The 144,179-nt window shown below is 40.1% G+C and overlaps 5 protein-coding genes across 5 annotated transcripts; 2 read left to right on the top strand and 3 right to left on the bottom strand.

The window, feature by feature from the left end:
• Positions 1 to 25,127: 25,127 nt before the first annotated feature.
• LOC121946152 (alpha-N-acetylgalactosaminidase-like) lies at positions 25,128 to 43,529 on the bottom strand. The gene is given in 11 exon segments (XM_042490606.1): positions 25,128 to 25,391; positions 25,975 to 26,054; positions 26,057 to 26,114; positions 29,367 to 29,473; positions 29,476 to 29,563; positions 38,135 to 38,296; positions 38,778 to 38,872; positions 38,952 to 39,163; positions 39,462 to 39,602; positions 41,666 to 41,822; positions 43,453 to 43,529. Coding segments are annotated over 10 exon segments (1,305 nt in total). The 5' UTR covers positions 41,821 to 41,822; positions 43,453 to 43,529; the 3' UTR covers positions 25,128 to 25,184.
• A 3,383-nt stretch (positions 43,530 to 46,912) lies between these two features.
• On the bottom strand, positions 46,913 to 51,811 carry LOC121945348. The gene is made up of 2 exons (XM_042489477.1): positions 51,651 to 51,811; positions 46,913 to 48,408 (listed from the first exon to the last, which is right to left on the bottom strand). Exons 1-2 carry the CDS (start codon positions 51,667 to 51,669, stop codon positions 46,913 to 46,915), a joined length of 1,515 nt encoding a protein of 504 aa, XP_042345411.1. The 5' UTR covers positions 51,670 to 51,811.
• A 15,340-nt stretch (positions 51,812 to 67,151) lies between these two features.
• Positions 67,152 to 69,396, top strand: LOC121945347 (methyltransferase-like protein 27). Its single transcript, XM_042489476.1, has 5 exons — positions 67,152 to 67,268; positions 67,647 to 67,775; positions 68,039 to 68,174; positions 68,834 to 68,926; positions 69,167 to 69,396. The coding sequence occupies exons 1-5, from the start codon at positions 67,152 to 67,154 to the stop codon at positions 69,394 to 69,396; spliced, it is 705 nt and encodes a 234-aa protein (XP_042345410.1).
• A 2,669-nt stretch (positions 69,397 to 72,065) lies between these two features.
• LOC121945926 (RRP15-like protein) lies at positions 72,066 to 79,022 on the bottom strand. Its single transcript, XM_042490300.1, is given in 6 exon segments — positions 72,066 to 72,669; positions 75,401 to 75,550; positions 75,553 to 75,592; positions 75,679 to 75,776; positions 76,858 to 77,189; positions 78,937 to 79,022. Coding segments are annotated over 6 exon segments (822 nt in total). The 5' UTR covers positions 78,989 to 79,022; the 3' UTR covers positions 72,066 to 72,519.
• Positions 79,023 to 84,471: 5,449 nt separating this feature from the next.
• On the top strand, positions 84,472 to 133,728 carry tgfb2 (transforming growth factor, beta 2). The gene is made up of 7 exons (XM_042490908.1): positions 84,472 to 85,183; positions 117,563 to 117,726; positions 125,325 to 125,457; positions 125,541 to 125,651; positions 127,907 to 128,087; positions 130,554 to 130,707; positions 130,821 to 133,728. Exons 1-7 carry the CDS (start codon positions 84,838 to 84,840, stop codon positions 130,977 to 130,979), a joined length of 1,248 nt encoding a protein of 415 aa, XP_042346842.1. The 5' UTR covers positions 84,472 to 84,837; the 3' UTR covers positions 130,980 to 133,728.
• Positions 133,729 to 144,179: the final 10,451 nt, after the last annotated feature.

The following is a 144,179-nucleotide window of genomic DNA, read 5'->3' as shown; positions in this document are numbered from 1 at the left end:
CTTACTGTTAAAATATGTTTTGGTCAAGCAGACCTTCATCAGGAATGATGGCATCAGAACTTTTTTACATATATACAAACACAGAGACTACCTCATTTTTTAATCATCCAATCAGAGAAGTGCTGAGAATGATGATGAAACTGCTTTGCATCATCAGCCAGACAATGGAGTTATTTTTTAAAATACATCACAATAAACATATATAATATAGATGAATCACAACAAAATCATAGACTTAGCCAAGTAAATAAGGAAAACTAGATCTTGAGTGAAAAGTTCTACGCCTACATGCTATCTCACCTTCACTCAGCTCACCTATGACTGTATGAAGTGAGTGTTTGTTGGATCAACTGTCTCAGAAAGTTACAGAAGTTGTCACAACACACAGCTCCCCTCAAGTCTGACAAGCACTTAGGTTAAGGCATACTGATGCCTAACATGCACTTTACTGTGCATGTTCCATGGCCCTAAAACTGGGGCATCATATTGGATCTTTGGTGACCCTGAGATGGCAGTGACGAGTCAAATAGCACTGAAACCTAGAATTAATTTTCAAAATCCCCAGAGGATATCTCCTAATGACAACACTGACCTGCTTGAGCAGTCATCAAGTCAAAATATGTCTACATACATAAGAAAACTAATAATCTAATTAGCATATTGCAGATAAATATCCTGGGCATGTTCGTGCTCCCCAGAGGATGAGCCCTGTTAATGCTTACTTTTCTCTACATTTTCTGGCTCTGTCCCCAACTGTTATATAATAAATAAGTGGAAAAGCTTAAAATTAATGCAAAACAAAACTGGGCCCTACCCTTTTTCTGACCCCATTCGATATTACTAGTGTCACTCAAATTTAATGTACTATGTTGTGAATTCCATTATTTTTATATTGTGTGGTGAATGTTGTAACCCCTTACAGACAATATCAGCACTTTAGACTGAGTCTTATTTTTGTATGTAAGGATTGCGATAGTGAAATTTAATCACTAGCTTCAATCAAAAATATTTAATACAACTCTTTAAATTTCATCCTCATCTAACTGTAAGTACAAAATGACTATAGATCCCTAACTTGTTTTATGTAAAGCTGCAGTGGATATTCTATCCTGTCTTTGGGAATTGAACCCAAATGCACAACACCAGGTATCAAAAGTAAAAAAAAACACTTTATTTTAAAAGGCAGCAATAAAGTCTTTACAAAGCAGATGCAAAACTCAAAATCACTCCGAAGAGGAAAAGTAACAACAAAAAATCTCTCAGAAGAGGAAACAAAGTATCAACAAAAAAATCACTCAAATGAGGTACATGAAAAAACTAGAGTTCAACAAAGTATCAAATGAAAATAGGTTTCAAACCTGAACAATGCAAAAGGCGAGGAACAACAAAACTTGACTTGGGCATAAGTATGACGCTGGTTCTCTGACAGACAAGACAAGACGAACTGGCACAGGACAAAGGGAGACACAGACTATATATACACACAAGGTAAGGGGAAACAGGTGGAGACAATCAGGGTGGGGCCACAATCATAATGGCGGGAAAACACACAAAGGGAGGAAGTAAGGTGACCTAAAACGAGAGGAGAGTTAGGATTTCAAAATAAAAGAGGAAATCACAAGACAACATAGACACAAGACAAAAAACAACATAATTTCCTTGACATGACAGTCTTTTAACTGTCCTCAGGACTCTGTTCACCACTCAGCTACAGCAGATTATTTGAAACATGAGTCATTATAGATGAAGCAAGATGGTGGAGGAAAGGGTTAGTTCCCCTTGAAAGGACCGAGGGAAAACAGTCTCCCACTGACTTCTAATGTGGATTACATAAGACTTGTGTTTTTTTCATAGCAGGTCAAGTGTCGAATTATTAGCATGTTTAAAATCTGCCACACCGGGGAGGTTTCAGTAACAATCATATGACACCTTCCCTCAGAAGTGTTGTGTTGTGGTGCAGCAAGACAAGATGCTCTCAGTAGGCCTGACTTTCAGAAAATCAACACTTATCTTCTTACTTGTTCTATATTAATGCAGGTTAGATATTGTCCATTCTATATTAAGCCATGCATTCTCTTCATAACTGTACAGACTGCATGTGCAGTATAAGAAAAACATTACTTAAAGATTACTTAAGCCAAGTAATCTTAAGTAAAGATGCATTGCGAGACAGTAAAAAATCGATAAAAAATATGTGAGGTCCAAATCGGTGAGATGAAAAATGAACTGTGATACTCTTTTGAACAGCAGAGGGCGTAATCTACTTTTGACTTTGCTTGCTCGACATGCTATGTCACTACGTGTCAAACACTGTACTTCATGTCCGAGACTAGAGACAGCTCGTCAGTCTAAATAAGACAAAATGACGGCTCCGCAACAGGCAATTTTTGAATAGAAGATGCACCCTCCAGTTTCAAATCTGAAGTGTGGCAACATTTGAGCTTCCTTAGGTCAGAAAGTAATAAAGGCAAGAAGATAACAGAAATGACAAAAACATTATGTAAATATTGCAAGTGGGTGTTGAACTACACAAATATTACAACTAAGATGATAAGGCATGTGAGCCGGAATCATAGTGAGTGAAATAATTTTTTTTAACAGCAGTGGACCTTGTAAATGTCAAGAAATGCATTCATTCCATAGTTTGTGTTTTGCATTTATACCCAAGTCAACTCCTTATAGCAGCGGCAAAGTGACATTCCATCCAGCCGTGTTCTCAACTGTCCCCCCGTCCGCATATCATGCTGCTGTGGTAGGTGTCATCCAGCTGTCGGTTGGCATATCATACAGCCATGAAAGGTCAACACCAAAATCACTGTAAAAGTGGCAATATTTGACGACTTCAGAATGAGAAAGAACTGGAGCATCTATCGCAGCCACAAAGATGCTTTCTTAATTTAAAGAGACACAGAATGATGTCACTGGCATTTTCCTCAGGGGTGACTGTGTTTGAGTTATGTCTAGTTAAGCATGTAAGTGGGTTGTGCAACCTAATTGCTTATATAATAGCTCAATTAAAATGGGTAATTGGTCTGGTCGTACGTGCCGGCAGTCAAGAGTGTTAGTTTGTGTCAATGGGTTGGTATGTCAAGGTACTGCGGAAGAGAGACCCATCTAACACACAACACTTGGGCTCGTCTAATTACGGGTTTGATGAATATCAGTTTCTGGCCTGGGACAGAAAAGTAACCCTCAGTGATGTCAACATTAAAGCAACTTTTCTGCATTATTAAAGACAGTGATGGTGGAACAAATTCATAGATTATACTTGTAATGCGAGCATTAGTTGTAGCATTTTACCAGTGCCTTCTACATTATCTGTATACACACACTGCTTTCGGCAAACTCACAAAAAATGCATAGCATAATAATGTAATGACCTGATCACCATGATATCAGGGTGTCCCACACTTTAATCTATTGGTAGTGGGTTTCATAAGAGCTTACTGTCACGTGCAAACTGCTCCTCTCATCTATCCATGTCATCTGATCTGCTGTGATGAGATCAGGAATTATCCACTCCCAGTGACAAACTGCTGCAGAGGAAAAAATAGAACTCACAGAGAGCTCCACTTGCGGCATTGCGTTCACAGAGCCACAAAAACGTCCAAATTTAGAGAGCCGATGATAGAAAGGGACACACAGGCATAAGAGGTGCCAAAAAATAGAGCAACACAGTCTCTGTTTTCACAACCTCTGCTCCGCCTGGTGGATAAATAAATCAGTGCAGCTGGTTTCCACACATGGTGCTTCGAGGCAATATGATCCAGCCCTGCATTCACTACATCATCATAGGGGATCTCATCTCAAGGGCTGGCCGTAGACCTGGCAGGATCCCAACAAGGATCTGCCATGGATCTCTTGGGCCCCATCATGGAGAAACAGGATTAGTTGACTGCATGTATACACAGAACATTGTGTCATGTCCACAGCAGAGGGTCTTTGGAAGCAGGACAGCCTTTCATCTGGCTGTTACATGCTCTCATGGTGAATTTGTCCCTTGACCCCAGCCCTTCCTTTCCCTGCACTGATCCATGAGACAGCAAGACTGCTGAGCTGCGGGGGGTCACAGGACAAGGGAAGCAGAGTTATTAGAGGCAGTAAGTCAAAATAATAGGCTGGATTAAGGGCGGATGGCAAGGTAACCCCGGCTAATCTCCTGCAGGGAAGTTTTGGATCAGAGCTCAGCGGTCTGGGCAACACCATTCAGAGCAGACTGAGACAGAGAGCATCAGAGAGCCACAAAGTGCATGAGCACAAAAACAAAAAAGCTCTCAGCAGCAAACACCTGAGACAAGCCTGTCCGCGAATGTTTCCTGTTTTTTAGCCGATCAGCAGCTGCCGGTTGTGGCAATAATACACCCTGCAGGCATTACAACCATCGCATCAAAGTGTGAAGTGCTGTCAGTATCAGTATTGAATTTATTAGTATTTCCCCAGGCTGTGAGACTCCTCAACTCCTTGTTCGACGTCAAAAGATGTAGCAGGATTTAGGGTCAACATTCTTAAACCACGTTTAAGAAAAATTACAAAATAAATCTGCTTTGTACCTTGCATTGTTAACTGCGAGGGAAGAGAAAGAGGTAACCAAGTCTTTCAATGGTCCTTTAACTTTTAAAGGGGTACTGTGTCAAAAAAAAGTATTAATTTGGTCTATAAAATACCCACTTGATGCGTATTCCTAAATATATATGTGTCAATTAAAGAGAACCTATACTTGCTAATTTTCAGGTTCACACTTGTATGCTGATTATCTATTAAAACATTTTACATGCTGTAATGTGTGGAAAGGTTGGCTGAAACGCAATCTTGAAACACATTGGCAAACGACGATTTAACTTTTTATTTTTTAGTTGATCTGCATTCATATGCAGATATCTGTTTATAGAGATAAGCTGAAATGGGCAGCACAGGAAAAGGAGGTCTTCATGGAAGTCTCTGCTGGCTACACCGAATCTCACGAAATATGGCTGTTGCCCCCAGAGGGAACATAGCTGATGAGTTCTAAGATTGATGAAGTCCTGAACCTAACAGATTTACACATTTACACCTTCAATATCTGGCTGGAACGTGGACCTGTTAACTACATCTACAGTGACCACATCGTCAGATAGACCGTCAGAATGTAATGAAATCCACTGATGGCAATATGATCTGACAATGAGTGAGTGCTGTCCCCATTTATTTTTTGCATCTCTTTGTGGCATTAACACACAACAGGAGACTCTACAAGACAGCATTTGTGTTTTAGAGGAGCTGCATTCTGTAAAAGCATTCTGCAGAATGACAATTGGCCCCTTCTTCTCATCAGATGAGTCAGGAGGGATTGTCCAGTTCCACCAACAACAAAGAACATCCACTCATGCTGTTGAAGCCAAATTATGCACCCTACCCTCCCTTTCCCTCGCATGTGACATCAGCAAAATAGCTGCTCTATATTCCAGTCATTATCCAAATGTAGCTCAGTGTTCCTGTCACAACTCTTGGCTTTTGGATGAGAACTGAAAGTGATTTGCTGTCATCTGATTTCATGTGATCTTTTGGTGCAGTGAGGGTGTGTACCATCCCACTGTGAGTAGCTCAATGGAAACAACCAATAATGTTGCTACCCTTGGAAGGTCTGCTTTGAACCTGACGAAAGGAATTTGGGATTTTAAATACAGAAATCATCATACTCACACAGTAAAATACTCACACAGAGAAACTCACACAGAGGATCGATGCAGTAAAACGCCATATAGCCACTGAGACAGGCAAAGAGAAACCACAACAGACAAAGGCAAAACCTGTAATCAGAGACGGAAGGTTGAGGCGTTTACTTGGGATTTGATGACAAGAGTGAGTTTTAAGCAGGCAGGGTTGGCAACAGGTAAGCAGTCTGAAAGTAAGTGCTGGAAAGTCTTGCATGAATGCAAAGGAAACAATCTGACTATGACTGAATGGAGAGCAAAGACTTATGTAGTGCTGAGAGCAGGTGTGAGCCAATTAGCCTAATTACAGAGAAGCTGAGCAGTGCAGCAGGTGTGTGTGATTGTTTCAGGGAGAGAGTGAGAGAGTGAGGCTGAGTGAGTCCACTGCGCTCAGGAATGCAAACTGTGACTGTGACTGTGACTTTCATCTTACCTAGCAAAGAAAAACTATGAAAAAGTGTAAAGGGACTACATTTTCAGAAGGCTTTTTTAGCAAAGCGTTTTACAACAAACACCTCTTATTTACTCACACCAACTGCTGACAGCGGAGCAATAAAGCTGTAGGTGTGACTTCACACAATAAGAGACGCCTTTTGCCATGAGGTGGTGATGGGTTGAACGATTTCTCCTGCTTTTTTAAGGTCAAAACACTGAAATAAACACATACCAGCAGCCATGAGCAGATACTGTGCAAGGAATTTAGCTCAGCCATTTTTGAAAACTCATGAGCAAACAGCCAACAACAAAAATGTATATTTATAGCCCAATAGAGCAAATCATGTATAGATGATTAAAATAAACACACAATGGACGGCGTCAGGTTTTTTGGGGGTTTTTTGACAATCCAGGGAGGAGACACTTCAGCTGAAATTCTAGGGTTTAGTTGTTATTTAAAATATCTAAAAACTTATCATTGGTAAATTGTAAACTATTTTTTAATATACATTGGGATAGGTTAAGGATTTTCAGAGCTCTAAGACCATTAATGTGACTGATTTTTATTAAATTAAACTTTTCTTGTGCTGCTTTCAGATACCTTTCATGATTATTTAAACCTTCAGATTCTAAGCAAATTGTTATGATTCTTTTCAAAAACATCAGATAAAAAGTTAACAAGCAACTTCATAAGAAATATTTGACAAATTAAGACATAAGTTAAAAAAAGGGAAAAATGTATAGGAACAAAAGGAAAAAAATAATTTATTGCTAATTATTAAATTATACATTTAAAGTTACAGTTTTTGCAAATTATAGATAAGATAATTTTCCTGTAACGTTTTTAACGAATTTCTTGCTAATGTTTGGATGATTTTTTTCTTTTGTTGCTCATTACCCTCTTTGATTCTTTTCAATTATTTTGAAAAAAAAAAATCAAGCTAATTTGCTCACTTTAATAATCACCACACCTGCTGATCTAAACTATATTCACATGAACCAAGCCGTTTGTGCTACTGCTGGTAGTGGTAATGTAGTGCAAATGTTTTTCAAGGGAACACAAAGATTTCTCTGCAAAATACTAAAGTATATATCTCTTTTGCTCTCCCATATTCTCTTCTTTCTGGATAAATAATGGTTTAAAAAGAAAATCAAATACAGCCTATATTTTTCAGTCCATCCCAGCCTTGTCCCACTTCAGCCTGTTCGCTTTGTCCACTCTGGTTTCTCATCTCCTGCAGGGCCCTCCCAGGAACACCTTTGTGAGATCCTCTGAGCAACATGAGACTTGGGAACTGTACAGCTCCTGTTTTATTGTGCAGTAAAGAACTGGCTGAGCGCTGCGGGTTGTGGACTGCATGACATTTTCTGTCATGTGGTGATGTATGAAAGAGTGTCTGAGGGTCCTCTGTCAGATCCAGGCAGCCTCATCCTGCTGTTTCATTACTGAGAACATCTGGGAAATGTGACGCAACACTTGCAGTTTGTGCAGACTTAGCTGAATATGAGATTAAACATTTTCACACCTTTTTAGTCTTTCTGGCAAAAGAGTGGGCTCCAGCGGAGATAAATTTCTCTTTAATTTTTTATGTGAAAACAGTCAAAGATACCAATTTTTTAATAAATTAGTGTTTTCATGTTTGTGTTGATAATTTCTTTTCTTGCTGGCAGTGCTGGTTGGTCTTATTGAAAGAAATTTAAGAAAACATGGCTATACTGCCAGACGACCTGCCTTGTTCAAGGTTTAAATTAAAGGGATAGTTCAGAGTTTTTGACGTGGGGCCGTATGAGGTTCTTATCCAACATTACCTATGGTAGATGTCAGTCAGAACACTCCCTGTTTGTAGAAGCAGGCTAGAGAACCACCATGGAAGCTTAGCAATGTACTGCTGTGGGTGGGGGTCAGCAGCAAAATGTATTTTAGTCACTTTAAAAAAGACCTACCTAAAAAAAAAAAAAAAATGATTCCAGTCTAATAGGATGATGTATTTACACCATTTTTATCACTGTACCTCTCCTTCAGACAGCCCTTTCCTTTGGCACTACATTTTCTCAGCCTTAGAACTTCTGTATTCCTACACATAAATGCAACTGTGCCATGCACTGTATTACACCGCTGATCAGTGTTTGGGTCAGACACATTCTCATCCCAAGTTGTCACCTATTGCTGCTTTGTCAGTGTCTATATATTACTCTCAAGGTATCCTTCTGCATCTGCTGTTCCAGGAGCCCACCACCGTGATGTCACCACAAGCACATGGAGGAATTATGCTGCAAAAGCACATGATTATAATTAGGTAACAAAAGCACATAATCATTTTAAGGTAACAAAGCACATGGCAACCGGCACTGGGACATCAACAAAAGCACATTTTTACAATTAGGTGGTCAAAGATGGTTAGGTTTAGGCAAAAAAGGCACATGGTCAGGTGCAGAAGAAACCTCACATTCAGATGGGAGGCGAACACTGGACTCCTGCATGAAAGTCCAAGGTTTGTTGGATCCATCTACTGTCCTGCCCACCTTATAGGCACCTTATGTTACATTGTTTCAATCTGACACTGTCCCAACACATTTCATTCAGAGGCAACGTGTTCCATACAATGGTGTTGTCAAGTGATGCCACTCATTCATGTAGGCACAGCAGGTGCTGTCCGGCCGTCTGCCCGAGTATAATAACACCTCAACTGGTTCTGTTTGGCCACGTTCTCATCTGACTCCCCCCAGTGGCATTTCAAGTTGACACAAAAGGTGGCTTTTGGGAAAGGTTGAAATCTTACACCTAAAGCATCATCAAAGTGACAGTATTTTATGCTATTAGAATAAGAACAGGCTGGTTATACATCAGTTTCAGATAAGAACCTTATACAGACTCGCTTGAAAAACATCTAAACTACCCCCTTCAGCCTACATTAGTGCAGGCGTGTCTCCTCAAACAAACTGTTTGTGGAATCTCTAATTTTCTCTCTAACCTGTCAGCCTTATGACCTGCTTTCAGAGCATGCAGAAGCCCTCCACTATGGCTCAGGTTGATAAGTTCAGAGATGCTTTGTGTATGTGTTAAATACTGTCAATAGAATGATTCTTTGGTATGATAAATTACATTTAAAAGTCATTTTAAGAATTCCACCCACAGCTTGTGATTTGAGGCCTGTGAAGCAGGATGCCTGTGTGCTCCTTTACTGTACCACTTTTTTTTTTTGAGCGAACTAAAACGCCACAATGTCTGTGTGCCTCTGTTATAAATATTTTAGCGTGTGTGCGCACATACATCTAAGGGACACGTGTATGACTCTCAGCATGTTTGGTGTCTTCCTTTGTGGATTCATCCGTGAGTGATAGCAGCTGGCAGAAAGGCACTGACCCACGCTGACCCCAGGCCGACCCAAAAGGGGCTGTGTGGGAAAGATGTGGGTGGACATGGACCGCTTCCTCTGCCTCAGCAGATCCAACGGCAGAGGAAGCCCCCGAGCCTGTCGGGGCTATAGCCCAGTCAACGCAGCTTGGCACAGATGGCGCACATGATAGAACTACATGTAAAAACTTTGAAACACCCTATGTGTGCATGCACAGGTCCCCCTGTCTCTATTGCACTGACTTTTAAATCTGCATTCATAATTTTTTTGCCACAAGTTGGTAAGATTAACTAGTTGTAAAGTACTGTGGCTGACAGGTCACCAAACTAACATCATCATATTGAGGCTACGCGTGTCCACCTAATGAATGTGTGCTTCAAATAGTGCTGCTTTGTCAGTGCTTTCGGCGTACAAGTCTGATGCCAAAACTAACCTCCTGCATCCAAACAGAATGCAGCTGGATGGCCAGAGGACAACATGCTTGAACAGAACCAGTGGCATTGTTATTATATGCTGGCTTGCACGTGTGTCCACATGCTGTATGCACGGAAGGTATCCATTATCCATTTCCATACTGCTTCCTACACAGTGAAAACAGAGGCTTAAAAAAAGTAGATCAAATGGTAAAACTAAGCAGCATTTTCAGGTACTTCTCTGGTAACTTCTTTACAAATGTTTGATCAATTTTGGGCTGTGTCTTGTTATGTTGCTTGTTTCCTTCTCCTGCTGATTTGTGAAAGTCAAACTAATTTGCTCAGGTTTTTATAGGTTAAACCTGTCCTTCTGATTTTGGGGGGAATATGTTCAAGCTATGATACTACTTAAAATTCTGTTGAGAACATAATTTAATGATACAAATTCAGCCTGAGAGTTGAGCAAACTGATACACAACATATATGCAACATTACTATACTGTGTCAAAAGCAATGGAGGAAAAAAATGATGGTTCATAATTCATATTTGATTAAGCTTTTCATTTAATAAACAGCCTACATACTTAAAATGCTTCACCTTGTTTTTTGTCTAAAGGTGTAGTTGTTTTTGTGTCTGTTGGTTTAGACTGCAGGTGAGTTTTCATACTATTTATTATCATGGCATCATTTAATACATTTCATCTTACACTAACCCAGTTTACATCTGACACTAATCCACAGCTCTGTGAAAGCCCAGATTAAGAGTCTCAGTGTACAAACAAGCTTAAATCAGTTTATTCCACATAGTCCAAACACACTTAACCCGGTCTCCACCCTGACCCTGCATTGCTGCGGCTGCAGGTAAAGCAGCAGACCTCATCACATAAGTGAGTGTGCGTCACAAGAGAAATAAAGAGTCCAAATATTTGCTGGTCCTTTTCAGTCTGCACTGCCCTTCAGTGGTGACCATCTGTAACATCACACAGTCTTATCTGTCAGCAAGGTTTCAATGACATGCAGCGCTGGCTTTCATCACACACTGATTCCAAGTGTGGGGTGATAATGTGAGACTTTATTTAAAACCAGAGCCATATAATCTTTGTCAAAACAATCAGTTCTTTTAATAGAGTCTTTTACAAGAAAACATTAGACAAAAAAGGTGAAAAGTAGGAAGAATAACATCTTCTAGTGATCAGAGTTGATGTCGTATAGCGAAGCTTTAATGCCAGATTTCTAAATTCTCATTTACTGTTCAGCGTGCATCCACGCATTAGACAGTCACATATTTCTACCCACTATCATCCATAATTAATCATTTACATAACCTAAATATACATTACCTTGGTTCACTTTTATTTGTTTAATTTCATTTATATGCATTACATTCCTTCCTTTTATTTACTCATCATTTTATTAGCCTAAATAAAATATTTAGTTTATCACCAAGTCGTTGTCTGTGGATATTATTTCATGAGAGAAACAAGATCAGTGTATACAGGATAAATGGTACAGATTATGAGATTGATTAAAGTGATAACATGTTTTGAAATTGTTAGAATTTAAAATCTATTTTTCTCCTAAATGGAGAATGGCCACTTTTACTTTAATAAGTGTAAAATCCAAATTCTAACGTAGTTATTAATAACCGCTACACTCGTGATCTTGGTTGTAACATGAACCGCATAACAGGATATGTTAGATGTCTTTGCAGAGCTTTGTCAACACAATCATTCCCCAAATTACCAGAAAAAGTCACAAGATTTGTCGCTGGTCGCTTTTGACAAATTAAGTTGTCAAGGGGGTCAATTCAAGTCAATTTTATTTATAGAGCCCATTATCACAAAACATGGTTTGCCTCAGAGGGCTTTACAGTGTATGACATCCCTCTGCCCTTAGACCCTCACATCACCCAAGGAAAAACTCCCAAAAAAGAACCCCTGTAACGGGGGGAAAAAACGGAAGAAACCTCAGGAAGAGCGGTAGAGGATGATGAGGGATCCCTCTTCCAGGATGGACAGACATGCAATAGATGTCGTAAATAACAAATGAAATACAATCATGGCAAAAAAGGAAAGAGAAAGAGAGAGGGGGAGGAGAGGGGGAGAGAGGCACAGCAATAATAGAAACAGATGCATGTCATATTACAATAACGGTAGTTGTGAAATTATTAATTGCACTCTATGATGATGTTGAGGGTGATGATAACAGTCTCATGCATATGCTGAGAGGGAGGTGTCCAAAGGCAAGATCGCAACATCGGCGCAACCAGGACCAGACCACGATCAGGACGAGCGGGGGGCACAGTATCAGTACAGTCACAGCACGAGCACAACCAAAGGCAGGGTCACAGCATCAACACAGCTATCACCACGGTCAGGCACAGTCAAGGTTACGGCCAGGATCCAGGATAAATGAGGATCCTAGAGTCACTGATCACCACTTATGACTTCAATATGAATGCCAGAGAACAGTAATAGAAAAGAAAGAAAGAGAGAGGGAGCAGAGCCAGAGTGGCAGGTCTGAACGGACTCAAAACCACCCCTGCCAGATCGGGCCGAAAGCTCTGCCTCCTCTCCCTCCTCCCCATCACAAGGACAGGGATTTCAATTGAGCACAAGAAACTTGCTCCAGGAATATACACACTATCGAAACTACGGTCACTATGGCTTAAATATAAAGGTCAGAGAGCAGTGTTAGTCCCCACTGCTCTCTGACCCCTACAGAAAGTCCCCCGGCAGGTTAAACCTATGTCAGCCTAAATATGGGCTGGTCCGGGCAATCTGAGCCAGCCCTAATTATAAGCTTTATCAAAGAGGAAGGTCTTAAGTCTACCCTTAGAAGTGTAAACGGTGTCTGCCTCCCTAACTGAAACTGGAAGATGGTTCCATAAGAGAGGAGCATGGTAGCTGAAAGCTCGGTTCCTATCCTGCATTTGGAAACTTTGAGACCATTTAGAGCTTTTAAATTCAGTCCTGGATTTTACAGGGAGCCAGTGCAACAAAGCTAAAACAGGAGAAGTATGGTCCCTTTTCTTGGTTCCCGTTAGAACACGAGCAGCAGCGTTCTGCACCAGTTGGTGAGACCTAAGTGATTTGTTGGGGCAACCTAGAGGTGACAAATGCTTGTACTAATTTTTCAGCATCTGTCGGGGACAGGATATGTCTAATTTTTGCGATGTTACGCAAGTGAAAGAAAGCAGTCCTTGAAGTTTGTTTTATGTGGGAGGCAAGAGATAAATTTTTATCAAATAAAACTCTGAGGTTCCTTATAGATGTGCTAGAGGCCAAGGTAATGCCATATAGAGAAATTACATTATTAGAAAGTGAGTTTCTGAGGTGTTTGGGGCCAAGAACAATAACTTCAGTTTTGTCTGAATTCAACATCAAGAATGCATTTGTAGGGACCTACAAAAATACAGAATTACAAGGAAAGTGTGTTTTAAATCATACACGGGTATATGCATTGAAAACTACATTTCCTATAAACTTGTTGTGGTGAATTGTAAAGTTCTGTCTAGTCAGCCAATAGATTTTCTGTAAAGCTGCACCTTAGCCAATCGGAATTGACTTTGTGGGTTGGTGGACGTAAACGAGGAAGTGAGGGAAAAACCCGCAGGAGGAGAAGAGCACATGTTGGCAGGAGCGTGGTCGTTCAGCGAGCGAAGCAGAAAAACTAAGTTTAAGATCGAGGTGACTGATATTTGTAGACTTAAATACTTTTAAAAGTACTGGCACAAGTATTATTTTGCAGTGAAATGTCTTGTGTGACACACTGTTTATCGACTCATTATACCGCAGTTTGAAGTGAAGTGCAGCTAGGCTAACCGCGTTTATTGTTTTCACTAGCTTTGGAAAAAGTGTTAAGTGTAAACTTGAAAAGCGTGGACGTTTAAGCTAGTATCGTCGTGAAGGGCAATCAGCTATAAACGCCAGCCGCTTCTTCAACTGAGGACTGAGGGAGACGAGGACCGTGCCGGCTACCCAGCCTGTTACTGCCGCCTGGGAGGACGGACCCTGCCGCTGGACCTGCGTGGACACAGACGCCTACCTGCTACACCTTGCCTGTTGCTGCTGCCGCTTCATCATCATCCTTGCTCGCCGACTCTTCTGACCTGCTTCCTATTCTGTGTGGATTCGTGAGTAAGAGAAGTTTTTCTCTGAGACACGGAGTGTGTCGCTTCTCATTGAAGGATCGAGGATTTGTGTTTCTGTTGTGCACCAACTTAAGGGCCCCAACGGTTAGAAACCCAAGCGCTTGGTAATAACTGAACACATTTAAAAGGGTTAAATTAACGGACCATAAAAATATTAATTCATTAAGATTTTGTCTTGTTAAAAATATAATTCATTGTGAGTGTTAGAGTTCATAAGTGATTCTAATCTAAAAACTTGAAGGTATTTCATTTGATATATGTTTGTCCTGGTAGGATAAAACCAAAAAGGGTAACATTTATTTTAAGAGATAAAAAAGTGTTTGAGGTCTAAATATCTTTTCATCTCATTATATATGACAAATTTTGAGTTTAAAGGAGACGTATGTGAGATTTTCAATTTAAGCTAAAAAAGTTAAAGGACACTTATGTGAATTTGGTATTTACTTTTAAAAAGTTAAAGGACACTTATGTGAATTTTTATTTGATCCTATTTGACGATTTAAGGTTTTTTTTTTTTGGTACATTGGTACTCATTTTGAGTTTATTGTGGTTAACAAAGACAACATTTATTTTTTGGGACAAAGACCAGAGAAAAGAAACTATATTTTGGTTACAAGAATACAGGAAAGAGACCAAGATAAAAGAAAATAAATTAATTCAGGTTGTACATTTTACCAACGTTGTCCTGAACATTTTATTTTCTGAAGGTTTATTAACATTTGTGATATTTACTATTGTTTCTGGGGAATTATAAGTGTAGCTCATAGAGGTTGAGTTAAGTAGTTCCACAGTGGAGGCACCGCGCTATTATTACCTTTTGGATACATATGCCTGTGAAGATAACATCTACTGGAAAGAGGGGATTTAGCCGATTCAACATCAACCGCTAAGCACTCAGGATCCTGTTCAGTAAATTTGAAATTGTAGCCCAGATAGATATTATACTTCCAGTGTCAGGAAGGGGTTACACATTCATAATGCTTTATGAATACACTCATAAACACACATAATGCTTACTGATGCACAATATCAATAGTCATAACCCATTATATGACTTATAATGATTTATAAGTGGCAAAGGTCTTATGGATGCTCTTGACTTGTTATAAACTAGAGGTTGATTGCTTGGGTTTATAATGCATTACAAATATCCATATTCACTTTTGCACACATCAACAATTAACTGTAGTAAGGACTCATAGTGTGATATAACAGAAACAGACCATGCTGAATCATAAGTTATCATTGTTTGTGTTAAGTAAAGTGAGGTACATATTTATGTATTTATAATAATTTAGGCTTCATCATAATGTTTCATTGTAGGTGTTAAGTAAAGTGTAATCATTTTCATGCAATTATAAGCATCATAAGTGATTAATGCGTAACATAAACTAGAATACTTTGAAATTCATTTAGAAGACTGAATTCTGATAATGTGTGACAAAATTTTTAGCCACAGAGTTAGATTTCACAAAGACTGGGGATCTTGCAGTGTCAGAGATGGACCGAAACTGTTACAGCCCTTGAAATCCACAGTGAGTATGCTATATGCTGTAGCTAGCTAGCTAGCTAACCACTGTCCCCATACCAAACAGGCTATTTGCAAGTTAAGTTAGCCAGTGGAATGTTTGCTATTAGCCTAAAAGCTAAACATACATTTTGGCTGAAGATTGCTAGCTGCACTCATATACTGTACATGGATACATGGTATGATTTTTGAAGCTGGCAATTTTAAATTCAAACATACAGTTAGCTTGCAGGCTAATGGCAAACAATCCAGTAGCTAATGTTAGCTCACAGGTAGACCCTACAGTGGTTAGCTGGCTAGCATACAGCATATAGCATACTTACCAGGGATTTCAGGAGCAACAGGAATCGCTGTCCACTTTTTTCTTCTCCACGCTAACACAGTACAAAATGTGAAGCCATGTCAAAGAAGAAATCTCATTCCCTTCTTAGCTCCACATTGTCCCCTTTTCCACAGTCCCAGAGAAATGTAGCTAAATATGAAAATAAGAATAAAACTGGAGGCATCGAGTACTAGCCAATCACAGTACAGTAAGCACTGGCCTTCTACCCAATCACAGCACAGGAATACAGACTACCAGCCAATCACAGCGCAGTAGGCCAGAAGCATATGGAGCATGCTCGCATTACAAAAAAAAAAAGTCCATGTCAGTGTTGCCAACTAGGCAACTTTGTCGCTATATCTAGCGGCTTTCCAGACCCCGACCACTTCATTTGTTTAAAGCTAAAATAAACAAAAGAGGAGTTGTACAAGAAAATCTCATAAAAATTAATACATCTCCTGTCAAAGAACATCATAACAGGAGAGTTAAATGCAGACTCTTGAACGTTAGATCCCTATCAACCAAGGCTCTTTTAGTCACTGATCTAATATTGGATAACCATATTGATTTACTCTGCCTCACTGAGACCTGGCTTTGTCCTGATGAGTATGTCAGCCTGAATGAATCCACTCCTCCTGGTCATATAAATAGTCACGTTGCGCGGGACACTGGCCGAGGAGGGGGAGTCGCTGCTATTTTTGATTCAAGCTTAGCAATTCACACTAAGGCTAAGCTAAACTATAGTTCATTTAAAATCCTTTTTCTTAGTCTTTTTTCACCCATCCTGGAAAACACTACAGCCAATTCTATTTGTTATAGTATACCACACCCCTGGCCAATACTTTCAATTTCTATCTGAATTCTCTGAGCTTATATCAAGTTTAGTGCTTAAATCAGAAAAAATTATTATTGTAGGGGATTTTGACATTCACATGGATATTAATAATGATAGCCTTAGTTCTGCTTTCTCCACGCTTTTGGATTCAGTTGGCTTCAGTCAGTGTGTACATAAACCCACCCACCACTACAACCATACCCTTGATCTTGTCCTTGCATACAGCATCGATATTGAAGATTTATTAGTCTTTCCTGAGATTCCTGCTCTGTCAGACCATTATTTAATAACTTTCAATTTTTTATTACTCAACTACAAGCCTCTCAGTAAGAGTTACTATTCTAGATGTCTATCTGATCCATTAACCTCATTACCATGTCTCACAGTGACTGAAAATCCTCTTACTAACTTAAGTCATTCTCAAATTGACTGTCTCGTCAATAATGCTACTGGCTCACTGAGATCAGCTCTTGAGTCTGTTGCACCCTTCAAGAAGAAAATAGTAAAACAAGGAAAATTAGCCTCATGGTTTAACCTCCAGATCCGCAAATTGAAACAAACCGCGTAAATTTGAAAGAAACTGGCGTTCAGCTAACCTGGAAGAGTCCCATTTAGTCTGGCTGGATAGTCTTAAAATGTATAAGAAGGCCCTCCGCCATGCCAGAGCAAACTATTACTCATCATTAATTGAGGAAAACAAAAACAATCCCAGGTTTCTTTTCAACACTGTAGCCAGGCTGACTCAGAGTCACAGCTCCATAGAGCCTTGTATTCCTTTGGCCCTCAGCAGTGACGACTTTATGAGTGTCTTTAATGATAAAATTATAACTATTCGAGATAAAATCCATCCCCTCTTGCCCTTAACTGACCTGACCCCGGACACACGTAGCCTGGATATGGCAGCAAGGCCTGAAAGTTATTTGGACTGTTTCTCCCCCATTGACCTTCAACGACTCTACACTTTGATTTCTTCATTTAAGCCATCAACATGCCTGCTAGACCCCATCCCAACTAGGCTACTTAAGGAAGTTTTGCCCTTATTAGACAACTCTTTATTAGATATAATCAATGCGTCTTTATTAACAGGTTATGTACCACAGTCCAGTAGCTGTCATTAAACCCTTTTAAAGAAGCCCACTCCAAGAGTGGACAAGAAGATTTTAGCTAACTATAGACCGATATCTAATCTCCCCTTTATTTCTAAAATCCTTGAGAGAGTGGTTGCTCGTCAACTCTCTCAATCCTTTTTACTTTATATATGCTTCATCTTGGCAACATAATTAGAAAACACTATAAATTTCCATTATTATGCTGACGATACGCAATTATATCCATCTTTTGTGTACATACTATTCTATTACTTAATTATTATTATGTGTACATACCCTATTTCCTCTATGTACATACTTATTTTATTACTTATTTATTGTTATTTGTTATTGTTATTTTCTTTGTTACATTTCACTTTTCTTTTTTCATGCTGCTGTAACATTTGGAATTTCCCCCAATGGGGGATCAATAAAGGAATATTCTATTCTATTCTATTCTATTATATCTATCTATGAAACCAGATGAAACTGATCAGCTTTCTAGACTTCAAACATGTCTTAAGGATGTAAAAGCCTGAATGAGCCGTAATTTCCTGATGTTGAATTCAGACAAAACTGCAGTTATTGTTCTTGGCCCCAAACACCTCAGAAGCTCCTTTTCTAACAATGTAATTTCTCTTGATGGCATTACCTTGGCCTCTAGCACAACTGTAAGTTTTATTTGATCAAGATTCATCCTTTACCTCCATTATAAAACAAACTTCATGGATGGCTTTCTTTCTTTCAGATTAGACATATTCTGTCCCAAACAGATGCTGAAAAATTAGTACATGCATTTGTCATCTCTAGGCTGGATTACTGTAACTTCCTATTATTCGGTTGCCCCAACAAATCTCGTAGGTCTCACCAACTGGTGCAGAACGCTGCTGCACGTGTTCTAACGGGAACCAAGAAAAGGGATCATATTTCTCCTGTTTTAGCTTCTTTGCACTGGCTTCCTCTGAAATCCAGGATTGAATTTAAAATCCTCCTCCTTACTTACAAAGCTCTAAATGGTCAGGCTCCATCCTATCTGTCGCAGCTCATAGTTCCTTATCAACCCTCAAGATCACTGTGCTCTGAAAATGCAGGATTACTAGTGGTTCCCAAAGTATCCAAAAGTAGGATAGGAACCAGAGCCTTCAGCTACCATGCTTCTCTCCTATGGAACCATCTTCCAGTTTCGGTCAGGGAGGCAGACACCATTTCAACTTTTAAGGGTAGACTTAAGACCTTCCTCTTTGATAAAGCTGATAATTATGGCTGGCTCAGGTTGCTTGGACCAGCCCATAGTTAGGCTGACATAGGTTTAAATCTGCCGGGGGACTTCCTATGATCCATTGAGCTCCTTTTCTATCGCCTCAGTAGTTTAGTTTAGCCTTACATCTGTGATAGCCATGTGGTACTGTCACTACCTGAGGATTGCGATCACGGAGCCTGGGTCTTTTGAACTGCACTACACTAATACCGTTGCCTCTCCAGAGCATTCCTGCTCCCATTTCCTAGTTTTCCTGGATCCTGGCCGTAACCTTGGCTGTGCCTGATCATGGTGATAGCTGTGCTGGCGCTGTGACCCTGCCTTTGGTTGTGCTCATGCTGTGGCTGCACTGATAGTGTGCCCCCCACTCGTCCTGATCGTGGTCTGGTCCTGGTTGCGCCAATGCTGTGATCTTGCCTTTGGACACCTCCCTATCAATATACGCATGAGACTCTTATCATCACCCTCAAAATCATCATAGAGTGTATTTGATAATTTCACACCTATCGTTATTGTAATATGACATGCGTCTGTTTTCATTATCGCTGTACCTCTCTCATCCCCCCCCCCCCAATGCTGTGATCTTGCCTTTGGACACCTCCCTATCAATATACGCATGAGACTCTTATCATCACCCTCAAAATCATCATAGAGTGTATTTGATAATTTCACACCTATTGTTATTGTAATATGACATGCATCTGTTTCTATTATTTCTGTGTCTCTCTCCCCCTCTTTCTTTCTCTTTCTCTTTCCTTTACGCCATGATTGTATTTCATTTGTTATTTAAGACATCTATTGCACGTCTGTCTGTCCTGAAAGAGGGATCCCTCATCATCCTCTGTCGCTCTTCCTGAGGTTTCTTCCTTTTTTTCCCCCCATTACAGGGGTTCTTTTTTTGGGAGTTTTTCCTTGGGTGATGTGAGGGTCTAAGGGCAGAGGGATGTCATACGCTGTAAAGCCCTCCGAGGCAAACCATGTTTTGTGATAATGGGGTCTATAAATAAAATTGACTTGAATTGACCCCCTTGACGACTTTATTAGTCAAAAGCGACCAGCGACAAATCTTGTGACTTTTTCTGGTAATTTGGGGAATGATTGTGTTGACAAAGCTCTGCAAAGACATCTAACATATCCTGTTATGCGGTTCATGTTACAACAACGAGTGCAGCGGTTATTAGTAACTATGTTAGAATTTGGATTTTGCACTTGTTAAAGTGAAAGGGGCCATTCTCCATTTAGGAGAAAAATAGATTTTAAATTATAACAATTTCAAAACATGTTATCACTTTAATCAATCTCACAATCTGTACCATTTATCCTGTAAACATTGACCTTGTTTCTCTCGAAATAATGTCCACATACAACAACTTGGCGATAAATTAAATATTTTATTGAGGCTAATAAAATGATGAGTACATAGAGGAAGGAATATGACACATGAAATGAAATTAAACAAATAAAAGGAAACCAAGGTAATGTAAATGATTAATTATTGATGATAGTGGGTAGAAATATGTGACCGTCAAATGCATGGATGCACGCTGAGCGGTAAATTAGAATTTAGAAATCTGGCATTAAAGCTTCGCTATATGACATCAACTGTGATCACTAGAAGATGTTATTCTGCCTTCATTTGCTGACTTGAACAGACTTCTCCGGGGAGGTCCAGGTCGCCGCTCGTGTGTGGGGCGGTCTTTAACTGGCCTTGGTGTCCGCCTCGACATAAATGCAAGAATGTCTTTACTGACCAAGAACTGGTATAAAGAAAAGCGTCAAAGAGATTTAAAAAGAAAAATGGCTTCAAAAATTAAAGTTCAGCAAAGCTCTGGTGAGCAGTTGCGGCTCCTCTTGTAAAATTGAAGAAAAAGAAAAAGGTGAGAGCGAGGATACACGAGAAGCGCTGCAGTGAAAGGGAAAGTAGAAAGAAGCACTGAGCTGAGAGCTCATTAACTTTTAATCTATGAATTTTGGGGTGCAAATGGGAGGCGGGATAGGGAACCTTCGCGCGAAGCAACCGCACATCTGGCGTTTAGTTTTAGAGGACCTAACGTGATTTAGGAGACATTTATTTCTCGAACCTACTTTGTGATGAATTACTCAAATTGACCTGTTACATATAAAGTCACGTATCACAACACCACTATGGTCCTATTGCAGTAATTACAAACACATGCTAGGGGACCTAAAGGCAACTATGAATGTAACACACAGCTTTGAAGATCCTTGGTTTGACCGTATTAAGTAATCACACGTAATATGAAGCTATATAATGGACTATAAAGAACTTAGTAATTACTTGGATATAGGTTTACCCTTTAACGTTATACAATGAATGCAAAACAAAGAAATAACTATAAAGTTGACTTTGAAATTATTAATAACTAAGGCCACTAGATGGCAGTATGGCTCCATCACAGAAAAGAAATAAAACATGCTTTTACCTTACTCCCTCAAATTAAATAATAAAGACGTGGGAGTTGGTTCTACTTACTCATTAAAACACAGAGATTAACTACTGGGAGAAGGATTAGGGAACTAGGTTTACCTTAATTCACAATTTTGTCCAAGTGGTCATGTTAAATGCTGGTCTTAACAAAAGAATGCAGAATTAGTTAAGAACATGTCCTGCCTTTGTCATCTCAGCAGGGGGGAAGAGGACCTAAGAGGGGAGAACATGTGTTTGTTTGTCGGTGTGTGTGTGGACTGATACAAAAAAAGAGAGAGAGACAGAGGTAGACAGAGGATTAAATTTCAGAATGAGGATCATCATTTAATCTTGTGGGCCCTTATCAAATTGTTGGTAGAAATGTGTCTCCAGTCCTCTACACCAAGCTTCAGTCCTTGTGTCAAAGAAGGGTGATGACAGTTGCTCTTATGTCTGAATGACCTCAGGAGTTCATTTGGATGTCTTAACACCCTGATGTGAACTAGAAGAGACATATGGCTCATGACATATTGAGGAGGAAAGTGTCAAAGGCTGACACTTTTTGTAGCTTAAAAGCAGAACCTGTTTGCAGATGTCCACTGGGGAGTCCAAACACAGTTAACTTAGAACCCTCTGTTAACTCCTCTGGGTTCATAAAACAGTCTCTCTTGACGTGTCCCCCACTTGTATAGGGAAAGTTGAGCTCTGGAGTTTCCCAGAGGGAAAATGTAAAGACCACGCCAAGGCAGTCCACTACACGAGACCCGAATACAGCAAGGGCGGCTGCTGTCTCCTCCTCACCACTCACACAGCACTCATGCAGCCAGTCTGACTGGCAGCCCCACAGTCCCAACCTGCAGCAGACTCCGTGACCCTCACACACAGCACAGCCCTGCATTCTGCACATTTGTGGGTGCTATCCTCACGTGCCATGTGAGGATCAAAACACCGCCTGGCCCGGATGGGCAGGACTACATTAATCACAAACTCTTCCCCTCTATCCACCCCCAGGCCATCTGTGATGGGAGGGTAAGGTTTGTTAACACTGTCGTGGGCTATCCGGGGTCGGTCCATGACACCAGGGTCCTGAAGAACAACGGGTTAATAGTGAGTATAGAAAGTGGCATTTATTTTGTTATGAATGTACAATTCTGTGCTGCTACAACAACAATAAATTTGTTGTGAGGTGAAATGTCTGTGCTACGACAGTTATTTTGTTGTGAATGTACAATTCTGTGCTGCTACAACACTAAGTTCATTGTAAATGTAAATAAAACCAGACCACGTAAATAAAACTAAAAGGTCTACTTAACATAAATATGCCTACTGCAAACAATAACACTGCCATCATACATAACTTAAAGCTGTAGGCTATTATAGCGCTGAAATGAAACATTTAATCAAACATAAAGGATCTTAAGTCTTCCTAACAAGCTCCTCTAACAAATCTAAAAAAGGGTCCGTTTGCCTCTGGTTTATCCGGGCCTGTTAATCCTCCTTTGCAGCCTCCTCTTCCAGCAGCTGCAGCAGCAATAATTTATGGCAACTGATATTCAAACTATAACCCGCAAAAATAAACCAATATAAACAACAGCAATGGACATAAATCAAGGAGCAAAAGAAATAGAAAGTAAAGAAAATAATAAATTGCAAGCAAAAAGTAAGGGAGTTAGCCCCACTGTTTACTCCGTCACTTATTAAAATTGTTCATAAATGAGGGACTCAAAAGGGCTGACAACAGAGTCAGCACCAGCACGCACACGATTTTCTGTGACCAGCACTTTATGCTATGAGTTCATATTTTACAGTCATGGAAGTGCTGTGGTGGGCATGCCCGCTGTTAGTGCCGGGTTTAACAGGCAGAGAAGCAAGGCAGCAGAGGCAGAACAGCTGCAGATCAGCTGAGGCAAAGCAACGGAGTTCCTTACATTAAATTAGCGCCGCTGGAGCTTCCCAGAGCAACACCTGGCCCACACAGCCCATGTCACACATAAAATACACTACTATCAATACATACTCTAATATCAATCTTGAGAAACAGAAGCTTGAAAGTACAGGCTTGCTGTGAGGCATACATACCGATCAGGCTGGGTTCGAGATCACTCGAGAGGGAGAGGAGCAAGTCGAGCTGTGCACGCCATCAGTCACGACAGCGATCAAAACACTGTGAGAGCATCTAAAAGATGACCGAGTCATAAGCAAATCAGAAGGGTAAGTACGGATACAATTTAGCAGCCACTGCTAACATACCACCACAGGTGACGGCGACAGGAGAAAGGCGACCCAAAAGCGGACGGGAAAGCCGGCGGTCTAGGAGAGGAGGAGGTTGTGGCTACCCCCTTTTATAGAGTGGCCCCCAGATCCATGGTGGCCCCCATAAGGCAATAGGCTCACAAGAACCCCAAGAGAAGCAGGCAAACCTTTCATTAAAGGATGTATGAGGCACATCATCCTGCTACAGTCAGCTACCTAGCTAGCTACAACATCTAGGATACTCACTGCAGATTTCAAGGGCTTTAACAGTTTCTGTCCACCTCTGAGACTGCAAGACCCCCAGTCTTTGTGAAATCTAATTCTGTGGCTAAAAACTCCCTGACACATGGTCAGAATTCAGTGTTCTAAGTGAATTTTCAAAGTATTCTAGTTTATAGTACGCATTAATCACTCATGATGTGGCATATATTCTTATAAATGCACGAATATGATTACACTTTACTTAACTCCTACAGTTAAACATTATGATGAAGCATAAATTATTATAAATGCATCAATATGTACTGTACCTCACTTTACTTAATACATATACTGATAACGTATGATAGAGCATGGGCTGTTATTTCACACTATGAGTACTTACTACAGTTAATTGTTGATGTGTGAATAAGTGAGTATAAATATTTATAATGCATGATAAGCCCCAGCATTCAACCTCTAGATTATGATGATCTATGATCTATAATGGTTTATGACTATTGATATAATGCATCAGTAAGCATTATGTATGTTTATGAGTGTATTCATGAAGCATTATAAATGTATTAAAGTTCACCATGAATGCCTTCATAGTGCATTATAGATGTGGACTTCAAAGAAAGTGTTACCCACACACAAAGATTTTTTTTACAATAATTAGAATAAATGTATTTAATTTCTTACACCCCTGATTTTATGTATTACTTGTGTCAACATTTTAACTAAATATGGAGAGAACTACCTCCACAAACATCATAAACAGCACTACAATCAATAAATGTTTTGATAATTTAAGAGATACCTCTACATAGTTAAAGAAAACTTTTTTTTTTAAAAAAAAAAAAAGAAGTTTGTTTTCATTAAAACATACATCAGTGCAGAAGAACACGTTCAGTCAGAATCAGTCAATTCATCATGTCACTCCTATTGAGATTCAGATCTAATTTTCAAGTGAGACCTGAGTACATAATAAAGACATAAACCGAACAATTTAAAATGTGCAATATCAGTCATTCTAAATAAAATAATATACAATATTTTTTTAAATCATAAATTATAATAAAGTAAGATAATACAAGCATGAGTAAATTAGCCCAACAGTATAGAATGATGTCATCTACATAAAGGTGAACATTACATGGAGCCCGTCAGCATTTGAAATGATTTTATAAAATTCCAGCTTACAGCTTCTTACTAACAGTTTCTTCATAACACAGTGTGATGCACGGCTTTAGCTTTGTGGAATGCGAACTGTGAGGCCTTCCTGTGCTGGAGGTGAAGTGTTCCTGTCTGTCTGGACTGTTGCTCTGGGTAAACATACCACATGACAACACCTGAAGGATTGATGGAGACGGCAAACTCTGTGGTTGCATTCAACCCCGTCACTGTCGAGCCAATGAACACGTCATAGGCCTAAAGGCAGGAGCAGAACATATGTAAGGCTCAAGAGAATACGGCAACATTGTAGATTTAAGCCAAATTTCATCAAATCAACAAAAAATAATATAATGTACCATCTTCCTATTTTATGTCATGTATCACTCTTACACTACCATTATGCTGTGTATTATCTGAGTCATATATATATATATATATATATATATTCATCCTTCTGCTGTTTCCATTCTTTCCTTTCCTGTTTCCATTCTTTCCTATCACTCCACTTTTTTTCTTGTACTGCTTCAATGTTAAATGAGACAGTTTTTTATCTCATCTTCCTTGAAATGAATGAATCTGTTTTTTAGTTTACATGACATCAAAGAATAATGTAAAATGTCCATCACAATCCCCACCTTACAATAGTCGGTTTTGTCAGACCAACAAATATTCAGTAGAACAGAATCTGGAACCAGAGTTAACTAACTGACTTTTCTCTAAGTTAACTAAAGCAAAAGATGAATTATTAAAACTGTTGATTGATTTTGTTGACCAATTAACCCATTAATAATGTCAGTCCAAAGACGAATATAGGGTAAGACAAAGAGGGTGTGCAAACCTCATAGCTGCCAGCATCGAAGTTGAGTTTAGCCAGACAGGTGTGGTAGAGGTAGGGCATGTCCATCCGCCGACTCAGGACACAAGGGCACTGGCTGAGTGAGACAGAGGCCTCCAGTAGACCTCAATATGACTCTTCTCCTGTGCGACAACACACACACATACACACAAAATGTGAGCCTTTTCTTAGAAACACACTCCTTATTTTAAGTAACTTTGAACCAACTGACTAAATCTGTAAGCTTCCTGATGTTTGACCACATTCACATTTCAGTCAGGATTACTTTAGTCAATAAAATCTATATTTCTATTAGCATTATGAGATTAGACAGTATGGCTGTGTTCTGGCACTTCTCTTCTCTGCCGTTCAACATGCCCAAGTGGAAAGCTTAAAGGGACAGTTTTCCGATTTTCACCAGCTTTGTATTAAAATAATGTGGGTAGTATGTGTAGATGAACTGTGGTAAACTTCCCTCCATCCTACCAGTGCCTTGATATACCTCCTCGCCCCCCGTGAAACAGTGAAAGAGTTTTTGCTGGCTCTTTGGGCTGTTGCCCCATCTGCAGACTGTACTTCCACATTTCATACTGACCTGCCACCCATGCCGCCACACACACAAGAGTATTTAGCTGATCAAGAGTCACGCCCGCTCTTCTCTCTCTCTCAAATTCAGAGCGAAATCAATCAAACTGTAAAACTAGGCAGTGCTGATTGAATGTGACCCGCCACCAGAAAACCAGCAACAAGTCGGCCCGGCACAAGTGGTGTAAACAAAGAAAATTCAATTTTTTTGCAGAATATACAGGTTGAAATCACGAAGAAGTCATTCCATGCTTCAAATAACAGAGGAAAAGTCAAGTCCTAGTTGGGGTGTGGTGATACCGCAGTAAATTAGCATACTGGCGTTCTTTGGCTATTCAACTGCTTTTGTTCCTTTTTTCGGCCAATCAGCTGCACGTTAAAGAGGAACCATATCGCTACTTAAGCAGCTGCTTCTGCATTTAAAGTAGGCTCGTAACTGTTACTGCTACTCCTGGAAGCTATGTGTGTTTTCATCACTGAATGAAGATGGAGCAGAAAAAACGCATTGCAGAAGAACTAAATCGGGGCTGTTACAGCGCAAATCTTTGGCAGTACTTCTTCAAGAAGCCAGATGCTTCTGGTCATGCCGACACCGATCTCACCTCTGATTCTGACCCCAAACTAGGGGATGAAACTGAAAAAATCAACGAGAACAAAATGCTACGAGAGAAGAAAGGAGAATTCTTTCCTCGGGACACAGTCGTGTAGCCGCAAACTTTTTCCAGAGCTTATGTACGACATACGGATGGATTCTTTAGCGGCCAAAAGAGAGCGGCAGGACATGAGAATAATTGGACACCTTGAGGTGAACAGGCGTACAGTAGTTACTTCTGAGATGACTACATCCACCAAGAAGCTTGCGATGAAAAGAAAGCACCCCTGAACTTGTTATCTGATCAGAGGCAATGAAGTCTGCAGGAATACTTTTCAGTTCCTTATGGGATGAGTTTGCATTAACGTCCAAGTTATCTACATTACGTTAGTGTTCAGTTGAAGTCACATACAGGGATTACAAACTGTTTTCAAGCTAGAAGCTATTTGTTAATTATCAACTGTGAGTTTTATTAATGCCCAAGTTATCTAGCTAGCTAGCTCAGTATTGTTGTTTGAAAATGCAATGTTACACACATCGAACACACACCACACCAACCCGATAATGTGCTCGAATAATGTGTGAATAACACACCCCTGGGTAAATAACACCTTTGGGTGCAAGAATAACACATCCATGGGTGCATTCAACTAAAACACAAGAAACGTGTGCTCCAGGAAAGGATAAGCACTCAATGAGGATCCTAGGGTCACTGATCAGCAATTATGACTTAAATATGAATGCCAGAGAGCAGTAATAGAAAAAGGAAAAAGAAAACAAGAAACTTGTGCTCCAGAAATAGAGAGCAGTGAAGACTAACACATCTTTGGGGTCATCAGGTGGAACCTCCTTTCATCAGTCTTTCACCTAGTTTGTCCCACAACACCTCCAGGAGGCTAGGCAGTGAACTCTGGCGTCCCAAAGGCACCCAAAATGCGTGCCCTCACTGCTCCTATGCAGCCCAAACAGCCCTGCCACCCTCAACAGACCCAGGCTCATAAATAAAGTACTGACTGTCCTGTGGGCTAACAGATGTCACTGACAGCTAGACTGGTAGGAAATTGGATTTGTGTAAATGTGATGCAAAAATAAGCAGCCTCTGTTACCTGGCTCTCCAGGTAGGTGAGAATCTTTCAGAAACTTTGAGGCTGGATTTCTCACAAAACTAGTTTGAGTAGTGCCTACATTCAAATGGCCACATCTTCTTCAAATATTTTCAGATTTCCATGTGTTAGACATCGTTGGAAAGCTTAGAAACGACACTTTCAGAATCTGTAAGTAACTCAAAATGCCCCCTCGGGTGACTTGTTCCTGGTTTTTCCATGACTGGACACATATTTAAGATTATGTTACTGTCTATTTCTCTCCTAAAATGTTTTCAGAAATGCATTTTTGTGCCCTGTTTCGCCATAATTGTGAGAATTGTCGAAAAGGAACGGGGTGCTATCCTATGTGCTGCACAGTAAAAAAAGGAAGGAAGAAAAAACTGAGATCAAACAGTAAAACTAAGCATCGCTGATCAAATTAAACCAAGATTCTGTTACTGGGTTGCATATTTTTAGCCTCAAATGTTTTCCCAAACATGTTTTTGCTTAATGTTTAACTGTAAGACAAGATCCGGCCAGCCACCATTGTGTCAAATGGACAGGGTCATATTACAGATACATTCTGGTAGTTGTAGGTGTTCTACTTCTTGAGCAAAAGTGAATGCCACAGTCCTTTTTCTCTAATGCGTCTTTCTACTGCAGAGACGGTCTAGTTTTATGTGAGGACTCTGTCTATATCAGTGAAATGCTTCTTTAAGGCAGAAAGAGCAAACCTCCCTGCCCTTCCATGTACATACATGGAAAGCCTAATGCAGGGAGAGCAGCAGCAAAGACCCCCATGTTCAGAACAGAGCAGCAAGAAGAGGAGGAGCTGGGGAGGAGGTGGCCTCCAAAGAGGCTTGCAAAGGATGCAGCAATTGGCAGGCTAAAGGAGTTTATATAGAACGCCCTGACTGATATTTGCAAATTGGTTGCATAGAATGAAATCATGTGGTCCAACTGCTTTTACTCCTGCCTTTTTAGCTGGGATGTCAGCCAAGCTCAACACCATGGCCTGCTTGCACTATACCTATGCTTAATTAATGTATTATTGAGAGTATTTTTCCTAGCCTTGTCTGTTCACTGTAAAAAAAAAAAAAACAACAACATGATGTCTCAATAATGATGAAGACCTGCAGCAAGCGCCTTCCCTGGATCCCCATAGAGTCCTGATTGATGGCAATGGCCACTTTGTTTTGTAGGATGGCTCTGGCGCTGTTGTCCAGGTTCCGCAGGTCATGGACATGATGAGAGGTGCAGCCATGACAGCCCACAGAGCCATTTGAGAGCGAGCCTGCTCCACACTCAGACCAAAGTTTCCGATGAGTAGCTGAGGAGAGATATCAGAGGTATGTGAGGCATCAACAGTCAGTGTATTTACAAAGAGGATGTAACAGTATGAAAGTTCGATAACACGATTATTGTGACCAAAATTGAAATGACGGTTATGGACGTACTGTGATATTGTTGAAATGTGCTGGAAAATGTTACTGATACTACTGTTACTGAAAGGTACTGATACACACACTGAAATCATTTCTTTAAATTTTGTATCCAACACAAACATAATAAGCAGCAGCACCATGTATTTTTTATATAAACATTAAAATACTAACAGTATGAAAACGTGAAAACCACATTAAATGTATGGCTTTGGCACCGTGCGGCCACGAAAGGTAAAATTGCAGGCAGGAAAACTGCTAAACATAAGGACATGTCTTTATATAAAATATTAATATTACCATAGTATATATTTTCCCCAAAAGTGTCATCCGTCAATCTCCACCGGTTGTGTTTTGAGTTTGGCACGGCGCAGCACTGCCAGATCAGCTGGAGTGGCAAGACTGAGGAGTTCTCGCGGTAATTACAGAATCATGCGCAGTAAATCAGTACAGAAGAAAAAGTAATAGCTCCATTCACTACATGGGTGTATTATAATGAAGTCGATTCACTCCCATAACTCCCAATAAGTTGTTCCACGCCATTTCCTTTTGGTGGTTGTCCTTATAAAAGGATGTGTGGTGTCAAAAATAATTTTTTGGTTTTCCACCTCCATAATTAGCTTCTCTTCATCCATGTTGCAGGTAATGACCTCCGAAAATCTCTGACCTGTTAATACAAGCCTGAATCAGCTTAGTGTGACATTTTGTTGATGTAGTTAAGTGAAATACAATCAGACGTAAAAACGGAGTGTTTTATTCTGAAATAAACCGGATGTTTTAATGTTGTATTGCCGTCTGATTTCCTCTCTGCTGTGTTTAATTCAGCTGAATTTATGCATTTATGCATGCATTATGATCCGGTATCCGGCACAAAATAGGAGGTTTGCGTATCTGATCCGCAAGCCTGCCAGAGCTGAGACGGAGTCTATCCGCAACGCAGCGGAGCCAGTGGAAATTAACACATAGACTAGAGTGTGATGTATTTGCTTCGTCTGCCGTTACGGAGCGGAGCCGGACCACACACGAATCTGGTGAAACTTAGGGGTAGCTTTTCATTCTGGATTGCCCCCTGGTGTCTGTCTGCAGTATAGGTCATAAAGCACGCCCCTCCATGTTAGTGAATGGGACACAGGCCAAACTAAAAACTCAGTCAACCCTGTCACTGAAGGTAGTTCTCATCATCAGTGTTTGTTTTCATGGTAAGTTCAGTTTCAATGAGTTATTCAATTATACAAAAGAGGGCTTTTCCATCATGACTGACAGTTTGACAGCCAATCCATGTGCTCCAATTCAATGGAGTTGCTCATGATTGGTCAGACGGGTGTTTTGGCAAGAACTCTCCCACTGCGTATATTGCTAATGCACAAGCTGCGGCTCTCAATCACATCATCCTTGCAAGATGGCAACACCCGTATCGCTGATATTTAACTTTACTTCAGCATAGCGGGGTAAGTGGGTGTCATGATTCCTGCATTCTCCTCCTCCCCCTTCCTGCCAGTAACTTTCCATTCACCTTCCTCTGACCTGCTCTACCTCCAAGCCACGCCCACTGCTGCAGCCTGCTCTCCCCTCAGCTGCAGCTCATCACCAATCAACCCGGTATTTAAGACACTCCTGTTCACACACTCATTGCCAGATCGTCCTCTGCAGCATGCATGTCTTTCCAGCACTCTCCAAACAGATTCTCCGTTGCCGACTTTGCCTGTCCCCGACCTGCTCTCCTCGCCTGACTCCTCGTGAACCTACCTGCCTTCTGTCCCCGACCACGTGCTCAGTTTCGGCATTCCGGAAATCTGACGGATTCCCTGGTAAAGACCTCTCTGCTCTGCTTCGACGATTCTCCTGCCTGATCCCTGCTGGTACTGTTGTTTCCGTGGACGGACCTCCCGGTAACCGAACCCCTGCCTGCCCTCGACCACTCCTCCGCTCGATCCCCGACAACGCTCACACACGTGTTGTCGGCTCGCGGAGTTACGGGGTTTCCTCGTCACCAGCCACAGTGGGTACAAGCTTCGTGTCTTTGGTTCGTATGATTCCCAGAGACATTGCTTGGGCTCACAGCCCGAAGAACGAACTCTCAGTCTGTATCCTGTTTACCATTCGTGTTGGTATTAATAAAGGTTATTACCAACTGCCAGTGAAGCGTACTGTACTGCATCTGGGTCCTCAATACACCCGTTACAGTGGGGGCTTGTTGTCCATCTTCATGTACAGTCTATGGTCTCCACAAATTTAATTGAGATATTCGGCAAACAAGAGTTGAGAAGAAAGAGAGAGTGGGGGCCCCTTAACATTACCGCCACATGGCACCCACTCATCTATAAAAGCCTTGTTTTTCTACTCCTCACCACAGCAAGATTGTTGTTTCAGGTTCACTCAGCATTTCTGTAAAGGACAACTTCAACCAAACTCAGTCCAATAAGCAAACTCCCTATGTGTCATATAGTTTTATAGTTTTATAGTTTTATTTTTGCACAATTAAAGACAAAACAACACAACAAAGAAAAGAAAAAATAATAAAATACAGTGCAGGGAGAGGCAAAAAACCCATAGGGCTTATTTAAAGCCTCCACCTAATGAAATTAACACAAGATTATTAAGAACTCAGAAGTACAGAAAAAAAAAAAAAAAAAAATACATAAAATAATACCAGTGATAGCAAACTACTAGTAACCAAATATGTTTGATAATAACAGCAAAAAACAGCAATAATAAAATCCAATTAAGTGCAGAAAATATGAATGTGAGACATGTAAGATGATGTTAGTGCGATAAGTGTGTGTATGGGTATGTGTGAGGGGTATAATAGATTATACTACGCTGACCCTTGAGCAATATCAAAAATACATCACAGTGAACGAGACATTTTTAAATATGGACAAAATACACCCATTACAAAACAGAGGTTAAATGTTTTTTCAGGCATCTTTTGTAACACTTTATATGAATGCAGGTTTTTACTAGATGGAAAAAAATCATTCTACAGTTTCGCTGCCCTAAATCTTATTGAAAACTGACCTCGACAAGTAAGAAATTTGGGAAGATGCAGAGCTGAAGAGTTACGAGTTAAGTGTGAATGCAACTGTGAATTAGCTGTAAAATAAGTTGTGAACTGCTCAGGAATATTCCCTTCACTAAAAAGTATTTTGTAAGTAAAGACACATATTTGAAAAATATTGATGTCGTAAATAGTGAGAATTTGAAGTCTCTGAAATAACGGGGCAGATGAAGTGTGTGACTCTGATCTGGTTGCGATCCTAACAAAGCGTTTCTGCAGCACTAAAATTTTATAAAGAGTAGTCAGGAAAGTACTTGCCCAAACTATATTACAATATGAGAGATATGGATAAATCAAACTATAATAAAGAATTAGAAGACAGTCTGTGGTAACAAGATGACTGATCCTCGTTATTATACCAAGAGATTTATGAATTTTTTTACTAACCCAATCAGTTTGTTCTCTCCAATTCAAATTCTCATCAACAAAAATGCCCAAAAATTTCATATTGGACACCTGAGGCATCTCGACAGACTCAATCATAATTTTGGATAAATCCTTAGAATACGTTTTTTTTGCCACTGAAGATAATAAAGTTAGATTTCCTTATATTCAAAGATAATTTATTTAATCTGAACCACATAGCGTAGGCAGTTAAGCCAGCATTGGCGTCTTCATAAGTGAATCAAAATTTGAATTAGAGAGAACAAGGGTTGTGTCGCCAGCAAACATTATTGGGCAGAGGATATTTGAAACATTAGATAAATCATTTATATAAATGAGGAATAATAATGGTCCCAGAATGGACTCTTGTGCGACCCCACAGGGTAATCTAGCTTTGTCAGAACAGCAACCCTTGACACAAACAAACTGACTTCTGTCAGTGACATAATTAGTTAACCATTCATGTGCAACATCATGAAAACCATATTTATACAATTTTGCTAATAAAATATGATGATTTACTGTATCAAACGCTTTTGAAATATCAATGAAAATACTACAAGTATATTCATTGTTTTCAAGTGCACAGTTAACTTTGTCAATCAGGTGAAGCAGAGCCATATAAGTGGAATGATGTTTACGAAAACCGTACTGGTGTTTGTAAAAAAATTACATTTGAATATAAATGAAAAAGAATTTGTTTATATACAATTTTTTCTAAAATTTTTGAAAAACATGGCAAAATAGATATAGGTCTATAATTATTAAAACAACGTGGGTCATCTGCTTTAAACAGAGGTAAAACTTTGGCAACTTTTAAATCATCTGGTACAATGCCTGTTTTCAAAGACAATGAAAAAATGTGAACCAGTGGGTGCAGTATGGACTGTTTCACCTGTTTGACAAGATCTATAGAAATATTGTCATGACCAGCTGATGATGATTTTAATTCATCGATTATGTCACTTATTTCATGGATATCAGGAGGCTTGAAAGAAGCGATAATAGGTAAATTTCTTGGGATAAAATCCAGTGGATTACCATAACAAGGAGGGATTTTATTTGCTAATTCATAACCAATGTTAACAAAAAAATCATTAAATTTTTGAGCTATATCAGATGGATTGTTAAGAAAATTTTCGCCATCCAAAAAGACTGAAGGTAACTCTGATGTACTCTTTTCTCTTTGCATCAACTGATTAATGACTTTCCACATGGTTTTAATATCCTTTGAACATCTCTTAAATTCTTCACTGAAATATTTCTTTTTTGCAGATTTAACTGAATGTGAATATTTATTTCTGTGAGATTTATAAACACTATGGATGAGAGGAGTAGGATTTGATACATATTTTCTATGTATTTAATTTTTTTTTCCTCAACAGCTTCAATAGATCCACTGTAAACCAAGGTTTATTAAAGTCTTGACTGTATTTCTTGGTAGAACTGCCAACTGGAAAACATTCATTGAAACTAAAGCTTAAAACCTTCATAAACTTTTGATATGCAAAATCAGCATTATTTTCCTCATATAAATCATTCCATGAAATATTGGCAAGCATATCTTTAAATTTAGAAATATTTGATTTGCTCATTATTCTTTTATATATTATTTTCCTGGTATATTTTGCTTTATTAGCCTTGATTGAAGAGTACTGGAATATGGGGAAATGATCTGACAAATCTGAATACAAAACTCCAGATTTCATCCCTTTGTCCAGAGAGTTCGTTAAGATGTTATCAATCAAAGTTGCTGAATTTCCATAAACACTTGTGACCTTAAGAATAAGAGGGAAAAAATAACTAGAATGAAGAACATTAAGAAAATCCCCATTAAGGGTCTCTGATTTATGTTTAAAAAGGTTTATATTGAAATCACCTAAAATATAAGAGAGTTTTCCTTCCTTATTAATGAGATCTAAAGAACTTGACAAACTGTCATTAAAATCTTTGATGACAGAGTCAGGTGGGCAATAGATAACACCAATAATAATATTCTTTCCCCGAGACACCAGAGAGCTCTACAAACACTGATCCGACCTCAACCTTATCATATTTCAGAAAGAGAACAGTCCTGATTCTAAATTCATAATCACTGTGAATAAACAGAGACACTCCACCTCCCGATCTATTCTCCCTGACATTGTGAACCACATTGTAATTGGGTAATTTAAAGATTTTCTTTAGATGCTTCTGTTAGCCATGTTTTTCTGATAAAGCAATAACAGAAAAATCATGTTTAAGTGAAGATAAATAATGAATGAATTTGTCATAGTTACTGGAAAGACTCTTATGTTCAAATGAAATGTTTAGAATATGTCGGGAGGTAGGGATGTACATAAATCATTTAACTGAGTTTCAGTGTAATAACTACAAAGATTAGAAACATCAAATGATGAAAAAAAAATGTTGGTCTGGGTCAACATCAGAATTGTAAAAGTCGGTTGTAGAGGGATCCAAAAGCTTAAGGGGTTTCTTCAAAATCAGAAGTGTTGAGAACCATAGAATGTAAAAAAAATAATGTGCTGTACTGTGAGATTATGTAATCAAAGTACTGTATACATGTCGAATGGTAGAAACTAGAGGGCCAAATTTTGAGCATTGGCCTTCCTTTGAGATGGGTTTTGAGCAGGTGGATGTACAATAAGTTTGTCATATCTCAAATATGCAATATCACCTCTCTCACGAGCTGCCTTCATTGTAGGGAGTAGTTCTTTCCTTCTTTGCCGGACAGCTTCAGGAAAGTCTTCATTTATGTAGATGCCGGAACCCTTCAAGTTTTTAGCTTTATCCAAGACGGCAAGTTTGTCCTTCATCCGCAGAAATCTGACCACAATGGGCCGAGGCTTTTCTGATGATGGCACTGGCTTCCCAGTCCGATGAACCCAGTCCAACTCTATTTTCAGGTGATCCAGTTGTAGTTTCTCTCTGATGAGTTTTCTCACTTTTTCTTCAGATTCAGACGCTTTTTCTCTCCCAGACTCTTCAGTGCCGTCTACAACAATATTATGGCGTCTTGACTGGCCCTCCAGATATTCTGTCTTGTCTGACATTGAAATCAAACTTTTGCAAATTGTGTCAAAATCAGACCTGGTTTCATTACAGTTTTTAATCCAAGTTTTACATGAGTTTTTAAAATCATCCAATTCCTTCTGAGTCATTTCTAGACTCACCTTGAAATCATAGATCTGCTTTGATAGATCATCAATCCTCTTGTTTAAGGAATCAACTATGATCTGCACACAAGTTTTGAAGCTTTTTTCCTGTTGCTCAAGCAGAGTTCTGTAGAAATCCTTTTGCTGGTCCAACAATTCACGTACTTGAGCCATAGTGACATATTCTTCAGTGATGTTGTTTGAAGCTTTAGGAGGAATGGTTTGTCACACAGGGCCTACTAGGCCGAGAGTTCAGCAGAGAAGATCCAAAATAGAACCAACAACCTCCAATGATACTAGCAATGTCCACAATTTTCCACTGCAGAGTTGGTTTTCAGTCTCTTGATTCAGACAGCAGCAGAAGTTTTGAGTTTTATGCAGGATTCCTCTGATTTTTGTTAGATAGATAATCAGCCACACGTTCAGAGAAACACAGCAGCAGCCATCTTGTCTATCTTATGACTTCTGTATACAAGTCAAGGTTTGCTTCCAACTGGATGGTATAAGGAGCCGTTTACACAGCAACAGTTCTTGCACGAAATGTTGAAAAATTTTGTTGCAGTGTGGCCTTTTGTTCACATGACAACAGGATTTTTGGCGGTCTGAAAATGCAAGGGTGTGTTTTTTTAAAAATGCATCACCTTCTTTCACCGTGTACCCGGCAATACATGGATCCTGTGAGAACAGTCACAGTGGTCACGGCCGCACTTCGCACATGCATGAAGCGTTCTTCTATGGTGTGTCAATACAAAGTTACACCGCCAACTACTGGCCTGGCATGCATACTACTGTATTTTTGGTTGTTTTTGTGGATCCGTGTACATGAGGATTGTTCTCACAATGTTATGATATGAGTGCAGATTTATTTCAAAACGCAAAGGAAGGACTTTTCTGTTTTCGTAGGGCCTTTGTCGTCTAAAGTTAATTTAAACCAAAAACAAACAAACAACAAACCAAATGCAAAAATACAATAAAGAAAACATATTCACTATGATTTGGAATAGGGTAGCCTCGGCTGTGAGTGCACCTTGAGCCTGTTTAGATCTGGTATTAATATGCATCTTAAGTGATCAGATCACAGACAGTGCCAAGTTTGTCTGTTCAAACTGCTTAACTCATTGAGTGCCATTGATGTATATATACGTCATTCAAAAGCCAACGCTTGAGTGCCATTGACGTATATATATGTGTATATATGCCTAATACTGCAGGTAGGAATAATGGAATAGGACTCCAGGTTCTATTTTGTGGATTTTCTCTCTCTAAACTGGGCCCATGATTTGTTGCATTGTGCTGTACTTTGTATATTGATTTTACAATAAAATAACATTTGTAATACAATTTTCAGGCATCTTGTATGTCATTGAAGGCAAAATTATAACATTCAAATCACTGTTTTGCTTGATAGACTCCCTTTCACAAAAATGCATTTTTCTCAGCTTTCTAGAAAAAAAGTGGTATTTTTGATGAAACTAGCCTCTATTCAACTTCAGATAAATCAAGAATGGAACAAGGTCCAAACAAACGGGTTTTTCCATGACGAAAAAGAGAGTTTCTACTTTCATTTGAGCTATTCGGTGTTTCGGAGTCTTTGTACAAAATATTCTGTAGGTCTTGAAAGATGACTCAAAATGGCCAGAAAAGCTGGTACAAGCCACTTTCCATTATATAACAGGGCTGGCACTCAATGAGTTAATGAATTAACATTCTTTTGTGATCCGATCACCCTTGACGTATGTTAATACTGCACCAGGTGTAAACAGGGCCCTTGAGAGATAGCAGTGTGGGTTCTGATTCCCTCCATGATCGGTTGTATAACATTTTAAGGTATCAGATTAATAATGAAGACAAATCCATCATACCATGTCAGGGTCATTCCATCGTCCAGGCCCCGCAGCCGGCTGCAGATCATCCTGGTTGTTGGAGAACCAATCAACGATGTCTTGCACACTGTCCCAGGAGTCCTGGATGTCATAGTAATTCCTCCACAGGTGACAAATTTCACCCAGAAGAGTGTAGTTCACCTGGTGGGAGCAGAGAAACAGACTTTAAGGCTGCAAACAAAAATATCATGTTCCTTTTCCTAAAGAATTAAATCAACAGGTCTACAGCCATGCCAGCAACTTCAAGGCTGTACTTCAGAAGATATTGGTGAATGAGGTATGTGCATACAAGCTTGGAAAACAGACCTGACTCTGTTTTAGTTAGACATGAATGTCTGTGCACAATGTCATGGCAACCCATCCAGATGTTGATATATTTTAGTCTGGACCTAAGTGGTGGACCAGCAGACCAGCATTTGCTACCCATAGTGTCATGGAGCCACAAAGCTAAAACACTTATAACATCATCTAGTGTAAAACAGGTGAAAAATGCATTTTTTATACCAATATACCTTGTCTAGTTTCAGTGGAGCCACTTTTGTTTCAGAATACTGGCACAGTTCTATCTGAGTCCCAGTGACCCAGCAGCTTGATTTAACAGTGACATAGACATAACACTCACATTAGGTGGAAGACCACCCACATAGACAGGCCAGCTGCAGGAGAAGGCCATAGGTCTGCCTGTAGCATTCAAAGCCTTAGACATCAGAGGGTAACCTGTGGGAAACAAACACTTGCCATGACGATCCATGACTTCTCATGGTTTCTTGTGCTGAAGAATTCGTCTGTATCATACCCAGCATTTGTTCTACAGGATTTGAGTAACAGCCATCAAACTTCAGATAGTCTACCCCCCAGCTGGCAAAGGTCTGGGCATCCATCTCAATTTTATCCAGTGTGGTGCCGGGGAATCCCATACATGTGTGAGTGCCCATGTCTGCATAGATGCCCAGCTTCAGTCCACGGTCATGGATATACCTCGCCAGTTTTGCAATGCCTCCTGGGAACCTGGAGGGAAGCAAGTGCACTATGTTTCTTTACAAAAGGCTAATTCAGACTGACCCCAGAGTCTTGGTGTCTAACGTCAGCTGTTAATCAGACGTATGCTGATGCTCAACTGGCATTAAATCGTCTAAAAAAATACATTTCGAAAAAATTCTATGTCAGGGGTCCATTAGAAAAAATTAATTGAAACTGGAACTCCCTACTGCAAAGTTTCCAAGACAAATACAGTAACTGCACAGTACTAAATGCTGATGGAACACAGACATACTGAATCTAATCTAACGGAGAAAAGTAGACCAACCTGGAGGGTTCTGGCTGCAGTCTCCCGTGTTCATCTCTCAGCATGGACATCCAGCAGTCATCTATGATCACATACTCATAACCCAGCTCCTTCCAGCCATCCTCAGCCAGCCGGTCAGCTATGTCTCTGAACAGATCTTCGCTGTGGACACCATGGACAGAGGACAGGAAAACAGTTTGTTGGCCATGCATCAAACACATTTGAAATCACATTTTCTGCACCCTTTGCATTTTTTTAACAAGATTCAAATGAAATATGGTAGAGCCACTGGCCAACGTTGAATTCTGAAGTGACAATTTATAATGCAGCAAATGTTTCCACCTAGAACAATTTTGTGTATTATATGTTTATGACACATTTATACATACTAGAATAGAATAGAATTGAATCAAATATCTTTATTGTCATTGTATATTAGATGCAATCCCCATCAAGTGCAAAAAAACATTAAAGCGCAAGCTTCACATATGTAAACAAATAAATAAATAACAATGACTTTAAAACTGACTAAAAAACTATAATGAAAATAAAGAAAAAAAAGAAAACCCAAGCATACAAGAAATTTTCACAGCTCGTAGAAACACACTGCATGAAGTCAAAGTTCAAGTTTGGATGCCGTTTAGTGCAGTTATGGCTCTAGGGTAAAAATTATATTTTAATCTGTTTGTCCATGTTTTTGTAATTTTCTAACGTCTGCCTGAGGGCAGCAGTGCAGATAGTGAGTGTCCTGGATGGGAGAGATCTTTGATTATGCTTTGGGCTTTACTGAGACAGCAGGAACTGTAAAGATCTGCCTGGGAGGGGAGAGGGCAATCTTTAATCTTCTGGGCAGTGGCGACGACCCTCTGAAGTGCTTTCTTCTCTGCTGCTGTGCAGCTGGCAAACCACACACAGATACAATATGTCTGTATGCTCTCTATGGAGCAGTGGTAGAAGGACACCAGCAATTTTTGAGTGAGATGGTTCTTCCTGAGGACCCTCAGGAAATACAGTCTCTGCTGTGCCTCCTTCACGAGTGCTGTGGTGTTAGCACTCCAGGTCAAGTCCTCCTCCATGTACACGCCCAGAAACTGGAAGTCCGAGACCCTCTCCAGACATTCCCCACTGATGTAAAGGGGCTGCATGACTGTTTTGTTCCTCCTGTAGTCAATGATCAGCTCCTGGTCCATCAACAAATATAATATTAAATAAAATATAATATTTTCAGTTGGTTTCATTGTAACATATATACAATATTATATTTGTGGAAAATTTAAATTTGTATCAGTTGCTTCATAAAAAGATTACAGGTCCACACTGTGAGACTGTATAGTGGTATGTAATGCAGTTAATGAAATGCATTAGATTACAGAGAAATGCATATAAACATGAATATATGCAAGGCAAGTGATGATCATGTTATGCAACAGCTGAAACCTTTTTGGTTTAATTTAGGTACGGCTCTGTAAATATTTAACTTTCCCTCTGTACTGTGGAACTGTTTAATTTCTGCTCAGCAGTCATAGTGAGAATTTTCTCTCATCTTAAAAAGATTAAAAAGCAAAATGAGTACAAGAGTTACTATGTGCAATTATTCATAAACAACATATTCTCATTCCAAGATGTCAAACATTGTTGCTTTGCAGTGGACTCCACGTCTACATATTATGTTCTAGGTATCCTTCTGTTGTGTGTCTACTGTTGATGTTCCAGGATGCAGACACTTAGATTTTAACAAAAGCACATAGCACATGATACTGTTGTTATGTTTAGGCAACAAAAGCACATGCTTAGGATTACAAGGGCATGGATGGTTAGGTTTAGGCAAATGAGGCACATGGTCAAGTGTTGAAAAAAACATTGCATTCAGATGGGAAGCGAACACTGCACTCCAGCATGAAAGTCAGTCCGGGGTTTGTTGGATCCATTCTCTGCCCCTCCTGCCTGCCCTATAGGGACCTTTGTATTCCTTTCATTAGGTTGTTACTGGTAGTGTTTCAACCTGACGCCATCCAGCAGTGCATCATGCTGCCACAGCAGGTACCGCCTGCTGTCTGGCAGCGTATAATGACAACACGATTGCTTCTGTCCAGCCATGTTCTCAGCTAGCACTGCCCGGCGACGTATCACACAGCCATCACAGGAGGCTTTTTGGATCTTAAGCTAAAATCACTGCAAAAGCAGCGTTAATTGACACATTTCGAAATGAGAATGAGCTACCATACCTAATGCAGTTCTCTGGGTCATCTTTACAGTCAATATCACAGCGAAAGCGTTCCCAGGCCATCCATCCCATAGGTGGAGTCCTCAGCAGTCCATTGTCTAGGGTCATAGTCAATGAGATTAAGGCAAGAAGCTGAGTTACTGTCAAGGGCCCCATTTCTAAAAAAAAAAAACAAAAAAATGTACTCAGTCACAAGCATACATACAAAATGTACTTGTTGTCAAGGTGGTTAAGATCGACCACTTTTAAATATCACCTGACACATCAGTTGCACACACAAACATTTGCATGTTTAAACTTATAGTTCTTTTAGGGTTTTATCAATATTCACAAATACCTTTTTCCTTTTAGTTTTATTGGTTGTGTGTGTTGTATGATTAAACCAGTTTTAAGGTATATTGTTTTATGGTGATGTTATTGCATGGTTTTTATGGATTTGTTTTGTTTCATTGCATGTTTGTTGGACTGAAGATAAAGATGGTTAGCAATAGCTGTGATTAACTGGACCGCACCCCCACAGCTCAGGACTGGCCGACACAGGACAGTTTGTTTTTTAACTCTTCAGGTATGACGAGCAAAAGGACACACAGAAACATAAGCCTTTCTTACACAGACATGGAGTTGTAGAGCTGCCATATGGAGTCCCTCCTTTATGACTCCTTTGCATGTTTACACAGAACCAAATGACAGAAACATTATGCAACTCCACTGTGTGTTTTTAGACAGCATGTCGGCATCACTGAGGCAAAGGAGGCTTGACATTTAACACACCAGCATCTGTCTATATAACACACACATTGGCAGCGTTTTCTTTTCTAAACAATAACAATGACATAACATGTCAATAATAACCATTTACCATCTCTGTTATATGGCAGCTTATCTCGTCCTCTGCTCGAAGGTTAAAGAGCTCCCTGACCTCATTGTTTTCCCTATTTGTAGACATTTTTGGCTGCTGTTCTTTTTAAGTAAGCTGCAATCTCCAATTCAAAAAGGCCATATTTGGCAAAACTGCAATGAAACACTTTTTTGGCTTTTCTATGTCACATGTTGCTAGGGCTATGCACTCGTTGGTAGGAACTGGCTCCCTCATGATGCAGCAGGCACTAAGAGGTGTTATTGCATCACATAACTCTTTCAAAAGGTGAGCAGACCATCTGGAGGTATTGAATCCATAATTCCTCTGTGAAATCGTGGACTATCACCTCCAAGAAATCCCTCATACATGGCCACTCCCACATATAAGCCTTTACATTATCACTCGCATAATAAACCTTTGTCTCCTTGGATTGGAAATAATGATGGCTAGTGTGGTGACTGCAGTAGAAATAAAGCTGATAATGTTTAGAATGTCCATCACCATGCTTCTTGGAATGTTATTGCCAAAAAGAAGTCATAGAACATCACTCAGTGAAAACACAGTCATCTCGCAAGTTTGTTTTATCCACATTTTGAAAATATTGCTTAAATTTTGTGCAAATCTGTTATGGAAACCTACTTATAGAGTAAGTTATTTTACTAGCAGCTGCTCAATGAGTTGACCCCCTCCTTCTCCCACCACCACCACTCCCTTATGATGAGGAAACACCTCATTTCAACTCTGCATGTAGATCTACACCATACAAAAGAGAAACTGCTGTGAGACACAGAACACTGGAGGACCTGAGATCCTGTTTATCTACACGCACGCACACACACGCACACACACACACACACACACACACACACACATATTTTGGCAGTGCCAAATAAGCCATTATTAAACTGCTGAAAACAACAGTGTCCTACCTGTTGACCTAAGCCTTTAACCTGCACACAACTGATCTCAGTGTCTCTGTTATTATTGCAGTCACACGTCTACTCTGTCCTCTTCCGGACTTTCCCCTGGGCTGCACCCTCTGTCCCTTCCTGGTAAGGTGATCTGAGTGTCATGTGACTGCTCTAGGTTTCATGATCAAACAGGAAACTGAAGAGGCACAAATTGTTATCATTAAATCTCTTGAGCTTTGCTTTATTTGGACAAATTATGTCTTAATAATAAAGTTCGATTGGTTTCTTTTAAACTTCTGCAAATATATGAATATATCCAGCAGAAAAAACAGAGATTTAGGCTTGATATTGAACATTTTTCTACTTTCTGTGAATCAGAAGGAGAAATAATCTGTCATTTGTTTTATAAATACGTGTATTCCATATAGCATATAGCAATGCAAGAAACTGTAAATGAACTACTTTTTTCTCTTTTTTTTTTTTTTTTGCATATATTATTTGCTCTTATTTTGTCAGTGCCCACTGATTTTTTGGTATTCACCAATATTTTCCTATTTTTGCTCTTTTCTTAAGTAAGGGGAAATTTTACGAGTGATCAAGAGCATTTAAGATAAGAAAAAAAACATTTTGTTTACATAGGCCACAAATTGTTGCCCGCCACAAGAAAAAATAAGTTTTACATTTGAGAAACATTTAACAAATGCATTATTATAATTTAATGAAATTAAGATGATCTTTGATTAGGTGAGTAGGTGCTGTGATGCCAGTTACAGTGATTTCAGTAACTGTGCGTCCCTCTTCTGTCCAGAGCTGGAATGCAACTAAGTACTTTTACTCAAGCATGTGCGTGGAAGGGGGTCTTTGCCCATGACACAAAATCTGTGTTTAGGAGGTGTTACCCATGCTGAAAGGTGACTTATGATCAGGTGGGATTCATGGTCATTCATTCATACCTGGTCAGAGCAGATTTGGATGGTAAGAATGTTTGGTGAATCTGGAATCTGATCTGAAATTGACTTTTTTTAAAATATTTTCTCTTACCAGAAAATATACGAGATTTGAGAGGATTTTACTGCTTGATGGCCATTGTATTTGATAAATTCCACATGAGCTGAGGAAACAATATTTTGGGTCAGAATTTTTATTTTTATTCCTTTTTCATGATGTATGGTAATCTTTTCCATAGCCTATTATTTTTCTGTTTACTTGCCCTGGCATAGTAAGTTTGTTGTGTATGATATTTCATGTAGCAAATTGTTTACATTTTTATTCATTTGCAGTTTTCACTCATTTGTACTAGTTGTTTTCTCCTTTATTTATTATTTTCATTTATGTTTTGCAGTCATGATGCTGGTATTATAAATATTAGTGATTTCTAAAGTTACTGTTTGAATAAAAATTGAACACCATAATGGCCATGCTTTCAAGACACAATGTATTTGATTAATGTATACACTTTAATAAAACATGAAACCCTAAGAAAGAGAGAGAGCGCTGTTGGGAGCATTTAATCAAACAGCACAAGGTACAATAACAGTTTTAATTTCTTTTGTGTTTTCCCGTTTGGTTTTTATTTTTCCATTGGGTATTTGGAAGTTTAGACATGTAGTGGTGACCATGAAAAAACAGGTTTTGCCACATTCTGTCACACACGACTTATAACATATAGGTGATGACAAGCACCGATATGAAATGCCATTCATTCCTCTCACATGTTCCCTGAAGGTGCCTTAAGAGAAACTGTGAACTTGCAGAGCTCTTTCCAGAAGCTGAAACTTAGACAGAGAATACATAAAACCTTTATTCACGGTATTTTTACATTCTGTATTGAGCGGTGTGTGTGTGTGTGTGTGTGTTTGTGTGTGTTTGTGTGTGTGTGTGTGTGTGTGTGTGTGTGTACGTGTGTGTACGTGTGTGTGCGAGTGTGTGTGTGTGTGCAGGTATCATTATCAATACAAAGCAAGAACAAACTGAACAGGGTTGTTAAACTGGGAGGCGAGATAACTGGAGAACCATTGCAAAGTATTACTCACATGATGGACCAGTACAAAGTTAATTTAGCTTATAAGCCCCGTCCTTTCTGACTTCCCTACCCTGTCTTTGGCACTCAGCTTCAAGCCCACTGGGTCCTTCTGGAGAAAAAATATGAAGTAAAAAGAGTAAAATGGAAATAAAGTTTCATATTTTAAAGGAGGCTCAGACGTCTCCTAAAGGATCCGATCACTGTACTTTATAACAAACTCAAAAAGAAGGAATAATTGCGTTCATTGAGGACTATTTTCAAATGATTCCACATAAGGTGTTCTACTCTGTTTTGGGGACAGCAAGAGAGTGTATGTGGGATTAAGTCAAAATAAGCTACAGTGTGTGTGTGTTCATGGTAATGCCCAGTGAAACAGTGTGGTTCACTGATGTGTTTTTAATCATTTCTGCACAGCAATGAAGCTCTATGGTACAGAGGAAGAGGCTGCTTGCTAGTAGGACACTTTCACTATGTGCTTAGCTCTGCACATGGTATTTAATGAATGTAGGAAAAATATGGAATACAGTCACACTTTAAAGTAGAGTAACTCAAAACAGGTAACTACTGTGAATGACACAATGGAAACGCCAACACATTCTCATCCCAAGTCATTACGTATGGCCATTTTGCAGTGGACGTCCACGTCTACATACACTCTAGGTCAGTGTTTCTCAAACCTCTCCTCAAGGACTGCCAGTCCTGCATGTTTTAGATCTCTCCCTGCTGTAACACAGATGATTCAAATGATCAGCCTGTCATGAAGCTGCTTCATGAGTTCATAATGAACTGATCATTTGAATCAGCTGTGTCGCAGCAGGGAGAGATAAAAAAATATGCAGGACTATTGGTCCTTCAGGAGGGGTGTGAGAAACACTGCTCTAGGTAACCTTCTATATCTGCTCTTTATGTTCCAGGATGGCACTACCGTGATGATAACAGAGGCACATGTTGGGATTATGCTGCATCTGGTTATGTTTGGACAACAAAAGCACATGGCAATCAACATCAGAATGTCAACTAAAGCACATGCTGACACAGACAGTTAGGATAAGACAAAAAGCATCACCTACAAACAGGAAGCAGACACTAGACACATGAAAGTCCAGGGTTTGTTTAATCCATCCACCACCCCTTTCTTTCACCCACCCTATAGGAACCTTAATGCTCCTTATCTTATGTTGTTACCAGCAGTGTTTCAATCTGACTTGACAGATTTAGTCCAGTTGGTCCTGTGTGGCAGCTTCTAATAACACCAAAAACGGTTCTGTTTGGCCACGTTCTCAGCAGATGCCATCCAGCGGCGTTTCATATAGACACTAAAGGTCAATTTTAGTGTCGAGCTCTTTCACTGAAAACACTACAAATGTGACGGTACTTAACTACTTCGGAATGAGAACGGGCTTGCAACTCATAGTGCTTTGCCAACCTGTTACACAGTAGGCTTATCATGTTGTGTTAAAATGGATTGGTCATAGCGAAGACATAGGCTATAGGCAGCTGCAGTCCGATGTTGACAAAATGCCATTTCCCCATAACTAATGCTCCTATTATCAACCCTGCTATTGTTCCCAAAGTCCCTGGCCATGAGGACCACCTTCCAGCCACAGCTGCTGCTGCTCCCACAGACACTCCCGCAGCCCCCACCACCCCCAGCAACGCCCCTGCTTGTCCCCCTTCTCCCAGAACAGGGGCTAAAACCTCCACCCCAACCAGTAAACCCCCCGCTACTAAAGCTGCCCCCGCTATGACTCTCACCTCTCCACGTGCCCGCCTCACCAGTGGACCCCCAACTGTTGCCCCCAGACCCAGCTCACATGATTTAGCCACAAAGAAAGCTGCATTCAAAGCCTCCAGAGAGGACTGGTAGTTCATACGAGCACTGATGTTTTCTCTGGACTGATTCCGCCCTGCCGCTCGCATCTTTATGGCGGATGTTACTGCAACTTGCCCGGCGTGTAGGGTGAGCATGGCGATGACAAACGTTGCAAGCATTGCCATGCAGCCAATCAACATCCAGAACTTGAAGTCAGAAGATTTCAGGAGCAGATAGGCTATGACTGCAACCAAAGCTAGAAGCACTATAAACACAGACTGGTGGCCTCCATAACCAAACACCCCAAACCCTGATGTCACTATGGCAATTACTGTCATTGGTATCCCAGAAAAAGCCAAGAAGTCCACATATTTGACCACCACTGTGTTGATCCAGTCTTGGATGGTTCTTTGCTCCATCTCTGCCTCTTCACTCTCCATCTTTTTCCTTTCTATCTCTTCTCTTAGCCTCCGCTCAGTGGCCCATGCCATTTGGTGCTCCATCCCGCTGGTGCTGCCTCCTTTCTCCAGCATCAGAATCCTCTGCTCTATCTGTTCAGCTGCTTTCTGCCTGTGCTTCATCTCTGTAATCTCCATCTGTTTCCTCTCCCTGTCCCAGACTACAGATCCCAGAGTGCAACAGGCCTTTCCCTGCTTCCAGAGCAGTTTGAACACCAAGTGGAGGGGCGGTTTGAGCACAGTGAATATGCTCAGTGCCCACAGAAGGCCCACCATGCCGTAGTTCTTCACAGTCCATTCGATAGCGACCCCGAGCGTGGCGCCACTGAGAGTGGTCCCGAAGGCCCCAGCGAGTGCTACTGTTGCCCACAAGCCAAAAGAGTGTGTATAGGAGGCACTGCAGCTCCTCATGACCACAAACACTGAAGCTACCACTGCTGCCAGAATCACACCAGCTACTACTGAGGTCATCACGACGGTCAGGGCTGTGGCTCCAATAAGGGTCCCCAGCCCGAGGGCACCCACTGTCCTGACTTCCTCCATCACTGGTTTCAGTGGACCGGCTGAAGTCATCACTGCAAGGACCTTGTCCACTGGATCCTCTGTGGCTCCCAGTATGGAACCTCCCACTGCTCCCAGTGCAAACCCCACAGCTGCCTCAGTTAAGGGATTCCTTGCTCCTGAAATGGGACAAGAACCAAACTGTTAACCACTGAAGAAGTGGCATTTAAGGGATGTTGCAACAGTTTTGCAACAGAAACTGGTGTAGTGGACTGCATTGGCATGGCCTTTACATTTTCCCTCCCCATGTCTTTATTATTTAATTTGAGTGAGTTAGGTAAAATCTCATTTTATTGCTTTTCTGTGATGGAGCCATACTGCCATCTAGTGGCCTTAGTTATTCGTAATTTCGTAATGAACTTTATAGTTCTATCGTGTTTTGCATTTATCGTATAATGTTAAACAGTAATCCCTTATCTAAGTGATTACCAAGTTCTTTATACTCTGTTGGATAACTTTATGTTACATGTGACTACTTAATAAGATCAAACCAAGGATCTTCAAAGTTGTGTGTTACATTCATAATTGCCTTTAGGTCTTCTAGCATATGTTTGTAATTACTGCAATAGGACCATAGTGGTGATGAGATACGTGACTTTATATGTAACGGGTCAAATTGAGTAATTCATCACAAAGTAGCTACTAAACTAAACGCCAGATGTGTGGTTGCTCAGCACGAAGGTTCACTTCCCCGCTTTCCATTCGCACCCCAAAATTCATAGATTAAAACTTAGTGAGCCCTCAGCTCAGTGCTTCTTTTTATTTCCCCTTTCACCGCGGTGCTTCTCGTGTATCCTCACTCGCACCCTTTTTCTTTATCTTCAGTTTTACGAGAGCTCACCAGAGCTTTGCTGAATTTGAACTTTTTCAAAGCCTTTTCTTTTTAAATTTCTTTGACTCTTTTCTTCATACCAGTTTTTGGTCAGTAAAGATATTCTTGCATTTCGTTTCAAGTAAACTCAAAATAATAATTTAAAGTGACTTTGTCAGACCATCCGGATTATTTCTGCGAGTTTTAATTGAGGATGACACTCAGCGATCCGCCGTCAACTCTGTCAAGGTTCTAGAAGCAACACCTGCTGCACAAACTATCAGCATCCGTTGCCTGCCCCTAAAAACTCTTAAAGACTTTTACTGGACACTGAGGCCAGTTAAAGACCGCTGCACACCGACTCAACCTGCCCAGCCACCTTTGCCTTTCAGCGGGTCACTGCATCTGGAAGACACGCAGCAGCCCTCCACTGGAGCGAAGCAACGACCTGGACCTTCCCAGAGAAGTCTGTTCAGGTCAGCAAAAGTAGGCAGAATAACATCTTCTAGTGATGTCGAATAACATCTCCAGAGTTGATGTCGAATAGCAAATTTTTAATGCAAATTTCTAAATTCTAGTTTACCATTCAACGTGTGTCCACACTTTAAATGGTCACATATTTATACCCACTATCATCCACAATTAATCATTTACATCACCTGAATATACATTACCTTGGTTCCCTTTTATTTGTTTAATTTCATATTATATGCCATATCGCTTCCTCTATTTACTCACCAATAAAAATTTGCCTAAATGAAAGATTTCATTTATCGCCAAGTCGTTGTCTGTGGACATTATTTCATGAGAGAAATAAGATCCATGTATACAGGATAAACGGTAATGAACATGATTTGAAATTGTTATAATTTAAAATGTATTTTTCTTCTAAATGGAGAATAGTGCCCCTTTTACTTTAATAAGTGCAAAATCCAAATTCTAACGTAGTTATTAATAACTGCTTCACTGGTTACATGGTTTCTTTTTTGTTAATGGATTTCTTTAACTTGTTTAGTGTGGTGTATTGATCAAGTATGTTATTAGATTATTTACTCTTTTTTTTAATTATAAGCCTGTACACATGCTGTGTTCTTTGAGCTCTCAGTCTCATTGTTGTCGATGTAGACATGTGGAAGGCGCGCCCAAAAGCGAGAGCAATGCCCTCCTAAAAGGGCCTATATTTCAAGGTATGATGGCTGCCCCCCTGTGATAAAGAACTTTTGGAACACAGCAGCATGCAATGCATGCCGTGTCATAGTAATTGCCAATCACAGCCTTCTTCAATGAGTATTAGTCTGTACTTAATAAGGAGAGGAAGTTGATCCTTCAGTGCAGGGATACCTCAGAGTTTTACATCTGTCTCATAGACTATATTTTTGGCCTAATACACACTCAGAAAACAACGGCTGGAAGTAGGTGCTCTGCACTCTGGAGTTCTGCTAACAATGCTATGATACACTGCCGGTATGGTTGCTTTACAACCTTAGACGCAATCTGCCTTCATGCTTTTTAAAATTGGCACAAAGTGGGCACAAACAACGCTTCCTCATCCCAAGTCATTACATATCGCCACTTTGTCAACTTCAACGTCTACATATTACACTCTAGTGTCAAAAAAAAAAGACAGGAAGTGAACAACAACTATGCTGGTGAAAGACCAGGGTTTGTTGGACTCATCCACTGCCCCTTCTGGCCATTCTATAGAGACCTTTGTTACATAATTACTGGCATCGTTTTAACCTGACGCTGTCCAGCGGCGTATCATGTGGACATGACAGGTTCTGTCCAACCACATTTTCAGCTGATGCTGCCTGTTTGTGTATTGTGCTGCAGTGACAAGTGCTGTCTGTCATAATAACACCACAAAAGGCAGCTTTTGGCATTAGGATCTTTCGGCAATATCACTGCAAAGGTGGCGGTATTTGATGACTTAAGATTGAGAAAAGGCTGGCACAGGATGCCTGACCTCGTGGTGTTCAGGCGCTTGAAGATGTGGCATGTGTCCCAGCCCTTATTTTGTACAGTTGCTCATCAGGCTACACATGAAATGTAAAACCTCTCAAAGACTGGACAAAGGTTTCATTTAGAATATGTTAAATAATACCAAGAAGCGGAATTCCTATTTCATCCTTCAGATTGGAAATCTGAGGAGATTTGTTGGTGAGTAAAGTCAGTATGTGTTTTTGAGGCATGACGAGCTTGCTGTCAGAGACTCAGCAGACTGGTTGATCAGGTTTGCCCAGCAGAGACAGCATGCTGCACTAATTTCTATCTGTTCACACTCTGAATGTGATTCAAATTCTTACAACCAGCATCGTGAAAGTAGAACAAAAGGTCTGTGTTGTTTTCATGCTATTATTGTAACCTCATAAAGTCATTAAAAATGATTTGTATACTAATCATGTAGAAAATAAAAGCAAAGCATCATAAAAGAAGCACTTTTACACAACTGAATTGCACAAGCAAAGTAGGAAACCACACATGCAACTTACAGTCAGTAAAAAAAAAGATGAATGAAAATACAGATTTAGAAATCAGACATGTCTTTACCCAGTTTAGTGCCTGCCATGTTGTTCTGAGATGGATAGGAATCCTCTTCTCCTGGAGTTATGTCAGTCTTTCTTCAGACCTGTGTGCTAAGTGAGTTGACAGCACCCTGCGAGTCACAAGATATGTTTGAAAGTGCTTCTTTTGCCCTGTTTACGTGTTGGCAGCCCATACAGGACACACCCACTACCGGTTCGTCCTTTCTGCATTCATTCTCCAGATAATTCTCTCCTAATCTCCAGGATCTCTGCGCCATGCCTGTGTTCAGTGTCACACGTGACTCAACATTCCTGTTCTACAATCATTGGTCATCTGTCATTTACTCCAACACCTTATCAAATTTGTCATATGTTGCCACTTTGCAATAGACCTCTTCATCCACAGATTCCTCTCCAGGTAGCCCTCTGTGTCTTGACGTTGACATTTACATGGCACATGATTATATTTAGGCAACAAAGGCACATGGCAATCCACAGACGGACAGATAGGATTTTGCAAAAGAGGTATAAGAGGCATGCCCTAAGTTTTGCCTGCCTATCGTGGCCTGGGGACAAATTTTAAACAGCCTTTGGCTTGACTTTCAAAATATACTAAAAGCGGCCTGCCACATAATATTGGTTAATCAAGCAAAACCACTTGTATTTTTTCGCTTCACCTCACATTGAAGACTACTATAGCCTGCAGATTGTAGACATGCTTGGAGTAGGAACTACTTAGGCGAAACTTACCTGCTTTTATAAACTAAATGCAAATAAGCAAACAGAATGATTAGCTAACAGCAGACAATTTTAGTAAGCAGACATGGCCAAAGCAAAGAAGCATAAAGTTGACAGTCTGGGCAGCCATTTTCACTTCTTTCTCAAAGATTAGACAGCTGTGTTTGTCTTGTTTGTTTGATATTTTTCTTTAATAACCCATTTGATGCAAGATACATGATCTAGGGCAGCACTGTGGCGTCGTGGTTAGCCTCACAGCAAGAGGGTCCCTGGTTCGAAACCCGGTTGGAACGGGGTTCGGTCCGTGGGCGGGGGCCCTTCTGTGCGGAGTTTGCATGTTCTCCCCGTGTCTATGTGGGTTCTCTCCGGGGTCTCCGGCTTCCTCCCAGAGACATGCAGCTCAGGTTGATTGGTAACTCTAAATTGCCCTTAGGTGTGACTGTGAGCGTGTATGGTTGTCTGTCTATATGTGCGATAGTCTGGCGACCTGTCCAGGGTGTACACCGCCTTCCACCCGATGACTGCTGGGATTGGCTCCAGCCCCCCCGCGACCCTTACGAGGACAAGCGGTTACAGAAAATGACTGACTGACTACATGATCTAAGTCAGCCCCTGTTTTGGACACCCCAGGTAAGGTGTAGAAAGAAAACATGCAGACAGGAAGCTGTATGAAATTTCAACCGGATGCTGTCCAGAGGCGAACCGTGTGCATGCAACAGCTTTAGTCCATCCATGTATCATGCTGCTAGGGCAGGTGCTGTTGGCCACCTGGCAGCATATCATAACACCGTGACCAGGTCTATCTGGCTGCGTTGTCAGTTTATGCTACCTGGTGGTGTATCATACAGCCTTAAGAGGTGGCTTTTGACATTGGGATCTCACGCCAAAATCCCTGCAAAAGTATTTGAAGGCTTCAGAATGAGAACAGTCTGTTTATTTTCATCCTGTATTCAAGATGGCAGCGCAGTTGGCTGCCTCAGCATGATGCTGCACATCATTTTAATTTGTCTGTTTGTTGATTTATTGTTTTGCTGTCGTACCTGGAGCTCTTTCTACAGAGGGGAGATAATGACCATCAGGGAAACAACTCTGTCTGACTTAATTCCCATTTTGCCTCAACCATGAAATTATTGGACATTCTTATCAAACGTTCCCTAACAGGACAGGACAGTCTCTGCCATCATAGACTTTGCACATTGCTAGCAGGATTAGTTCTTTCCAACATGCAATACACATGAGACATTTTAATCCTGGTTTCATTTCACTCATTGAATCCATCCTCCCTTTTAACATTTCATCTTGGTACAGCTCCCTCTCCAACAAACACAAAACTAAACTCTCCCATATCGTTAATCAGGCCAGCAAAAGCATTGGTTCACCACAAACTCCTTTCTCTGAACTGTTTAACTGCTCTGTGATCAGGAAAGTCCCACTGGCCCACAAAAACATCTACAAAAAAGTCTTTTTTTCCCTCTGCAATAACCACCATAAACAAAATGAAATAGACACTCCACTACATATTTCTATCTGCTGCTGCTTTTTAATGTCTGTACTTTGTGAGTGTGAATGTGTCTTAAGTGTGTTTAATAATGTGTTGTATTTATTGTTGGAGCCTTGTCAAAGGAGAATTTCTGTCACTGATTCGGACAGATAATTAAGTTTATCTTTTATCATTATAACTGTGAAACCAATTTAGTGAACTTGAGCTACTGGGGGAGAGAGACAGAAGCTGCATTCCAAAAGTCGTTCAACATGCCTTCCTTCACGTGCCCTTTCCATCGCCATCTTAAGGGCCATCTTTTCTGATAGTCTGAAAAACTGAAGTGAACTTGGTGAGATCAACCCTCAGAGGGCTGAGGGAGCGAGTGAACATCAGTGGTCACTTCAGAGGTCTATATCACCCACAATGTATTGCAGCTATGCATGTGATGCAAAAAATACATCCATGGTTAGGGGGCAGTAAGCAGTAAAACTTTTTATTTTCACTTAACTTATATATATATATGATGATTATGATGATTAAGAAAAAAAGAGTGCTAATCCTGCAACTGGTGGTCAATTCATGATAGTCAGGCTGAAAGTGAACAAGGGCAGGTGTGTTTCATTCCAGTCCCCCGCCAGCTTTCCCTCTGCTTTCCGAGTGGCCTCAGTGTGATGTCAGCTGCTACGTAACACCAAGGGCTGAGGAGAAGTGAAGGAGGGCAAGTGGAACAACTTCTGGAACACAGGCAGAGACTCTTGCTGCGTTCCAAAGATGGTTTAACATGCCCTCATGCACTATAGGGGGATCCCTGTTGGCATCTTAAGGGCCGTTCCAGTTTCTGAAAAACTGAGGTGAACAGCGATGGTCATTCCAGTGTTCTGTATTACCAACAATGCATTGCAGTTTTGCAAGAAAATACATCCATGGTTGGGGGGCAGTAATGGGCATAAAACTTTCTTACCACTGAAGAAGACAATAAATAAATTGAGCACGGTGGCTGGTCAATCAACTTGATCACACTTTTGCAATGACAACATGTCAAGTATCTGCAAGTATATGGAAAGCCATTTGAGCATTTATTCCATATCCTTGATATCAGACATTAGTTTCCTTAACTAGTTTGGTATTTGTCAGCACTAGATGGACATTTGATCACACTAGCTATGCACTTTGTTGTACTAGTTGCACAAAAACTGTGTCTAGTCACTCTTTACTAGTGATGACAAATGTCTTACTAGTGAAACCTCGCACCACACTAGTAGAGCCTAGTCAGCTTTTTGACATATTAGTGGCCCACAGGACCAAACTAGTAATGTTCAAAGTCTTACTAGTTAACTAGTAAGATGCAAAAGCTTTAACATGTTAACTAGTCAAACATGGATTCATGTCAGTAGTTAACTGGTGACCTATGATTTTTTGCACTAGTTAACTAGTGAAGGTCAAAATACTGACTTATTAACAAGTGAAAGCCTCTTGTAGTCTTACTCATCAACTAGTGAGAGTCAAAAGTTTTACTAGTTAACTAGTGATGCCCCAAATATCCACGAGTAACACAAGAAAGACATTTTGATTTAACTAGTACAACTAGTGAGATCCAGAATGTTCACTAGTAGAACTAGCGAAAGCCAACATTCTCACTAGTTAACTAGTTAAAGGGCCTTTGAGTTAACTTAACTAGTGAGACCCAAATGTTTACTAGTAGAACTAGTGAAAGCCATATTGCTCACTAGTTACGCTAGTTGCCTTAAATGAAATGAATAAGCCTGATTCTGAGCTTCCACTATTGTTCAGTGCTTGCCCCTTGCATACTATCCATACAGAATAAAGCTGGGTTTTTTTTCAGTTGTAACAATTAACTGTTTGATTTTTTTTGTTCCCTTTTTGCTTTTTTTTATAGTGAAACCCAAAGCTATGTAATGATTATCTTTGGTGAACTTGAAAAACAGAATCTAATTCAAAATAAAAGTCCATAAAAACATATGGATCATACACAATATTTCTGAAGATCACACACATAAGATCAGAGATAGATAAATAACAATAAAGGTGTTTCTATGACTTAACTTTATAAAGTATATTATAATAAAAGGTAGGCCTGTACTGGAGCAATAAATGTGGTCAGTTTCATTTTTATCAGTTTTATCAGTCTAATACAATACAGATCATTAGTGATGCCACAAAATAAAGCACACCGAAGTTGTTGGTTTAATGTATATATATGTGTGTGTGTGTGTGTGTGTGTGTGTGTGTGTGTGTGTGTGTGTAGTATATTTTGCTGCAAACTGTGCACATTACTCTTAAAAAACGGGAACAAATGGATTTCAAGGTGGTGATTTATGTGGTTTTGTTTTTTGTGTATGCTTGGTGGTTTCTCTGTGTTCTCCTGTGTTGCAGGGGGTATTGTACTGGGTTATATTAAGAAGTCTTCTTAATATTTGTTCATTCCATAACACAACAACTAGAGTTAACAAAATATTGAGAATATATGCCTGTTGTATTAGTTTTATTAAGGTGTACCTAAAGTGATAAGTATTTATGTTATTATTTTTCCTAATTCTTTCTATCATGCTGTGTATGATTACTTGCAAGGAAGAATCAGCAGAGCAGCAAAAAAGATAAAGATACATCTTTTTCTTCTTTTTTTTCTCCCCATGTCCCTGTCAAACAGGAAAGATATTTTTAAATAGTAAAGAGGAAGATATTACACAGTATAAACATGCAGAATTGTTTACAAGCCAGAATTTCAAAAAAGACTGAATTTATTCAGATGTGGTTGGAACAACCATAGAATCAAAACGGCAAACAACCATACTCCGACGCAAATGTGGATGGAGGGCATGCTAACCAACAGTGAGCAGGAGTCAACAGCTCTCAACAGTCTCTTTGGAGATGACCCTTACAGTCAAGAAAATCTGGAAGCTGGCTTGGCAAGACAAGGCATACAGCTCACCCAGTTACAAGCAAACAGTAAAGACCTTGAACGATCAGTGATCGTGTCACAACCGCTCAACAACCTGAGCCCTGAACAGCAACAGGTCATTCAAAAATTAATGGATGAAACAACAGACTTAAAGGAAAGATATCTGCTGTGTGCTAGAGGGATTCAAAACATTCCTGACAAAATTTGATGTATTTAGTGTGCAGACACAAACATTTCAGACATTACAACGGGAAATCCCCTTTTTTTAAACATGGTTTCTTAAGTTCAGAATAACCTAGTGTTCTCAAAATACTGCTGCTGCAAACCGACAATGACTACACCTTTCCAAATCCCAAAGAGTCTCCTATTGTCTGGGAGAGCATCTGATGCAGTTCATCCTCCTGTATAACACCTCTTGGCAGGTACAAGCACATCATGCAGGCTGATGCGTATGGCAAACAATGCATGCCCTCATCCTGTTCATGGAAGTCGATGCAAAGCTTGCTACGAAAGCCCAAGGCAGGAACTTCATCTGTTCCAGTGATAAAAACCAGAAGGTCTTCGAATCACAAATCAGTCATTTTGTCTGCCGGAAAAAAAGTAAATCTAAGTAACATTTACATTTGTTTCTAAAACCAAATGTAAGATCTGGACTGTATATATTTCAAACTGGCCTGTAACAACTGTAGGACATGTAAACATGACTGGCTTTTTTTGAGACAAAGAAAAGACAAAAGTCTCTTTGTTCTCTCTAAGTGGTATTTGCATTGTTCTCAAATGGTTTTTGCGGTCTTTCAAAGTACTGTAAATTTTAAGTGCACCATTTTGTTTGTGTAGGGCATAAGATTTCATAATTCATGCTTAATAAAGATACCTTCAATCATGTTCAGAACCATTCCCAGCTGTAAATGGTGTCCTCTGCCTTGTGATGGTTGGTTCCTCTGTTGCTGTAATTGTAAGACAGGATGGCTTTGAAGACTGCCTTTGACAGAGGTTCCTGCATGTCGTGAACAAAGGCAAGAAGGTAATCCACTTTTTCTTGACCAGGTCCCACAGCTTCTTGAATACATACAGATACATGGACCACCATGTGCAATTGACCAAGCAATAATGTTGCCACCTCTGAAATATTTTCGCTTGTCTAAAGCTGCTTGGTCATAACTAAGAAAGACCTGGCGAGCCTTTCCGTCAAAAATGCCAAGAGAGGTCTGTACCTCTATCATCAGTCTAGAAAAGAAATCAAAAGGAAAGAGAAATGCAACAATTTGTTTTACTGTGCAATTCACTAGAATACATGTACACATTTGTAAAAAATATTTCCCCCCATATTATCTGCATCTTCTTCTACAAACTCAATGTGTGGTGTATGGGTCCAACAGAAAGTCACTCTGGAGAGTGCTTTAATGGCACTCTCCAGAAGTTTAGTCCTCCTGATACAAATGGTGGATACCAGGTTGCCAGAAAGGTGATCCTCATAAAAAGTCCTCAAAATTGTGGCGAGGTCCACTTCTTCCTAATATGTATTAAAAGAATGAAGTACATCAGAAATAAATGGCAAAAACCATGGGTCCCTTTGTGGGACTGGTGATCTTGGAAATTTCTTAAAAAGTAGCAATATCATTCTTTTCACTTTGAGTATGTGAAATGCACAGTTAGTAACAATTCCTGAAAAAAAAACATTCTGCCCATGTTCTATGTTCAAAAAAGATAAAACTTACTGTTGGAGGACTGTCACTGTCAGAAGGAACTGCAGTTATGTTGTCCTCTTCCCTATCCTCCTCAGAGTCATAAATGAGAAAATCATTGATTGAAGTCCGAAAAATTGAATTACGCAAGTAAGATTTACATACAGGCATCCCCAAACCCCAAACCTTTTGCATAATACAGGTACTGTATTGTGATTAATCTATGTATGTATTGTGATTTTATCACTGTAAAACAGATGAGTACTGAGACTACTACTATACTACTACTATAAAATACCTGTTTAGGGGTTCCAAACATGCTTTTCTCTAAAATACCTTGAAAAGTACAAAAAATGCATGTGATAATGTCTATAGCCATAGTTTCAGCACATATTCAGTATGACAGATTATTCATTATCATCATGTAGAGATTCACCTCTGGGGTCCCAGCATTCAGCCACTGTGCCGCATCCAAACTTGACTCCTGTTGACAAGAGTTAGACCTTCTATTTACACTCAGGTGTCTTTTACTGAGGAGTAAATTGAAAGGATGACCTCTAAACTCTGATTATTCAACATTTAGATTACAGTTTTCAAAATGAATTATCAAAAGTACATACTAAATACAGTATCGTATACACTAACTTACAGGTGAAGGGTTCAAGCCTGTCCTTGGTGTGTTTCCATCACTGTCCATCAAGGAAGACAGAGCCATGGCATTAAGGGGGGAGGACTGAGAACTTGCATCAGAATTGCTGTTAGATGTGATGAATGGCATGTCACCAGGTACTGTAGGAACAGAGGGCATGACCTGAGGAACTGCTGGTAAGGCTAGAGATCGGATGGCTGATGGTGCAGGGGATTGGGATGGAGTAGTTGGTGAGACTGCAGGTCTGGTGGCTGTTAAGCTAGCCGCAGATGAAGCTGCATCACTGTTGTTGATGATGAAGGAGCAGAAAGAGACTGGGTAACTGTCTCATGTCCAGCTGGTAGGGATTTCTCTGGTAGGGTATGAGTCCTTTCAGATTCAGTGATCTCATTCTAACTAGTGACACTGATGTTCATTTCACTAGTTAACAAGTGGAAGGCATTTTTGTCTCTCTAGTCAGGCTCAGTACTGAACTTGTACAAACTTTGACTGAACATGTTTGACATTTTTCTTACATGTTGGGCGTTTCCTTTAACTAGTTGAGCCTCATGCAGCACTAGTGAGCGACTGTGCACAACGAGTACAACATACATTTGTCTAACATATAGGGCTTTTTGTCACACTAGTTGATGTTTTTGACATACTAGTGGACATTGACATCATACTAGTTTAACAAAATTGCTTACTAGTTGACTTGTGTACACAACCAGTTAACTACTGAAGTGTTTTAACTGCCAAACATGTTAACTAGTTGAATTTTATAATTTTACTAGTTAACTAGTTGTGTAGACATATCAGCTAGTAAGCAATTTTGTGAAATATGTTCAGTCAAAGTCTGTACAGGTTCAGTACTGAGCCTGACTAGTGAAACAAAATCCCTTTGTCTAGTTAACTAGTGAGATGATTATCACTTTCACTAGTTGAGTAGTGGCTGACTCTGGACCCAACTAGTTTACTAGTAATAGAACATGTGTTTTACTAGCTGCAGTTCCTCAGGACAACATGTTGACCAGTGGAAAACATACAAATGAAGAGGGCGGGAGAATAACAAAATCTGAATCCTGATTGGTGTATTTCAACAGTTGAGCCAATAGGAATCCTAGATGCACACTTCTTACCCACCTCCTCATTAGTTTTTTTTGTACAACTAGTTAACTAGTGGCCCTGTTGGCATTCACCTGTTCCACTAGTGAACATTTTGGATCTCACTCGTGTACTAGTTAAATCAAAATGTCTTGCTAGTGTTACTAGTGGATATTTGGGTCATCACTAGTTAACTAGAAAAACCATTTGAGCCTCACTAGCTAACTAGTCAGGCTACAAGAGGCTTTCACTAGTTATTTAGTTAGTATTTTGTCCTTTTCAGCTCTCACTAGGTAACTAGTGCAAAAATTAGAGTTTTTGTGCAGTTAATATGACAAAGTGCATAACTAATGTGACCAAATGTCCACCTAGTGCTGACAAAGACCGAACTAGTTAAAGAAACTAATGTCTGATATCAAGGATATGGAGTAAATGCTCAAAGGGCTTTCCATGTATGTGTAAGTACCACGGTTATCAAATGTCAAATGTTGTCTTTCATTAGATTTAATCCTTAATTTCAATTCAATTTAGTGTCATTTCCAGAGTGGATTTGTTCATATATGTTCAGTTATACATATTTAAATTGTTCAGTTGTATTTCAGTTGTATTTATAACTAAATTTTAGTTGTTGTTTTTTTTTTTTAATCAAAGTGTAGAGGTATTTATCAGAAGCATATTTGCCAGGAGCAAGATTTAAGAATTTCAAAGTTTACAATAAAAACACAACAATTTGTGGACATCTCAGTCTAAATTTAAAAAATGAAAAAAACGTTTACAATATGCTTTTTTTGTTTCTTTTGTAGGCATGTGATATTGATTCAATTAGTCTCCTGTTTTTCTAAATTTTAGTAAATTACTGTGTAAGAATTTGCCAGTTTAAAATCTGCATCGACTGATGTCCCATGTCTGTGTTGATAATGTGTGGTTTGATGAAACATTTCAATAGCTGTGATTGTTTTCATATTTTATTGGAACTGAAGAGGAGACGGAGCTTCTCATTAAGTTGAGAAGCAGCAATGAGGCTCTTTTTACAGATGATTGGGCTGCAGGTGAAGCTGACGGGGGCAACGGCAGCCCAAAAATGGGAGAACCTCAAAAAGAAATACAAGGTCAGTAATTCGTCCAAATGCCTTTTGTTTTCGTAACAGTAAGCAACATTATTGACAAAACAAATGTAGGCTATTTATATTTTTCAAAGAGAAAGATTCAAGCGTGTTTGTGTAACTGCTGTGTTTCCCCCCTACAGGAGCAGGGACGGATCAGGGTGAAATGACAGCAAACAGATGGAAGTGGGTTCCCCTGATGCACGAGGCCATGGGGTCACAGCCATCTATTTGTCTTTCAGTACTCATTGCCTCGTGCACAGGGGATGAGAAACCATCATCCAGCACAGCTTCTGGTCTGACAGCCGCCGCTGAAATCTCCTGTGATGAAGATATCCCACTTCCAGCACCAACACCTCCACAAGACACTTCATCCCAGCAGCTACTAATGAAGAGGTCACAAGGCCCACTCCAGAGAGGATCAGCCCCCCTGCAAAGCAGAGGGGCAGAGATCCTTTGGTGGAGGTTACAGGATTCAGGCGCCTGGAGGCACAAACGGAGAAACTAGTTGGACTTTTTGAAAAAAAAAAAACAGTTGAAAAGATGTTGGCCTAAAATCTTTAACATATATATATTTTTTTTTTTTTTTTTTTTTTTTTTTTTATATATTTATATATATATTGTGATGGCCAATTGTTTTTCCTCATGGACTGCCTCTGGTGGAGATGTATTTTTGTTCATCATTTTGCCTGCTAAATGGCAGTAAAATAAAAAAAAAAAAGTGTTTATCATTGCCTCTTTAATGTCCATTTAAGTCAATTCCATGTCAGTTTTTTTTTTTCTCTTCAAAACAAAGACTTTGGGAAAATAATAACCTAATTCATATATCACTCTTAAAAAATTTTGCAAAGTGCGTCAAAAATTAAAACATAAAACATCAAAACAACTCTTCAAAAGACATACATGTAAACAACATATTGTGCATTGTTTTATTTTAGTGCACTGGTACATGAATGGAACTTAAATAAATAGTGATGGTTCAGGAGCTGGTGAAAGAGTGCAGAGAAGCTGCCTGCTGCAACACTGACCTCTGCAGAAGGAGGGGCTTGATCAGTGTTGTCCCTGCATGCCTCCTGCACAGGCTCCTCTATGTCCCCAACTCCCAAACATATATTACAGAGTGCAGTGCAGCTGTAATAACGGCAGGAAAAAATGTAGGGTCAAGCTTTAGCATGATGATCATTACGGCGCTCCTGGACCCTGGACTGTAGTGGCTCCCTGTAGGGTGTCAAGATAGTGATTGGCATTTCAATGCAGGGATATTCTCCGTCTCCTGCAGTGAAGTGACCTGCAGGCAGGTACAGGCGGCTTGTAAATAGTGGACTGCTCTTCTGGACTCTAGTATCGTGCACAGGTCAAGAGTAACTAGTGAAAGTGTCCAAAAACTTTCCCTCACTGTCACATACAGCTTGTAGCTGGATAGAATGAAACAACTTCCTGTTGACATAATCCCAGGAGGCAGGAGCTGTGGATGCCTTAATTCTAATGTAGCATCCAATGATAGCACCCACACATCTATTGAAGGCCTCAAGAGCAGCAAAGCCTTCTCCTACTGCCTTCAGCTCATGAGGCTTTGATAACTGTATACAGGGCTTTCTCTTCTCCACTAATTTCTAATCTTGTGTACAGCCAGGAAGATGCGTGTTTTGGGCACATCAAAAGCACAGGACACCACACAATATGATGCCCCATGGGCTAGCCAGGACATGAAGATTAAAATCTCACACTGAGGTTCCATGACTTTTCTCTATGTCAAGTATCTGCATCCACTTGTTGATGGCATCATGAGACAGTGTAAAATCTCTTTTGATGTCGTCATGGCCATCGAGATAGATCTTCAATATTGGAACAGATGTGTTCATCACCACATATTTAACAAGTCTGGAGGACTAAAATCAAAAGAATGAGAATCATGTAGGACATGCTAACCAGCACAGACATGCTTTCCTCTCATTTGAAAATTAAGCCTTAGGGTGTTTTCACACAGGCATTGCTTAGGTCGGCCCAATAGAACTTTGGGCCCAGGTGCAGTGCAAGAGTGCTGGGCCAGTGTGAACACAGCAGTCACTCCGGTGCGGACCAGAAGAGTCTGTTTGTGGTGTAAAAGCGCCCGACCTTAATCTGACCCATCTGGTGTACTATGTGGTTTACTCCACAAGTTTGAGCTAAAAAAGGTCCGTAGTTAATAAGCTTCTCCTCCTGAACTGTCTTAAAATGGGCATTCGGCGTCTCCAGTGCATCAACACAATATTTTCAAGTCGCAGCCGTGCTTCACTTTCAAACTGTATCGTTTGTCGAGGATGGTTCATACAAATGATAACGAATGCAATGACCAGCACCAGGAACAACACGCCTAGCTGTTGTGGCTCCATTGTGCACATTTATTGCTCTTTACTTCTCAGCATTTCTTTTTCTGATCGGGACTCAGGAGTCATGGAAACACGACGCCCCACCTTTGTGAGGCCTTTGGACCAGAGTAAAAACAAAGGTGTGTAAAAGGGAGCCATACTAGCTAAAAAATAAAACAATGTATGATTTTCGCATCTGGTGCGTACCAAGGGAGCACACTACCATATGTGAAAGCTACCTTAACCTAAGCCTACTCCAGTTTAAAAACATGACTTTACTATCTGAAATGCTTTCCAGTGCTTATATATCTTACAGGGTTGTATAGGAAGGCTTACATGTGTATGATTTAATCATTTAGCTGATAGGCTATCCTGTTGAGAAAATGTCATTGATAGCTGATATTCTGGTGATAAGTTATATGTGTGATTGCAATTAATATTGTGGTTTCTTTTTCCCAACATAATTTATAAACACATAAAAAAAATAAATTACTGTTTTACAAGTCATCACAAATCTGTCGCAATATAATGACATTCATGATACAGATCACAGACATAACTTTTTATATCACAAACTAATGCAGCTATTGTTACAAAGTTCCTGCGTATTTCAGATATCTGCAGAGAACGTCTTTTTCTCATTGAAATGAGCCTGTGGATATTGTTAATGATTAGTAGAAAGCATAAGAGAACTAATCCTGCAACTGCTGGTCGATCCATGATAGTTTGGGCTGAAAGTGAGAGAGAATGTGTGTTTATTTAATAGGTAATGGGTTTAACATAAAATGTATGACATTTATAAGGTTGGATCAAGTAAGTCAAAATAAATGAGTTTGTCCATGTGCGAACAGACCACTCAGGGTCCGTTCAAAATCACATATTAACATACTGTAATGAACTTTGTTGTTTATATTTTGTCTTAAAAGCGGTACAATGCTGCCACCACCTTCATTACCAGGTCTGGTCCAGTTTCAGAGGAAAGATTCACTAAAACTGAACTTTTTTGGAACTTTTACTGAAAATAAATGAATTCATTAATCTGACACCCAAAAGGAAGGAGCCCTTCATTTTCCTTAAAATGGACTTAACTCATTTAAAGACAAAGACAAAAAAAGTCCTAACGAGACAACATAGGCTAACAAGACTTTGGAAAAAGTGCTAAAAATTATATAATTCTGTAACATATTTTTGAATCTGTAATTCTGATAGTTGTAAATACAGGTTTTCCCTACCATTTTTCTTTTTTCCCTAGCTTTTTTAAAAAAAATACTTTTCTAAATCTAGTAGTAGGCCTAGTTTTTTGCAGTTTGTGAAAAGTCTCCTACCAAGTTACTCATTTTTCATTCACCAATTTGCTCAGGGTTCAAAGGGTTAAATGCTCGGAAAAGGCCTCTGAAAGCAGCACAAGAGAAGTGATGTGGCTCGAGGTTTCAAGGGTTAAATTAACATTAGGTTTTATTCCCTGAAGGATGTCCCAGCTGTTAGTGTGTTTGCTTTTCTGCTTAAGTTGTTTAGTTATTGTAACAGTCTGTCAGTGAGACAACATTAGTGTTGGTGCAGCAGAAGCTCCAGGTGCTTTTCAGCCCCACCCACCTCACTGACCATCAGTAACAGAAACTTTGGTGGAGACCGGAGGGACATCAAGGCGACGCTCACTACTGTTATTTTCCAGATGATCTTGCCATCTAAATTTCACACGGCAGTAATGGAAAGGACCAGAAGGACCATCTGTCTTGCAGCTCTTGTTTTGAATGAGCTGAAATTTTGCTGAAACCTCATGTGAGCTATTAACATTAAGAGGTTTATGAATTAATTTAGGTCAATTAATTAATCACTGATGTGAATAAGTGCCAAATAGAGAGGTAATTCCTCAAACAGAAGACACAAATTAAGTTCGAAAAGTAAACTATGTCAGCATGTGTGTTGTCAAGCAGGAATACCAAGTAAAGTCTATCTGCAAGAGACAAAATATATGGCAGCAATATAGAATAATATAGAAAGCCTGAGAGCCATACTGCATAATACTTTAATAGGCTTTAGCTCATTTTTATATTTGAATCGTTGCCTATCACCCAAATTTCTTTTTCTTTATGTAAAAAAATACATTTTCATCATACACTGATGCATAAAAAAGCATTAGAATACAGGAAATGAAGTGTTCAGATCCCAGACCCCCTGCTTAAGTGTGTCCCTACCCATGTTGAAGTCACTTTGCCCCTGGACATACAGCCCCTTAAGACATTTCAGCCAGCCAATCAGGATAATCAGGACAATCAGCAGACCTTTATGTGACCACTATCACTGCTCTCACACTCACTCCTGCCTCTCCACCTGAACACATCTGTACACAGGTGAGTACAACACAACCTCTTGTATCCAAAGACTTTTCAAAAAACATGGATTAAAAAAAATATTCAGCAACAACAAAGGTTTAGTTTGATGGATTGATTTTTGTTATCATCAAATCTCATGTTTAACCTCAAACCAACAGCATGTTAGTCCGTTTGACTTCTTGTCTGTGTCTTAAAGCCTGGTTCACACCAATGACTAGTGAGATGAGCTGTAACTCTTACCAGCACGCTGAGCTGAAACATTCCATGTTTTGCCACAAATCATTGGTCTTAACTGAACTTAAGCTCCAGGCCCACTAATTCCTCTCTAAATGGAAATCTTCACAAACACAAATATAGAATTTGATATGTGATTTCCCAAAACAGCTGCAGCCCTGTGTAGGTTTCATCACACAAAGAGGAGGACATAGTGTATTTTGGGGGAATAATTTCTGCAGGAGATTAATCCACATTTGGTGGTAAGTATTTCAGGCAGCAGAATAGTGTGTGCGCCATTGAGTCCAAATAAATTACAGTGTGGTCCACTTATATGTTTTTAACAATGATGGGGCTCTGTGGCACAGAGGAGGGCGATCTATCAGGCTGTAGATACACAAAATACTTTCATTAAATACAGTCAGTGTTGCTTTGAGTCTGAACATACAGACTTAATGACAACAAGGAGATAAACACATCAAATCAGCAGTTCATTTTCTTGTCCCCTGTAACACTTTATTTGCAGTTAGTGGGACATCTCATGCCAAGTTGCTAGTTGCCTTTTTCGCGTGTTTCTGAAAGAAATCAAATCATTTTGCTTGCATTTCAAATGTTTGAAGGCTTGTGAAAGGTGTCTCAAGGGTTAAGCAAGCCTTTTTCTTAGATTTCAAATAACTGATTTGATTCAACTTGATTTAACCATTATCACTAGTATACCATTGCTCAAACAGCTGAATGTTAGACAGTGTGAACAAAGCGTATTTAAAGACTTAAGAATGATGGTTGGTCTTCATCAGCGGAGGGAAGGAAGTGACATTAGAGTCAAGAAAGCCTGAACTCGGAAAACATGTTTGACTGCAGGAAAAAGGTCTGTGCTCTGCATTCCTGTGCTGTCGACTCTACGTCTCCATCTGTCATGTTAAGAACATGTCAAGTGTCTCCCTCTGCAGGTTTAAAGCCGTTTCCTCATCATGTCAAACTGCAGCAGAACTTTAGACGATGTGAGGACCCTCATTCAGTCCAAGGATCGCTCAAGCTCAGAGCAGACAATGAAGTTCTACGACAAGTGGGCAGAGACGTACCAACAGGTCAGTTAACAGGAACTCACCCTCCTTCAGGTCTGGACAAAACGTCAGGGAAACACTAAAAAGTCATCTGTCTTTTGAGTATCAAACACATGATCCTGTAGGTTTTCAAAGTGCCTCTGAAATCATATTTCGGCAGCTACCTCATTACCTCACCTGATCTGATGTCACCACCCAAAATTGTTCTTTTTGGTAAATTAAATTTGTATCTAGATCTGCATCTAGAAAAAAAAAGTCAGTACACATGATGATAAATCTACAGATTTTTCTATATATAAAAGTTAATCATCTGCATAATTAAGCAATGACAGGGACAATTAAAATTCTGAAGATTCTGAAAAGTGTTAGTTCTAAAGATTTAAACACATTTGACATCAACAGGATGTAGAGATGATTCAATACAAAGCGCCAAAAATGGTGGTCAATCTCCTGAATGCCAACTTCACTGGGAGTCATGAGGAGGCTCTGGTTCTGGATGTCGCCTGTGGGTCTGGACTGGTCGCTAAGCTGGTGAGCCAAAAACTTTCCTCTTTTTAGGAGAACCTCAGTGTTCCTGGATGATTCAATTATACTGTAGGGTTATGTTACATTGTCGTCTAGAACAGTCTAAAAGGATGTTGGACAGGCCAAATATGGCACTGATGGTTTTGGGAATCTTCAAGGTTTTTGAAGTGGGCTGTATGAGGAACTTGATGAGCAGTGAAAAGTGTGGCTCTTTAGAGCTTTAAAATTCAGTGTTAATGGTGGTGGTTGTTTTCTTCTTGTGTCCACAGATGTCTGAACTGGGCTTCAGGCACTTTGTGGGAGTGGACTGCAGTGAAGCCATGCTGAAAGAAGCTGATAAGACCGGCCTCTACCGGGAGCTCAAACAGGCCTTGCTGGGAACAGACAAACTGCCTGCACAGAATGGTACACTGCAGTCACTCTTCATATACACTCTGATCTGTCATTTCACAGCTGAACAGGGACAAAAGCCTTCACAGGGGGGCGCCAGAGAGTTGAAGGGGAGGTAAAGAGGTGAATTAGAGCAAAAACTCTCCCTCTTTCTTTTCTCCATAACTCAGTGAAATGTGAACACACACACACACACACACTCAAAACACATATTAATGTCATTCAGATCCATCCATCCACTGCTCCACCTTCATGTCCAAATATGGTCACCTCTGTCTCTACAAAACTCAAGGTGGCAATGGCTGAAATGCCGAACTTAAGGCTTCAAAACAGCAGTCCACAATAGATGATGTCACGGTAGCTACATCCATTTTTTCAAACAGTCCACCCAGCCACCCCCTCCCACAATATTGAAATAAAATATTTGTTCTTGCAATTATGCTTTGTTTCATTATCTGATTTTCCCACCACTGCAACAATCCAACTGGGCTCCTTTCATCAAATTGTTGAATAATTAGGGTCACTCGCCATCAAATCAAAAAGATTAGAGATAATGATGTGACTGACTTATAGACATCAAGAAGCTGCATGTGAAATTTAAATCTATTGTCTTTTTACTGCAGCAGCTGTGATCAACCTCTTCACAAATAAAATAACTTTCCCTTTGCTTTCAGATATGTTTGATGTTGTTATGATCGTTGGTGCTTTACTCGAAACTTATGTGCCGGTCAGTGTTGTCAGGGAGCTCTGCCACGCCGCCAAACCAGGTAACCAGCGCTGTTCATGTTTCCTCAAGGGAGCATAAATCAAGATAGACACTGACTATTGTAGTTAGTGGTATAAAAGCATCTGTATAGGAAAGAGAAAACACAAAGTGTTTTTATATGCAGATGCTTTCCTGTTATATGTGCATAACTCCCCAGATTTAGTCTCAAACATCATGTCTGTTCTTATTTGTTGGTGACAAGAGGAATTGAAGTGTATTTTAATGATAAATTTCCCTTTAGGAGGTTATGTTTGCATGTCAAGTGTGGACCATGAGACAGTGTCTGGACACGAATACACTATGTCTTTGGAGAGAGAAATGAAGCTGATGGAGGGGGAAGGACTGTGGACTCCTGTGGACACCAAAGAGATGGACAAATGGCTGATGGACCCTTTCAGTGGTGATGAAAACAAGCAGAATGAGAAATACCTCAGTGGAACCATGTACCTGTACAGGAAGTCTGTTATTTAGGCATAACACACCTTCATACATTCTGTCATCATCCATTCTGTATATTTCTACCAGAGTGTCAGTGAATACACAGAAGTTTATGTGGATATTGTGTCCCTTGTTCTGCTATTTACCCATTGGTCAGTACAATTAAGCTCCAAAGGTCCCGCTCTCAAGTTGTGATTGACTGTTTTTTTCATTGATGATGTCTTTGCCTGGATCCAGACCTGTGAATCCGCCAACTCCACAGAGTTCAGTGGAATGAGTTGACAATTCTGTCTGACATCAAGCAAAATTAGCTTCTTCTGAAAAATAAAAAGGTCCCTTTCACTAAAATAACGGAATTTTTTTGTGCCTAGTATTAGGTCTGATACCATCTGGCGGACAGCAATGGAAAAAAAACACCATTTGTGCTGTAAATTGAGTTTAATGTGGAAAGTTTGGTTACTTCACTTTAAATAAAAACCATTAAAAAAAGAGGCTAAATGAAGAGTTAATTATTTTGGCCAGACCCCAGTGCAGACAAAGACATGGAAACAGATAGGTTGCAACAAGAAGTTATTTGTTAAACAAAATAAGAACTGACTTAGTCTCAGCAGTGTTTCCTCTAGGATTTTTTTCAGCAGCGGGGGCAGGCTCTCCGGGGAGCCATGGCAGCGTAAACAAATGACGCTTTTTAAAGGCTGAATGTAAAAATAAAAAATAATAACAAAAATTCAACAATAAAATAATAAAAACAATAAATAATAATTTCTTGATGGGGCTGTAATCAGTGGCAAAGTTTGCACCCAGGCTCAGAACAATGGATTTTTCTTGGTTTTTTGTAGAACAGCTCTAAGGCTCTGTTGTACGGAAATTCCCCAAGAGGTGGCCCGTTGATGCTCAGCAGCATACATGCTGCAAGGTGATCCCCCTGCAGCCTGTTTCTCAAGTCAGTCTTCACCTACAAATAGAAACAATAATTTTTTTTTTTTTTTTTACAACCCATTTAGGGTCCCAGCCTGATAGCCTGTGTTTCCCTTTATGTTTTTCTCCTCTCCTCTCATCTCTCTCTCCTGCACCATCACTTTGCTCTCCTGCTCCTTCACTCGGCACTCCCCCTCCTGTACTCTGCTCTCCTTCACTTTGTTCCACTGCTCCTCCCTGTCTGTTACTTGTCTTATACAATTACATAAAACATTAACGTTAGATAATTTACACTCACGTCACATTTGATTACAAGTGTGAACATAATTTTTTACCTAACCATCATAATTTGAGTCAGTAAAAAGGCTAATGATACCTGACTAGCGCCATCCTCATCAGGTGTCTTTCTCTTCTTTGAAAAATATTTGAACAAGCTCATCTGAAAATGCAGTCAGCGGTTACATCATGGCGTGTATATCGCTTAATGCTATCAATTAGTTTACTCACGTTAGTGACACTGAGTTGAGTTGGCACCGGGCCCAATTAACTTAAGCCACGTAACCTTAGCTGGCCATCAATATTTTGCGAATGTTTATTTAACTAATAAAATCTATTATAAGTTTTCTTAAGCTAATAAGTCTACCTTTTCTCCGGTAAGTTGCACGCTATTTTCAAGCCAACACTCTGACTCTCCGACTTGATGCCTGGATGCGAGTAGCTAATTAACGTCGGCACCAATTAGTTCTGTTGGGGGGTGGGAGGGGGCGGTGGTATCTACCCCAAAGAGTAGATACGGAGCAAGATAGTTATCCGTCTCAGCACTCGCGACACCCAACGCAGTGCAGGACTGTGCTGTGATGCGGCGGTGGTGTATTTGCAATTTTAAAAAAAACCCCAAAAAAACAAAAAAAAAACGACATTTGAAGGAGCAGCGGGTAGGATTTAGGAGTGGCGGGCCGCCACTCCTAAATGAGTGTAGAGGAAACACTGCTCAGGGTTTCTAGAGGGGAACAGGGGCTTGGCTGGGTTCTGGAGACTTTCATCATATATTGTGGGTAAACACTTAAAAACAAAAATGTCAATAAAAGGGTAAAGTTGAACATGATCCTCACAGCCATTGTTTATTAATTGTATTTCGGTTAAAATAAAAAAAAGAGTTTATATTAAATTTTATGAAACTGGTCACCCATGTACCATGACACAATATATATGCAAAATTTCCCACCATACTGTTGTAAAATCAGCTTGTTAGTTGTCCATTATAGCTATTTGCTAGTTGGCTGTTAGCTTAGCCTAGCAGGCTTAGCTAGCAGGCAACACAGAAAACTAACAACCTATGATCAGTTTTGAAATGCAACTGTAAAAAAAACCTTGAAAAACTGTAGATAAATGTTGAAGTCTACAGAAAGACACAGCACTGAATATAAATTGGCTGTTTATTTGACCAGCACTGTACAAAACATTTTTATTTACAGAGTTTACACCATCAACAAAATGAGAGCAAACTGAGGGCAGGAGATCAACACAGCCAGTCTTTAACCCTTTGAAACCTGAGCTACCTGGTTTGATTTCTTTTAAATACATAGGAAGAAGGTGATGGAAAATGAAAGAAGAAATGAATGAAAATACGCAAAAAATTAGTAAAAAGAAAAGTAAATTACCTAAAATTTACAAACAAAAAACAGAAACAGGAGAAAATAATTTTAAAAAAACAAACAAGAAAAAAATCCAGGAAAAAAGTTATTAAAAATTATTCTGCAACATCATTTTAAATATTAATTGTATGTTTTTTTCCTAGCTTTAAAAAAAAATCTAAATTTAAAAAAAAGTGCAATTTGTGGAAAATTTCTTAACAAGCTGCTCATTGACCTTTTCCCCATGTCTTTAAAGAAAAATCTAACTTCATGAGGTTTAAAGGTTTAAATACTTTTGTGAAATAAATCTATCCCCCCTCCACACACTCAACATCTGTTGCATCCTCGCTCCCCGCTCTCTGTATTACATATTCAACAAATATCAAAATGTGATACACTATAAAAATGTTTTCTTGCATATACAATCAGTGAAGAACTATTTCCATATTTTTTCTATACTTGTGCAGTCTGCAAAAAAATAAGGAGTGGGCGGGGCTCCGGTATGATTTTCCCATGAATTAATTTCCAGCTACTCAGAATGTCCCTGCAGGCATGGCAGCCTGCACAGAGTCCCATCTGTGTGAGTGTGTGTGTGTGTGTGGTGTCAGTCTGAGTCACTTTCCTCCACTCCGACCCCTGCCTGTGAATCAGCCTCCTCTCCGTCACTGACTTTGTCCCAGTCTTTCATTGTGGCTCCCATCATGAAGTCATCTGTGAGGACGCTCCAGGCGGGCTTCTCCTTTACTGCAGCAGCCTGCACACACACACACACACACACACACACACACACACACACACACACACACACACACACACACACACACACACACACACACACACACACACACACACACACCACACACACACACACACACACACACACACACACACACACACACACACACACACACACACACACACACGGCAACAGTGACACAAAAGAGCACTCAGTAAAAATCACACAGTAATCGATGTTCAAAATAGTTGATTTATTGTGTTATCCCGACTAAAACTGGACTTTAAAACTATATGTAAAAATGTTAGTTTGACTGAAATTTGACTAAATCGAATCTCTCATAACAGACCCAGATAATACGATTGGAAGCACAGTCCCACAACACCGGTAAAAAATTAAGTGATGTCCTGCTGTGGACGGAGCTACAGCAAAAGATATTTTAGCTACTGAAAAAAAATCACTATCAATCAATATCAACACTAAGCATAAACTTATTCTGATATAGATTTTTTTTTTTTGGTTGCTTCAAACAAACGAATGTAGGCAGAGTTTGCTCAGCGCCTTTTGATTATTTGTAGAAACCCAACTGATATGTCAGTCAACCGATATTATCAACCAATATGAGCCTTTCACAGACATATCGGAAATATCTGCATCGGCGGATTTTTTTCCCGATATGCACCAATAAGAAAACGTTTTTTAAAGACCATATAATGCAGAAAATGATGCTTGGGTAGTTAAGAAATAGTCAGCAATTGACTTATACTGAACAGTGTACTGACAAAATTATCTTTTACCATATATATTTACTTTAATAACCTTATAATCACGTTATATTCATGTATAATCTTATATTAACCTTTGAAATAACCTGAAGTGAACTCAAATGAACTTGTGTAAAATCATCTTACTAACTGTCCTTGAAGTTTCATTGATGAGATAAAAACTTGCTGTTGCTGGAAAAAGGAGACAGATGTTCTTTGTTTCAGTATATCTTATCTTAGTGGAGGTAACCTCCCGTATTCTTCTGGCACTGTGTTGTTCAGTTAGAAATATGTGACTGAATGAGATCGTCTTTGTCAGAAAGCTTGCACCTCTTGGTGTTTGTGCTGTCCTTTCAGCTGAAATAGATTTGATTCTGTTAGACTCTCCTCTTATTCTTTTTTATCACTCTAATAAATATACAAAAGACAGCTGCTTTTGTATCGCCATTTATTCCTTCACTTCTCCGCAAGTGCAGTAATTTCCACCAAAAATGGTTTAAAAATCGGTACTGATGTGTATTTAGCTATTTATTGTATTTATTCTTTATTTATGGTCAAAATTAATGGTCAAAAAGTCCATACAGCACTGATGTTTATTTTATTTTTATATTCTTCTTTATATTCCTTTGTTTGTTTGTAATGTTGAATCAGTAAAATTGTTAAATAAAAGTTGTTTAAGAAAGCAGCATGATTTCTGTTCAAGAAAGCCATAAGCAACAAAAGAAGAAATGCTCCCCAAAATTAGCAAGACATTAGTAAAAAGTACAATAAAAAATTACCACAAAATTATGAAATCAACAACAACAAAGCAAACCTGAGAAAATGACCTGGGAAAAAGGTGCCTAAAAATATTAATTCAAAACACATTATTATGATAATTATACAATTTTTCTGTAGCTTTTTTGTTATTTCCCCCAGAGACACTTTTCCTCGCGTTTTTAAAATAGTACTCCACAATATCAATTTAATAGGCACAACATATCTTTTATAAGATGCACATTTGTGGGTGTTTTATTTCTTTTTAGAGGGAAACATTATTTCACCTTGGTGAGAACCAAATGGGAAAGGTATAAGGGTTGTGAAAAGAGTTTTGTTTTGTTTGTTTATAGTAGCAGCCACAGGATCACAGGGTCACAGGGTCACAGGGTCATAGGGTCACAGGGCAGGAGGAAAACCACAATACAGACAACATGAGCACATATATGATAATGTATGTATATTTTTGTATACTTGAGTATCTTGTTTATGTCTGCTCTTTTATACTGTCCGAAGCCATGTACTGCTGCTTCAACTTGAAAAGTGAAATAAATCTTTAAAAAATGCCCCCCCCCCAAAAAAATAGTATTCTGATTCTACCAATTTGTGAAGTATTTCTTACCAAGTTGCTCATTCCCTTTTCCCAAAGTTTTTGAAAGAAAATGCACCACTTTGCTCTGGGTTCAAGGGTTAAAATACTTGTAAAAAGCATCTGAAAACAGCACAAGAAAAGGGATGTTGTGCCGCGTTTCAAAGGTTTAGGCAGCAGCACAGGCCAAGTAGAGAGACTATTGAAAGGTTCAAGCTTTTGATTTTGTGTTCATCAACGTTTGTGCTAATTCTCCTTAAGATGGTACATCGTTAACACAAGTACTTTTCACCAGTGATTACAAGTAGTGTGCAAATGCTGCTCAAGAAATACAACCTCCGCCTAATGGATGCCTGTAATTTAAGGTCAACTTTTACAAGTCATAACTTTTTGTATGGCCGATCCATCTACTCTACAAATTTGTCCCAAAAGCTATAAAAGTCCACCTGACTAGATTTTCCGCTGTTTCTAATTTTATTAGAAACACATTTTTTAAAATCTCTTCCTATAAACTGTAGCTCTGAATTTGTACAAAAGTTTTAGCGGATCGTTATCTGACCAAACTTATCAAAAGCTTGCTGATGAAACGTGTCACCTTAAAAAAAAGAGCAAACAGAAGATAAGCCATGACTGATCTTACCATGTCCTGTTCAGTCTTGGTGGTGACTCTGCTGCTTCCCTCTGTGCTTCTCAGCACATCGATGAAGTCTTTCTTGGAGACAGACGAGAGAAGCTTGGCCTTCTTCCTCTCCGAGCCCCCGACTTCCTTCACCTTGTTATCGATAGTCTTCTTTGGTGTTTCCTCACAGCGTTGAAAAGCTGCACCACCCCTCTGAGGAGGAAAACACACACACGGGCATCAGCACTGAAACCTGTTTCTGAGAATGTTAAACAGCCTCACAGTAAAGATATACAAACCTGGTAGCAATTCTCTGCAGAGCTCTTTCAGCCTCGCGGTCCTTTACAATGTCAGGTTTCTCCCGACACATCATCTCCCACGCTCGCTTCTTGTCGACCTGATGGACACACGTTCAAAACACACGATCACATTTCGCGTCCCAAACCTTTCATACTCGAAAGCATGACACCCAGTTCACATTGGACGCAGAAGCAGTGGATGAGCGTAGCTGAACCTGTTGTTTTGGGGTTTTTTTAGTGCCAGCGGTAACAAGTCAGAGCAGCCACAATGCCTGCATGAGCAGCGCTGCTCAGACACGTCTCAGCTGCCTGTCACATCTAAAGAAACTGTGGCTTGATGATTATTTTCACGTGCTGTGCGTGGCTGTTGACAAAAACAGACTGGTGTGGTGTTCTGATAATCATATTGCCTCTATACCACTTTTTACTGCAGTTTAAAAGTCTCTCTCTGTCACAGAGATGAGAAAATACAAAAGGTGTCTGTTTTACTCAAACTTCCCTACTTGTTTCAAAGTAAAAGTCCTCTGACAACGTACCTATTGACAGAATCCCATCAGTTCTTGACGTAGAGCATTTTATTGTGAAATATTCATAGGACCGTGCTGTTGACAAAGCAGAAGCTGCACAATTTCATAAATAGAGTGCAATCTGTGCTCATAAATGTGGAAATACAGAACTCATAGCAGCAGGCAGCCCTGCAGAAGCATCACAGCCACGACGCTGTCAGTGTAAACATCACAAGCGTGGAACATGCTGCAGTTTGGCGAGGCTTCCGTCACGCACTGCTTCTGTGTCCAATGTGAATCCAGCGTTACACAAAACCACCAGTTTGCATCTGTTGCTGCAGCTTGTCCAATATTTCCCCAAAAAAGAAAATTTTGGACCAGCTGAGATTTGTTTTTATAAAATATATATCAACTCATGTGCATCCTATGTAATTGTAATTTTAAAGAAAATATACAAACTCTTATGATTTAAAAAAAATATCGCAACATTGTAGAAAAGCTGCTGTGAATCAGGCATTTCAGGCTGCATCAATCACAAAAACAGTGTTAAAGATTCCAGGTGGAGCAAGCCATGGTATATCAAGTATATCTGATAAATGTCTCATCCCTGTGGGACACACTGAGAGACTCGCCAATAAAGAAAATGAAAGCCGTCCTTCCGTGTGCTCGTTACCTGTTTCTTTCTCTCCAGCTGTTCCTGTCTTTCTTTCTCCTTCTGCTTGTCCAGCTCTTTGTTCTTCACCAGGATGCTATTTTTGCTCTCAGGGGTTTTCTTCCCCAGGATCTTTGCCATGGCCTCAGCCCACCCAGCATTGGCGTTGCCGTCATCTCCCTCCTCATCCGCTCCTCCATCTTCATCCTCTGCCTCCTCCCCATCACTTCCTCCTTCACTGTCTCTGTCGTTTTCTCCTCCATCGCTCGCATCATCATCTGACCTTTCGTCATTGCTGTCTCCGTCAGGATCACTCTGGTCATCGTTGTCCTCAGACTGAGGCTCTGCATCGTCTGCTGATACACACAAACATAAACCAATGAGTGAGTTTACACACACACAATAAGCCCCCTCCCATGAGACCCCATGGCCCCGTGTGAAAAGTCGAATCTATTTTATTGTATTTTATTTTATGTTTAGTGTAAATTCACAACAGAAGTCATCTGTAGACAGTTGCGTTGTCACACTGTTTTGACCACAGAGTGTTGCCGTAGTCAGTGATTACTGCTGTTGCACCAACCTTTCACTGCACTTACTCTGAATGACACTTCTATCATTAGTCCACCACAGCTATGAGATTAGGAACCGGTAGGACAAACAATACTTAATTTTTTAGGTTTTAAAAGCGATATCTGTCTAAAATCTAACTCTGCTTGTCCTGCAGTCAGCTCTTAAAAATGTCACCAGTTGTAAATTGCTTTATTCTGTTTCTTCACCTAAAAGTTTTTGTTTTCAATTCCTGGTTCACATCAAAAAAAATTATAAACGAAGGAAAGGTCATGAGTCAGTGACAGCGTTCAAGGAGCCAGACTGTGTCAGTTCTAATGGAGTCCATGAGGTGAACACGGCAAATCACACTACGTGTGTGTGTGTGTGTGTGTGTGTGTGTGTATACACTGAATATAACTCATCATCTTATTTGATTCAGATTTGACTGAAAAATCTTTCCACAAATTAAAAAACACACATTATGTGATGCTTACTTATGTCACTGGGTGACACACCTATTCACGTAAGTTCTCTTTTTTAGAAAAATCTCATCAATACATAAGCTATGTAATTAGTTAGATACATGAAATGATAAAACAAACAAAGAAGATTTACTCTAAAGCACAATTCAGAGTTAAATTATATGTAAATTAAACACCAGTTAAGCTTTAATTAATAACCCGGGCTATTATTTACTTAAAGCACTGAACTCAACAGACTTATATTTGGGACAGGTGTCTATATGGAATGGGCTTTTAATTCCTTTCACACAAATCTGTTGGAAAGCGAAGTTGGAAAGACATTCATTCATTCATTTATTTAATGAATCCGGAAAAATTGTCAAACAAAAAAATAAAAAAAGTAAAAACAAAACCTAAACATACAAAAAAACAAAAAAGGAAGAAGCTACCTAAAGAAAAAAAACAAACTTAAAAATTAGACGAATTCTGTATAATAATTTTAAATTTATAATTGTGATTATTATGACTATAGTTCACTGGACGTTTTCCTTTTTTTTTTTAAATAGATGTATTCATCATTTCATTTTCTTTGTTTGCATCTGTTTACTATGTCAATAATACTGTCTTCTTTGGTGCTCATGGTGTCAGTAAAATTAAATAAATCACTGAATTGTAGAGAATCTTACCAAGCTAACACTGTGTGTAGTATGTCCATATTGACATCAGTTTAAACATATATACATTTTTGGGTCATTTCTTTTTTTACTTACGGCCTTGCTCCCATGTTTTTGAAAGAAATCGAGCCAGTTAGTTCAGGTTTCAAAGAGATAACATTTGTGTGCCAGCAGAATAACTAACCAAAACGTCCCGGAGCATCCAGCCTTCCATTAAACTAAAGCTGAGCAGCTAGCAGGAGCAGGGATGGTGCTAATGCTAAGCTAGCTCCGGAGCAGAGCTCGCGACACTAAGCAGAGCAGAGGAGGGGACGTAAGCTCCCGTTAGCACGTAGCGTTTATCTGTCACAGTAAACAGCAGTTTAATCATGTTTCTCAGAGGCAACAACAGCGAACTACACAGAAAAATCACTCACCAGACAACTGCACATGTGTTTCTATCAGAGCCGCCATCATGGAGTCACACATGAATGGCTCCGTAGGGTACGAAGTAACAGCAAAGGTTCCGATACTTCTTCTGTGGCATTTATGGCGGCTGGCATCCATATGTGATACATTACCGCCACCTACTGGATGTCATCAGTTTCACAGTGCAAACTACTTTCAGTGGCCACCCAAAGTGATCCACTTAACCTTTTTCTCCGCAAGTAAGTAAATACATGAATAAATAAATAATACTATTTACACGTTTTACATACTCAGTATATTATACATACTTTTATGTTTTAATATTTACATAGTGCTAAATGTTTACTAATACTCTAGTTCTATTTTATATTTTTTATTTGTATATACTTGTGCTGGTAATTATTTCTACTTAATATAATTCTCTATATCAGCCACAGAGATGAGGAAATACAAATATAGCTGTTGCACTCCAACTTCCCTGCCTCAGAATCCCATCAGTTGTTGACACAAGGCATTTTATTTTGAAACATTTGCAGACCAGTGTTGTTGACAATGCAGGAGCTGCATGACTTCATAAATGAGTGGAATTTGTGCTTATAATTGTGTAAATACAGAACTCATAGCAGCAGGCAGCCCTGCAGAAGTGTCACAGCAGCAACGCTGCCAGTATGAACACAGCGAGAGTGTGACATGCGGCGAGGATGCTGTCATGCGCTGCTCAGGCATGCAATGTGTTCAAGGCAGAGATAATACGCACACTCTGGCGACAAACAGTTTTCCGGTCTACATATAAACAGTTTTCCAAATGTCCATTTTCAGTGACCAAAAACTCTGCATGTGTAAAAAAGGCTAAAACACATAGAAAAAGCTATGTGTACATGTGGACTAGGCCTCAGTGTCAGAGCTCAGTGGTTTTTCGCCACGTCTTTTTTTTTCTGTTTTTTTGTTTTTTCCTCTCGCTCATGTGGGAGTGTCTGTCCATTGTCTGTTCCTCCCCTGTGTGTGAATGGAGCTTGTCCTGCCCACTAACATCTGACACTATCCAGTCAGCTGACAGGTGAACAGAGACAACATCCTGATCCATGGACTTCATTGATTCACCATAGTGGCACCTGTCATGGATTTAACAGAACTTCCTGGCCCTTGGACTATATGTAGCACTTCTACATATAGTCCAACTAAAACCCTGTCTCAGACATTATGCTCCCCCAAACTCAGGACTAAGGTCTGCCTGAGACATCCCTGCTACACCTTGCATTAAAATGCTTCTCTTATCCAGCTTGTATCCAGATATGAAGTAACCTGGTGACATTTACACCTGCTGTGAATGTGTCTCCAGTGTCCACAGTGATAGATCTCAAACAGCTGAGTGGTTGCAGCCATTTACCGTTTGTTCAGCCGTTGCTTCATACATGCTGTGGGTGCAATATCAATTATCAAGTTTTGCTTGGAGGTTATACTTTCATTGAACCAAAGTTAACTGCAGCCAATAACAGAGCAGAGAGTTAACTACAGCCAATCACAGAGCAGAGAGTTAACTACAGCCAATAACAAAGCAGAGGGAGTTAACTACAGTCAATAACAGAGCAGAGAGAGTTGACTGCGGCCAATCACAGAGCAGAGAGTTAACTATAGTCAATAACAGAGCAGAGAGAGTTGACTGCGGCCAATAACAGAGGAGAGAGAGTTAACTGTAGCCAATCACAGAGCAGAGAGAGTTAACTGCAGCCAATCACAGAGCAGAGAAAGTTAACTGCGGCAAATAACAGAGCAGAGAGAGTTAACTGCAGCCAATCACAGAGCAGAGAGAGTAAACTGCAGCCAATCACAGAGCAGAGAGAGTAAACTGCAGCCAATAACAGAGCAGAGAGAGTAAACTTCAGCCAATCACAGAGCAGAGAGTTAACTACAGCCAATCACAGAGCAGAGAGTTAACTACAACCAATCACAGAGCAGAGAGTTAACTACAGCCAATCACAGAGCAGAGAGTTAACTACAGTTAACAACAGAGCAGAGAGAGTTAACTACAGTCATAACAGACAGAGAGAGTGTACTGCGGCCAATAACAGAGCAGAGAGAGTTAACTGCAGCCAATAACAGAGCAGAGAAAGTTAACTGCAGCCAATCACAGAGCAGCAAGGGTTAACTTGAACCTGAATTCTCGCCACTGATTGGTGGTAGTGTCCTCTCTGATCACCATGTTGTAAGTGTCCACAAAGATGATGACCAACCCATCAAAGCAATGAAACAGACAGGAAGATGACAGCCAATCACAGAGCAGAGTGACCTACAGCCAATAACAGAGCAGAGAGTTAACTACAGCCAATCACAGAGTAGAGAGAGTTAACTGCGGCCAGTCACAGAGCAGAGAGTTAACTACAGCCAATAACAGAGCAAAGAGAGTTAACTGCAGCCAATAACAGAGCAGAGAGTTAACTACAGCCAATAACAGAGCAGAGAGTTAACGACAGCCAATAACAGAGCAGAGAGAGTTAACTACAGTCAATAACAGACAGAGGGCGTTGACTGCGGCCAGTCACAGAGCAGAGAGAGTTAGCTGCAGCCAATCACAGAGCAGAGAGTCAACTACAGCCAATCACAGAGAAGAGAGTTAACTACAGCCAATAGTAGAGCAGAGAGTTAACTACAGCAAATCACAGATCAGAGAGAGTAAACTACAGCCAATAACAGAGCAGAGAGAGTTAACTGTGGCCAATAACAGAACAGAGAGAGTTAACTACGGCCAATCACAGAGCAGAGAGAGTTGACTGCAGCCAAGAGAGAGTTGACTGCAGCCAAGAGAGAGTTGACTGCAGCCAATCACAGAGCAGAGAGAGTTAACTACAGCCAATCACAGAACAGAGAGAGTTAACTACAGCCAATCACAGAGCAGAGAGAGTTGACTGCGGCCAATCACAGAGCAGAGAGTTGACTGCAGCCAATAACAGAGCAGAGAGAGTTGACTGCGGCCAATAACAGAGCAGAGAGAGTTAACTAACAGAGCACAAAAAGTGTACATGTGTACAAACACACATCAGACTTTAAATCATGAACTGTTTGTCCAATCAACACAAAACTGGCAGGATATTCAAATACATATTTAACCACTTGTGTAAAATCATTTCAAAATTGGTCAGTGGGGGGCACCACAATGCCATTTTTTATTTTTATGAAAAACACATTTTCGACATCTACTAAACTTTTGGTCCCATATGTACATACTGTGGCTCATTATTGGACCACGCTTATTAAAAGTGATCAAAGGCTTGTTGATTTCTCTTTACATTGTGAAGATATTGACCAAGGAAACTTAAAAAGAGGCCTGACTCAGCACGTAAACAGACCTGATTCTATAACTATTGGATCAATCAACACAAAGCTTGTAGAATGTCAAATACAGCAACAGCATCATACCATCAAAGTTTCATGCAAATGGACCGTGAGAGGGCAGTGCAAATGCAACAATGGGTGTTACATAACACAAATTGGACTATAAATCATAAATTGTTCATCCAATCATTCCAAAACTTGCAGAATAAATTAAGTAATAATGTGTAACCATGTGTGTGAAGTTTTCCTGAAATTGTTCAATAGGTAGCACCAACAGATCCAAACAATTACAAAGGCCTTGCACAAAATTTGGTCCTACATCTCTGACTGTTTCTGCAAACATCACCAAATTTAGTAGATATCTTTGACTAAACCATTGAATCCTGTCCCCAAATGTTTCTGCTATAGGCTAATAGGAAGTGACAGTGTAGCCAAAAACAGAGTGTGACCGGTAGAGATCTGGACATGAATAAATGAGCATGTGCGATCATCATAAAAACTGTTGGCTATCTTTAATATTGTGTCATTAACTTTCAAAGGTGTTGTTCCTACTCAGGTCCATGCTTGCTTGATCTGAAACTGGAATGTCAGCTTGTGACCGTGTTTTCATTTTTGTTTATGTGCAAAAATCTTCATTTGTAAAGTAACTAGTAACTAAAGTTATCAGGTAATAATAGTGGACCAAAAAGTATAATACATCCTTATGAAATGTAGTCGAGTAGAAGTGGATATCGGCATGAGATTAAAATACTCTACCTCAAATTTGTACTTCAGTATGATACTTGTGTGAATGTAGTCAGTTACATTCTCCTGTGGCCAGCAGAGGGAAGCACCAGAACTGAAATTACAGTGGGAAGTCAATAAACAATCGATGAACCAGGTGTTGCATACTGTGTTTCTTTAGCCCATTAATTCAATAATCAAATCATGGTCGTTCTAAAATATAATTATTTCACTTTGATGATATCCCTGCATTTTTCCATTCTCAAATTTAAAATGTGTTCAATAAAAAAATTGTGAAAACTGTGAAAACAAGTTATTTTTCTCTTAAGAGTGCTCTCAAGCTGCTCATAACATTTTGTCTTACAAGAGCAAAAATAATAATAGGTGTGATGAATCCCAGAAATCAGTTGGCACCGACAAAATAAGCACAAATCATGAATAAGAACAAAATATGACACAAGTTTGCTTCCTGCTTTTGGCCTGATGTTTATACACATAGAGAGAGAGATTTGTAAACAAGATGAAATTAGGTTCAATAAAATACAAATAAAGAACATTACTGAGTTAGCTACGGCCAACCAAAATTATTATTTATACATCTGACATTCTACAGTGTGAAGGTAACACCTGTAGGGACGCAGCAGGGAGCTTTTGGTACTGCTTGAAAACGGAACTTGTTTGAATGGGAGTGTAAAATGGAGAATAACTCGACCCATTTCAGGTGAAAAAGAGAAGAGAGATGTTTCTGCAGCAGCTTGGAAGAGTTTCAGTCGCCTTGCGCTGACCGGCTTTAGGACCCTGCGTCATGACGCAGCAGGGGCCAGTGGCCGTTGCGGCGCTGTCCCAATGGGCACAGTGAGCACTCTTATTTACAATAAGTCGTCTCGTAACGTGGACCTGAAGGGGTTCCCTTCTCTGACAGTGATGACCACAACCTCGGTTTGAAGCGGGCGGAGGGGGAAGCACGTGGTAACTTTAGTCCTTTATAAATTCCTACGAGCGGCTGCTGCTGTCCGCTTGGCACGCGTAAAAGACGAGCCGTTCCCCAACTAGATGGGTTGAGGGAGACGCGTAAAAGCGCTATGCAGTCAATGCAAACTCTGGGTTGTTCTTTTCTTAACAACCACATTTAAAGGAAGACGTTTCCATCGTGAAATCACACTTATGCTTGGTTTTTTGATCGAACGCGTCAGCCAAACTTGAGAAGCCTCCACCTTGCGTCCCTGCTGAGCGTTTGAGTTCAGATGTTTATCAAACAACTGAGTGAAATGTCTGGAGAGTGAAAAGCAATGAATCGCGTGTGGAGACACTGAAGCTTGACGGAGAAACCCCTCGGAGCCCGGGCTGCTGCTGGCTGAGCTACGGAGAGCTGCGAGCCGCGAGCTCTGATGCGGTGGAGGTGTGCTCAGTCCCGCAGGCTACACGTCTGTGCGTCCCGCTGACGATCACCTCAGTTGTTTTTAACTCTCTCTTTTTCATCCATATAGTTCAGATCCGTCGGATGGCCGCACGTCCACCTCTGGCAACACTGGGCTGCACCTTTACGCACTCTAGCTGTGCGTTCGCCGTCATCCGGGAATAGAGCCGCGCGATCCCTTTTGACCGAATAACGGGTCTCTTTTTAAGTCGAGATAGTTGAATGGATTTTCAGGTACACTTTACTGAAACTAGGGAATTAGAACCGTACGATCTTCAAGAGGCTGTTCGGGGCCGCTTGGCTCGTGTGCGTAAATGCTCTCCACTTAGATTATCGCCTAAGAAATGCGTCTCTTTGGCGATATTTAAATCGCTCCGGTGAATATTGTCCTGAATCTGATTTTTTTTTAATCTGAGATTTAAAGTCGTTGGAGGAGAAGATGAACCTGTGTATCGTCAGTCTTTTCCTCACTCTGGATTTAGCCACCGTGGCGCTCAGTTTGTCCACATGCAGCACGCTGGACATGGATCAGTTCAAAAAGAAACGCATCGAGGCCATCCGAGGGCAGATCTTGAGCAAGCTGAAGCTCAGCAGCCCCCCGGAGGACTTCCCCGAGCCCGAGGAGGTGTCTCGGGACATTGTGGCCATTTACAACAGCACGCGCGACCTGCTGCAGGAAAAGGCGAACGAACGGGCGGCGACGTGCGAGCGGCAGCGCAGCGAGGAGGAGTATTACGCCAAGGAGGTGCACAAGATCGACATGCAGCCGTTCTACCCGTCAGAGAGTAAGTCTGTGTACGTTTGTGTGTGTGTGTGTGTGTGTGTGTGTGTGTGTGTGTGTGAGTGAGTGAGTGGGTGTTTTGTGCGTGGGGGTGTTTGTGTGTGGGAGTGTGTGCGCGCGCACACACGCGCGTGCGCGTGTGTCTCCACATGTGCCGCCCCCTGATGTTTCTTGAGTGTGAAGTTGAAAAACTTTGAGTCACAAATAACGTTTGTTCGTGGTCACGTGTGTTTGTGATTGTTTTGGAAAATCCGTCCCATCGTACTTTTTCCTTCATATGATGTTGGAACTGGGGGGGGCGCAGCCAGAGAGAGAGTGGGGGAGCTGGAACTGAGTTGCAGCTATTTGACATCAACAACGCCTCCTCCTCTCTGACTGAGTCCTGCACAGTTTCAACATCATATGAAGGAAATTCTGCTGCAGTGTGGGAACCACTTTGACCAGTGCAAAGTTTAACATCACCTGCAGTGTCTGTGGGAATCTCCACACTGTCAAATTTGACAGGTTAATCTTAATTCAAATAATCTTGGACACTGATTTCCCTGAAAAAGGAAAATAAATGCAACTATACATCTTAATTTATGTTTACTTTATAACAAGTGTAAAGCCTACTTGAAATTTAACTGTGTTTGGGCTGCCTAATTTTGTGAAGCTGTTGCAACTTAAACAAAGCCAAGTTTATCTAAATCAATCTTTCAAAGTTTTTGCAACTTTAGTGACCAAGTTTACTGTGATTTATTTTGTATTCTGCCAATTCCAAGGTAGTCGATCATATTAGTATTTTCTTTCTTAAAGATGTTAATAGAACTGGCAGATCACCAACACTGTAAAATCTGACAGGTTGATGCTAAAATAACGTGTAAAATATAGATATAACTATTAATCTTAATTCATGTTTACTTTACATATAATCGGAAGTTTACTTGGAATTTAAGTGTATTTACTTAATTTTGTGAAGTTTTGTTCTTTCTTTGTTTAAGCAACTGCAGGAAACCAAGTTAGTCTGACTCAACTTCATCATCTCAAAGAGGATATTCCAATAATGAAGTTAGGAGACCTGCCAGTTCTGTTCTACTAACTTGTTTAAGAAAAAACAAATCTGACTGACTATTTTTCAACCAGCAGAATACAGATATACACCACAGTAAACGTAAAACGTAAATGTAAAAGTTGCTAAAACTGAAACAGATTGATCCAATTAAACTCCTCATTTTTAAGATACAACAACTTCACAAAATCAAGTTCATAAAACTAAATTTTGAGAAAACTTAACAATATGATATAAAGTAAACAGAATTTTCGATCATGAGTTATATTTACTGACACTTTTCACGGCAATAAGTTTGCTAGATTTTTTTTAGTTAAAATCAACTTGTCAGAGTTTACAGTACAGAGGCCCCATAATATAATATTATGACAAATACATTTGCTCAGGTTTCAATGGGTTGATTTGTATTTGTAATATTTATAACTGATATGATACTTGGTATCTGCATAATGATACAATACTGCCACACAAAATATTGCAATACTATACTGTATCGATTTTTTCTCAATTTCCTAACCCTGGTATTAGAGCTATAGGGTGTGTAGTGGCGGTTTTATCACCCTGATCATGGCCCCATGTTGCTTCTTGCCAAAAAAGTCTTTGTGCATCCCTTTCACCCTTTAAGTCCTTGCCTTTGTTTCTCCTCTAGTGGTGTCTCTCTATGCACACAGTTTTTTTGTTCACTCACGTTTACAGTTTGATGTCTGAGATCTAAGTCCTGCTAACATGATCATTCCTGTAAAAATAATTCTTTGGATATCCAAGGTAGTAGGGACACTGTTATTGGAAGTACTTTTTGGAAATTTGGTGAACTAACACTGAGCTGACATGTGTCATGCTGCTGCAGCAGGTGCCATCTGACCGTCCCAAGGCGTATAATAACATCATGAATGGTTCTATCCAGCTGTGTTCTAATCTAAGGGCATCCAGTGGGCGTGTCATGCGGACAGGTAGCTTTTGGTATCAGGAGCTGCAAAGCACTGGAAAGGGTGGTATTTGATGACTTTGGAATGAGAACAGGCTGGTCCACAGAGACAGTGACAGGCTGGTTCTGATGTAGAGGACAGTGTTGTGAGAGTACAGGAGCTGTCAGGATTAGCTCAGTGCAGAGTGTATGTGTGGCTGAGAGAGAGAGAGAGAGACAGTGGATGCGCTCAGAATACTCAGCTGCTGGTGATCGAAGGAGAGAAAAAGTTGTCAAGTGGTAGTAGATGTCCAGCAGGTTGGCTGTGAAACATTATATCCTGATTATGATCATAACTCTGATAAACGTGTAAGTAAAAGATCTTCGAGCTTACAAAACATCTCTAAAATTAGATCTTTCTCGTCTCCCTCAGATTTTCACAAGTTTATATGTGCTTTTGTTTTCTTTACCTGGAATACTGTAATGCAATATTGTATGCAAACATTTATTTGTAGCTGTTTCTACCTGCAGACATTTTTTTTGGCTATATAAAGGTGGGGCTAATCCATATACTGGTGGCGCTTAAATCAATGTCAAACTTTCAATATGAATACATGAAAAGTAATACTGCCCTCTCAGCAATCAGAAATAATACATGAGTTGAGAGAGATTTAAAAAAAATTAAATATGTTTAAAATCACTCGCTGTGGCAGTTTGAGGTGTCCTGCTCCTCCACAGGTGCGGATAAAAAATTATCTATCATTAAAGGAGCTGAGGTGGTACTTCTCTTGGTTGTTCAGAGGCAGGGCTAAGGTGGGGCTAAGGCAATTTCTGGAAGGGCTGTAGCCCAACCAAGCCCCACTCTGCCATCGCGTATGCTACCTCCTGTAGCAGATCAAAGGCAAGATAACTCTGTCCCCCATTCCATGATCGTACCTTATATACAGACTGGCGAGGCGGCATGATGGTGCGTTATTCCCACCTTGAAAACACGGTGTTAAAGGGACGATAGTGATTGCAGAGGAAGCTACATTTGAGTAAGAATCCTTGGAGCAGAAGGCATGGCTTCAGTTTCTCTGCTGACAGCTCCTGCGCTGAATCCACCAGCTTCAGTGGTGCTGCTCTGGAGCTGAACCTGACCTCTGACCTTTCCTGTGGAGAAGATGAATTTCTCCTCCAGCAGATCAAAGACACATCAGAAGAAAGGCATGGCTGTAGAAATAAAATAATCATATTAAATGAAACTGCAGAGCCATTAATCCCAATACGGTTTTCCCATTCACATCAGAAATGCGAGCACATGAAGTGAAGCAAAAATAAATTAGCACGACATTTTGTATGCCCCGAGGTGTATTTTGCATTAAATGTTATCCTTGGCTCGGCCTCTTGTGTAAATACCTTAAATATGAATAGATGTGGCCCAATGCCAAGTGCAGTCAGGAAAGCATTTACAGGGTATAAATAATACTGAGTCAACACGCAGGGAGGAAAGAGGCCAGAATTGATTTCCATTCATGTGAGATGGTGACACTGACCAGGTTCTCACATCTGGAGACAGATGCTGACAGGAGAGAGATCAAGCAGTGACCCCTTCAGCTGATAGGCTGTATTTATTTAGTCTCTTTGACTTGACGTGCAAGCACCAGTCGCTGTGAAAGTGAATATCACACACACACACGCACGCACACACACACACACACACACACACACACACACACACAGGGTATCAGTCTTACTTGGTTGGGTGCCAGGAAATCCTCAGAGGCAGCAAAGTGGGGCACAACGGCTCTGGAGGCTTTTCTGAAATGCTGAGCAGCAGAATGAGGAGGGTGAGGGGGGTGGGGAGGGGTGTGTGGGGGTGTATATGGAGGGGGTTGGAGACACTGTCCCAGGTCTCACAGTGGTTTATTTAAATCTGGTTCGCTGTGAGGCATTGTGTGTGTGTACCCTGTCTGCCACTCACTGCATGGAAAATTCCAGCAGGAGAGACTTGAAGTTGGTGGCTAATAACTTTTAAGGCCTGTCTGGAAATTTATTACAGAAACCGGAGGCTTAAAAAAGGTGTTTATCAGGCATTGATGCTCAAATAAAAAATGGGAAATCTAGGAACAAGCATTTTTTAAAGATTGACCCAAACAGAGTGCCTGAGGGATGATGTTTTTCTGAAGGCTGATGCTGAAGTAAGCGTTGCCCTGGTTTGCTTGTCAAAAAGCCCATGGGATTGTTCCATTGGATTTTGGATTATTGCAGAAAATAAGCTCTGTGGCAAACTACCGTTTATGATACTTACAGGTTTTGTTCAGCAAGATAAACAAACAAACCAACATTTCTTTTCAGATTTTTGAAGTCCAGTACAATCAGAAGTAAAAAGTAAAAAAAAAGTAAAAAGAGATAAAAAGTTGTTGTTAGGGTGTAAACAAACTACACCATAGTCACATGCTTTAATGTCACCACCACAATGGGGCTGTAAAGCTGTGGCATGATGGCGTTGTGTAGTCTCATTCAGCCACTTGTTAGCAGCCGCCTTTTTTAAGACACATCAAAGCTTCAAAGTTCACAATGGTGTATTTACCATCACGTTCTCATCCCAACTCGTCACATTGTGTCAGTGACCTTCCACATGCACTTATGGTGTTTTAGGTATCCTTCTACGTCAGCTGTCTCCGGGATGCTATTACGGTCAGTGTCACATGGTGGAATAACGCAGCATGATCTTTGTGTTGACACAACAGCACGGACTGTCACGATGGTTGGGATCTGCCTGCATATGATAACAACAGCACCAGTTCTGTCTGAGTGCGTTCTCATCTGATGCCATCCAGCTGCGTACCGGGTTGATGTGGAAGATGGCTTTTGACATCATGCTTCAATGCCAAAAGCACTGACTATTTGACAACTTCGGAGGGAGAACAGGCTGTATTTACTGAAATAAAAGCATGTGTATGTATATATATATGTATGTGTGTGTGTGTGTGTGTGTGTGTGTGTTTGTTTTTTACTTTTCTTTTCAGGCAATTTTCTTTTAACTTTTTACTAAGGTTTTGCAAATTTTTGGGCCATTTTTTGTTAAATTTCTTATCTTGTCATCTTGGCTTGTCTTTGAAAGAAATCAAACGAAAATGTGCAAAATGAGTGCCTGGAAAGAAAGCAGTAATAATATAGTAATACACCATATGCCTTTTGACCTATGCCCCTCTTGCTGCATTAAAGCAGCAGAGAAAACTTCCTGTCTGACTGCAGTTATAGTCAGATGCTGCACACCTCATCCATAATTATAGTGTCATGGAGACTTTTGATTTTCTTTGGGGGTGTATCACTGTAAGTACTGTCTGTGTATGTATGTATATATGCATGCATGTATGTATGTATATATGCGTGCATGTTTCTATGTATGTATATATGCTGTGATGCTGGGGCAGAGCTGTTTGTTCCTCAGCTGTAAAAGACTCAGTCTAACAGTGTGTGCTGGTTGACACGGTGCTTGCCTGTTTGTGTGTCTCTGATGGAGCTGAGTGGACAGAATGCCTGTGTGTTGTGGCCGCTGTGCCCTCCAGCTGGCTCCGTGTCTCTGGAGTGCTCTAGAGTTGCAGCTTCCTCCACAGCAGCATGTGAACATGCTGACCCCGCTGTGTGCTGCATCTGCTCCGACTCCATGTCCACACAACACTGTCCTCACCAGTGACTAGTTATCTGTTAATATTTACATTTCAGAAGGATGGAATAATTTTAATGTGTGTATTTTTACAAACGGAAAAACAACAGTTCTCGCTTTAAACAGCAGTCATTTAGTGTCATGTAATGAGATAGCTGAGGGTTTGTGTTCAGGCTGCATCATAGTTTGTAACCCAATCTCGTACATAACAATGTTTATATCTATTGTGCATTTATTGAATGATGCAAAGAACATGTTTATACTGAAAGGCAAAACTATGATCAGCTGTAGCACTCACATAAGCCATGGCCAGAGGCATTATCTTTTCAGGTTCAATGATAGGTCAATCTTTCCCTGCATCTTGAACCCAATAACTCAGGAACACCTTGAGGGAATTTATATAAATTTGGCACACATGTCTACTTGGACTAAACAAAAGTCAAGGTCACTGTGACCTTGCATTTGTGTCATTCTTGTAAATGCTATATTTCAAGAACACTTTGAGGGATTTTCCTCAGATTTGGCACAAACATCCACTTGGACTGGAGTTTGGTGGTCAAAGGTCAAGGTCAGTGTGACCTCCTAAAACATGTTTTTTGGCCATAACTTAATAATTCATATGCTAATCATCATAAAACTTCACACAAATGTCTTGTAGGATAAATTGATTAGGGATTACATTATACATCCAAAAGGTCAAAGATCAACTTTACTGTGACATCATAGTGTTGCAGGTGATGCAGGTGTTGTAAGAATAATCAGCAGCACTCTCTTGGGATTTTGCATGCAGGATTTCTCACACATTCAAATTTGATTTCAGTTCAACTTTAACCATGACAAGTACTTCAATGCACAATGACAGCTGCCCATGAGAAATTCTGAAAGCAGCTATGGGCAAGAAGAGGAAAAAAGCATACACCCCCTTTTTGATCATTAGGATATACTGCTTATCAGTAGTCGGTCGCATCGTAAGCTGACATTGTCCAGTAGTGTATCTTTGGCATGAAAGGCAGCTTTTGGTGTTGTGATCTTTTGCAAAAAGCAGTGCAAATGCAATGGTATTTGACAGGTTTGGAATGAGAACGGGCTGCAGAATCACTTTTTTATTTGTTTGTATTTGTTGTTTGATCCATAAACCTCTGAGAGTCTGGTCCAAACAGCTGACCTGCAGCGTAGCACAGTGCATGGCACAGTTGGCCGTTTTTGTACAGAAATACAGAAGTTATATGGTTACGAAAATATAGTGCCAAAGGAAAGAGCATGTCTGACCACGAGGTAAAGCAGTTTCAAAAACTGCAAATACAGCGTCCACTTAGACTGATGCTACTATTTTTAGGAAGGCCATTTTTTAGGTGCCTAAAATATGTTGTCTTGACATCCCCACTCCACAGAAATGCATAACTGAGCTTCTTGGGTGGTAGTCATGTTTGTTTCTGCAAACAAACAGCGCATCCACCTCCATTTACTGCATGTTACACACTGACCATAGATGAGTATCTCATCACTTTAACAGCATTCCTACCAAATATGATTGAACACTGGTCATTTCTCTGACCTTCAGACTGCCAACTCCAAATTTATAGTGACATGAAGGCTCTGGTTGGGCAGCATGTTTTGCTCAAAGTATCCCTCGTACTCCAGCAGATGTTGTTGACTTTATCATACACACTGAAAGATTGATACGCTGCTTGTGACCTCTGCAGAAGATGTCAGAGTAGCAGAGTTGTGTTGTTCCTGTGGTGCGCAGAGATCAGGAGGATAGTGTGAAACATCCTGATAATGCAAATCTGTCCTTGAAGGCAGAGAGGGCGCTCTGGATGACTGAACACACTCTGACTGTTCACCTCAGTCACTGATAAAAGCAACTTTCACAGCCAGTGATTGTCTTAAATGATATGTGGCATTTGATTTGCTCTGCTGTTTGTCTTGGAAGTGCCTTGGACACACAAACACATGTGCACTGCACAAATCCTGCAACAGTGACACAGTACCCCGTTCTGCAGTGTCAGGACACTAATACACTTGGTGAGCATTCGAAACTGTATTTAAAGGAAGTCTGTTTGTTACAGGGAGTGAACATGTTGAGCCAAAGATTTACTGCCTATTTACAAAGCAAACGTAGACCACATGTTGCTCTCTGCTTTTATTTAGTGGCCCAGATTCAAAGGCAGTAATTAGCTCCCCATCATGTAACAATTTACTACATTACACACTTTGAGCCTGTTTTTTTAACAGCATTTGTGTTGGCAAAATCACATTTAAAGCTGAGGGCTCTCTAACACCTCAGTTTGCAGGGTGAACAAATCTGATGGGCCACGATTCTCATGAACTAAGGTCTGAGTGTGAACACTCACTGGAGCAAATGAAGGGAAGTGAAACAATAGATCTGCTTGAACTGCGAAGAGACTTAGAATTGGTAATCTCACAGCAGAGTGAACTGTTATCCACTCAGGTATTAGCAGTATGAAGAGACATTCCTGTGGTGTGTAAATTGCCAAGGGGGTGCAAGACGGAAAGCGTTGTTTGGCACAAGTTTCAGATCTGCCTCTAATCAGGCCTTTAAAGAGTCTGCAGGAAGCATGTGTCACTTTTTAATAGGAAGCAGAGAGACTGAAGGGAGTGTCCCAATTTATATGGAGAGTTAGTGGCATGTGTCTTCAAGTGTGTGTACTGCAGTTACAATCTGTGAGCACTGGACTGAAGCCCTCTGTCCTACCTTCACCCTTAGCAAAAAATATGTCCAGGAACAAAACTTCAGGCCTGGAATAAAGGAGAAATACAAGTGATCCAATGTTTCCCCACGCAATATTTATTCCAATATTTCAACTCAGGTTAGCTGCAACCACCCAGGCACTTGTGGCCCAGGAGCTCTACCAGTCACAAGGTATGGTTTAATTCCTGACCCTTGCAGTCTATATGTTGAAGTGTCCTTGGCTGGATTTACACCACATGGTTTAAGTGACCCGATTCCGAAAATCTGAATTTGGCATCAAGACTTGTAGTATAAATCCAGCCATAAAGAAACCAGCGGTCTGGACTCGGGTCACATGACTTGGATGTAAATCAGACTTGAGTCACAAATTTGATGACTTTGGACTCGACTTAACATCCAAAAAAAGACATGCAACTTGACTTCGACTTTAACATCAGTGACTTTATAAAATAGAAATAGAAAACAAAGATGATATTCTCTGTCCAGTCATTTTTTTCAGTACTTTAGATAAGCAAATGTATACCTTGAAACCAGGATACCTCTGCAACCCTGGTGGTGTCAGAGTCCAATTAGAATTCAGGCTTTTCTTAAGGAATAGCAGGATGTCTGGCTATTACTGAACTCAGAATGACTGACTCTGCTGCTGTGCTTAACAAATTCAAGTTTGCCTATGTAACTGCAAGAAAAGTAAGGTACTGTGAACTAGAATCTGCCTTACTGTGAGCACAGAAGGCGACTGTGATGTTAGCTATGACCATGAGAGGTGAACTTGCCATTGATCGAAATCATCATTTTGTCAATAAAAGAACCTGAAGGTAAACTATGCTGGCTATTTTCTGCACTTTAAGAATTTGTTTTTAAAGTATACTGTAGGTATTGGCATGGGGCTCTGTTAGTTCGCCTTGCTAACAGTTGTGGTGTGTGGAGTGCAGTGTGCATGGTGTTAAGCCTGTGTGTGATGGATGGTGTTTAGTTAGTCCAAGTGAAGCCTCTGGCTAATCTCTCTTGCACCTCTCTAAATAAATTTGTGTGACAACTGTTGGATTGTAAAGGAAGTCTTGTAAAACAGCTAAACAGTGTTAGATGTTCTAAACATCTAAAAAACCTGAAATGAAGAATCTCTGAAATGAGAATGTTGAATGAGAGCAAAGGGTTGTGTATTAATTTAAATCCAAAGTAATGTTCTCTAGTTTTATGTCAGGATTTTAATAGTAGGAAAGGTAGCCTTGCAGCCTGTTTCTATTTTTAGGAAGGTTAGTGAAACGTGTACTATCAACACAACTTCATCAAATCACTGTTGATGTTTAATGTTCAATGTTCAATATAATGTTCAAAGCCCCTATGTTGGGCTGGGTGACAGATGAATCTCCTGAACAGCTCCTACTGTGTATTTCTGTCACGCTAATAAGAGTAGCACGTACAGGACAGGTGGACCTTTACTCACTGTGCAAGTTGTGTTGGGCACTGTAATATACACAAGGATCCTGCCTCTAAGCTTGTGTTCTCTTCTTTCCAATTTTGACGTCAGCTCGTGACAGTAGACTAAGGCTAAGCTGAGCAATCATACAGTGCATCTGTCACTAGTAATGTACCTCCCATACAAGAAACACATATGGCCCAGAAGTCAATGCTGTCAGGGGCTAGCTCAGTAGTGCCAGGCGGTCTGTCTGTCGTGCTTGCCAGCCACTTGCAGGCCTGTGATCTGTGACTCTGTGCCCGACAAAAGTGAGAGTGAAATACAACTATTTATTATGTTTGATAAACACCATCAGGAAACAGTGTATATAAATTGTGGCTTGGAAAAGATTACTGTGCACCATATGAGGTATGGACTTACAAAGAATTCTGAGGTATCATTGTGTTAAGGCACAGATGCAGGGAAGTGTGTACAAAATTCAAACAAGTTTAAAGTCCCCAGGACCACACTGGGCTCCTTCATTGAGGAAATTAAACAACTAACTGTGTCAGTGTCAGTAAGATCAAGAACCATTTCCACTGCATGGTACGGTACGGCACTAGTCAACATCAAATTTGTGGAATTTTGAGTTACTTTTTTGGTACCACCTCATTTGTAGTTCCAAGCAGACTGAGTTGATACTAGAAGCTGGAGTTCAATTAATTGTATTCATTTCACAAATTATTATTTGCCTTGGAGGGCTTTACAGCATATGGGATGGAGGGATGGAGATTTCGGTGGTCAAAGGTCACTGTGACCCTGTCTGTCTTATTCTTATGAATGAAGTATCTCAACAACACCTTGAGGGATATTCTTTAAAGAGTAAAAGTACATCACAAGAACACCTTCAGAGAATTCCTTCTAATACAGCACAAACATCCACATGAATTCAAGAATGAACTCATAAGAAATTGGTTGGTCATTTTTCAGGTCCCATACATGTTTCTAGGACTTGAGGACATTTCTGGGATTTTAGGACATTTCTGGGATTTTAGGATGTTTCTAGAATTTTAGGACATTTCTAGGATTTTAGGACGTTTCTAGAATTTTAGGACCTATTTTCCTGTGTTTCTGGGATTTTAAGACACTTCTTGGATTTTAGGATATTTCTTGGATTTTAGGATGTTTCTAGAATTTGAGGATGTTTCTAGGTTTTGAGGACATTAGGGTCTCAGCTAGGACCTCCATTGGGGTATGTGGGGGATCCTCCACTGGCACTTTTTTTTGATCAGCAAGCTCTATTTTGATGCTGTTTTATGCACTCTGGCACCTTATGTATACTAAAATCACAAAAACAGTTCACACTTTATTTTTCATGTGAATAAGACAATGGTTTGGGGACCACGGGGCACCCTATCAGAGGCCAGATTTGACCTGTGGGCTGTAAGTTGAGTATCACTGCCCCACAATATCCACTTGTGGCCAGTCAGACATTTTGAAAACTTTTTTTTTGTGAAGTGCTTGGCTGGTTCAATATGTATTCGCGTTTGTCGTTTTTTTCACATTTTGCACTATTTCCATCGTCTCCAAGGAGAGTGGAACTGAGGCTCTTTGTTAGCCTGGTCTTTTCTGCAGCTCATGTCATTGTCACTATGATGGATCTTGTAGTTTTCAGGGCAGTAATAGAACTTGCAGTCATGGTGTTTTTGCTGTGTTGCTGCAAACAGACTGCATGGTAACTCACCATCATTTTTCATTTCTGTAAAGTGCCAGCGTTCAACAGTAATGACTGCAGCCTGGGCTTTTTGTTTTTGTCTCCAATTCTTAACCAGGATCTTCAGCATTCAGCTGAAATCCTGTCTCTGTCTGTGATGAAGTGAGAGCGAGCAGGCAGCTGCAGGGAGAGCTGAAAACTTTAAGACCTTGGGGTATTTGCCTGAGTGACGGACCTCACCACAGGGTTGTTGTTGAGAGCCCGCTCCCTGTTCACTTACGCAAGACCTGGACACTGCTGCCATTTGAACCGCTCAGCGACTGTGGCCAAGCAGCATTGTGTAACACAAGGGAGAGAAAAAGAGAGCGACTGAGCGAGAGAGTTAAGAGAATAACAAGTTCTCCTCCAGCACTCTCTGTATTGTTTACAGCAACGGCACAAGTCCTGTGTAAGTTGATAGTCTTAACAGGAGTGCAGGAGGAAGAGGAGGAGGATGTTTGGTGCTTGGGCTGTGGCCGGGCTGTGGTGCGGCTCACATGCTGGATGGGAGTTTGGACAGTGTTTGTGGCTGTGTTGGTGGTCAGCAGTGGGTTATACAACAGAGCCTGCTGGAGCTGTGGTCACGAAGGTGTGTGTAATGAGGCAGTGTTTGTCTGCCCTGCTGCCACTTTGCGTGTGTGTGTATGTGTATGTGTGTGTGTGTATGTATGTGTATGCCATGCCCCTGCTGCCATACAGCAACAGTGGCAGTGAGCCACCCCGGCAAGCATTTGACAACCATCTTCTTGCCAAGTTTAACATTCATCCAAATAAACACCAAACTTTTACAAAGTGCTGTTATAGATAAGTTGATTCATAATAAAAGACCACTACAGAGGGTTTTGACAGACATGTTTCTGAAAAATAATGCAGCAAATAGTGTAGAAAGAAGCTCTAATTTAGTGTCTTTGTTTACACTTGCAAAAAAAAAACCCAACAAAACAACAGCAATGTGATGGAGAGATGCTAAAAAAAAAACACTCAGAGGGACTTGCTCAGGGCATTCTCCAGGGTATACCTTAATCCTTTAGCTAATGAGGAAAAAATATTACAAGGACGGGAAAGAGAGGAAGACATATAGAATAACCCCATACGATATGAAGCAGTTTCTCCTTCAGAACGCTGCAGCTCGACTCCTCACGATGACCCATGTCCTCAAATCTTTATGCTGGCTTACTGACAGTCAGATAATCAATTTCAAAATACTGTTGCTTTTAAAGCACTGAATGAGTAAGGGCCACAATAGGTATCACAGCTTGCTCAACGTGCAACATACAGAATGACAATATCACGAACATTGAGTACAAAATGTTTTTATAAACCACCAGAGTTTTGATTCTCTCACTCTCTCTCTCTCTGCCTCACACACACACACACACACACACACACACACATACACATAAAACAGGGCTTTTGCAGAGCTCCAGACTGTGACTATTTAGTCACATTTTGCAACCATGGAGCACTAATGCAATTTGAAAATACTATAAATCTATAAATTGGAGAGCTGTTAGTTTGTTTACAGTTTACAGAAATTAAATCATAAAGTTTAACAGTGCTGCAGTAACAGTCAAACATAATGAGTGGTAGTGGTGTAAATGTGAGCAGGTAAGGTGTGTGTTTGTATCTGTAGAGCTCCAGTCGCAACTATTTGGTCACCTTTAGCAGAGCAACTTGCAACATTAGTAATATGTGAACTGGAGAGCTGTTAGTTTGTTGTCCGGTAACAGTGAATGAATCCTCATGGCTTAAAACCATATTTTATTAGATGTTCTTATATATATTAAATGGAATTATAACAGTAGTATATAAAACTTTATTATATGAAAGTAGCTACTTTATTTAACTTTATTGTATCTGCAGTGGATAAAATAATTCTGTGTTTTGATGGTTAACATTAGTTAAGTGGACAAAAATTTGAAATGTATCTTCTACGATATAGCCTTAAAATATTGCACTATTTATTTCACTGTAGCGTTTACTCTAGTATTTTATACATATTGTTCTATTTTAGTTTGTTTCCATTTTTCTATTGTCTTGCTCGTGTAATTGGCAGTCTCTTTAGATTTCAGTCCTGGTTGATTTGGAGACACTTGTAGTTACTGCTGATATCAGCAAATGTGCTTAAACACAACAGGTCACAGAGTTCTGGGGCACCAAAATACACTATTGTTGTTTAACATGGAAGTTAGGCAATAATTGGGATTTTTACTTCATTCTGTGAACAGCCGTGATTTGATGCTGCACACGGCCTGATTGTACAGACAGCAGGGCACAGTAAAAGTTGGAACTGTGAAGCTTGTTGCCTGCAGCTCTTCATCGAACAGCTGTTCCATAAGTCCTTGCAATATTTCACACTGATCCTCTGTCAAACAAATGCTGAAAATGACTGACAAACATACTGTACTTCCTGTGACTACTCCAAAATTAAAGTCATCTCCTGTTTTGTCAGTTAAAAGCTTTTAATGTGAAGCTGTGGGAAGTGTTGGGTTTGCATCAGCAGTGACTTGATACAGTTTGTTTTTTTGTTGTCTTTGTTTTTTGTTGCTGCAAAAGTTGCCCCGACACCTGATTCATTAAACTGCAAATATTTAAATAATCCAATACTTTTATATGTGGGCCAGAGGCTCAATAACCTTTGTGTTAACTAATATGTGGACAGATAGTGACTTGAAAGATATTTATTTAAATGAAAATCTTTGAGATTATTGCTTTAACCCTTTGAAACCTGGATCAACGTCAATTTTCTTGTGCTTCATTCAGACACCTTTCACAAGTATTTAAATGTTTGAACCTGGAGGAAACTGGTTCTGTTTCTTTTTGAAACATGGGAAGACAGGCAATAAACAACCTTGCAAGTAATGTCCTGCAAGACATTATTAGATATAAAAGAAAAGCTAGGGAAAAATATGTTGGGAAAACATTTTTAAAAAGCTTGAGAAAAAGTGTGTTTATTTATAAAAATCATAATTACTTATTAAAAATGTTGTTACATAATTATTCTGAAACACTTCTTCCAGATCATTTCCTTGTTATTGAGTTTGTCTGAATTTATTATTATTATTATTTTTGTTGTTTTTTTTAACTTTAAAGTTAAATTAAAAAATGTACATTTCTTGTACTTTTTACCAATTTCTTCCTAATTTTTTGGGTAATTTCTTCTTTCAATGTTCACTGCCTTATTCCCATGTTTTTTTAGAGACATCAAGATCATTTCCATAGGTGTCAAAGGGTTAATGGCTGTTTTAATTGTATTGAAATATCCCTTAATTATGTGTTTCATTTACACTGTCTCTATTCTTCTGATGTGTTTTGTGAAGCAGTTTGAATTGCTTTCTTGCTGAAATGTGCCTTGCTGGAGTCTTTTTTGTGACAGTTTATTAAGGGGGATATGGTGGCACGCATGGATGACTTTCATTTGGCTCCTTTAAAACAAAGTGCAGACAATCTGAACAGTAATGTATCTTGTATTTTTGGATTTGTGCAGCTGCTGGCCAGAGCTCCAGACCACTTTCCTCCACCTCTCCTCTATAAGTGCACAGTGTATGTGTAAACGTGCATCCCTCTCTGTCTATATGTGCATATGTGTGCCTCTGTTTCAATCCATGCCTGAATAATCCCAGTCACACTCTGAGAGAGAGAGAGCACATGTATCTGCGTTGTGTATATGTGTGTTTATCTGTTGCTGGGAATGGAGCCTGTGGAGACTGACAGGCTGTGGTGGAGGGGCCTTCAAAGCACTGGGTATTTTTAGTTCCCAGGGATTATGTGCAGAGTTGTTTTCAATTTACTATTGGCAGGTGAGCGGCTGGGCGGAGGTGTCTGCAGGGAACCAGACAGGCGGGAGCTCACATTCCCTCTCTGTAGATCCTTTTCTTTTCCTCTCCTTCTCTCAGCCTTTCGTCTTCATTCTCAGGCTTTCCTTTGACTCTCTCACTCTCGAAGCACCCCCCCCCCCATATCCTTGCTGTTTCCTTCATTTCCTCTTGGCTGCCGTGTGTCTGTAGCCGTCTATTTCTATCTGCTGCACTCTTTATCATTCTTTCATTCCTCTTCCTCCGCTCTGTCGCCATTGCTCCCTCAATTTGTCCGGTTTCCTTTTCCATAAATCACCTCTATAAACTGGACAACAATCTGATACACCGTCACTACAAGGCTTTCTTTATTCTTCCACTGTGAAAACATTTACCCGATATCAGATTATTTGTTCAAGGGCCGATCATTTACACAGGGGACAGGGGGACATGTGCCCCTCACTTTTTGAGAATCCTATTCTTATCCCTTTCATATTTTGCATTTCAAGTAGTTTGTCATACTAAAAACTCCCCAAACATCGTCCTCTTATTGTTCAGCTGCCAAAATCCAGATGAGAGGAGACCTGAGTTGGTAAAAAATATTGATGGCTCACCTGAGTTGACTTCAAATATTCTTTTGCATTCACAGCAATGAGCTGGGTGAGTGCTTTTAGGGCTGTTTTTGCTTTTGCTCCTACATGCTGCAGGTTATTAGCACTGGATGATCTGAAGGGGAGTCCTGCAGATATTATTCAGGGCATTAAAAAAATAATCTCATCTGTAAATGTATATATATATATATATATATATATATATATATATATATATATATATATATATATATATATATATATATATATATATATATGTGTATGTATATATATATATATATATATATATATATATATATATATATATATATATATATATATATATATATATATATATATATATATATATGCTTCGTTCGAATGTGATTTTTAGTTTAGTTTTTTAATTCTATTTCTGTTCTATTATATTATTAATTGTTTCTTACCCATGTGCCTACTTCCCTTAATCATAACCATCCTGTCATGGTGTGCGTTTTTTGATGTCCTGGCATTGATTGCCATGTGCTTGTGTTGTCCAAACATAACCACATACAGTATAATTCCACCATGTGCTTGTGTAGACATCACATTAGCTGTGCCCTGGACCTTAAAGAGAGGATGCAGCAGTATAACTAAAATATAATGTTTAGATGCAGACGTCCACTGTAAAGTGGCAACATATCCATATTCATCCCAATTACTGATGTTCTCAAACTCAGTCATTGCTTAACCTGGTTGTTATCTACATAGACCTGGTTTTACAGTTACTTTATTCACCTGGGTGGAGTGGAGAGCAGATAGCTATCAGATATCAAAAACAGTCATGTGTGAATGCATCAAAGAACATTCAAGATGAATTGAAATCAGTTTGTTTCAATCACTTTGGGAGTTGGTCTGACACATTTTTAGCTAGAGAAGGTGGGTGGGAGAGTGACATTAATGAGAATCAATAAAGAGGTGTAAAAGTTTTGTCTCTTGCAGTCCACCCATGTGTTTATGGATTGTTAGACACATAACGTGCAAACAAAAGCATTAAAAAGATCACATTTAGATGCAAGACACATTAAAGTGTTAATGGGGTCCAAAAGTCATTAGGTTCTTAAAAGAACCAAAAGATTTCAGCACAGAACACATTCTGTCCATGTTTTATCCAAAACAAACTGCTTTTCATTACTCACAAAAGTCTGCATGGATTAGCACCTCCTTACCTGACATTACACATGTGTCTCTACATCACAGGATGCAGATGGTCTCATTATTCCAGAGATTAACAAGCAATCTATTCTTGGCTGAACATTTTTACACCGTGATCCACTTCTGTGGAGAAGATTACCATGCTCAATCAGGAATACTCTGTCTGTAAATTAGCAAAAAACCTTTGTGTTTTCCCTCTCTTAATACTGAAGTGGTGTTTATTCTTGAAGTTGCTGCTCTATACTTGATGTTGATGCTTGTGCGTTTTCATGTGCACTTTCCTCTAAGAGTCATTTTATTACTTTTATGTACTACCTACTTTTATACTTTTTCTATTCTTTTGTTTGTGTACTTGCATGTTTACTACTTACTTACTTGTATAATTGCTACCAACTTAGTTATTTCATTTGTCATGAATTTTTATTTTTATAATATTTTTTTGTTTCAACTAACAAAAAATTCTCTTTCTGATTCTGTCTTCTGTCATTTTTTTGTAGTGTTTTGAGACACTAAGTGATTTTTCACTCTAAATAAACTTTCTTACTCTCTCTTCTACCCGTCTCTTCCCCGTGCATGATTTACAGAAGTGAGAAATACTCAAAAGTAGGTCAAATAGTTTTCCCTCAAGTCAGTCCCAGCATTTCAGCCCCACAGACCAATATTTAGTCCCTGTTTCCATTCTCAAATGGTAAAAGTGATTCTGAGGTAGTAAACAGTTGCATCCGGTAATAAATCTGAGTGCTGGGGAATTTGCACAAACAGAAATAGTCAGTGCACCATGAATACTCCAATGAAAAAAACAACAGTATCTGCTCATAACATCTATACCGCTTAAAGTGATGTTTTATTAAATCTACATGTTTGGCAGTCAAGGTCTCCATAGTAACTGAAATGTTTAAAATATTACACAAAACACACAATTATATCACCATATGTGTTTTGAGGGGGAGAGAGATGATAATGATGATGATGTTGGAGCCAGAATCCTCTACCAGTGCTGGGGAGACACATGTGCACATGTGGATTTTTTCATGCCAATACATCTGCAAATGCAGTCACAGCTGAATTCCTAACAGCTTTGGGATCACAGCGTAATTATTTCACAGCAAATGTTTTCATTTATGTATTCCCACACTTTGAATCTGTTAGTGTTCAGCTCATGGATTGAACTGAATAATATGGCTGCCACCTGTTCAGGTCATGAAAGAGAGGCAAAATTTGGAAACTTTAACTGGAAATGGTAAAACGCCTTTCATGGCCTAGAATTAGTCAAAAGAGCTGAAGTGGAGTGCTGAGGCTGCTGAAATCCTCACAAACTGTCTCCAAATGAAACAGTTTTAGCTGAAATTGCTATTTGCTGTCTTCAAGGTCAAATGTTTGCCTTCTGCAGGTGTTCTGCTCAGCCCTGGCCAACACTGTAATGACACTTTCATGTTCACCTCCAACTCCCTGACAGTGCGTTAAGCTGCCCTGTAAAGTTGAGTCCAGCCACAGCTGAATCATTACATCTTTTCCTCAGAAATCTGGCTCCGTGTGGACGGACCAGAGAGTTTTGTCAGCTGCAACCTGTAACCCGCACATCCACACTCAGCTGAGGTCAGGAGGCTGCTGGGAGGGGCAATCCAAACGCACTGTTGCAGGTTTTGTAACAGCAGCAAGGTTATGACCCCAGCTCCTCAAATCTGCTCCACAAAAGGATTGTGCTGCCGTTGAAGCGGCTAAATCTGTGCAAATCAGAGAAAAAGATATTGTGCAATCCACAAATAATGTGCAAAGGGTGAAAAAGACACAAACTGCACTGGCAAGCAGACAGCGTCCTGGGCCACTTTACCCATTTTCATGTATGTAAATTAGATAAAATTAAAAAATCTGGTGCAAAATTGCCTTCTTTCTATACAAGCCTCATTCCCACTTCACAAAAAACCTGCTAACATCTGGCTTTTTAATGCAATGAGGATGTGTATGAACAGCATTCACACACACATCAAATGACTCTGCAGGAGATACAGGTTTTTATCACCTCCAGCTCCAATCATTGATGGGAACACAACACGTGGGTAAACACGATAATTTGAGGCACGAGCCCTCTGTAGCAGGAGAATTAATGCTCCTGCTAACAGCCACTGGACATGAAATAATAATTGTAATAATTATATAATTATAATAATTAAGAGCAGCTCTGTATTTTTAACAAAAACATAGTGAAAATCTCCTATCTATTTTGTTCATAACTGACTTGAAGATGGATATGTTTTTAACTAAAACGCAGCCACAAATCTTCTGTCTATTCTGTGTTTAACTGGATTTTTTCATACTGATCTGTATAATTATCAAACACGGCAAAAAATTCTTTGATCTACTTCATTCCTGGCTGGACTGAAAACTGTAGCACAACAAAGTGGGAAAAAACATCAATAGACAGAATTTAAAAAGACAGAAAATAAAGCATATATATATGAAGTCTACTCAGCCATGGTAGAAACACAAAACTTAAGGGAAGAATGACCACAAAATCAAGGAAAAATTACGAAAGAATCACAATCTAAGCAAGTCTACAATATCAGCCAGCGGGACGTTCTGCTTCTGAAACGCTCCCAGTTGATACAAAGCCACCTGGAGGATGGAACAAAACAGCGTCGCAGGCAGGAAGCTGGTGGAATCAAAGGGTAATTTTATTGAAAGACAGTGGTTCTCAGACTGGTTCTGGGGACACCGCCGTTCCTTCCTGCTCTGCAGTAACCCCGGTGTTCTACCTTTTAACCTGATCTCCACTGCTCCCCTGTTTACCTATTCCACACCAGCCCAATACCATTCATTCCTAGTCAGATCATCTAATGTGCTTGCTATGTAGTGTTTCAGCCTTCCTCTCTGACTGCCTGGTTCCTGCCTGTTTGACCTCCTGCCTACTCTTAGGACTCCTGACCCTTTGCCTGACCCCTCACTGGATGAATATGTCTTCTCTTACTAGCCTGCCTGTTTCTGACCAGGAGAACAACACAGCTTTTATCTGTACCTGCCTGTTCTATAAGTCATGCTTCTGCGTCCAGACCTTTTGTACAGAGCCGTTACTGTCTATGATGTCCTTTCTAAAACATATCCAGGATGACTTGTATTGATTCTTCTTTCTGGCAGTGACCCAGATTAGAGAACATTCAAGAATGACCACTCTAGGTTTCAGTGTCACCAGTCTTCTGGACCTGTGTGCAGCACAGCCTCATGCTGTTTTCACATTGCATCTCAGATGGAAAAGATGTCATAATGACAGATTAGCCAGAAGTCCAGCACTTAGAGTGGTACTAACTCTGTCATTGCAGAGGAAGAGAAGCATGAAGCCGCTGCTTTCTGCTGACAAAGCCACCAGTCAGAGAGTTTGCCAGCCAGAGGAGCAGAGAGCAGCCAAGCACAGCACTCTGAGTGCCCCCACTCCCCCAGGACCAGGAAGGAAGCCTGGGTTTTATGGATCCTCACACAGGTTTCCTATGAACTCCCATGTCCTTCTGTCAGGGAGACGTTCGGGATTTTATTATTTGAAATAGACATTGTCGCTGACAGATGAGCCCTGCTTTGTTGTTGGCTCAATATTTAAACCCATATGGGGGATTTATGTCTGTTATCTTATTGCGTTAGTGTCATGTAAAGAACTCGTTAAACCTGGAAAACTGCAGTTATGTTGAACTTTTAGATATGTCCTTACACAGAATTCAACAGCTGTCTAAAGAAAAATTTAAGTTTAAAGAGTTAGAGTTGAGAGAGTAAAATCACTTGTTAAATCAGACAGATTGAGATTTAAGGGGGGGGTTTCTGTGCAGTTTTTTAACCCTTTGAAACCTGGAAAGACATCAGTATTCTTGTGCTGTATTCGGATGCCTTTCACACGCAATTAAACCTCTGAAATTTGAGTAAATTGGTTTGATGTCGTACAAATTGCAAGAAATTAGAAAGAGGTGAAAAGAATATGACCTGAAAATTTGTTTTTTTAAAAAAGGAGAGAGATGTGGAAAGATAAATTAGTTAGAAGTTAATAATAATTTTTAAAAATAGGGGGAAATGCTAAGAAAGCTATATTTATAATTGTTATTATTATAACAAATATTATAATGATAACCATTTTATCTGTATGCTTACTTTGTTTCTTTTTTTACCTTTTAAACATTTTTTCTTCTTTCCCTGTTTTTGAAAGGAATCAAGCCAATTTGCTCAGGTTTCAAAGGTTCCCCATTTTATTTCTATTTTTTATTTCCCCATTCTACTACTATGCATGTTATTAATCTTTTCTGCTGAATGTGTGAATGTGCAGCACGAGGTTGGCACAGAGGGAAGAGTTGTGACTCATTGTTTACAATGAGTACTGCTTGTGTTACACATTTGGTGTTGACAGTAACTGGCATAAGATTTGGTGGTTGTTGCATTGAATGGTATTCATTGTAACATGTCTCAGCAGGTCCACACCGAACAAGGTGGCTGAAAATCCAAATGAAGCATACGTATGACCAATCTGAAATATTTTTTCTCTGAGGGTTGCAAGGTCAAATGGGCAGTCAGAAGAGTAATAAAATATGAAATTTAAGAAAAAACACATATTATCTGTTCTAACTTCAATCTTTGCTTCTTTTCTTTTGAATCAGTCGATAATCAGTTCAAGGCCTTTTAAAAAATATTCAAACAAAACAGAGTCATAGCTGGTAGACATATGCAACTGTTGCCATGTGCTGCCTAAACATAAGTTATATGCAACTTATGTTTAGGCAGCACATGGCAACCAACGCCTGGAGGTCAACAAAGACACATGCTGGCAGAGATGGTTAGGATTACAATAAGGAAGCACATGGTAAGGTGTTGGAAAAAAAACATCATATGCAGACAAGAAGCAAACACGACTCCCGCATGAAAGTCTTTGTTGGACCCAGTGAGTTCAGAATGAGAATGGGTTGAAGAAACACACTGAGACCAAAACAGCTCAGCTAGGTTATTAAACCCATTGTAAGACAACATTAACTGTGTGATACTAACAGTTAGCCTGGTCACTGTGTTTGTGGGTTGGCAGTTCAGCATGTTGGGATGGCACCAAAACATTAAAACGTATGGCTGTTCAACACACCATTCCATTCACATGATAGGTATCACACAAAGTAGAAAGTAAATTTTATACTCTAATATTAATACCAGTAGTAATAAGTAATAATATTGGTATCAGAATCACTTGATGGGTACTGGTAGCCTATTCTACTTTTCCCATCCCTAGTAACTATTAGCTTAAAGCATTACGATGGAGCCCCAGAGCCAAAGAGATAGCCGGGCACATACAGTAGGTAGTTGCAGTATCTGTGTTCTCAATATTTAAGCTAATGCAGCAAAGAGAAGACAATTATTCAAACTCTCAGTGCTTCTTTAACTTGTGTTATGTCCACATAGCACATGTTTTAGTGCTTTGCCATTGGTCTTTGAGGTAATGGGAGTGATGAGTAATGAAGTGACTGATTACAGGAATCAGGGGCCCTGTGTCGGCTGTGTGTGACAGCTCTCATGTGACATCAGCTTTTCTCTCTGAGGGAGGAACTGTATGAAAGAACAGCATCCACAGTGTGTATGCATGTGTGTGTGATATGACATCATTCTCCTTACTCCTGTCTTAGTCCCGTCAATGTGATGGAGCGATGCGCACGCACACACACATATACACACACTCACAGACAGACCACAGCGGCGCCAGTTGTGGATCATTTTCGTGTCAAGTTTGGATAAATCAGTGGTAATGTGGGCTGACTCTGCTGTATACCACTGCCTGCAGGCAGTCATGCAGTGATTTGCTTACGGCCCACACTGTCAACCAACCTCTGGAATTTCCCTGCAGATCTCTTTTTACTAGAATACTCAAATGTATTTTGACTGGCAGTCCACTTACTGCACTGTCTGTAAGGGTTTAACTGTCTTTACTGAGCATCATTTGTTCAGTTGTGACAAATACAGTCGTCCTATTGCTTCCTCCTAATTAAAAAAAAATGAATATCAAAATTTGAGAGATACACTTTTGAGCTTTCTTCAAAGAGCGATTAGAGATGTGATATTAGGCTTGGGCGGTATCACAATATTACGAGATGTAATATCCATGTTTGAAGTGGTTTCGTCTTAAGTGTGATATTGAGCCCATAGCTGAGATCCTGCATGGTTTGTTTATATTATTTAACAGAAATACATGTTTAACAGATTTAGTATGACAAAAAGACACTTGATTGCTGTTAGAACATGGTTTGAAGCCTGTATATATTCAGAGGGGAACCATTTTACTGTTTGGTTTTTTTTATTTTACCCTGTGTGTGTGTGCATGTGCGTGTGTGTGAGAGAGAGAGAGAAAAGGGAGGAGAAGGTGGACTATTGCACAATGTTTCTGTAAGTTATTAATAAATCAGAGCACTGCGTTGTCACTTAATGACCTGCCTGCCTGATCAAAACCAGCTATATTTTCAAACATGCTTACCCAAACTGCTTGTCCCGCGGGTCAACCTGTGGGTCGACCCGCACATCACTAGCATACAATAACTCCTCCTAAACCACAAACTGCTGTTTCTGCATTTCTGTTGCCTCCAGCTTTATACTTAACACACACCATGAGACTGATATCCATCTCAACAGCTCACCCTTGGAAAAAAAATGGTATTGCAAATACAGTGTTAATTCCAAAACAGGCATTCTCTGACAATTACAGTGTCTACACAGTGAATGGTTAGGTCTGTGGAAGTGTGACAGAAGGCAGGATTTGAACCTTTCTCACGAGCTTTATTCTGAGCTACGTCTGTTGCTTTTTGTGTGAACAACTATGAGTGACTTCTGAATGAGGAGACTGCCCAGAATTGCTTTGTTATCCTCATGCGTATGATTTATTATGTCAAGTTTACAACGACACAGTTCTTGGAGAGAGGCATAGAATGTTACGATTGCAGCTTCTCACCTTTGAGTGACCTGGTGTAAACACTTTAGCTGTTAGTCACAGTTGGAAGACGTTTTGTACAACGACATATTGTTTTCCTGAAGCACACTGAGGCTGTCGGACTCTGCTATCAGCTTGGCAAAAATCACATATTGGCCTTAACTCCAGCTCCAGTGGGATGGAGGTTCCTCCCTGATCACAGTCAATACACCTCGCCATTATATTCATACTGGTGTTACTTCCAGAAAGATTTTTATTTTATTTATGGTCTGTGTGTCAGTGCAGAGTTTGTCACTGATAATGCTATTGATTATTAACATTTTAAAACCACATTTCTTGTGGTGGTACATTTCTTGTGAAGTTGCTCATTGTGATTTTCCCATGTTTTCAAAAGAAATCAAACCAATTCACTCAAGGGTCAAAGGCTACAATGCTTGAGAAAGGTCTCTAAACGTAGCAAGAAACCTGATGTTGATCCAGTTAAAAGGATTTTTTTTTTTTTACAAAAAAGACAAAATGGGAAAACTGATAATGAAGCAAACATAAAGTGTGATGTAACAAAGATCTGAGCTGGTACGAAAGTACATAAATAGGAATGGTTCAACATGTAAGATATTCTCTTCTTTACTTGCTATCTAACAACATCTCTTGGCTAATTTTCAGATAATTTTTTGTCACATATTAATATTTTTATATATAATATTTTGCACTTTTTGGGACATTCCTTGTTTTTTTTTCTTATTTCTTTCTCATCATGTTTCTCATACGTTTTTTGAAAGAAATCAAATTTTCTCAGGTTACAGTGGTTAAAATGATTGTGCAGCACAAGAGAAGTGATTTTGATTGAGGTGTTAAAAAGTTAAAGTATTGGTGTCAGCCCTTTAGAAAGGCAGATATCAGCCCAACTCAAGTAGGACTAGCGGATGTGTGTGTGGTTATATGAGTGTGTGATCGTGTGTGAGTGTGGCCTCTGCTCAATGTGTCCAGTGTTGTGTTAAAGCACAGTGGACTCATTCATAAGGCTCTGCAGCAGTGTGTGTAAACAGTTCACCTTCAGCTGCTCCTCCGGGAGCTGGAAGTGTGACTTTCTCTGTTGACAAATGGGGAGGAAACAAGAAAGAGCATTGTTAGTGTTGGCTCATCTGCCTAAGCTGCTAACAGTGCATACTGTTCAGCACTGGCCACTGATCAGCAGTGTACGGAGCACAGGGATTAAACATGTTGATGTGTGCTTGTTTGATCAAAGAATTGCTTTGCAGTTCATTCCAGTCACCAGCTTCTTTAACAGAAGAGCTGTAAGTATAGTCTGTGATGAGTGTCTGTGCTGAGGGACCCTACATCTCCATGTGCTTAGGTTCCTGTTGAACTGTCTGTGGCGGTAACATTTAAGTAATTATTACATTTATGTTCTTTTGTGTCACAAAGAGCTCACACAGAAATTAGTGATAGTAAGCATCCATAGCCGCCTATTATTAGACTGCATATTAATTGCATGTTATCAGGGCGGCTGCTGGCCATGTCTGGGCCCTCAGCATGTTACTTTGCTGTTATGCTCACACAGAAGAAAAATCACAAAACTTTATAAACTCTGAATATGTTCCACTGCAGAAGAACTACAGAACAGGCATTTTCATCAGCTGCTGGAGGCTCTACAGAGACACGTCTGCATCACTTGCATCTGCTGTCATGTAACTGTCATTATATGACAGCCTCTGAGTCAGTTCTGCAGTGATACTGATAACAGAAAGAGCATTTAGACATTCCTGTCTCATTAGGTGGTTTTCCATTAATGCTCAAATTGCGCAAATTGTATTTGCAAACATAAAATACGCCTAATGGAAACACGTCAGTTTTGGAGAAAAAAAAAAACAACTCCAATTTATTGCAAAAAAGTTTTTACGTTCGCATAAGGTGGTATTTCAGATGATTCAATAAAGCCAAATTTCAGAAAAATGCAATGGAAACACTTTTTTGGCTTTAATAGGTTACATGATGCTATGGCTATGCACTTATCAGAACTCTGTGAAATCATGGACCATCATCTCCCAGAAATCCCTCATACGTGGCCGGTCCCACACATAAGGGGCTCGCCTTTCCATTATGGCCCCATAACACACCTACGTTGCCTTGGATTGGAAATAATGACAGCTAGTGTTGTGGCTGCAATAGAAATAAAGCTGCTAATGTTTTGGGCATCCATCACCATGCTTCTTGGAACATTATTGCCAGAGGAGAAGTCACAGAACATCAGTCAGTGGAAACAAAGTCATCTTGCAATGGTGCTTTATTGACATTTTGTAAATAATCACTTAAGTTTTGTACAAATATGTAATGGAAACCCGCCTACTGTGAGCAATTTAGCACAGTGACATTGTTTAGCTCAAAGCACTGCTGGCACACAGTATTCATTTTTATTTTCAGCATGAACATAGACTCTTACACCCCTTTCAGACCACAAATTGGTGTATGACCCAGATCTACTAAATGCGCAGGGACCTTTTCATATGATGCAGCAGACACTTCATTCTGCAGTCCAGTTCATAAACTTCACAGATTAATCAAAGACTTGCATTCGATAATTACCAGATAAAAGTTAAAGGTCCACTATTTAGGCTTTAGTGGCATCTAGCGGTGAGCTTGCAGAATTGAAAATTGTCAATGAAATATGTAGATCAGAATTTAGTCGTCTCCAAGCAAAGAAGCTGTTTTATTTCTGACAAGACAAAGAAAAGTCTATTGCAAGCAGCAAAATGTTCCTCTGGGAATAGACTCTCCAGAGACAGCCATGTTGAAACACAACAGCAGACAAGGTATTTCACAGGCGACTGTGATCGTCCTGTGAGTTGGCTGGACAAACAGTCAGAAGCTGAAGCAGACAGTAAATTCTTCTGTAGGCTGCATTTCCCTGCTGCAGTGTGTCTCTAGTCACTTACATAGTTCCTCCAAATCTACCAAGGATGTAACTTCATCTCATCAAGCAAATAATAAAAGGTTTCTACTGGCTTGTTCATGCAGTTGAAACAGGTGATGAATGATACAGCCTATGGCCTTCACAGTTACCAGATCTCAGCTCAGGATGATAAAAGTCTGCTGAATGTGCATTCTACCCAACCTTTACCCATTCAGACCATTTTCATAGTGCAGCAACAACCTTGTTTTTCTCAAAATATTACCTCATTATCATCACATTTGGACCTTGTCTTCGGTAGTAACAGTAATTGAGCAGATTACCCTCTGGATTACCCTCTAGGATTACAGTGCAAACAGGATCTGATAGTTATAACAGCATGGCGCACCATGCTGCATATTTTCCAAAAAAATAAAGAAATTTTTAAAAAGCTGAAAAAACAGACAGATAAAAATCAATCCAAGGCCACGTAGGCGTGGTATGTGAGCGTTAAAGGAAAGGCAAGCCCCTTAAACATTGAAGCGGCCACGTATGAGGGATTTCTCGGAGGTGATAGTCCACGATTTCACAGAGGAATTGTGGATTCAAACCTTCCAAATAATCCACTCAACTTTTTAAGAGTTATGTGATGCAGTAACACCTCTTGTAGCTCCTGCTGCATCATGAGGGAGCCAGTTCCTACTGACAAGCACATAGCCATAGCATCATGTGACCTACAAAAGTCAAAAAGTGTTTCCACTGCAGTTTTGCCAACGCAATTTTAACTCACATGAGCCGAAAAACTTTTTAGTGGTAAGTGTTTCTTCGAAACTGACGTTCTTCCATAAGGCGTATTTAATATTTGCTATTTTAATTTACGCAATTTTAGGGTTAATGGAAACCCGCCTTTTGTCAATAAAACCAACTCAACTCTGCTACTTATTTAACACACAATTTTCAGTTTTGAATGAAAATGTATTTCTGGTATTTCTCCAAATTTTGGTTAATTGCCTCAGTTGTTTAATTTCATGTACAGACCAGTAACAGTTTTTAACAGACAGCGTTTATCTAGACTCATTTTAAATTACTATCGATAACTATACATACTCACACACACACAGACACGGCCATATTCAATATGTCAGGGAAAAAGTGAAAAAGTGAAAAGGTCTCTCTTGTTTCTCAGTGTGTTGGTGTGTGTGTCAGCTGGTCCCACTCCATGTGTCTGGCTGCTTGCTGTGGTTGTATACTGTCTCTAAACAAACCACAGTGTCTTTTTAATCCTGGGCTTCTGCCTTACGTTACAGCCATCAGTTTCAGACCTCCGGGCCTCCTAATTCATCGTGCTGTGGGACACTGTCAAACACTCCTCCACCGCACACATGGTTTGCAGTATTACACCGTGCATGTGTGTGTGTTCCGCAGCATCTGTCAGACATGGCAACACATATGGCTGTCAGTGCTGCGCGTGTCATGCCGGTCCTGTGTGTCAAACACTTCCACACACATGGTTCTCAGTAGTATATGAGGAGGATTGTGCTGCTGCTACTGTGCACGGCTGTTGTCGGGCCGTAAGTAGGTTTTATTTGGAGTATCAGAGTTTAACACACCTGGCTTCTAAAAGTCTGATGCCTGTAGGAATATCCAGCATTCATACGGATCTTTACAGCACACTCTGTAGTTTTTATACTTCACTATCAGTTTATTGGTCACAGGGAGTGCTGAGTCTATGAAAACCATGGTATAATGTGGCTCAGGAGGACCATTATCAGTCTGACAAAAAAACTGACGTCACAGTGATTGTTTTTTATCTGCTTTTATGAACTTAATTATCTTATCTAAGATCTATCTTATCTACTACTTATTTATATATGAAATTGTATTTTTGTACCTGCACCCCCATATGTTCATGTACACAGCACCGTTAAATATTTGTGCTCGAATGTTCTCAGTGTTCTTAATTTTGGTTGTCATAAGAGGGGCGGGGGAGGGGTGACTTGGGTTTAGCATATTTTATTTTTATTCTGTAAATTTTTCAATCTCGAAAGCACTTTGTTTTTAAGATTAAAAAGTGCTAAATAGATTATTATTATTATTATGTCACAGCTTGGGAATTTAGCACTTTTAACTGAAAGCCTGAAAGAAAGTGGAGGTGCATTATGAGAAAGGTGAATTATGAAGATGAACAATTCAGACTTTTGGAGTTTCATCCACACGGAGACAAAAAGTCAGGATCTGTCTGCCTCGGCTTCTTCAAGTTTAACCTTTTTAAGATTGCCATAGAAATATTATATAGTATCAAGTATCAATATATTTTTTTAAATTTTTTTTGTTGTCATCGCCATTATTAACTTCAGTCCTCACTATACATAACAAATATTCATTAATTTTCTGAATAATGAATCCCGCGTTCTGTGTCTGCCCCGGGGCCTCCTATCAGTAGGACGTGCCTAGGACACCTCCAGCGGGAGGCTCCCAGGAGGCATCCTGATCAGATGCCCAAACCACCTCTGGCCTCTGGCCCCTTTCGACGTGAAGGAGCAGCGGCTCTACTCCTCCTGGATGTCCGAGCTCCTCACCCTATCTCTAAGGCTGAGCCCAGCCACCCTGCAGAGGAAACTCATTTTGGCCGCTTGTATCCGTGATCTCATTCTTTCGGTCACTACCAGGAGCTTATGACCATAGGTGAGGGATCAAACATAGATGGACTGGTAAATCGAGAGCTTCACCTTCCGGCTCAACTCCTTCTTCACCACAACGGTCTGGTGGAGCACCCGCATTACTGCAGATGCTGCACCAAACCACCTGTTCATCTCACGCTCCGTTCTACCCTCACTCATGAACAAGACCCCGAGATACTTGAACTCCTATGCCTGGGGCAGCAACTCTCCCCCCACCCAGAGGGGACAATCCACTTTTTTTCCCAGCAGAGAACAAAGGCCTCAGATTTGGAGGTGCTGACTCTCATCCTGACCTCTTCACACTTGTTCGCAAACCGCCCCAGTGCATGCTGGAGGTCACGGTGTGATGAAGCCAACAGAACCACATCATCTGCAAAAAGAAGAGATGCAGTCCTGAGGTCCCCAAACCGGACCCCTTCCTCCCCTGGCTGCACCTTGAAATCCTGTCCATGAAAATCACTAACAGGATCGGAGACAAGTGGCAACCCTGGCGGAGGCCAACACCAACCGGGAATGTGTTTTACTTCACGCCGAGGATGCAGACACAGCTCTCACTTTGGTAACTCCGGCAGTACCCCCCACAGGAGTGTCCCGAGGGACACAGTCATAGGCCCTCTCCAAATCCTCAAAACACATGTAGACCAGATAGGCAAACTCTCATGCCACCTCTAGCAGCCCTGCAAGAGTAAAGAGCTTTTTTTCCATCCCATATATGCAAATTGGATTTTTTTTTTTTGGATGGGCTGTGTGGGACGTGCCTAGGACACGTCCCACAAAAATTGATTCTGTCAAAAATTGATTCTGATCAATTTTTGTTTTTTGTGCAAAGTTGTTCTCTCGTGCTCCACCTTTTTTTTTTTTTTATGAATGCCATTATTAACTTCAGTCCTCACCATACATTACAAATAGTCATTAATTTTCACAATTTCTAACTCTTTAAAACATGAAGATTATTATTAGAACATTTTTAGAATCCTTATTACAACATTTGAAATTGTGAGTAAGCATCTGTAGCTGCACACACACATACATACGCGCACACACACACACACACACACACACACACACACACACACACATTAATTCCTAAACACACACATGCACACCACTCTATGACATCCCTACAACACACACAAATCATTTAGGCTTCAGATATTTATTGAATTCACCTGCAGTGCGTGATAATATATGATAATGCAAAAATGATGATATTGCCAGTGTCAGTTGTCAGTGGTAGATTTACAGTACATGAAAAAATATCCTCACCTAGTGGAAAACAACAAAACATGAAATTTTGAAGGGATTTCAACACCAGGGAATTAAAATAAATAAATAAATAAATAGAAATCAAATTGCAATGGCAACATATTCAAAAAATGCATTTTGAATGGGAGTAAATGGCACATAAAAAATGCCAAAGGGACACAGATTGCTCTATTTAGTCTAAAGGGCTTATTAAAGACTTGAAGAAAAAAAAATCATGAAAAATTAAAATTCACCCAAAAATACCTCACCAAATTATGCCATTTGCATCAACACAGCCAAAGTTATGCAAAAATAAAACACAAAACACAAAAACATGTCCAGGGTCTCTGGAGGGTTAAAGAGCCTATGCGACAATGATACTTGGGTAATTAATTCTTAATTAATCAATACAGAGAGCAAAGGGTGTATGTTTTTTAGGTTTTACACCACTTGTTTATATAGAAAAAAAATGTATAACTTCATATTTTACCTAAGACATGAAAACATGACATTAATAAATTATGATTTAGATTTATTCTGGAGCTGTGCACTTATTATATGACCATTTGTAACCATCACAACCATCAAATACTGTTCTCACTGCTACTCTCTGTCATAAAAATCCTCCTAATTATTACTATTAACTATTATTTAAAAATAAACAAACATAAAAAAAACTTGCAAACTAGTTCTAATTCCAAGCAGTGGTACGACACTTTTATATGTCAACCTTGTGTATATGTTTCCCAAATTTAAAGTGAATTGTCATGTTTTGAAATCCTTTACTGACTGAAATGACAGCTCGGGTACCTTTATAGTCTCATGACCCCCCAAACTCTTATTTTGATCTCATGGGATAGCTGGGAGTTATAGGCTTTATTTTGTTCAATTTGTTCATTTGTATAATGATTTGCTGTGGTTACAAAATGGACCCAAGAGCAAGATAAGCAGACAATGTTGTAAAGAGGGAATTTTTGTCGAGTTTGCAGATGGATGAAGTTGGTTGTTTGCAGTGGTTTAAGGGGTGAGGCACAGGTGGCGGGAGGCTGGGCAGCTTGTGGCAGAGGCGGTATAGTTTGCAGGAAGGAGGCACCAGGAGAAAAAACAAATCGTCGTGAATCCAAAAAAGCAACAATGAAAGATTCTTGCAGCTTGTTTACAGAAAACTTCACGGAAGAAGAGCCGAAAGTATGGCTGAGAAATGCGGAAACAATCTGGCAGCATGGAAGAGTGAGTCCAGGCCTTTTGTGCTGCAATTGAGTGGAATGAGCAACAGGAGTGCATGCAGAGCTCCAGCACCAGGAAGCCACGCCCAGCCTCTGAAAGCACACACAGCAGCAGAAGACACAGCCCAAAAAATGCAGAAAAAAAGGACAATACCAATAGACAACCACAATATAAAAAAAAAAAAACTAAATCCATACCACCACAATAACACTGCAGCTTCGAATCTCAAAAGTGTTAATTACCTCTGTTCCTTATGTGCACCATATATGATCATGCCTGTGCTGTTTCATTTTTTCAGTTTGGTGTCTCATCGCTCTGTCCCCTCTGTCTGCCATACATGTCCTAAATCAGCCACTCTGTCTTCTTTCTTGTAGATGTCATCTCTCCTACACACTTCAACCCTTACTTCAGACGGCTGACATTTGATGTGTCCTCCATGGAGAAGAACGCCTCCAACCTGGTGAAGGCTGAACTCCGGATCTTCCGTCTTCAAAACCACGGGGCCCGAGTGTCTGAGCAGCGCATCGAACTTTACCAGGTACACACACTTTCCTCAGTCATAACAGTGAGATTAATTCAGTCTTGAAAGGATTGTTGTTTTACTCGTCCTACATAGTAATTCAATTTAAAAAAGAGTTCTGCACATAATTTTTTAGAGGCACGTTATATTGTTGTGATTTTTTCCCGATTTTTTTTTTAGTGCATGTTAGACAGGGGTGTTATACATAAGGCCTGCAGGCCATATCTCTTTTTTTAACCTTTTTTGTGGCCTCTGTTTTCACTGTGCAAGAAACACCGTGGTGCCCACTTCCTGTTCACAAAGTTTGGATATGTGGTGGCAGCGGCAGGGTTGGCAGGCAATACAAAAATGTGGAAATACAGCCTGACGTTGGAGCAACAGCCTCAAGAGCAAATTAGGCACTGGAGGAGAGTTTAGCACACATATTAACCACATTGTTTTGGTACGAAGCTGGTTGAAAATAGCTGCATTCAGACACCTTTTACCTTTTGACTCTTTGAAACCTGAACAAATGGGTTTGATTTCTTTTGAAAACATGAGAAAAAAAACAACTTGGCAAGAAATGTCTCACAATTTGCCAGAAAATAGTAAAAGGCAACAAGAGAACATGTAAAATTAACTAAACAGTAGTTCTGAAAAAGAGGGGAGGATTGTTAGAAAAGTATTATTATTCATTTTTCATTGTTGTTTTTTGTTTGTTTGTTTTCATTTTCAGCACTCTTTTAAATTTATTTTACTTGGGATTAGAAAAGGGCACGATTGGAATCGAACCTGTGGCTGATGCAGTAAGCCTCTGTACATGGGGTACCCCCTCTAGCAACTGAGCTACTGGGCGCCCCAATTTTTAGGTCATAGGTTTTCTTGCTTGTTTTTGTAAGTTTTTACTAATTTCTTGCTTATTTTAGGGCTATTTCTTATTATGTTGCCCATCTCCTCCTTTCTATGTTTCTTAAAGAAATCAGGCCAATTTGCTCAGGCTTCAAAGGGTTTGAACAAAACTCTCGACGTGTAACTGGTTTGTAAGGCAGGAGATAACTTCAGCTGCTTCATCAGCACCTTCCACTTTATTTTGCTGTGCTGATGTCAGCATTACTGCACAGGAATGGAAATGTATGTAAAAATACACATACAGTATAATGACAGTGAGTATTAGACTGACTGAATGTGGAAAATCTGAGACATATTCTTGAGAATGCAGTTATTCTTCTTAAGGTATCTCAGGCTGTTCATCATCTGTTCTGTAAATGGATGAATGTTTCCAGCATGTTCTTGTACACTGAAAGAATAGTTTTATGGTTTTATGGTTTGGCCCACTTGAGATCAGCTAAGGTTGTATGTTGTATTTAACATCTAAAATGTGAGATAATGGTTTCCAAGTAGTCCTTACCATATTTTTGTGGTCTTTTTCACGTTGTTGATGGTGATATTTAAAAATAGGATACTTTGCTACACTCCCCTTTGTTTCAGGATATGTCCTGACAGATTTAGTATTTGTTTGACGATTAATGTAATTGCAGCAACTTTAAAGCCCCTGGAAACCTGGCTTGAATTTCTAAAAATGTACATATTAAATCAAAGTTGTGTGTCTCATTAAGTATCTAAAAAACTCTGAGTGCAAATAAATGTTCCCGATTATTAGAAAAGCGAGTTGAAAACAGCTTATTTTGAGGATGGCAGCATTTTTCCAGACTGTGTGGGCGTGGCTGATCAGGTTTTGATTGACACCTCTTTGGATCCCACCTTTGTCAACTGTCTTTCGTCTCCACAACGACAGCAATGGAGCAAAGGAGAGTCGTCGCAGTACAGCTCTGTCTGTTCCAGCCCTCTGACTCTGGCTGTGTTCCTGATTCTAATCTGATCTGTTGGTGATTTGGGTTCCTAGAGGCTTTAAATTTGCATTAATATTATTTTGCCAGAAATGTAAAAAAAAAAAAAAAAAGTTTTTGGATGCCCTGAACCCAAACGGGTTCACATAGGGGCTCCTCATTATCTACTTATGATGGCCTAAGGTATGGGCCAACAGGAAATAACAGTGTAAAAAACTGTCATCCTGAGCACTGAACATTGCTCCCAGCCTATAGGCACAGGAATAGCACCCAGCGCCCGACCTGCATGTGTCCCGGTCCTGATGCTCTGGGGAGCAGTGGAACAAACCATTGTCATTTTTATATTGAAGTCAGGCAACAATTTACCTTTTTTTTCTAACTTTGTGGGCAACCATTATCTGAATTTACGTGAGTCTGACAACATGTTTTAATTCCAAGTCGTCACATATTGCAGCTTTGCAGTGGACTTCGACATCTACATATCACGCTTGAGATATCCCTTTGCTGTTTACGCTCCAGGATGCCACTACCATGATGTCAACACAAGCACATGGTGGGATAATGCTGCACATAGTTCAGTCAGGACCACTTAGTCAAGAAAAACACTCCTTAGCAGCTTTTACATTTAGCTTATTGCAGTTATTAGTATTTGGCAGTATGGCTCGGTTTTGAGGACCCCCTGCCTTTCCACATGCTTACGTGGAAAGCATAAAACAGGAAAAGCATACATTCCTGAGGCAGGGAGAGCAGCAGCAGCAGCAGCAAAAAGAAAAGAACAAAACCCCCACAGAGCAGGCATCAATGACACAACGTCATAGATCGAGTCAGAATGGCACAAATGAGGAGGTGGGGAGGAGGAGGGTGCAAAAGCGGTATGCAGAGGGAAAAAGAAGAGCAGGCAGGCTAGAGCAGCTTAAATTAGGCAGTGCGAGTAAGTTAAGCAAATCAGATGCTTAGAGGCGAATCAGCTGGCCATCAGCTGATGAGACTTGCATGATATCAGCTGATATCAACAGTAGCAGCGCTTGACACCGTGGCCTGCCTGAACTAACGCTATGCTCAATTTATGTTTAGGCATCAAAAGCACATGGCAAGTCATGGCAGGAAGTAACAAACGCACGTTGCCACAGATGCTTATAGGATTTGAAGAAGGAGGCACATGGTAAGGTGAAGAAAAAACATCACATTCAACGAAACACCGGCTCCAAAGTCCGGGTTTGTTGGACCCATCCACTGCCCCTCCCCCTCCCCCTCTGGCCCACCCTGTGGGCGCCCTTGAGGTCCTTATATTATGTTGTTACTGACAGCATGTAAAGGTTATTTTTTCCTGTATATGACAAATAATATTTAATTCCCTGGCTTGCAGAGAGAACTGAAGATAAGAAAAGAGAGGTAAAGAAAGAAAAAAAGGGAATTTTAGGGGTGTAGAAAAGATGGAGGGAAAGAATACAGTTTTAAGGGTGTATTGATGTCGGAAAATGTGTGCTTGTTGTCAGATTAGGGTAAATGAGGGAGAGTTGATACTGACTGAAAGAATGTGTGTGTGTAATTCATAATTGATCATTGTATTGTAGATTGGGACCAGTTGAACCTGATAAAGCTCTGTTGCGCATCATGCAGATGTGACAGCTTCCCTCTGACTGCGTTCTCTTATGACGCCGTCTGTCCATGTATCATGCTGCCCCAGTAGGTGCTGTCTTGCCCTCAGCCGGCTTATTTTATTTAATTACACCGCGACCTCTTCCGTCCGGTCCGTTCTCAAATAACACTTTCTAGCGGTGTACCCCAATGCCATCAGACTTCAACATAAACATAATCCCTCTGAGCCCACCTTGTCACTGAATGGTGGGTTTTGCTGTTGGTATCATATGCTGAAAGCCCAGTCAAAGTGGCAGTATTTAAAGACAATAGAATGAGAATGGTGCTCAGTCTGCAGACAGCAGGGCACTGTGAAAGAAGTAGGTTACTCCACAAAGTTTATCAGTGGGCCATTGGCTCACCTTTGAGTCAGTTAATTTGTCGACGTTTATTTAACTTAAAGTCTTTGAGATGATTGCTTTAAGTACGTGAAGGACCTACCTGGCCAGTAACGGTGATTCTGGTTGTGATTATATATATTCACAAGTGAATTTCAGATTGTAATATCTTGACATTATCCAGGAGACTCCTCTGTTTCCATGTTTCTAGGGCCAGGGTATAAAACAAAGTAGTTAAAACACCTGTGAAGGGAAAAGTGAAAACCCGATTGGACACTTTTTTTAAAAAATAACATTTCAAACTAGGGCTGGTACTGTTCACAAGGTTGAGGGATATTTGTTTCTAGCAGTGAAGATTTGACTTCAGTGATCTGGCCCTGCAGTCACCTCTGGTTGGCTGTCTGTCAGCCTGTCGGCACCAGCCGCTTCACAGGCTCTGTTTACATCCAGACAAGGAGATGACAGCTGGGCTAAACACAGCTCCAAACAGGGAGACTGTCTCACGCAAACACGGCCTGTAAATGTGTGAGGGAGGAAGGGACGGGCCAGTACACACAGGGAGACCCAATAACATGCACCCTGTACACATTCATCACACACACACACACACACACACACACACACACACACACACACACGCACACACACACTTATTCACGTCTATACATAGCAAAACTTAACACCTCATCTATAAGCGTCAGGGGTGCAGTGCTGGTTGTTTAAGTATCAGAGTGCACCTCTGTGCACATCAGCACAAATTTTTCGAAATACAAAATTAATGTGTGTGTTTCTGTGATCTGGTGCCATGGATGTTCAATTTCAACTCAACAAATGATTCAATATCTCAGCAACTTCCATATCAAGGCTTCATACATGAAAGAACATGTATGCTTTATTTAGCAAATGTTGATGACATGTATAACAGTGTGTGAGGGCAGATTTGCTGTCTGACTAGTAGGTCATGTTAGAAATACCTATGAATCACTGCAGATCAACAAATGCATTGAAAAAAAATGTGTCTGTATGCTTGCTTCAATAAAAGCACACACATTTAATCATACTATTATTTTTCTTCCCTGTTCTTCTGGATGTCTCCCAGGACTTCAAAATACTTTCAGGTGGAAAACACTTTAAACATTAAATGGTCAGCAGTATTAGGAGAGTGTTGATTTTACTTGACTTTGCTTTTGGCTTTGCTCAACTTTTTAAAACCTCTTTTTGGAATATACACCTTTTTACTTGATAATGGAAGTCAATGGCCAGCATCTCACTATGACCATTAACCCTCTAAGACCCAAAGAGATACATTTTTGTCGTTTTTCAGGGGGACTTTAGGGGGGATTGCAAGTTTTAGTCATCAATCTGTCATACACACTGTTTTCATTGCACAGTTTAGACTATAGAAGATAGAAGGTAGATTTATTGGTCATTTTTTTAAACAAAGTTTATATTAGATTAGGTTAGATTCCATCAGGTTGCTTGGTAATCTTGCTGCTGATGGCATCATTCAATGCCTGCTGTGCATTTTTTGAACTTGCATCAGAGTCCCTTGTCCAAGTGGCCCCCACAAGGTCAGCCCATCCAATGCAACAGCTTGATCGGGGATGTCAGGTGTTAACCATGTCTCTGAAAATGTGCGCAGAACAGTCTCTGATCTCCTGTTGCTGTGTGAGCCAAAAACACATCTCATCCATTTCACTCTCCTGTGATCAGACACCAGACAGAAGAAGGCTTTGTAGAGGAACAGCTCCCACTCCGAGTCAGGCCAGCCTCACCGTGATACCGACACTTCTCCCTCTTTTCGTCCGGCACTTTCAGTTTCGTTTCTTCCCTCCGGCCCGACCAGCTTGTTGGCATACTCTGTCGGTGGGGACCTTTTCGGGGTCTGCTGCATTCAGTCCAAGCCCCACACAACTTTTACTGATGCTGATAAGTGCCACTCTATCGAAGAAAAGTCGTGCTTCAGCAGAAGGAGCCATGGTGTTGAAAAACCGTTGCTGAATGAGCCTTAATTATATCTCATCCACTTTTTTCTCTCGCAAGCGGAGATTAGACAGATGAAGACTTGGAAGAGAAACAGCTCTCAGCCCAAGTTGGGTCAGCCTCTCCCTGATACCTGCTCTCGTCCCTCTCTTTGTCTGGTGGCTTCGGTTTCATTTCTCCCCTCTGGTCTGATTTGCCATTTGGCACACGCCACTGGTGGAGATCCTCTTGCGGTCTGCAGCATTCAGTCCAAACCCCACACAACTTCTTCGGATGTTGATAAGTGCCTCTCTATCGTAGAGAAGTTGTGCATCAGCAGAAGGGGCCATGGTATTGAAAAAATAGACAAATATAGAAAAAAAGTAGCAAGGATTTGTGGGGCTACCAGCTCCTGCATCTACATGTGCTGCCATCATCATAGCAGAAAGGGGCTTTTCCAACATTATGATTGAAGTATGATGGCCATTCTCATGCTCAATTGTGTCTCATAAGTTGTTGCAGCATTTTTAGTGTTGATACCATATGGATTTGGTGCTAAATTTAAAAAAAAAATTAACTACTGGAGAATTTATGGCCAAAACCCCTTCAAAATACCACATTCATTCTAATGTTGTTAGACATTTAAGAACAGGAAATCTAAGACATGAAATAGTGCAGAAACACAAAAGTCTTAGAAGGACCTTTCAGGTTACAAAGAGACAGTCCACCAAAGGCTCAAAGTGAAAAATCATCCAGAGAGTTTTACAGTAAAATCTCTTTGTTAGCCCTCATCCCACCACATCATAAAACTCTTTTATGAGCAGCTTCTTTTCTCCATCTACTGTTTGAGTGTGAGCTTCAGAGTCTCGACTGTCAGGTTTCCCACAGTTGTCCTCACAGCACATCTCAGTGCGAGCAGCAGGAGTAGTGTTTTACACATTAGGCAGAGATGAGCCAACATAAACACATGGTTCTGAAGGACAGCAGAATAACACAAGTCTGTCGAGCATCTGGTTACAGTCCCAGTGCTCCACCCAGACCTGGCCAATCAATCAGAGAGAAAAGAGCAGACTGCTAGAGCTCAACCTACTGCTCAAACAACTGTCCTCCAGAGCTACTGCAGCTGCCTTCCGCTGTCTTCTTTGTTGATGTATTGTTTGTTATTTTATCATAACTGCATGTATTTGACCTAAGCTATGCTTAACCTTTTTAAATACAGGTAAACCTAACTGACAAGATTTTGGACACTATGCTGGAATTTTCTGAATGTGGCTGCATCAATAGATGCGTCAGATATTTGTGTGACGTTTATGATACCTTTATCCTGAAGGCAGTGTATGCTGAAATGTTGGTAATAATTCAATTAATATGTTTGCATTGGAGTTAGGATTGTGCTCCTTCTCCAATTTTAACTTTAGCGTTAGCTAACAGATGCAATTTACAGACAAGATACTTCACCTAATGGCAAACAGCAACAAACACATTTTGATGATTTACAACAGTTTAAAAACATACAAAAGCTGCGATACTTACATTTTAATAGAAAGAAAATGCCAATACTTAACGTTACTTACATTTATAATAAAATTTGCACCATTCATTCACAGCATATAGTGCACTATTTCTGCAATAGGGAACAGTTTGGAGCACAATCTGGGTCACAGTCTTCTTATCCAGTTTGACAACCTGAAGCATCTTTGAACAATTATTTAGTGCAACCTATGTAGCATCATTTCCAACTGTCAAAATGAATCAAACTGGAGACTTTCTGGTTAATAGCACTAAAATATATTTTCAATTCCCCGATCAAGTTTTCAATTAAACAGCTTTCATTCCTCTGTTCTGTACACAGATTTTAGGACACAAAGACCTGACGTCTCCAACACAGCGATATATTGACAGCAAGGTGGTGCGAACACAAACAGAGGGAGAATGGCTGTCCTTCGACGTGACAGAGGCAGTAAGTGAGTGGCTGAACCACAGAGGTGAGTACGTTTCCTTCCATTCCTGTTCCTCATCATTTAATACATGTGTTACATCGTTGCATCACCTTGTTGTTTCTCCACAGACAGAAACAGTGGATTCAAGATCAGCCTGCACTGCCCGTGCTGCACGTTTGTACCATCCAATAACTACATTATTCCTAACAAGAGTGAGGAGCTGGAGGCACGGTTTGCAGGTTATTTGATTCAGAAATTTGTTGAGGCATGTTCAAGGAAATGTATGCTGTTATTCCATATTAGATTTATGTCAGCAAATCCTATGAAAAGACCAAGACCTACAATGTGTGACGACATCTCTTAATACTGTCTAAGACCCCTACCCTGTTGTGAATAAACACCAGGAAGGTGTAGCCATTTCAGGTACCTGCAGCAAGGCAGGTTTCCATTGCAGATTTGCACAAAAAAATATTTTCAAAATGTCAATAAAACACAATATAGAGATGACTGCATTTCCACTGAGTGATGTTCTGCAATTTCTCCTCTGGCGATAACTTTCCAACATTGGTAGCTTTATTTCTATGCAGAATATTATTATTATTATTTCTTGCAGCCACCGCACTAGCCGTCATTATTTCCAATCCAAGGCCACGTAGGCGTGTTATGGAGCCATAATGAAGCACCTTATATGTGAGAACAGCCACATATGAGGGATTTCTGGGAGGGGATAGCCCACGACTTCACAAAGGAATTGTGGATTCAAAACTTCCGGATGATCCGCTCAACTTTTGAAAAGTTACGTGATGCAATAACACCTCTTGTAGCTGCATCATGAGGGAGCCAATTCCTACTGACAAACACATAGCCATAGCATTATGGGACTTTTACCAAATATGGCTCTCTGAATCACCTGAAATACCACCTCATGTGAGCATTAAAAAAAATGTGATAAATGGAAGTTTTTTCAAAATTGACGTTTCCATTCTCATGATGAGAGTTAATGGAAATCTGCCTACAGACTGTAGACAGATTAAATGTACCCACTGTCACAACATACAATGTTTTTTGGTGTTCCTGGTCTGATGTAGCACAATGCATTCTGGTAGTTGGAGATTTTCTACCTCTTGAGTAAAAGTGAATGCTGCAGCCCTTTTCCTCTGTTTTCTCTGGTCATGCAGCACCAGTTCTCAGCACCAATTGTGTAAGCATTGAAATCGCTTTACTGCATAGACAGCCCGGCAATGAAATACTTCTTTAAGGATTTAAATATTTTATGTAAGTGTTTCTTCCACACAAGTTTATTTGGGGTACTCCTCTGCATTGTAGCTACGTGAATTTCAAACAGATTTTTAAAATATCGGAGATGGGCACTCACCGGTAGAGCAGGCGCCACATGAACAAAGACGGTTTCCTTTCCGCAGCAGCCAAAGGTTTGACTCAAGCCTTGGCCCTTTGTTGTATGTCATCCCTTTCTATCCCCCATCATGAATCTGTTCTGTTGATTAAAAGCCAAAAGCCCAAATTATAATGTAAAAAATGAATGAATAAAATCTTGGGAGGTATCTCAACAATCTGATGTCATTCTCAACATGTTTTGAACATGTCCTCAAAATGTCTCTACAATTTCTTATTTATTTCTTCTAGTTGTGTGCCCTGAGCTTTTGCCTGTCTTGCCCAGCAGCTTAGCATGCTGATGCTAACAGAATCATTGTGATACACCCTCACAGTCTCTGGCCTGGCTGTAGACTCTTAGGATTACAGCTGTTCTGAATGGCCAAACACCAGGGTGGGCAGAAAACACTGCCATAATGCAGAGGGATAACAGTGCAGGGTTTTAGGGGCCATTTGGATGGTAATGGTTCTTAAAACATGAAAGTTTTGTTGCAGGTTGGCCTTTTGTTCACATGACAACAGCGTTTTGGAGGCCTAAAAATGCAAACTTTTGAAACTGGATTCCATAGTGTAATCTTCTGAAAACGCTACCCCTTTCATTACTATTAACTATAAATGTGCAGAGAACAGTGAAAAACGTGACATCACAGCTGCAGTTCACACATGCCCGTGGTGTTCTTCTATGGTGCTTAACTACAAAGTTACACCACCAACTTCTGGCATGGTATGCATACCACAGCATTTTTGGTTGTTTTTGTATCACTAGAAATGCATCGTCCTTCCATGCTTAGGCCTGGCGCGCACGTCCCTGTTGTGCTGCATTTTTCTAACAGTTTTTTAACAAGCATAAAAATGTAAACATTTCCAATTTTTGGCCCAGGCAGCCAGTCAAATGAAGCAAGAGATGCTGTTAGATGTGGTAGAAACATGACGAGTGCGAAAATTAATGTTAGCAGTTTTTAATTACTAGTTAAACTCTGAAAAGCACTTCCTTCAAAGCATGTTAATGCCTTTAGACTCCATACTCGACTGACCTGCAAATGTTGTTCAGAATACGTACAATACAATATTTTGATCTATAAACACAATCACTTGTGTGCAGGTATCGATGACAGCTTTGTCCATGGCAGTGACCTGAAGGTTTTTAAGAAGCGGCGGCACAGCACGCGGGCTCCACACCTTCTCCTCATGCTGCTGCCTTCGTACCGGCTAGAGTCCCAGTCCCAGTCCCAGTACCCACACCATCGCTCCAAGAGAGCCCTGGATGCTGCCTACTGCTCCAGGTACTAACCTGACATTTACACTCTTACTATCATCGCGCACGCACACATCTGGAGGGACTCTCCCCTCTGTTAGTTCTCCTCATACATGTTGACCTGGAACCTCCCTCAGGTGTCAGCTGACCTGACATACATACTACAGCGTTTTCGGTTGTTTTTGCAGATCCATGTACACAAGGATAATTTTCACAATGTTACCAAAGAAAATGCAAAGGAAAGACAGCCTCTTTAAGATTTTGAATCGTGCTATTTAAATGGAATTGATGTCAGAAGGACAGTTTGTGTCTAAAGGCATAAAGCTCTCCATGGAAAGCCATAGTAATGACATTCCTATGTGTGTTGACGTTAATGAAGGGATATTGAGTCTATTTCATGTGGGGTTGTGTGTATATTATACAACAGATGTCAGCCATAATGCTCCCAGTTTGGAGAAGCAGGCCAGAGTCAGACATTGAAGCTAAGCAATGTAGCCAATGCACTGCAGTGGGCTTGAATAATAGACTGGCACTTTTCCAAATGCTTTGAAAACTGCAGTCATCAAGCCTCTCCTAAACAAGAGCAGCCTGGATGCCACTGTACTGAACAACCATCAGCCGATTTCAAACTTACCATTTTTCAGTAAAGTTATCAAAAAATTGTCCACCAGCAACTTAGCAGCTTTTTAAAACTAAACAATTGCTATGATAACTTCCAGGTTTTCGGTCCCATCACAGCACTGAGACTGCACTCATAAAGGTAATAAATGACATCCGCCTTAACACCGATTCCGGCAAAGTCTCTATTTTAGTGCTCCTGGATCTAAGTGCTGCCTTTGACACAGTGGAACACACAATTTTATTAGACACTAGAAAACTGGGTCGGACTCTCTGGTACTGTCCTGAAATGGTTCAAGTCATATCTTCATGACAGGAAGTACTTTGTCTCAATAGGAAACTGTAAGTCAGAGAAGATGACTATGTCATGTGCGGTCCCACAGGGATCCATTTTGGCACCCCTCTTGTTTAATCTCTATATGCTCCCATTAGGCCAGATTATGCAAAATACCAAAGTAGCCTACTGCAATCATGCAGATGACACACAGATATACATATCACTTTCACCAGGTCATTATGAACCTTTAGAACGTCTGTGTCACTGTATTGAGCAAATCAATGATTGGATGCATCAAAATTTTCTCCAACTCAATAGAGATAAGACCTATATCATTATCTATGGGTCACGGAAAGAACAGCAGTGTCCACTCTCACCTTGAATCCCTCTCTCTCAGTCAAGCAAAAAACCTTGGTGTTATCCTGCACTGTGATTTAAATTTCCACAGTCACATCAAATCAGTAACTTCATCTGCCTACTGTCATTTAAAAAACATTGCCAGAGTCAGAGATGAGAGATCTTGAAAGGCTCACCCATGCCTTTATTTCTAGTAGCACAGATTACCGCAACGGTCTGTTTGTAGGCCTTTCAAAACAAGCTGTTCGGCAACTTAAGCTTATTCAGCATGCTGCTGCGAGAGTCCTGACAAAAACTAGGAAATATGACCACATAACTCCAGTTCTAAAATCCTTACACTGGCTACCTGTCACTCAGAAAATTGATTTTAAAATCTCACTTCTTGTCTACAAATCAATCTGTGGCTCAGCGGCAAAATATATCTCTGACATGCTTGTGACATATGAACCCTCAAGGATCCTCAGAACATCAACGGCCGGCCTACTGAGCGTCCCAAGAGTCAGAACTAAACATGGTGAAGCAGCATTTTGTTATTATGCTGCAAAAACCTGGAATAATCTCCCAGATGAGGTTCATCAAGACCAGACTCTGATTACTTTTAAGCTAACTTAAAACTAAAAACATTCCTTTTTCACACTGCCTACTCCACCTGCCTACTACCAATTTATTTTAAAATTTAATTTTAAATCATTTTAAATGATCTTTTTATCTTTGCACCTCTTATCTGCACTTTTTTTTTATTATTAATTTAGTAATTGATTACAACTTCTTTATCTTATCTCATTCTCTTTTAGTGTACATCTATATCTTTTAATATGTCTTTATATTTTATTACTCTGTAAAGCACTTTGAATTGCCCTGTGTATGAAATGTGCTATACAAATAAAGCTGCCTTGCCTTGCCTTGCCTTGCCTAGATTAAGTAATGCAAAAATGTTGCTAATGCCAAAGACCATCTTTGAGCACAGACAGCAGTTATTACATCAGTTTTAGTGACGTCACAGTGTTTCATAGTCTCAGCAATTTACTTTGGTACAGTGTTATTATTACAGGAAGTGATAATGACCACATAAACAAGAATAACACCTGACTCTAAATGGAATTACCCTTCCACTCTTCCAATTCCTGACTCTTTACCATCTTCTCCAGCCTCCATCTGTAATGAACTACATACACCAAAGTCAGACTGGCTCAGAAAATTGGTTCCATCCATGATTCACCTCTGGCCCTCATCTCTTTGTAGGAACGTTCAGGATAATTGCTGTTTACGGTCCCTCTACATTGATTTTAAGAAGGATCTGGGCTGGAGGTGGATCCACGAGCCAAAGGGGTATGAGGCCAACTTCTGTGCCGGGGCCTGTCCGTATCTGTGGAGCGCCGACACCCAGCATTCCAAGGTACGGTATAAGGGACAGGGTCAAAGGTTGATAGGGTCAGTGAGTTGATCATGATGTTTGTTCTAGTTTACTTCAGTTCATATTCCCTTCATGGAATAATTGTTGTGTTTCAGGTGTTAGGCCTTTATAACACCATCAACCCTGAAGCGTCAGCATCACCCTGCTGCGTCTCCCAGGACCTGGAGCCCCTCACCATCCTCTACTACATTGGCAAGACCCCCAAAATAGAGCAGCTCTCCAACATGAAGGTCAAGTCCTGCAAGTGCAGCTAGAAGCCCTTACAAACCAGCACAAACACCCCCCCCCCCTCTCTCTCTCTCTGTCTGTCTCTCTCTCTCTCTCTTTCTTTCTCTCTCCTTCCACACACACACACAAACAGACACACATACACAAAATAGATTTGGACATATATGCAGTCAAACTGTACTTTCTCTTACATGCACTATTAAACTCAGAGCAGTGTTTCCACACAGGCGCAGTCAGGAGTGGTGTGCTGCAGAATGGAGGTACAGACAGATCCAATGCTACAAGAAGTGTCATCATGATGCCACAAACATGACTTTGATACCAGTGCTGAGAAACACAAGTACGGTGTTGCATTGCAGTATTTGGGTGACATATGTTAACACTGGTGATAAGCAGACTAGGGCCTGTGTGCAGAGATTTGTCTTCTCAGCTTGTTGTAGGATCTTATTACTATTGTTTTGGCACAGAAACTTCATTGGTAATTAGCTGCAAATATTTAAAGCTTTGGCCAGCTGTGGGGATTAGGAATTTAAATACTCATTATATTTGGCACCAAATCTGAGAAAATGCCTGAAAAGCCCTGTGAGACACAAAGCCAGAACAGCATGCTAGCTCCAACAAGTTGAAGATTTATAACGTTAGCCATGTGATGCTAACAGTTAGCCTTGTCAGTGATGCTGGGAGAAGTTTACCTCAATAGCTTTTTGTCAGAAAGGGATTTCTTGTTAAAAGTTAGGAAGTAGTGGTTTGTGTTAAAGTTTAAAAAAGAACCTGATATGCGATGGACTCTTACCAACACCCCAGTGTGGAGCAGAGCCTGTTCTCACTCAGAACTCATCAAATAATGCCGCTCTGTCAATGCTTTTGGTGTATGAGTGTGACGCCAAAAGCCACATTCTGCATCTAACCAAAACGCAGTTGGACAGCATCAGATGAGAAAGTGCTCGAACAGAAGTGGTGACGTTGTTATGATGCTGGTGGACACCGGGCACGTTCATGTGCAACACACAAAGGCAGTGTCACTTAAGAACAGCATCCCAGAGCGTAAACAGCTGATGCAGAAGGATACCTAAAGCATCATGAGTAGACGGGGAACATCACTGACAGAGCGGTACCATGAGTTGGAGTGTTGGATAAACAGAGAAAGAGAGCTGAGCAATGAGGGGCTGAACAAATCAATATGCTGCACAAAGCTCTGCAATGAAGTAAGATATCACCCATTTAAAATAGTTCAAATTTCACAATAAAAAATTAACACTTTATTTATGATTTCGTCATTGTCAGTTCTCACACAAAAAAAATTCCCAAAATTGAAAATGGAATAGCAACATAAACAAAAAATCTCTGAATTGCTTAATAATAAGGTCCCGTCCCAATTTGTTGTGTCAAATTTGACTTGAGGAGCTTTTGGCTATCCATACATACATATTTTTATACCTATTAAATCTTGTTCTCCCGCAGGAGTGTAAGAACAGTTATTTGGGGCTACACTGTGGTCTGCATGACATTGTGTGAATGTTCTGATGTGGCCAAATAAACAACATTAGGCAGCTACAAGGAAGAATGCCCCCACATTCAAGAATGTGCAGGGGAAAACCATGAAATAAAGCAGTGGAGGGTTTGACATGTTAATCACGGCTGTCTTTGAGTGAAATAGTACCATATTTGGCTCCTGGCAACAGTTTATGAAGCAGATTCAGTGGAATGGGATCCAGTTCATGACATGAGAAACTGGTTGATACCAAGCAGCAACTGTGTGTTGACTTCACTGAAGTGCCATAATATGCAAAACTATTAAGAGCAAGTAGAAATTGGTTTTAAAAAATCTGGCTAATATGAAATGTATTTTATAAAGAAGTCCCCAACTGATAAATCTCGTTTAAAAAAAAAAGAAAAAACATGCACAACAGAAATGCCAAAAATAAATTTGAGGCCACAAAACAACAGGTGAATGTTTATCAAGTTATCTCTAGCAGTGGTATCAAAGTCATGCAAAAGTGTGGATTGTTGTGACCCCACTGCATAGAACACATGCAGTATATGCTACACTTGCATAGATACACACGCGTACAGTGACACAGATATGGCTTTTGTACCGGTATGTCCCTTGCTGCATTTTGAAGGCCCTGTCAACATGCATCACCTCACGACTGTCACACCGAGACACAAGAGTAAGGCAAACACTGGAAGTATAAGTGATAAGTGTCTATATGTGAAACAAGTCCTGAAATCAATAACAGCCCCACCCCTGACACCCACCCCCACCACAGTCACCCCACACCAGGTCCTCATTTATTTCTTTGTCTCTGTTTGTAGTGCTCTAAATCTCACCATTGTTTGTTTATTTAAGATGTTCATGGTTCTGGTTTAGCACCCTGCAAATTTTGACCCAGGTGGAGAGCTGGCTGTTGTCAACCTCAAACTGATGATATACATGTATCTGTATATTATCTAATCCATTTTGTAATTTACAAATGTTGGAATGTATTCATTTGGAAAGATACATGAGCCACCAAATGAGGAAAACAGGTACGTGACATGGGGGCTCCTTAATGGATAATTCCAGTTTATTATAACATTGATCCTCTTTTTGTAGTTGGTAGTCATTTCCATTAAACCCTTTGAAACCTGAACAAATTGGTTTGATTCTTTTCAAAAATCATAGTGAGAAGGAAACAAGCAACTGAATAAGAGACAAATCATCCAACAGTTAACTAAAAAGTTACAAGAAAACTACCTGAAAATAAGTAAAACAAAAGTAAAAAAAAAAAAAAATGTGTGTTTATATTGTTTCTATTTTTTTTTTATTATTTCCTATTTTTGGATAATTTCAATTAAAACTATTTTTAGGACATTTTCTTTTCACTTTTTAGTAATTTGCTGCAATTTCTCGTCAAATTAATCATTGCCTTTTACCCCCATGTGTTTCCAAAAGAAATCAAACTAATTTGTTCAGGATTTAAAGGGTCAAATAGCTTTAAAAATGCATCAACAACAGAGAGAAACTGTTGTCAATCCAGTTTTCAAAGGGTTAATATTAGAAAGCACAGATGAGGGAGCAACCAACAGTTACAGTGCTATGCTAGCTGTAGTTTTTGGATGCTATGTTTAGCTTTGTTAAAATCATGAAGGGTTTGAATTCTAATACCATAAGTAAGTGTCCTCTAAGTAGGAGATACTTATTTATGTTAGAATATAGATTATTATCGCAGAAATGTTATCAGAAAGACCGATGAAAGAATCCCTCCTGATTACATGGCCGCTCAGCTTTCCAGCCCGCCTGCCACATATTCAAATAAGACAAATAACAATCACCCTCACATTTTAATTTATGCACATTTAACCATCAATTAACCCACTAAAATATGGAAAGAACATGCAAACTCCACACTGAAGTCAGCCAGCAGGTTGGAACCCATTACTGTCGTACCCAAGAGATAACTACAAAAATCAGACATGATTTGTAATAAACTGGAAATATCTCTTTAATGTAATGAACGCACAGATTCTTGCTGTCGTATCCAGAATAAGGTCAATGAACAGAGGTGTCCTTCAGGTCCCATTTACTGGCTGTACTTAGCAGTGATTGCTGTCAAACAATTGGAGGCTTTCCACACATACAGAAAACTCATAAGAATTACAGTGGTGTCATCTCATGCACTCAGCACAGACTCAGATTCAGTCCATACCAGTTGTCAAAGGTCTTGGCTCAGACATAAGAGTTGCTGTCTTTTGGTGAGTGATGATGGAGCTGAAGATTCTAGAAAGGATTAATAAATGACGTTATTAGGAAATGCATCCAACCATTAACAGCCATCTCTGTGGCTATGTGATAGTGCTTGATGGTGTCATTAGTGTGTCTTCTACCTGCCAACCAAAAACATTTCATCCATGAATTTGCAAATGCTCTCTCTGTCATGACCTTTTTGTTTTCAACAAATTGCACTGATGCTGTTTTAATTCTGCTCTTTTAAAGTACCTAGTTTCTGTAGTTAGCGAGACCTCCCCCTGTTATTGATTGAGTAGGTGAGATGTAGGTGAGCTGCCCCCGGCCCTTCCAGCGGTTAGTGCCAGTGGACTTACTGAGTAGCACAAAAAGAGAGCTACGCACCAACTTTGTCACAACAGAGCTGTTATTTTTTATATGTATTGTTGTTGTTTTGATGGTGATGATGATGATGATGATGATGATAATGATGATGATGATTTTGTGACCCACTATGCTGTATTGTAAGACAGTATTGTTGTGGTGCTCTAGTGGTAAATAAATTATTTAAGTTTCAAGGGAACTTGTTGTAATGTGTGTTCTTTCTGTTGCTGATGTGTTTGTGTGAGGTGATATTTAATCTGACTGCTGTCATCCCGTCCTCTCTGGAAACTTTAATCCCTCCTACACTTGTTGAGTTCTGGCAGTGAAAGCCACAAAGACAAATAAGAGGCTCATGTTTCCATCATTTTTGTAATGCACTTTTGCTCATAACATGATATGTGATCAAAGGATGATTTGACAGTCAAACGAAACAAATGGGATTCTGCAGCACTCGATACAAAAGGAGGGGCTGCAGATGCCAGAGCCAAACTGTGATTTAATAATGTGGGTATGGCCTCCAGCAGGCACACATAATATGTCAATCCTCAGCATAAACACAGGAAAATATGATTTTATGTTTTCGTGTCGGCAATAGCCGTGGCCAGAGGCATTATGTTTTTGGGTTGTCAGTCTGTCCCATTCTCGTAGATGCTATAGATATAGATATAGATATAGATATAGATGTTGAGGGACGTTCATCAAATTTGGCACAAATGTTCACTTTGGACTCAATGAACTCAATGAACTTATTAGATTTTAGTAGTCAAAGGTCAAGGTCAGCCATGACCGTCTTATTCTCATGAACGCTGTATCTCAAGAATGCCTTTCGACAATAAAAAATATATATAAAACATACAAACATAAAACGATCTTCACTTGGTCTCAACAATAAACTGTCTAGATTTTGGTGGTCATAGGTTCAAGATCAAGGTCATTGTGACCTTGTCTGTCTTATTCTTTCGAACACAACATCCTAATAACATCTTGAACCTTTTTTTTTTATTTTATTTTATTTATTGCAAGACAAACAATACAAACAAAGACCAAGACATATGACAACACAGGATAGATAACATATAAGCTGAGGGTTTTGCAGATTTTACAGTTAAATAAAACAAAAAAACTGGGGGGGGGGCTTTTTTTTTTTTTTTTTTTGTGTGTATGAGATATGTGTGTAAGTGTGTAAGTGTTTGTGTGCGTGAGTATGTGTCTGCATGTAAATTTTCTTTGTGAGAGGGACACTGAATGTTCAGAGTGGTAATAGAAGGACAGGTAAAAGATTTAGGAAGATCAAGAAAAGAAAGCTTGTTGTGTTTTTCTAGATATTGGAAATGGTTGGCTATCAGGGTGGTGAAAAAAATCATAAGTAGTGATTATGGGAAGTGGGAATGAAGTTGTCAAAATTTTTGTTTGTTGTGACAATAGTTTGTTGTAGGTCACGATTGTAAAAAGGTGATGAATGATTGCCAGATAGGGTTGTGATTATTGTCAGAGGACTTTGTATTTTCTGAGATGTAGTCAGTGATCAGGTTTTTCCAGTGTGTGATGTGTATGGAGCTCCATGATTTCCAGTTCATGAGGATCGTTTTCCTGGCGCTAGTTAGCGCCACGAGAAGTAAACGGCTGTGTGTGTTGTCCAGTTTTAATGAAGATAGGTCTCCTAACAAACACAGGGTGGGGGAGAGTGGGATGCAGCGGCTCATGATTTGGGATAAAATGTCTGTGATGTTTTTCCATGTGTTTTTCCATGTGTCCAGGTGTTGGACAAGCGTGCAGTGCCAGGTTGCATGAATGTAACTATCTATACAGTTTTGTGAGCAGTGTGAACAGTTTCCAGATGAAACTGTCCAGTTAGATGAGTTCTATGAATGATTTTGTACTGTATAAGTTACAAGTTGGAGTGTTTTGTCATGAAGTATATGTTTTGGCAGATTTGGGACCGGAAGTCGGCATCGGAAACAATGGAGAGATCCCATTTTTTTGAGGGTATGGAGAGTGTTGTGTCGGCCTGTAATATTAATTTGTTAATATTTGAAAGAAGTTTTTTGTGGAGGAGATATTAATGGGTGTAGAAGCTGAAAGGGGGAAGGTCTAAGTTTATATTCTTGTTTTTTTATTTCTTGTTCTTCTTTTTATTAATTGCTTGTTCTATGTCTAATCATGTGTTATCTGAGTGAGTGGGATGGGTCCATTTATAGATGTATTGAAGTTGATTTGCCAATGAATAATGGTGGAAATTTAGTGCATTAAGTTCGCCTAATATTTTTGGTTTTCTGAACTGTGGCCAGTTTAATTCTTGGGGGTTTATTTTTCCAGTGATATTTGTTGATGGATGAATGGAGAGAGTTAAACCAGGTGAGAGGTGGGTGAGTGGGGATCACTGAGAGCAGGTAGTTGATTTTGGGGAGGATTGTCATCTTAACTGTTGCTATTCTGCCTAAAATGGACAGTGGGAGGTTCATCCATCATTGAAGATCATTGTTTATGGTTTTGAGGAGAGGAGTAAAGTTAAGATTCATCAACTCTGACAACCTGGAGGAAATGTGGATGCCTAAATAAGTGTAAGATTTGTGCAGAAGGGGGTTCAGTGTTGTAAGGGCTGTCACATCCAGACTGTTCATGTTTAGTAGGAGTAGAGAGGATTTGTTCCAGTTTATTGAGTAGTCCGAGATGTTGGAATATGAGTTGATGACTTTAATTACCTCTTGAAGTGATGGTTGTGAATTCCGAATAAAGAGCAATATATCATCTGCATAGAGACTGATTTTATGGTGCATGTTGGGGCTTTGGATTCCAGTTATGAGTGGGTTCTGGCAGATAGCTGTTGCGAAGGGTTCGATGAAGATGGTGAACAGAGAGGGAGACAGTGGACATCCTTGCCTGGTCCCCCTGTGCAGAGTGAAACTTTGTGAGGTTGGTCCGTTAGTATTGACCGTTGCTGTAGGTCAAGTGTATTGTGTTTTAACCCAACTGATAAATGATTCCTCAAAGCCAAATCTGTGGAGGGTGTTCATGAGGAATGACCAGTTTACTCTGTTGAAGGCTTTTTCTGCATCTAAGGTGACTATGATGGATTTATGATGATGTGTGCCTGAGTGGTGCATTAGATTGAACAGACTTCGTGTGGTCTGGGTGAATTATGGATGGAATAATCTTTTCTAATCTATTGGAGAGTGCTTTGGTGATGATTTTTAAGTCAACATTGAGGAGTGAGATGGATGTGTTTTTTTGTTCTGTGGAGAATTGGGGTAGATCTAGCCTGGTGAGAAATGATCTGGTGTCTTCTTCCTTTGGGTTGTTATCTGAGGAGTAAAGGTTGGCATAGAATTCTCTGAATATTTGATTTATTTCATCAGGAGAGTTCTTTGGCTTCCTGTTCTTGATGGTGGAGATGGTTGAATTTTCCTTATTTCGTTTGATTTGGTTTGCGAGGTGTTTACCAGATTTGTTATTGTGGTGAAAGTTTTCTTGACGGAGTCTGCTGATTAGAAAATTTGTTTTCTTATTCAAGATTTCATTTATCTGTAGTTTATATTGTCTTAACTTCTTCTCATTTTCTTCTGGTGGGTTGGCTGCATTGGTGATTTTCTTTCAGGAGGGGTGTGTTGAAACGCCATCTGGTGACGGGTTTGTGTGGTCTTGGTAGGTTCCATTTGAATGATACTTGGGCATGGTCACTGATGATGATGGGTGGATTTGGTGAACAGAAATATTTGGGATTATTGAGTTACTGGTGAGGAAGAAAATGATACGTGAATATGAATGATAAACTGGTGGAAAAAAAGAAAACTCTTGCAGTTGGATGCTGTAGGTGCCACCCATCGCCAAGACCAAAATCTCTCATGAACTGGATTATTATTTCTATGGATTTCCAGGTGCGTTTATTGTTGGATATGTTGGATCTGTCTATTGATGGGTCTATTACTGTGTTAAAATCACCGCCGATTATTATTGGCAAGTCAGAAAAATTTGATATGGATGAGAAGAAGTTATGAAAAAAGGAAGGGTCATCTGTGTTTGGGCCATATAAATTACTAATTATCAGTGGGCTATGGTTGATTGATATGTTAATGATGATAAAACATCCTTCTGGGCCTGTGATTGTTGTGTTATGGATGAATGATATTGATTTGCTGATTAAAATACAAACTCCTCTTTGTTTCTTATTGTAATGAGATGAAAATGAGTGAGTAAACTGGAAAGATTCCAACTTAATATTGTCAGATTCTGAGAGGTGTGTTTCTTGTAGTAAACAAATATCTGCCTGGAGTGAGGTGAGGTGATTAAATAATTTACTTTCCTTTGCCTGGGTACCCATACTATGGGCAGTCCATGTAACAGATTTTATGGCTGACATACTGGGGTATTGTTAATAATGAAAGAGAAATTCATAATGCTCAGTGAGTGTCTGTGAGTGAGTGTGGACATATGCAGGTGGGTGTGTGTGCGTGAGTATGTATGGGTCTGTGTAAGGGGGACTTGCATGGCTAAATCTGTATGAACAAAACAAGACAAAACAAAAGCAGGAAGGTTTACACACATAAAACCAGGAAGCAAAACAAAAACACTGAACAAAAAAGGGAATACACTTGGTGTGCCACATATCAGAGAGCATGCTAGCTCTGTGGAGCGAGATGTAGGCGCTTTAATGTTTATGTTGTGTGCGTAATGAGTAATTTCGCCCTTCAGAGATCGATAAAGTATTTCTGATTTTGATTCTGCACCTCAAGCTTGGTTTGTAATACCACCATTTAGTGCCAATGCAGGAAGTAGGGGTTGTAGATATCTATTTGGTTGATGGGTGAGTAACATGTCCGACCTTATTGCAGGAGTCTGGAGTTCGTGTCCCTTACAGTTCTGCACATGACATGAGTTTTTTTATTACCAGTAACCAGAATGTTTTTCTTAACCTTAACCAAGTGTGTCAGATGCAGAAAGACAAAGGCAGGTAGATCATGTTGGGCTGTGTTTATCCCTCACTAATCCGTGATGCTGACGCTATGACAGAGGAATGGGTGGAGTGAGGAGAAATGGGAGTGCGAGCAGCATTAACAGAGTGTGGGAGGTTTTTGTCAGCTCTGGAATGAGGATTTCCACTAGGCTCTGTATGAGGGATTAGGTCTGCATCATGGACCAATGATAAATAAAGAGCGTGTGGTCCCAGCTCTGTGTGGTTCCTGTGCAGGGGAGAGGACCAGAGGAGAGCCTGGCACCGGCTCCCAGTCGTAATCTGGACCTCCACGAATTATATATCAGATGGAAACTATTGCAGTGTGTCATCATCTGGGTCATTGGTGATCCTGTTGAGCAGAGCAGAGCTGCACAATCACACACACACACACACACACACACATACACACACAGAGTTGCTGATCTAGGTCAGACAGGAACACAGTTTGATGATAGATCAGCCTTTTACCAGTTAGTCAACATGATAAGATGTTTAAACTTATCCTGTAAGAAACATGATGTGGGTGCATAGTTACATTCAGTGTTTTGCAAGCTAAGCTACCAATTCATCTACATGAATTGAAGCTTCACGACACTGAAACTGTCCATCAAAGAAATGTAGCGAGCTAAACTACACTTACATGTAGTCCCCTGCTGTACTTTCTGCACACACACGACTATGTAGCCAATTCAGACGCCAACACCATCATTAAGTTTCCTGGCATCACAGCTGTGGTGGGCCTGATCACAGAAAACAATGAAAAGGTCTACCTGAAAGAAGTAGAGGACCTGACGCACTGATGTCAGGACAACAACCTACTACCTATTATACGGCTTTCCCACCAAAATTAGCGCTTGCGTGGTTTTACAAACACAGGTAAACCCGCCAAAATTTGCATTCCCACTGCCACTGAACACCGCACGAGTCTGCCGTTCTCTCAGCCCTTGTGTGTGTTTGGAGGTTGTTTTTTGGTATGTCCATGCAACATTACAGACAGGCAGGTAAAAAGTAGACAGCAGCAGGAACAGAGGTCTTTGAAAACTTTTCAGTGGTTTCCTCTCTTTATACATCTCTTACTTATTCAGTCTCTCTTTCAAATTCAGTGCATCTGAATTTGCATCAGTGTTTAAGTGCTGTTTAGGAGGAGTGTCATTAGTGACGGCACATCGTTACATCTGTTCAGGAGCTGAAATTGGCAATTTCGCGCAGGTGTTGCATTTGCATCAATGCCGATCGGAGCCAGAGGCGATAAAGACCTGTGTCTACTGCAGAGTGATTTGACCAGGGTGTGAATACACTACGTACACATTCTGAAACACAGCACGTCCAAACACTGGTAAAATTGAGCTTAAAATTAGTTTTCTGAGCTAACTATAAGATCCCCTTCATCTTAATATCACATCTTATTTCAAGAAGTCTTACAACGCAAATTTTCACAAATGTTTTTTTTCCTGATTTTTGAAGTAGCATTTTTTCCAATGCTGTCTCAGTGGTGAGAGAGGCCAGGAAGAGACTGTTTCACCTTAAACAGGCAGAAATGTCAGGTATCCCCTCAAATACTGAAGAATTTCCACCCTTGCACAATCAAGAGTATTCTGATGGACAAAATCACTTCCCAGTAAACAGTGAACAGTGAAACAGCACCACACAGGCCCTGCAAAGTGTGGTTCAGTAGGCTAAACATACAGTATGCTCCAAGTGCTGCTGGAGGAAGATGAGGGGAAACCTAACTGACTCCAACCACCCTAATAACAACCTTTTCTCCCTGTTGACGTTAGGAAGAAGTAATGGATAGCATTGAAATGGCTCATTTCACCCTCGGGATTCCAAATGAGTTGATTGCCTTTATTCTATTTAAATACTTATTTAAATACTACTATGTGCAAACTGAAGAAGGTGATGGAATTTAAATAGAATTTACAGGAATTCTAGATTTCTAGAATATACAGTAATATACTGTAAGAGCACTGAAAGATTTTGTAACTAAAGTAGAAAGGCCAGGAATCATACAGCTTTATTTCATCACCGAGCTCATACAGACATTTTGTCGATAAAAATGATTTAGAGGCACTGTTTTCATTTATTACGAGCTGTGAACAATAGATCAAACAGAAATATATTGTCCACAGTTTGAGAATGAGTCATGCAGTAGCTCCACCACTGCTGAGCAGTTCCCCTCCTCTCGATCCTGCTCCAATTATCTGCAGGAAACAGTATGGCATCTTAAATGCTTCAAGGAAGTCTTTAATCTGAGAACATCAGAGGAACATACGACTGCATAACTCACTGACTTAAGGCATGGCTTTACTCAGTTATGTTAGGGTGAAATAATACTGCACTAGACATTTACACAACACAGTGAAAGAATATCAATAAAAGAACTAAACTCACAGTAAAAACATAAAATACACAAAGACAGTAAGAGAGAGACTTTTGCAGAAAATCCAGCTGTATAATATGCTGTATAGTTTTTTGGTAAAGCTTTGTATAAATCTTTTTGCTTAAGGTTAGAGTAATGCCAATGTCTGGGAGGAGTGTGGCTACATGTGACGGGGTTAGAATAGAAAAGAAATCGTACATATGATCTTTTGTCCAACAGGGTTTACAGTTGCTCTGAGCCAATTCTCTTTCCAAACTCATAAAATAGCCCCACTTTGACAGTGCTTCTTCGCTGCTGGACAGTGTCAGGTGAGGATATGGTCAGACAGCACCGATCGTAGTGTTATTATATGCTGGCCCTGAAACACCAAGCTGATGGTCAGCAGTCAGCCAATGTTGAGCTGTCAGTGAACGTGCGCTGCTCGTTGGTGAGGTGTGTCTTGAGCCAGTGGCTCATATCTGCAATAGTCTGCTTTTTTCCCATGGATTCAGCTTGTTGAATTGGTGAGGGCGACTGCAGACCCCATCAGTGAATGAAATCACTTTGATTGGCTGTTCAGCTTAGAGGACCAGAAGAGAAACAGAGGTGAGGAAAGTAGACAAACCTAAAGTTAAGAGGGATGAGTCCAAGACAAACTTGTTGTATAAGGTCAGATTGTTTTCCTTTAGCAGAAATGTGTCCTGATGGTTTGTGTTGCTGGTAAATATGTTTTGTTCTTTTAATACTGAACTGTGTTGTTAAAGTACTAACTGGCTAACTAGTATCAAGACGGCCTCCCTTTTAGAATGATGATTACAGGTGACTGCCGTCTACTGGTACCTATGGGGAGATGAATTTAGTATTTGCGGTATATGTATGTGCAACTTTTGGCTGAGACACCGCAATGTGAGGGGATGCAGCAGCAGGGAGCCTTCATCACCGCTAGTTCTCTTTTGTCAGTTTGGTGTTTCCTGGCCTTTGTGGCTAAACCTAACCCTGTTGACTACAGCTTTGTTGAAACATAAAGTTTTAACAAATCCACTACATGTGCAAATGTAAAATACACACACACACACACACACAAATACACATTTATTGTATTCTGACTTCCAATATTACCTCCCCATGCCTAAACTTCCTCTTAGCTAAGCACTGATGTTTTCAAATGGGACTGTTTTAAACTGTACTTTGTGTAAAGAAGTGAAGTTTTCTTGCAGACAGAGACATGCTGCTCAGGACTGGAACTGAGCGTGGAGTCTAATGGTTATCTTTGGCTTCAATCTTGAATCCAATCAGATTCCTGAGGCTGGTGGAACACATTTTGACTCTCGTCTTGTGCACACTCTAAGCTCCTCAAATGTGACCTGAGAGGGCGAGGTGAGGTTGTGTTGAATGATGTAGAGAGCCAGTGAAGGGCCCTCTGTCCTCAGCTGTGCAGCAGCAGTCCCTGTGAAAGGCCTGCAGCAGAGGACGGCGCAGATTTTCAGGGTGAAAGGGCGCGCTGTCTCTGGGGAGAAAAGCGATTTGGAGATTTTGGTTACTCAGCTGCAGCTGGCGGCACACAATAACACAAAATCAGAGTGAGGTACTCAAAATGTGACATCAGCAGCCAGCAATGTGCTGGCTCCCATCAGCAGAGAGAATAATCTCAGAGGCTCGGCTTCTGACAGACAGTACATGTCTAACCGCGTAACGTGTGTGTTTGTGTGTTTGTATGCTCGCAGCCAAGGCATTCCATTGACAGCAATTTAACCGAACTCGATACCATCTCGGTCTGGTTCACTGTGCCTGCCCACCCCACTTCTGACTCCCCTCACCCTGCGTCT

The sequence above is a fragment of the Plectropomus leopardus genome, chromosome 7, assembly GCF_008729295.1.
Source record: "Plectropomus leopardus isolate mb chromosome 7, YSFRI_Pleo_2.0, whole genome shotgun sequence".
In the NCBI taxonomy this organism is placed as follows: domain Eukaryota; kingdom Metazoa; phylum Chordata; class Actinopteri; order Perciformes; family Serranidae; genus Plectropomus; species Plectropomus leopardus.
Note: the sequence above shows the minus strand (reverse complement) of the source record. Positions and strands in the feature narration are given on the sequence as shown.

Bases quoted from the DNA above. Each gene is read 5' to 3' on its own strand.
- tgfb2 (XM_042490908.1), top strand. From the start codon at position 84,838: ATGAACCTGTGTATCGTCAGTCTTTTCCTCACTCTGGATTTAGCCACC. The intron at 125,458-125,540 runs GTGAGTACGTTT...GTTTCTCCACAG, and splicing joins TGAGTGGCTGAACCACAGAG to ACAGAAACAGTGGATTCAAG. The intron at 128,088-130,553 runs GTACTAACCTGA...ATCTCTTTGTAG, and splicing joins GATGCTGCCTACTGCTCCAG to GAACGTTCAGGATAATTGCT.
- LOC121945347 (XM_042489476.1), top strand. From the start codon at position 67,152: ATGTCAAACTGCAGCAGAACTTTAGACGATGTGAGGACCCTCATTCAG. The intron at 67,269-67,646 runs GTCAGTTAACAG...TGACATCAACAG, and splicing joins GGGCAGAGACGTACCAACAG to GATGTAGAGATGATTCAATA. The intron at 68,927-69,166 runs GTAACCAGCGCT...ATTTCCCTTTAG, and splicing joins CTGCCACGCCGCCAAACCAG to GAGGTTATGTTTGCATGTCA.